General features: G+C 42.7%; 2 protein-coding genes, 1 long non-coding RNA gene and 7 other non-coding genes across 13 annotated transcripts; 5 read left to right on the forward strand and 5 right to left on the reverse strand.

Moving 5' to 3' along the window:
* Positions 1 to 7,798: 7,798 nt before the first annotated feature.
* On the reverse strand, positions 7,799 to 26,589 carry EAPP (E2F associated phosphoprotein). 2 transcript variants are annotated; one of them, XM_004285706.4, is made up of 6 exons: positions 26,390 to 26,583; positions 23,026 to 23,207; positions 21,850 to 21,945; positions 20,712 to 20,829; positions 14,016 to 14,129; positions 7,799 to 8,377 (listed from the first exon to the last, which is right to left on the reverse strand). In XM_004285706.4, exons 1-6 carry the CDS (start codon positions 26,461 to 26,463, stop codon positions 8,101 to 8,103), a joined length of 861 nt encoding a protein of 286 aa, XP_004285754.1. In that variant the 5' UTR covers positions 26,464 to 26,583; the 3' UTR covers positions 7,799 to 8,100. The 2 variants fall into 2 exon arrangements, with proteins under 2 accessions (XP_004285754.1, XP_033272323.1); XM_033416432.2 differs by lacking the exons at positions 7,799 to 8,377; positions 20,712 to 20,829 and having other exon boundaries at positions 14,059 to 14,129; positions 26,390 to 26,589.
* On the forward strand, positions 14,847 to 14,953 carry LOC117198742 (U6 spliceosomal RNA). Its single transcript, XR_004479976.2, has one exon. It is a non-coding gene; the product is annotated as a U6 spliceosomal RNA (small nuclear RNA).
* Positions 26,590 to 32,425: 5,836 nt separating the features above from the next.
* Positions 32,426 to 32,589, reverse strand: LOC125963743 (U1 spliceosomal RNA). Its single transcript, XR_007476138.1, has one exon. It is a non-coding gene; the product is annotated as a U1 spliceosomal RNA (small nuclear RNA).
* A 6,443-nt stretch (positions 32,590 to 39,032) lies between these two features.
* Positions 39,033 to 39,196, forward strand: LOC117201413 (U1 spliceosomal RNA). The gene has a single exon (XR_004483432.1). It is a non-coding gene; the product is annotated as a U1 spliceosomal RNA (small nuclear RNA).
* Positions 39,197 to 44,039: 4,843 nt separating this feature from the next.
* TRNAY-GUA (transfer RNA tyrosine (anticodon GUA)) lies at positions 44,040 to 44,129 on the reverse strand. Its single transcript is given in 2 exon segments — positions 44,040 to 44,075; positions 44,093 to 44,129. It is a non-coding gene; the product is annotated as a tRNA-Tyr (tRNA).
* A 4,273-nt stretch (positions 44,130 to 48,402) lies between these two features.
* Positions 48,403 to 48,492, forward strand: TRNAY-GUA (transfer RNA tyrosine (anticodon GUA)). The gene is given in 2 exon segments: positions 48,403 to 48,439; positions 48,457 to 48,492. It is a non-coding gene; the product is annotated as a tRNA-Tyr (tRNA).
* A 4,843-nt stretch (positions 48,493 to 53,335) lies between these two features.
* On the reverse strand, positions 53,336 to 53,499 carry LOC125963713 (U1 spliceosomal RNA). Its single transcript, XR_007476103.1, has one exon. It is a non-coding gene; the product is annotated as a U1 spliceosomal RNA (small nuclear RNA).
* Positions 53,500 to 53,528: 29 nt separating this feature from the next.
* Positions 53,529 to 57,748, forward strand: LOC125963502 (uncharacterized). Its single transcript, XR_007475537.1, has 2 exons — positions 53,529 to 56,399; positions 56,618 to 57,748. It is a non-coding gene; the product is annotated as an uncharacterized LOC125963502 (long non-coding RNA).
* Positions 57,749 to 59,941: 2,193 nt separating this feature from the next.
* On the forward strand, positions 59,942 to 60,105 carry LOC117201407 (U1 spliceosomal RNA). The gene has a single exon (XR_004483426.1). It is a non-coding gene; the product is annotated as a U1 spliceosomal RNA (small nuclear RNA).
* A 2,341-nt stretch (positions 60,106 to 62,446) lies between these two features.
* SNX6 (sorting nexin 6) lies at positions 62,447 to 116,831 on the reverse strand. Of its 3 annotated transcripts, none has more exons than XM_012533069.3 (13): positions 116,638 to 116,831; positions 106,935 to 107,039; positions 105,981 to 106,091; positions 104,095 to 104,216; positions 102,016 to 102,139; positions 93,459 to 93,554; positions 90,950 to 91,055; positions 84,115 to 84,190; positions 82,538 to 82,577; positions 78,411 to 78,497; positions 69,193 to 69,352; positions 69,026 to 69,111; positions 62,447 to 64,136 (listed from the first exon to the last, which is right to left on the reverse strand). In XM_012533069.3, exons 1-13 carry the CDS (start codon positions 116,749 to 116,751, stop codon positions 64,083 to 64,085), a joined length of 1,281 nt encoding a protein of 426 aa, XP_012388523.1. In that variant the 5' UTR covers positions 116,752 to 116,831; the 3' UTR covers positions 62,447 to 64,082. The 3 variants fall into 3 exon arrangements, with proteins under 3 accessions (XP_012388523.1, XP_033284247.1, XP_033284246.1); XM_033428356.2 differs by lacking the exon at positions 116,638 to 116,831 and adding an exon at positions 113,527 to 113,628; XM_033428355.2 differs by lacking the exon at positions 78,411 to 78,497.
* Positions 116,832 to 144,179: the final 27,348 nt, after the last annotated feature.

A 144,179-nucleotide genomic window follows, 5' to 3' on the forward strand; every position in this document is an offset into this window, starting at 1 on the left:
GCGGAGTGGCAGGGCCAGTGAGCCATGGCTGCCGAGCCTGCGCGTCCGGTGCCTGTGCTCCGCAACGGGAGAGGCCCGCGCGTACCGCAAAAAAAAAAAAAAAAAAAAAAGAACCCACATAAATTAAAATGTAATACTTTGAGGATACCAGTAGATGGGGCTGCTGTAGCAGCTAAAATAATCAACTCACACCAAAGTGTTTCTCTCACTTTAGAGCCTATAAGGAAACCATTACAAATATTCAGCCCCGCAGCTAAAAGCAAGAGGTCAAAAGATTCCACCAGCAGCATCAGGAAGTAGTGGCAAAAGCAGCAGACTACTTGTGAATGTTTGTATTAAGTCTTGATAACTGGTACAATGTTTTAAAATTCCAAGCATATTCCTATAGAACACAACATCTGCTGAAACAGAAATACAGTGAAATTGAGAGATCAGCACTTCTATTTAAGGCGTGGAGGAAAGCTATGTGAATGCCTATCTGTGCATGTGTCTGTCTGTTTAAACAATCACTTTGTATTAAATCAATAATATAGCAGGGCTTCCCTGGTGGCGCAGTGGTTGAGAGTCTGCCTGCCGATGCTAGGGGACACGGGTTCGTGCCCTGCCGCAGAGCGGTTAGGCCCGTGAGCCATGGCCGCTAGACCTGCGCGTCCGGAGCCTGTGCTCCACAACGGGAGAACGAGACAGGCCCACTGTCAGAGGCCCGCATACCGCAAAAAAAAAAATAATAATAATAATAATATAGCAAGTGCTTCTCAGGTACTTAGTTAGCCCTACTATAATGCCAGGTAATATCTTTTTTAGGTAGATCTAAATTTATCATGAATAAATAGAGTTACAAGTATTTTATGTAAAGGTGTGAATTTTAATCATCTGCTAGTTATAACTATAATTTATATCATATATAGACATTTATATATGTCTCAAACCTTGTTATCCATTAAAAATTAAAAATACCTAGCCTAGTTTATTGTGCTTTGTAAAAACATAGGTGTTAACACAAAAAAAGCAATCCAGAATTATGATTAAAGTGGGCATTTGCCTTTTTATTAAAAAGCAATTGCTCCTTCAATAGCTGAATGGCTAAACAAACTGTATCACATAGAGAAAATGTAATACTACTCAGCAATAAACAAGGAATGACCTATTGACACATGCAAAAATTTGGATGGATCTCAGGGCATTATACTGAGTAGAAAAAAAAAAAACTATTCTCAAAAGACCACACACTGCGGTGGGAATGTAAATTGACACAGCCACTATGGAAAACAGAATGGAGGTTCCATAAAAAACTAAAAATAGAACTACCGTATGACCCAGCAATCCCACTACTGGGCATATACCCTGAGAAAAACATAATTCAAAAAGAGTCATGGGGCTTCCCTGGTGGCGCAGTGGTTGAGAGTTCGCCTGCCGGTGCAGGGGACACGGGTTCGTGCCCCGGTCCGGGAAGATCCCGTATGCCGCAGAGCGGCTGGGCCCGTGAGCCATGGCCGCTGAGCCTGCGCATCCAGAGCCTGTGCCCCGCAACGGGAGAGGCCACAACAGTGAGAGGCCCGCGTACCGCAAAAAACAAAAAAAAAAAAAGAGGGGGATGGGTGAGGTGGATGAAGAAGAGTTCATTGAGAACTTATCTATGAGACAGACTCACAGACATAGAGAACAGCCTTGTGTTTGCCGGGGGCGGGGGGAGGGATGGATTGGGAGGTTGGGGTGAGCATATGCAACTATTATATAGAGAATGGATAAACAACAAGGTCCTACTGCATAGCTCAGGGAACTATATTCGATATCCCGTAATAAACCATAATGGAAAAGAATGTATATCTATATATGCATAACTGAATCACTTTGCTATAGAGCAGAAATTAATACATTGTAAAACAACTATACTTCAATAAAATTAATTTTTTTTTTAAAGTTCATTGAGGGGGCTTCCCTGGTGGCACAGTGGTTAAGAATCTGCCTGCCAATGCAGCGGACATTGGTTTGAGCCCTGGTCTGGGAAGATCCCACATGCCACAGAGCAACTAAGCCCGTGCACCACAACTACTGAGCCTGCGCTCTAGAGCCCGTGAGCCACAACTACTGAGCCCACGAGCCGCAACTACTGAAGCCCGCGTGCCTAGAGCCTGTGCTCCGCAATAAGAGAAGCCACCGCAATGAGAAGCCCATGCACCGCAACAGACACAACGCAGCCAAAAATAAATAAATAAAATTATTTTTAAAAAAAGTTCATTGAGATCTCAGACAACAGGGGAAAAGGGAGCCAAGGTATAGAATCTACCACATGGAATGGAGCAACTCTGTATCTGGAAGGTATGCTCATCACCTGAGGAAGGACTAAAGAAAGACAACATAAAGAAAAGACTTGGTAAAACTGGAAGAAGAAAAAAAAAAGATTTGGGGAGAGGATCTGGAGGGTACTGAGGAATTCAAAATTGTTCCCACTTTCTAGCTTAAGGTCTTACTCTCCTATTGATATGTTTCTTTGAGGGGTGGGAGGGCAGTATATTCCCATTGGAAGATGGTAGGAAATAAGATTCACCTTAATTGAAATGTGCTTTATCATCAACTTTGCTATTGCATAAAATAAAGGATGACAATTGTTATGGGCTTAATTGTATCCTCTCATAATTCATATGTTGAAATCCTAACCCCCAGTGCATCATAATGTGACTGTGCTTGGAGACAGGATCTGTAATGAGGTAATTAAGGTCAAATGAGGTCATATAGGTAGGCCCTAATCCACTATGACTGCTATCCTTATTAAGAGGAGATGAGGACAGACATGCATACACACAGAGAAAGATCATGTGAAGACACAGCAAGAAGGCAGCCTTCTGCTAGCCAAGGAAAGAAGACTCAAAAGAAACCAAACCTGCTGACCTTGATCTTGGGCTCTCAGCCTCCAGAACTGGCAGAAAATAAATTTCTGTTGTTTAAGCCACCGAGTCTGTGGTATTTTGTTATGGCAGTCCTAGCAATACATCAATCTAAATAAAAAGTACTCTGCCTAGAGTTGCTTTCATGCCAAAGAAACTTTCCTGTGCTTCCCTAGGTCTCATAAGCCAACATCTATTAAGAGATAGTAAAATCTGTCATGCTATTAAGAATTATTGAAATTGCTTAATTATCTGAATATGGGATGTTGATAAACTACTGCCAACTTTTTGTCCCCTTTCTGATCCATAGGAAGACTCAAACAAATCCAATTTATCCATTTGGCACTGCAGGCAGAGTGCCCAGGGCCCACAAGCTTTTCTAGAAAAGGAAATGTACAAGAAAATGTCTGAGATCTGGGCATGAAAAGGGCAGGTACTAGTTCTAAATAAGAAAACAAAACTACAAAATTAAGAGATGCTTCATTAAATTTATATATAAACTTCATTAATTTTTCATTTTAAAACACATACAAATTTCCCTACATTTGAAAATAATGAGGACTTTAGCTTTTTGCATTTCTCAGGAATTCTCACATATGCACAATGATTGCTTAAAACTCACATCAAATCGTGAGTCAACACACTCAAATAATTTCAAAAACAAGAATAATCCATTCAAAAAATTTTTGAGAAAAATTTTCAACATTGGATATGGGTGCATCTTAATATTTGATGACACGGGGTAGGGTCTCCCTTTTCTCCCTCCATTCCCTGCCTGTCTCCTTCAGCTCCAAATCACTAATCATAGTTCAGAGAGGCGGGGGCAGTGATTCCTGCAAGGGAGGGCTGGGGGGTTGTGAGGGCAAAACTTCCAGGGGCTAGGAGGATGAGGAGCTCAGAAAAGAAGCAAACACAGGGACTTCCCTGGCAGTCCAGTGGTTAAGAAACTGTGCTTCCGCTGCAGGGGGCACAGGTTCCATCCCTGGCTGGGGAACTAAGATCCTGCATGCTGTGAGGTGCAGTCAAAAAAAAAAAAAAAAAAGAAGCAAGCACAAACAGGTCGTGTATGATATACATGGAAATGCAAAACATATAAGCCTAAATACATCCTGGACCCTTTAAAACGTAAGTGACAGATTTAACAAGTAGTGTATCTAATGCTGTATTTCCACATCTAGAGGCAGGAGGCCACCTCTAGAGAGCAGCCCCTGGCTTACATCCAGCAAGAAAACAGCAACTTCAGTCCTACAACATTGCAACAACTTGCAGTAGCTTGGAAGTGGAGTAGCTAGTGGAATCTTCCCCAGTCAAGTCTCCAGATAAGACTCCAACCTAGCCAACAACTTGATTACAACCTTCTCGGACCCTCAGTAGATGACACTGCTAAGCCATGCCCAGACTCCTGACTCACAAAAACTATGGGATGACAAATATATGTCACTTTATGCCACTAGGTTTGTGGTCATCTGTTCCACAGCAATAAAAACTAATACAGTGAGCCAAGCTAGGCCCACGTTTATTTAAGCCTCATTTAAATATTAAATAATTTATGCTTCACTTAAGAAAGGAATTGGGGCAGATTAAGGCTACAAGTGGTCCTTTAAGGTTCATGTGCAGCTGTTTAACACACAGATTAGAGGAAAACAATTAAAATTACAAAATGTGAGAAGGTTATGGTGAAAAGCACTATGATTGTTGAATAATCTGAATGTAATCAAATTGTAAATAACAGCATCCTAAGAAAACAAAAGAAAAAAATACTCAAAGGTATGCATTAAAACTGAGGTAGGGACTTCCCTGGCAGTCCAGTGGTTAAGACTGTGCTTCTGGGACTTCCCTGGTGGCGCAGTGGTTAAGAATCCACCTGCCAGTGCAGGGGACACGGGTTCGATCCCTGGTCTGGGAAGATCCCAGATGCCGCGGAGCAACTAAGCCTGTGTGCCACAACTACTGAGCCTGCGCTCTAGAGCCCGCAAGCCACAACTACTAAGCCCACGAGCTACAACTACTGAACCCTCATGCCTACTGAAGCCCGCGTGCCTAGAGCCCATGCTCCGCAACGAGAAGCCACCGCAATGAGAAGCCCGTACACTGCAATGAAGAGTAACCCCCGCTCACTGCAACTAGAGAAAGCCTGCATGCAGCAACAAGGACCCAACACAGCCAAAAATAATTAATTTAATTTAAAAAAAAAAAAAAAAAGACTCCATGCTTCCACTGCAGGGGGCATGCATTTGATCCCTAGTCGAAGAACTGAGATTCTGCATGCCAAGGGGCACAGACAAAAAAAAAAAGAGGCAGAAAAATTGTTGCAGCCCTCTCTGCTTGAAGTCAAAACAGTGTTGACCACCAATCTCCTTTAAGTAATATTTCAAGGATTTTTTTTAAGTTAAAGGGACATAAAGAATAATTGTAGTTTTATATTTTGTAATACTTAAATGTATTATAGTCTATTCATGGATCACTTTATATTTTCTTCTTGTTGCAACATCTTCATGGTTACCCTTTGGATTACAACTGTCATCTTACATTTCTAAGAAACTAGCTTGAACTCAGCTTTAGTAGTATACAAAACTGATTCTATACAGTTCTGTCCTTCCCCTTTATGTTGTTACTGTTATAAACTGTATCTTTGGACATTGTGATTTCCTGCCTCATGTTTATTATTTAGTCACATTCTGAATAGGGCCTCCAACAATGTGCCTTTTTAATATCTGCTCCAGGTGATCTTTACGTGTAAGACCACTGAGATACTCCTACTGAAGTGGAAATAAGGGTACAATGAGGGTGGTGGAGCAATCTAGGAAGAAAGTAGGGTTTGCAATGATAGTAAGACAGAAAGACATCTTGCAAAGTTACAATAAGGCAAACACAAGGTTAAAATAAACAGACTAGGGCTTCCCTGGTGGCGCAGTAGTTGAGAGTCCGCCTGCCGATGCAGGGGACACGGGTTCGTGCCCCGGTCCGGGAAGATCCCACATGCCGCGGAGCGGCTGGGCCCGTGAGCCATGGCCGCTGAGCCTGCGCGTCCGGAGCCTGTGCTCCGCAACGGGAGAGGCCACAACAGTGAGAGGCCCGCGTACCGCAAAAAAAATAAAATAAAAAATAAAATAAATAGACTAATAGTGTTATTCTGTAACGTTATCATCTGGCAACATGTTGAAATGTTTAAAAGTATATATATTGCTTCCAACTGGACAGATATCAGCATATCATAAAAATTATCAAGTATGCTATTAAGACATTGGAAATTTCCTAAAAGCAAATTCTTTATCATTTTTTTACCTCCATCTAATTCTTACCAACACCACACCATTACTGGTTCCAGTTCACCTTCTGTGTAGCTTTTAGAAAGTGCAAAATACAAGGAGGTGGAAAGGATATGTTTTCCCTTCTGGAGGTGTATCATTCTCTGAGGGAGTATGCAGAGGTCCCCGTCAAGCTCTGTTGAGCCCTGACCTCTGTGGGGAATCACCGCTCTCCTTCAACCTTTTCATTTTATAAGTGGAAAACTGGGACTCAAAGGAACAGACCTGCCAAAGATTAGCGTTGCTGAGCCTGAATTAAAACCTATTTCCTTGGAATTTAAGAAAAAAAAAATGTCATGAAGAACCTAGGAGTAAAACAGGAATAAAGACACAGACCTACTAGAGAATGGACTTGAGGATATGGGGAGGGGAAGGGTAAGCTGTGACAAAGCGAGAGAGAGGCATGGACATATATACACTACCAAACGTAAGGTAGATAGCTAGTGGGAAGCAGCCGCACAGCACAGGGAGATCAGCTCGGTGCTTTGTAACCACCTAGAGGGGTGGGATAGGGAGGGTGGGAGGGAGGGAGACACAAGCGGGAAGAGATATGGGAACATATGTATATATATAACTGATTCATTTTGTTGTAAAACACAAACTAACACACCATTGTAAAGCAATTATACTCCAATAAAGATGTTAAAAAAAAAAAACCTATTTCCTGATTTCTTTCCACTCTATCACATCTCTATTAAAATAACAAGAGGACCGTGAGTTTCCTAATGTTGTTTTTGGAAACAGTCCAATCATATTCTTTTTTTTTTTTTTTTTTTTTTTTTGCGGTACGTGGGCCTCTCACTGCTGTGGCCTCTCCCGTTGCGGAGCACAGACTCCGGACCGCAGGCTCAGCAGCTGTGGCTCACGGGCCCAGCCGCTCCGCGGCATGTGGGATCTTCCCGGACCGGGGCACGAAGCCATGTCCCCTGCATCGGCAGGTGGACTCTCAACCACTGCACCACCAGGGAAGCCCCAATCATATTCTTTTAAAAAGCTAAAATGTACAGATGCCTACAATGCAATTTCCTCCAAGCTGCCACTAATAATTTTTCTATTATTAAGAGCAAAAACAAACACACCTTCATTGCTGGCAAGAGAAATTCTGGAATAAATGGGAGCACAAGCAACAGCAACAAAATTTTTAAGTCTAAGGCTGGAGGGTGAGTTTGCTCTTCCTTACCACAAATTTCTATTTTACTGTGTTAATTCATTAAGTTTAGAATACTGATTAAGTACCACCCTTTTAAGGAAAGACCTATGTTAATTACTCAAGGCACCCCAATACTAACTTCATGTAATTGTAAGTTATTAATACTATTCACTCCATCCTATGGGTTACAAGGGAAATAAAGATACTTCTTAGCAAAAACAATATAGACAGAAAGGGTGGGAGGGAGGTCCAAGAGGGAGGGGATATATGTATACATACAGCTGGTTCACTTTGTTGTACAACAGAAACTGACACAACATTGTAAAGCATCTATACCGCAATTTAAAAAAAGAAAAAAATATATATATATAGACAGAAGTGAGGAAACAGTTTCTAGATTAAGCACACCAAGGGTATATCCAAAATAAAAAATAAAAATAACACTCTGAAACAAGTTACCTGTAACTCCAGAACATTTTAATTCTAAAGAGCTTTAATAAATAAAAAGCCCATTTCCAAATATCTATCAAAAAGAGAATGAATAACAAGTCCCATCAGAGCTGGGGAAACTTTTTTTTTTAAAAGGAAGGGGAGGGATGAAGGTAGATAACCATTTTTTCCCAAAAAGATAAAGATAAAACACTGCTTCCTCAAATAACCACTCAGAATGTCACTTGAGATGAGTAGGCAGGAGGAATATAACTGTCCATATTTGCCTTGTATACTGTACTGGGCAACTAAATGCCAACTTAGCTATTTAGGAATGGCTTGCTAAAACGTTGAAAAAATGAAAGACTTCATCCTTGTCGTAGACTGCCACTTCGGTGGAACATTCAGAGCACATGACTGGGTGATAGATTTCTTCCACATCTGTCTCTGCCTGCTCCGCAGCATCTTCTTGGTTAGACCTCATCTTCTTATGGCCTCGCCTTTTCTTCCTGTTCTCTGGGGTTTTGTATCTTAGAATCTCTTCTTTGTTGATAGAACAATTCATTACAAACATTGCTCTATACTGAGTTTTGTATGATTCATGCCTAAGAGGAAAATGAAATGGAGAATTTGGATTTACATTCTATTTTAATAGTTACACATTTAGATAAAATGTGAGAATACCAAAAACTTACTGAAATACCAACCAAAGTAAAAACATGAGAACAAAATGGGAAATTAAAGAGTTTTTAAGACTTATTTTACGAACAGGAAGAGAATTGTTAACAGATACTGATGAATATATCCTCTTTTCTACTGCTCTATAAGTAACTTTTATCTCAGAAAAAAATGTTTTGATTTGCTCTTCCACCTTAGACAAGAAAAGCTATTGGAAACCTGAGAGGTAATGTTTAAAAAATCTTTGACTGTGTCTTTTTCCTGTTGTGACCTGAGACTCTGCCCTCCTCTCATTACTAGGTAGTGCCATTCTGGTCACTATTTTAGTAAAAGCTACAGTTTTAGAAGCTTAAAGAGCATCTGATTTATAATGTCCACTCTTGGCTTTACTCCAACAGTCTAAAGAATAGATAATGTTTTCTTTGTTCTCCTCATACACTTAATATTTTCCTACTTCTTTCTTGACTTAGTAAGTTTTCCTTTTTTTCCCCCTTAAACATCATGCAACAGAAATATCTATCTGGTTAGAAACAGTGAAGTCAAATTATGCCTTCATTAGTTCTGAATGCTGATCATCTCCTCTTCCACCACCACCACTACCAGGCTGGTGTTTCTCAAGACGAAACCATAAAACTTTCATTTATACTCCAGCGTACTGGAATCCTATCTTAATATGGAATACAATTTTTACCAAGCCCAATTTCTACTGTTAGATCATGAAGCAACTTTGTTTGGGTATAGAAACCCTGTAACATGGTAACATGGTTTAATTTAAAAGAGAAGCAACTTAAGTACAAAGATATTTTACTTTTTATTTCATATTCTAGGTGTCAATTTATATACAAAAAGCTTAACAGGGCTTCCCTGGTGGCACAGTGGTTGAGAGTCCGCCTGCCGATGCAGGAGACACGGGTTTGTGCCCCGGTCTGGGAAGATCTCACATGCCGCGGAGCAGCTGGGCCCGTGAGCCATGGCCGCTGAACCTGCGCATCCGGAGCCTGTGCTCCGCAACAGGAGAGGCCACAGCAGTGAGAGGCCCGCTTACCACCAAAAAAAAAAAAAGCTTAACAGCTCATATGGAGAGTACAAAAATTAACTGTTGCAGATGATCAGAAACCTCAAGCTAGCTAATAAGAGTAAATTACATCTGGCTTCCCATTAGTAACTAGAACAAATCCACCACCTAACATCATCATTTAATTTCAGTTAACCTGATTCAGAACATGGACTAAGCCAGACATTTATAAGGCTACCAGAAAAAGAGAAAAGAAAATAAAGAAAAGAAGAGGAAAAGGGCAAAAGTATATTTGGATTAATAGAATATATGGGAAAAAAACACATGATCATCTCAATTGATGCATAAAGAAAATCTGAAAAATTCAACACTCTTCCGTGATAAAAACACCCAATAAACTAAGAATAGAAGGAAACCTCCTCAATATAATAAAGACCACATATGAAAAATTCATAGCTAACATCATACTTAATGATGAAAGACTGAAAACTTTTCCTGTAAGATGAGGAACAAGACAAAAACGCCTGCTTTCACCACTTCTATTCAACAAAGTACTGGAAGCTCTAATCAGAGCAATTACGTAAGAAAAAGAAATAAGGGCTTCCCTGGTGGCACAGTGGTTGAGAATCTGCCTGCCAATGCAGGAGACACGGGTTCGAGCCCTGGTCTGGGAAAATCCCACATGCCATGGAGCAACTAAGCCCGCGCACCACAGCTACTGAGCCTGCGCGTCTGGAGCCTGTGCTCCACAACAAGAGAAGGCTGCGACAGTGAGAGGCCCGTGCACCGTGATGAAGAGTGGCCCCCACTCACCGCAACTAGAGAAAGCCCTCACACAGAAACGAAGACCTAACACAGCCAAAAATAAATAAATAAATTCATTTAAAAAAAAGAAAAAGAAATAAAAGGCATCCAAATTGGAAAGGAAGAAGTAAAATTTACTTTGTTCACAGATGACATGATATTATATGTAGAAAACTCTGAAGATTACACAAATAAACTATTAGAGCTAATAAACTAATGCAGCAAAGTTGCAGAGTACAAAATGAACACATAGAAATCTGTTGTGTTTCTATACACTAGCAATGAACAATCCAAACAGGAAAGTAGAATAGAGATTACCAGAGGCTGGGGTGAGTAGGGGTGGAGAATAGGGAATTATTGTCTAATGGGTACAGAGTTTCTGTCTGGCGTGACGAAAAAGTTCTGGAAATGGATAGTCATGATGGCTGTACAATTGTGACTGTAGTTCATGTCACTGAACTGTACACTTAAAATGGTTAAAATAGGGAACAAGATAAGAGTGCCCATTCTCAGCACTCCTAGTCAATGTATTTCTGGAAACCTTAGCCAAAGCAATCAGGTAAAAAAAAAAAAAAAGGAAGGAAGGAAGGAAGGAAGGAAGGGGGGTGGAGGGAGGGAGGCAGGGAGGGAGAAAGGAAGAAAGAAAGAAAGAAAAGGTGTCCAAATAGAAACGGAAGAAGTAAAATTGTCTGTTTGCAGATGACATAATCTTATATATATAAAACTCTAAAGACTTCACAAAAAAAATGTTAAATAAATTCAGTAAAGATTCAGGATACAAAAGCAATAAACAAAAATCTATTGCATTTTCATTAAGAAACTGAGAAATTAAGAAAACAATCTCATTCAATCTCATCAAAAATAATAAAATACTTAGGAATAAATTTAACCAAGGAAGTGAAAGATCTATACACTGAAAACTATGAAACACTGATGAAAGAAATTGAAGAAAACACAAATAAGTGTAAAGATATCCTGTTTTCATAGATTGGAATAATTAATATTGCTACAATGTCCATGGTACCCAAAGCCATTTATAGATTTAATGTCATCCCTATCAAAATTCCAATGGCATTTTTCATAGAAATAGAAAAAAAATCCTAAAATTTGTTATGGAACCACAAAAGACCCCAAATAGCCAAAGCAATCTTGAGAAAGAAGAAGAAAGCTGGAGGCATCACACGTCCTGATTTCTAACTATACTACAAAGCTATAGTAATCAAAACAGTATGGGATTGGCATAAAAACAGAGTCATTGATCAGCAGAACAGAATCAAGAGCCCAGAAATAAACCCATGCATACACCATAAACTAATACTTGACAAGGGAGTCAAGAATATTCAATGGGGAAAAGACAGTCTCTTCAATAAATGGTATTGGGAAAACTGGATATTCATACGCAAAAAACTGAAACTGGACCCTTAACTTACACCACTGACAAAAATTAACTTGAAACAGATTAAAGACTAAAATGTAAGATCTGAAATTATAAAACTCATAGAAGAAAACATAGGGAAAAATGATGCAATGATGTTTTGGAGCTGACACCTAAAGCACAAGAAACAAAAGCAAAAATAAACACGTGGGACTACATCAAACTAAAAAGCTTCTCATAGCAAAGAAACAATCAACAAAATAAAAAGGCAACCTATGGAATGGTAAAAATTATTTGCAAATCATATATCTGATAAGGGGTTAATATCCAAAATATATAAGGAACTCATACAACTCAGTAGCAAAAAACAAACAAAATCCGATTAAAAAATGGGCAAAGGACTTGAATAGACATTTCTCCAAAAAAGATATACAAATGGCCAACAGGCACACGAAAAGGTACTCAATATCACAAATCATCAGGGAACTACATATCCGAACTACAATAAGGTATCACCTCATATCTGTCAGAAAAGGTATTATCAGAGACAAGAAATAACAAAAGTGAACCCTTGTGCCCTACTGGTGAGAATGTAAATTGGTACAGCCACTACGGAAAACAGTATGGAGGAGCCTCAAAAAGTTAAAAATAGAACTATCATATGATCCAGCAATCCCACTTCTGGGTATGTATACAAAGGAAATGAAATCACTATCTCAAAGAGATATCTGGGCCCCCACCTCAGCCAGGTGATCAAGGTCAACATTAATAGTCATAAATCGGGCTTCCCTGGTGGCGCAGTGGTTGAGAGTCCGCCTGTCGATGCAGGGGACACGGGTTCGTGCCCCGGTCCGGGAGGATCCCACATGCCGTAGAGCGGCTGGGCCCGTGAGCCGTGGCCGCTGAGCCTGTGCTCCGCAACGGGAGAGGCCACAGCAGTGAGAGGCCCGCATACCGCAAAAAAAAAAGTCATAAATCATGTTGATAGTTTGTGCCCATGACATAATGTGATGAAAATAGCACTTTATTTCTGTGGTCTTCCTCCCAGAAACCTACTGCAGCCTTACTTACAATAGCCAAGACATGGAAACAACCTACATGTCCATCAACAGATGAATGAATAAAGAAAATATAGTATGTATATACAATGGAATATTATTCAGCCATAAAAAAAAATCCTGCCACTTGTAAGAACATGGATGAACCTTGAAGGCATTATGCTAAGTAAAAAAAGTCAGACAGAGAAAGACAAATAGTGTATGATCTCACTTATATGTGGAATCTAAAAAAAACACTGAACTCATAGAAACAAAGTAACTGGTGGTTGGTGGGGAAGGGCAGATGGATGAAGGCGGTCAAAAGGTACTTATAATGAATAAGTTCAGCAGATGTAAGGTACAGCATGATGACTACAGTTAACAATACTGTACTGCATACTTGAAAACTGCTGAGAGTAAATCTTAAAAGTTTTCACCACACACACACAAAAAAAGGAAACTATGTGAGGTGACAGCTGTGTTAACTAACCTTATTGTGGTAAACATTCTGCAATATATTTGAATATCTAATCATTACACTGTATACCTAAAGCTTATACTACGTTGTATGTCAATTACATCTCAATAAAGCTGGGAAAACAGCTTTATTTAAAATTAAAAATAGGAACTTCCCTGGTGGCAACATGGCTAAGACTCCATGCTCCCAATTCAGGGGGCCCAAGTTCGATCCCTGCTCAGGGAACTAGGTCCCACATGCATGCCCCAACTAAGAGTTCACATGCCGCAACTAAGGAGCCTGACAGTCACAACTAAGGAGCCCGCCTCCTGCAACTAAGACCTCGCACAATCAAATAAATAAATAAATAAAGTAAAAATTAATTTTAAATTTTTTTAAAAATTAAAAACTAAATTAATTTTTTTAATTAAATTTTTAAAAAATTTTAAATGGTCTAGTTGACAATAAATTGAATATTCAAATGAAGTACTCTTTTACAGCAAAATTTTTAAGACAGTTAAAATAGTAAATTTTATGTTACATGTATTTTATCACAACAGAAAAAAAAAATAAGAGTGTATTTGAGAGATTTTGTCATTCCACAACAAATATGCAGTTTTACTGAACCCTTGTCAGCACTGGCAAGTACTTTATTAGAAAACCTATTTATAACAGACTACGTGTAACAAAAATTATTTGTATAAAGATTAGTCATGCAGCACCAGGGATATATAAGGACAGAACTTTATCAGAATTCCTAAGTACCTCAAAAGTCTATTTCTGATTTAAACAAGAACTACCAAGTGTTTTTTTTCGTGTGTGTGTGTGTGTGTGTGTGTGTGTGTGTGTGTGTGTGTTGTTATCCTTTATCCGTTACCTTTGGCAATCAAGACACAGTGTGGTCATGCAGGCAGGGCAATTCAAGACAGCATCACTATTTGGAAAAGGCTGTTGTTGTTGACGTGGCCGCTGTATTCCAAAACCATGGTAGCTAGAACAGAAAAAGAAGGTGAAGAGGGGAAACACATTAAAGCCAGATCTTGCTTTCAAACGCCACTCTCCCAATAAAAGAAACCAGTACCCCTTAGAGAAATGGTTGATTCCAGGAATGGGGCATACAAGATGGACCTGGAACATCCTGTAGGGCCAGAAAGTAAGGAAGTGCTCAGAAAGAAAAAACAAAAAACCCACAATGAGACAGGAATGTTAAAGGGGCACAGGAGCCAACTGAAAGAGTTCCCAATGACTGAAGCCAAAACAATTAGAGCATCAAAATAAAGTAGTATTGAATTATAACCAAAATATAAATAAATACCCATGAGTCCATGCTGACATAAATGACTTAATAAATAAATAAATGGGGGAGAATAGACACATCTCCCATACATAATTACAAATAATTTATGAAGATACTCTCCCCTCAAGGAGGAAGAGCATAACTCCAGACTCCTTAAGTCTAGGCTAAACATGTGACATCCTTCCAAAGAGTATGGTACAGAAAGGGGTGGAAAGAGTAACTTTACAGTAGAGAAACCTGACAAATACTACTTCACTATAGTGAACAAGATCGACATTAACAGTCATAAATCACACTGATAGCATGTGCCCTTGGTACAAAGTGATGAAAACGGCATTTTACCCCTGTGGTCTTCCTCCCCAAAACCTCTAATTCCAGTCTAATCATGAGAAAAACATTAGATAAATTCCAGTGCTCGCTTCGGCAGCACATATACTAAAATTAGAACGATACAGAGGAGATTAGCATGGCCCCCGTGCAAGGATGACACGCAAATTCGCGAAGCATTCCATATTTTTTTATCTATGATTGTTGAATCATTCCATGAAAAGGCACTCTACCACAAGATCAGCTGGATTGTGTGTTTAACGGATGTGGGAGTGGGGGAGTTGCTTGTTCATCCCTTCAGTTTGCACTTGGAACTCCTTTGATACCTCAGAGTTGGGATGGAGCTGGCCAGCCTGTGAAGACCTCCTTTGGGGGGCGTGGGGAGAATTTTTTTCCCCACTTTTATGAAGTGTTTTTTTTTTTTTTGATGAAGATATGTTCTTCTGTATACTATGCTTTCAAAGTGCTAACTGTCGTTATCTAGCGTTATCTTGTTGTTTGTACAGAACTACACTGGCCTAGCACAGGCAGATGTAGATTTTGTTATACTTGTCATACCTGTTTTAATAAACTTGAGTTCTGCTGCTGAAAAAGAAAAATTCCAATAGAGGAGCCTCCCACAATATACCTGACCAGTGCTCCTCAAAACTGTTAAGGTCATCAAAACCAAGGAAAGTCTGAGAAACTGTCACAGCCAAGCAAAGCCTAAAGAGACATAACAACTAAATGTAACATGGTATCCCGGATGGGCTCTTGAAACAGAAATGGGTATTAGGTAAAAACTAAGGAAATATGGGGGAATTCCCTGGAGGTCCAGTGGTTAGGACTCCACACTTGCATTGCCAAGGGTGTGGGTTCAATCCCTGGTCAGGGAACTAAGATCCCGCAAGCCACGTGGTGGAGAAATAAATAAATAAATAAATAAAGGGGGTCATTTGAAGCCCACTGGGCTTCACTGGGATGGTGCAGGATCAATAATGTGACAGGGATGACTGTGCTTTAAATACAACTGCTACCCAAAGGTAAAACAGGATATTTTTAAAAAACAGAAAAAAAACCTAAGGAAATCTGAATCAAGTATGAACTTTAGTTAACAATAATGCATCGATTACTAACTGTGACGAATATACCATATTAGCGCATGGCGTTAACAGGGAGACTCGTGCGTTGCTGTTGTTGCGGGGGGTGTGGGCAGTACCATGGCAATTCTCTGCATCATCGGCTCAATTATTCTGTGCACCTAAAACTATTCTGGCACAGCAGCGGAACTGCCGCCAGATCCACTATCAGTCCACGCCGCCTGTCGCGCCACCTGCCCGCCCTGCGTCCACGGCCACTGCCACCGCCATGGGAGTGCAGGCGGAGATCATCTCCCCCGGAGAGGGGCGCACCTTCCCAAAGCGCGGCCAGACCTGCGTGGTGCGCTACACGGGGATGCCTGAAGATGGAAAGAAGCTGGATTCCTCCTGGGACAGAAACAAGCCCTTTAAGTTTGTGCTGGGCAAGCAGGAAGTGATCCGAGGCTGGGAAGAAGGGGCTGCCCAGATGAGCTTGGGTCAGAGAGCCAAGCTATCTCCCTCTCATCTTTGACGTGGAGCTTCTAAAACTGGAATGTCAGGAATGGCCTCCTCCCTGAGCTCCCCATTCTTGGATGTGTCATGGAAGGATCTGGTGCCTCCAGATGAGCACAGCGAGTCCGTACGGAGCTTTCCCTGATGTTCCACTACACTCTGTATAAATATCTTCCCAGACTGAATGTGTTGTCACCGGCTTTGCTCTTCCCCTTTCTCCTTGTATGTGTGTTGACCTGAACTATATGCCATAAACCTCAAGTTACCCATTTTAGTTTGTTTTCATTTGGGGGTGAACGCTGGGTTTCAGTCCTTTGGAGCTAGGTTTCCAGTTACGTATTATTCAAGTATTAACAGCACAAGTAATGGGTTAACTTTAGAATAGGAATTGTTGTGGGGGGGGCAATAATCTATATATATATTTTTTTGGATGAAAGTTTTATCTATTATATATTAAACATTCTTGCTGTTGCAACTGCAAAGCCATAGCAGATTTGAGGTGCTTTTGAGGGCTGAATTATTCTCCAAGTTAAGCGACGTCCTCGGGCTGAATTAAAAGCCCTACCCAAAACTAAAGTGGGAAGGGGAGAGCCTTTGCCTCCACTGTCCCACCTCCACCCTCCCCTTAACCCTCTGCCTTTTGAAAGCAGATAGTTTTCACTGAGATGTTGGACACTACAGGTGTCTATCCCTGGGCCAGCCAGGGACCTCTGAAGCCTAATTCATGGCCTGGATTTTTTTTTTCTTTTTCCATCCTCTGGTTTTTCTAATGGATATTTAGGACTTTTGTAATCTCATAGCTATCCAAGCTCCACTTCCTACATTTTAAGAATTTCAATCGAAAGTTAAATTGAAGGTGCCGTTTGTAGACACAACACCCATGAAAGCCCAGCCATCATAACAAATCCCTGAGTGCTGTCTTAAGAAAATGAAGCTGGTCATCACAGCTTCAGCATCTCCTGTTTTTTGATGCTCAGCTCCCCGTGCTGATCTCAGAGTTTGCTCCTTCACCCCCTCTCACCCCTTTGCTGTCCTGTGTAGTGATATGGTGAGAGAAATTGCTGCCTACTCCCACACCCCTACCGCTACCCCCAGCACTACATATGAGTTTCATTATTGCAATGAAAGTGCCTTATGCTGGCTTTTCTCAAAAAAAAAAAAAAAAAAAAAAACACTATTCTAAAAAATAGCCTACTAATTTAAAAAAAAAAAAAACCCACAATAAAGCTACGTTTAAAAAGCAAGGGTTGGGGCTTCCCTGGTGGCACAGCGGTTGGGAATCCGCCTGCCGATGCAGGGGACGTGGGTTCGAGCCCTGGTCTGGGAGGATCCCACATGCCGCGGAGCAACTAAGCCCGTGAGCCACAACTACTGAGCCCATGTGCCACAACTACTGAGCCCGCGTGCCACAACTACTGAAGCCGGTCCTAGAGTCCGTGCTCCACAACAAGAGAAGCCACCACAATGAGAAGGCCCTGCACACCAGAAAGACCCAATGCAGCCAAAAAAACAAGAAAAACCCACAACATTGTAAATCAACTATATTTCAGTAAAAGTTATTAAAAAAAAAAAAAAGCAAGGGTTGTAAGCTCTAAGTGCCTAAGGATTTTGGTCTGTTTTGTTCCCTGCTGTATTTCAAGAATCTAGAACAGTGTCTGGCATATAGTAAATTCTCAACAGATATTTGCTGATTTAAAGAATAAAGCATGAATCTGCTTATGAAAACACTAAGGTATAAAAGTATATATTCTTTTTTTTTTTTTTTGCAGTACACGGGCCTCTCCCATTGCGGAGCACAGGCTCCAGACGCGCAGGCTCAGCGGCCATGGGTCACAGGCCCAGCCGCTCCGCGGCACGTGGGATCTTCCCAGACCGGGGCATGAACCGGCATCCCCCGCATCGGCAGGCAGACTCCCAACCACTGCGCCACCAGGGAAGCCCAAAAGTATATATTCTTTAAAGGGGCTTATGGAAAACACCTAAAAATTGAACAGCAAAATGCAAATCATTTGGCATTACTTCCTAAACTCTTTAAATGTTTGTGGGGAAAAATACTGAGACCATGTGGTATATATTTCATAATTGTTGTTAAATACCTCCAATGCTTAGCAAATTTCAAAACCCAAACCCCAAGAAAATAACTTAATCATTCATTCAATAGGTGCTAAGTGCCTATACAGCAGTGTGCAAGATGCCTGGCATACAGCATTGAACAAGACAGGTATGATCACTGTCCTTGTGGTGCTTAAAATGTACTGAATTCATTATTTGAAGCTGGTTTCTGTGGTCTTAAAAGGCAACTACTGCTTGACACAGGAATGTGAATAAGTCAATAAGATGTTATTTCTTCTCAAGATTATGTAAGAATGAAAATACATTCCATCTTACTTCCATGACAAATTCTGTTACCAGAATAAGGAGCTAGACCGTAAGCTCCTTAATTATTTCAATAGCACTCATAGCACTTAAAACGTTCATTTCACACTGTGAGTGTGAAAAATATTCATCACATAAATGCAAGGGGCAGTTGGAGGAAGTGGTGCACGGGTGAAACTAGGAGAGGAAAAAAGGACAAAGTGGGAGGGTGGAAGCTAAAGGGTGGTGCACAAAGACCCACATAACATCACAAGCCCTCTGGGCTTGACAAGTACAGATTCCTGGGCCCCACCCTAGCGGAATCAAAACCTCCTCAGTAGGACTCAAGGGTTTGCATTTCATTCTAACCAGGTGATTCTGAAGCACAGCTAGGTTAGGGAAAAATAGTTGTAAGTTGCCCAGCTTTCACTTTTATGATAAATCAGCCTTTATCAGCTCAAATTTGAAAATGAGTATGGAGTTTCCTCTTAGGATGATGAAAATGGTTTGAAATAAATATAGGTAGTGGTTGCACAACATTGTGAATACACTAAATACCACTAAATTGTTTTCTTTAAAATGGTTAACATTATGTCATGTGAATTTTACCTCAACTTTAAAAAATCAAATTTGTATACCGTATGCTAACGCATATATATGGAATCTAAAAAATAAATAAAATGGGGACTTCCCTGATGGCACAGGGGTTAAGAATCCACCTGCCAATGCACGGGACATGGGTTCGAGCCCTGGTCCGGGAAGATCCCACATGCCACAGAGCAGCTAAGCGCATGCGCCACAACTACTGAGCCTGCGCTCTAGAGCCCGCAAGTCACAACTACTGAGTCCACGTGCCACAACTACTGAAGCCCATGCACCTAGAGCCCGTACTCTGCAACAAGAGAAGCCACTGCAATGAGAAGCCTGCGCACCACACGAAGAGTAGTCCCTGCTCGCCGCAACTAGAGGAAGCCTGCGTGCAGCAATGAAGAACCAACGCAGCCATAAATTAATTAATTAATTATTTTTTAAAAAGGTACTGATGAACCTAGTGGCAGGGCAGGAATAAAGACGCAGACATAGAGAATAAACTTGAGGACATGGTGGGAGGAAGCTGGGGCAAAGTGAGAGTATCACTGACATATATACACTACCAAATGTAAAATAGCTAGTGGGAAGCTGCTGCATAGCACAGGGAGATCAGCTCGGTGCTTTGTGTCCACCTAGAGGGGTGGGATAGGGAGGGTGGGAGGGAGATGCAAGAGGGAGGGGATATGGGGATATGTGTATACATATAGCTGATTCACTTTGTTATACAGCAGAACCTAACACAACATTGTAAAGCAATTATACTCTAATAAAGATCTATAAAAAATTTAAAAATTTAAAAAAAAATCAAATTTGTAAATAGTTAAAAACAACAATTCAAGCATTCAAGTAGAAAACATAACATCCACTGTTTATCCACATAAACTCTTTTTTGGCAGTACCACGGCATGCAGGATCTTAGTTCCCCAACCAGGAATTGAACCCGTGCCCCCTGCAATGGAAGCACAGAGTCCTAACCACTGGATCGCCAGGGAATTCCCCACATAAACTCTTAATCTCCAAGTGATTTTAAATTGTTGATTTGAAAAAAGTCAGTTTTGTTTCTTAAAGGGAGAGACTGACTAGCTATAGCAGTCTGAATGCAATAACAGTTTTTAAAAAACCAGTGGCCTAAAGAATGTGTGTATGTGTATAACTGAGTCACTATGCTATACAGCGGAAATTAGCACAACACTGTAAATCACCTATACTTCAATTATAAATAAGTAAATAAATATTTTTTAAAATAAATAAAAAACCAATGGTCTGACTGAAATTTGCTTTTCATTTTTAAAATAAACTATTCAGCAGTTTTTTCACAAACTTAACGCATGTCTGTATAAACATATACACATACACTCAAAATGTGAATATAGCGAAAATCATCTTTTAATCATTTTTCCTAAAGATTCTAATTTTAAATTTAAGTTCTTACCCTCTTCTCTGTGCATCAACCCAGGCCTGATCTCTGTCATCTTTTTCAGGATCATATAGTAATTCATCATTTGTTGGAATTCTGTGTTGTTTCTTCTTCTTTTTCTTGGTCACCTGTGCTAGTTTTGAAAATGTTAACGATATGGCTAAGTATCATGTCTAAAATCCACACCTCTTTTATACAAAATGAAGAAACCTGTTTCCTAAGGTACATATTTTTTCTAGTTATATTTTTCTAAAAAAAATTTTAAACTATTCCTCCAAATAAAGTTCAGAACTGAGTTCAAATAATGAGACGTCAGAGTCTCAAAAAGGCCACTCAAAGTAAGTCAAGAATAGAAACTTTTTTTTTTTGGCCATGCTGCACGGCTTGTGGGATCTTAGTTCCCTGACCAGGGATCAAACCTGGGCCCTGGCAGTGGAAGTGCAGAGTCCCAACCACTGGACCACCAGGGGAGTCCCTAGAAACTATTTTTGATGTCTTAAATTCTCCATAAGTTCTCATACATAAAATGCTACTGAAATCAGAACAAAAATGAATGGAAAAAAAAAACTATGGTCATCCACATACACTAGACCTACTTGGGCAGGTCAATGTTAATGTAACAACATATAAAAATATAAAATTGTTTACCATATAAATTTGTTATTTGTGTATTTCATCATAATTACTGATATAATTAAGTTAGTTTTAGCTCTTGTCATTGTGTTCAACTTTGCTCAAATTTATACAAAATCAATTCCAAAGAACAGAGAGATTGATTGATTTAAAAATAGCAACAAGTTAGGGAAAATTCTGCAAGAGATTAAAATCTAGAAACTATCTGCAGTTGTGAAAGCAAATGTTGCTGTGCTAAAGAAGCTGAAGGAAGAGGGGGCCAAAAGCCCTGAGGAAAGAGGTACTGAGTCAGGACACACTCTTCCTCTCCCCAGACGTGCCACTGCAGCACCACCCTCAGTCCCTGTCCTCAGGTGTGTTCCCATCTGTTCTTATGCGCAATCCTGCTTTTGTTTTCACATCAACTGCCTGCAATTTCTTAAAAGATGAAACTCAAAGGGAAAACCTAATATCAAATAATTGCTAGGTAAACCTTCCTTCATAAAATATAACTGCTAAACCTGGTAAACATGTTACTTACCTGCTTTGTCTTCATCCTCAGAATCAGAATCAAAATATATATCGTCATAGTACTTTGTCGGAGCTGTTCCAACTTTCCCATTTCCTGAGGAAGACCCTAGTCAAACCATAAGGGAAGTTTAAAAACTGAATCATACTGGATTGGCAAGGAAAAAAACTCCATATATTCTTCCATCACTTCAAAGTGATACCAACTCATTCCCAATTTCATTTGGGTGGAAGAATACTTTCACATCAATGACTTACTGGATTTCTGTGCCCTATGCAATTACAGAGAACTTCCCCTCCTTGAATAACTGTTCCAAATCATGAGAAAATTATTCTCTCTCCTTTCCCACAAAGAGACTGAAAGCATATATAAATAATGATAAAAGCACATCTAATTAAATAAAATAGCCATATTTTCACATTGCCGGCATATATCTCTCTACCTTTCAGCCATGCAGTATGCTGTGGAGAACAGGGAATAAACATCTTGTTTTAAGGAACTTTAGAAGAAAGAGGATAAGAGCTCTACAAAGAGTCAGGCAGAATGAGTCAAGGACACATTCTTTCTCTCCTCAGCTGTGCCTAGTGCCATGACATCACCTATACTTATGCCATCATATGCCTGCATCCCTAATTCTTCCTCTTAATTAACATCTGCTTTTGCTTTTATCATTATTACATATGCTTTCAATTCTTAACAGTTAATGTATAGCATAACAACATGGAAACCAATTCTGAGGAGTCCTACCTTCACAAACAAGTTTTCGAGTCAGATATATTTTACATAGAAACCAAGTATCAAAATGAAGTATGTTTCATTACTTACTAAAATGAGACAGGAATTTGTGGTGACACATCATTCAACCTGCTATATCAGTGCTATATAACCTTAAATATACTTCTATAAGCTAGTGTGTCTCTTTTTCTTTTATCCTGAGGTAAAAATTACAAAAGGAAATCATACAAGTAAACAATGCTAAACAGTCTCTTTCCAGTAACACAGGAAACGTCTTCACTAGCAATGAAAGAAAACTACGCTCAGGTTGCCAAGCACATTTATTCATTCATTCAATAAGTATTTACTGAGCACCTACTGAAAGTGCTGGGGCCATAACAGAGCACAAATAAGGGTCCCTGCCATTATGGAACTTAGAAAAATATCTATATGAAAATCTAACTAAAAGTTTACCTGTTTCTAGAGAGGATAACTTGTCCTCCATTGTTTTTATGGTGGAATTTAATTCAGCTTCCATTTCTTTTTCAAATTCATCTTCACTAGAGGATTCACTTTCTCCAGTAAGACATTCTCTGATAAGTTTTCGTTTTTGCTCGGGAGTTCCATGTAAAAGCACATCCACCTCATCTTCAGAACTAGAACACATTTAAATCATAAAGAATACAAATATTAAAGAATTAAAATAACTTCAAATGCCTATCATCTCACTGCCCAACAAATTTAAATTTTATAAGGTTGCATTTGATTCAGCTATCATTACATACAGCTCTTCTCACTTGATAGTTCAACCATTTCTGCATATTTCCAAATATATTTTTTAATGTCTGCATAACATTTCCTCTTGCAGATGCTGTACAGTTATTTCTCTTCACTATTAAACACTACAATGAATATCTCCGTATATATAATTTTGTTTCTGTTGATTTCCTTAGGTTAAATGTCTAAAATTAGATGCAAACGTCTTTCTGACTTCTAGAATTATCACACTACTTTCCAAGAGTACTGCACCGATTCATAATTCCATCAGCAATGAAAAACTTACCTCACAGAACTGGGAGTTTGTTTTAAACTCTGCATACTTAAATAAAACTTAATATATGTAACAGATAGCTAATACATCCACACAAAATGTAACAGACAGTAAGTAAATATTACAGTTTAAAAGGCATAGTGCTACGGAGAACTAAAAAGAGAGAGAGGGCTAAATTATATTCCAAATTCTCCTGAGCAATTTCTGCCAATTTCCTTGGACTTCTGTGCCTGGGTTTCCCCATCAATAGCAGTATGACAGAATTAAACGAGATATCAGAAGGAATGAAATGTTATCAAGATGAAATGCCTAAGACTTTTCTACTATAATCAATAGTACACACATAATGTTCAATTATTCATGATCTGATGAGCGGTTACAGACTATTCCTGGGTTTTGCTTATCTATTTTTCTCTTCTACAACAATGCTTGTGAGCCTCAAGCAGAAGGTAAATAAGAAAAATACAATTCACACCAATCAATTTTGCTAATGATAGAGGACTTATCCAGATTCTACTTCCAAGAAAATTCCCCATCTGACATTCCTCATCCTGACCAGCATGCTCCCTTTCTCCATTACCACTATATTCACTCAGGTCCTCTTTTTTTTTTTTTTTCCACATCTTTATTAGAGTATAATTGCTTTACAATGGTGTGTTAGTTTCTGCTTTATAACAAAGTGAATCAGTTATACATATACATATGTTCCCATATCTCTTCCCTCTCGTGTCTCCCTCCCTCACTCAGGTCCTCTTAACTCTGCCTGTACCACCATGGCCTAAGGATCTCCAGGTCTCAAAACTCTTCTGCTTCTTTCCACCCTTAACCCTGCTGCCAGAATGTTATTCCTTAAGAACTCTCATCACATCACTACCCAAATCCAAAAGAAAATCATCCATGACCAAAACTCTAAGTACAGCATTCAAAAGAACCTTCCACAATCTGGTTTCAACCTATCTTTCCAGCCTTACCTCTCACTATTACCCTTGAACTACCCCAGTACTCTTCAACTGGGGGGCAATTTTGCCCCCCAGGGAACATTTGGCATAGCTAGACATATTTTTGATTATCACAACTGGGAGGTGGGAGGAGGGGTACTGGCATCTAGTGGCATATTTACTGCCTGCTGTAAAAGAGGTGGATTCTCCAAGCTCAAGTGGTCCTCAGCCATGATACCAACCCAGTGAATGTGTAGCACCCATCTGGGCCTCTCCATGTAACCCCTACAGGAGTTGGGAAGTAAGAGCAACCAACACAAACATGATGCTCATGCTGTATGCTCTGCTGTCAGGTGTCTCCAACTCAGAAGACTCATGTGTTCTGCCAGCTTCCATGAAACAGTACTACGCTATAAAAGATTCACTTCTAGGTATGGTAAAATCAAATCCTGAGAGACACCTCTTAAACCCCTCTCTAACACAATCTCCCTTTTTAAAATGAGCATTCGATTCAGAGCCTTGAGCGGGCGATACTGCCTAATAACACTGTTTTGTTTTCAAAGTATTTATTTTTACCGTTACCTTACCAGTGGCAACTGTCACAGGAATATAAAGCCTCTTTAAAGACATTTAACTACATGGGAATTCCCTGGTGGTCCAGTAGTTAGGACTCCGTGCTTCCACTGCTGGGGGCCCAAGTTCAATCCCTGGACGGGGAACTAAGATCATGCAAACCGTGAGGCCAAAAAAAAGGCATTTAACTACAAAAATGTAAATTAACTTAAAGAAAATGATTAAATAAATAATAAGAGGGGTGAATATGGGGATGGTAATGGCAGAACAGCTCAAGTTCAGGAAACACTGAATCCAATCAAACTGAATTACTAATTGAGTTTCACAAACTGGACCCATTAATTGAAATTCTTCATAAGGGAATCTTGGAATCCATCCTCACTCCCCACAACAGAAATCTTCAGAGCAGTGTGATCTCCCATGCCTATAATCCCTCCTCAGGATAATATAAGGAAACATTGTGACTGAAAGAAGGACAGTTCCACTGAAAGCTTAGTTGTACAGAATGTTTCAAAGTTTATGAACAGGATCTGCTGACAGCTTAAAAAATGGCTAAATTTTCCTGGAAATCTCTTGTCAACATAACTGCAATTTTCCTCCAGATAGGATTAATCCCTCCCTTCTGGAAATTCCCACAGAACTTCATCTGTGACTATCCCAGGTCATCTTCTTCTACAGTGGTCTTCTGAGATACACGTTTACTTCCGAGACATATATCTTCCGAGATATATTTATCTTATGTCCCCTACTTTACCGTTAAACCTGTCAAAGACAAAAATCTTATGACTGACCTTTGTAGCCCACAGCAAGCATACAATAGGTGCTCAAAAACAAGAAGTTAAACACCCCCTTATTTCTGTTTATTGCAGTTTAGTCTCATGATGGTCACTTCACAGTAACTCCCATGTGCCTCACAACATACTCGTGATATACTTATTATACCTCCATTTTATAGATGAGAAACCGACGATAAAGGACTTGCCTTCGGTCACAGTGCTAGTAGCTGCAGAAGCAGGATTCGATTTCACGGCTTTTGACTCTTACGCCTAATTCCAGAATGTGCCCCTTACCCGCGCCAGTGTCGGTCCCGCCTCCCCCGTGGCTACGCGACCTCACCAGACCCCCCTCGGCCTCCCACAGGCGACAGCGAGGCGCGACAGGGGCCCGAACCGCTGGACAGAGAATCCGCACGGGTCCGGCAACCGCAGCGAGAGTGGGAGGCCTCGGCCTAGCCTCGGCCCGAAGCCTCGGGGACCGGGGCGGGGTAGGGGCCTACCTGCTCAAAGCCGGCTCCTCGTCACTAGGCTCTTCAACTGCGTAGGGGTCATAGTCATCTTGGAGGCGGTTCATGGCAGCCTGCCCCCTCCGATACCGTCCACAGCCGTCAGCAGACTACCTGCTTTCTCCGCAAGTCCCTTTCCTAAAGCGCTCCAGCACCACTTCCGCCCGCACGTCCGCGCCCTCACTGCGCGCCTGCGCAGATCTTCCAAGCGAGGGGCTGGAGGAGGAAGCGGGGGCGGGGCCGCGAGAAGGGGAGGGGAGGGGAGGGGAGGGGGAGGGGCGGGCGGGGAGGGGCGGGGAGGAGGGGGAGGGGGAGGGGAGGGGAGGGGCGGAGGGGGAGGGGAGGGGCGGAGGGGGAGGAGCGGAGGAGGGGGAGGTGGCGGGGAGATCAGTAAGTTTTATATATATATGTATGCGTGTATATATATGTATGCATATATATATATATATAGTTTTGGCCATGCCCTTTGGCTAGTGGACTCTTAGTTCCCTGACCAGGGATTGAACCCAGGCCCATAGCAGTGAAAGCGCGGAGTCCTAACCACTGCACCGCCAGGGAGCTCCCTTCCCTGGTTTTCAACTATTGTTCCACCCAACTCTTTTTCGAGGTACAATACTCTCCCATGAGTCACAGTGATATGAAGGAGACACCTGTTGGGGAACCCATTTTTCCTTTTCTGAGAATTGTGGCCCTCCTCAAGGATGTGCCCTTATATCCATATTCATTCTGATCCACAAAAATTGAGTCATTACTTATTTACTCCCACAAACTTAAAATTAGGAATTAGAGATTCTGGGACTTCCCTCCCTAGTGGTGCAGAGGTTAAGAATCCGCCTGCCAATGCAGGGGACACGGGTTCGAGCCCTGGTCCGAGAGGATCCCACATGCCGCGGAGAACTAAGCCTGTGGCCCACAACTACTGATTGAGCCTACATGTCACAACTACTGAAGCCCGCGCCTAGAGCCCGTGCTCAGCAAAAAGATAAGCCACCGCAATGAGAAGCCCGCGCCCTGCAGTGAAGAGTAGCCCCCGCTCGCCGCAACTAGAGAAAACCCGCGCAGCAACAAAGACCCAATGCAGCCAAAAATATAAACAAATAAATAAATGAATTTATTTTTTAAAAAAAATAGAGATTCTGAGGAGTTGGCTGTAATCCTACAACTGGTAACAGAACAAGTAAACTCAGGGGCTGAGCCTGCCATTTTTGGTGGCTGCTTGGGGGTTACATATGCTAATGACGAGCAAGCAAAGAAAAGCACGAGTATGTAGCAAACTGAAACAGAGAGGCTTTCCCTGAGCCCCTTGTCAAAAACTGTAAGCCCTCAACCCCACCCTCTTCTCTCCATCCCATCTTCTCTAACCCTAAATCCACTTTTCCCCCTTCAACTTCATGTTACTTATTTGTTTGCTTACTTCTGTCTCCCTCTTCCATTTCTCTATCGCTGCACAAAAACATCACCCCAAAACTTAAGAGCTTTAGAACAAAAACACTCATCTATTTTTATCCAAATCTGCAGTTTTGAAAGGCATTACCCTGATCCCCAATGTCTAGGGACTCAGTTTGGGACTAAAACCTGAGCATGTCTCTTTTCCATGCATCGTTCTCCACAAAGCCTTGGGCTTCTGTTGAAGGAGATGATTGGTGGGCTGTGACCACTGGTTGATCTTTGAGCTGGACTCAGGCAATCAAGTTTCCTCACCTGCTCCCCTATCCTTGCAATGTACACTTTGCCTCCTGTTCCCCTCCTGTTCCTCCCCTGTTCAGACAGTGGGAGCTGTCCGAATGATGAAGCCTTGAGTGAGTAGGGTGTTGTTGAGACCATCTGGACAGTATACCTGACAACCCAGTTAAGTCTTCTGTATAAACTTTTAAGAATTGGCTGGGGGACTTCCCTGGTGGCACAGTGCATAAGACTCTGTGCTCCCAATGCAGGGGGCCCAGGTTCGATCCGTGGTCAGGGAACTAGATCCCACATGCATGCCGCAACTAAGGAGCCAGCGAGCCGCAACTAAGGAGCCCACCTACTGCAACTAAGACCCAGCGCAACCAAAATAAATTTTTTTTTAAAAAGAGACCTTTAAAAAAAAAAAAAGAATTGGCTGGCAGGGATAGAGATCTTCTACTCTTTCAGCGCCCAAAACAATCCTAGTAAGCTCCTTTGCCTCTTAAACCTGCCTGCCTCTTTCTTTACTCTCTCCTTAGTGAGGGAGGGGAGTCAGTTTGTAAACCAGCAGCTTCCTCACAACATGGCAGCCCCAGAGTTGTCAGCTTTCTCACTCACAGCTCAAGTCTCCCACACAGGGTTCTCAGAGGCCCAGAAGGAAGCTGCAAGCCTTCTGCTGACCTAACCTCAGAATCCCCCAAACATTACTTTGGCCTCATGCTGTTGGTCAGCCTAGTCACTAAGTCCAGATTCCAGGAGAGGGGTAGATACACCTCTCAATGGGCAGAATAGCTGGGATATAAAAGGTCTCAGTTTACAGTCTTAAAAATTGTGTTTGGAATTCCCTGGTGGTCGGGTTGTCAGGACTCCGCGCTTCCACTGCAGGGGGCCCAGGTTCAATCTCTGGTCGGGGAGCTAAGATCCTGCAAGATGCCTGGCACAGCACAAAAAAATTAAAAAAAGTGTGTTTGTCTCACCGTCTAAAAACAAAATGAGAGTTCAATGGATTAAATGGACTATTTCAGAACTCGTGAATTGACTATTAAACATAATCAACTGTTTTTAACAAATTTTAAGTGTTTTAAATGTTTGAAGTGTTTTAAAATACTTTGTGGGGGAGTTCCCTGGTGGCCTAGTGGAGTCAGGCTTTCACTGCCTGACCCAGGGTTCAGTCCCTGGTCGGGGAACTGAGATACCATAAGCCACGCGGCACGGCCAAAATAAAACAAAAAACTTTTGTGTTTGCCGGTATTATATACTTAACTCCAGCACTGCACAATTTACAAAGTGGAAGAAGTTTGTAGCAATATTTTGCCCTGTTTAATTCAGTGTTAAAATCTTGACTTTTTTTTCCTTTAGTTTTCACTAGGTTTAGTTGTTGAGTGTTTTGAAGCAGTTCATGTGTTGAAGTAGTTGATGAGACGCTAACTCAAGAGGACGCCACGAACAAAACGATCGCTTTTAAGTTGATTGGGGAAATCTTACTACGTAAATGCTTAATGGGGGTGGGGAGGAGGGAAAGGTCCTCATAATAACCATGCCTAGTGGGGATGAGTTCGGTCGGCTGCGAAACCAAAACCAAGAAGGTGAGACCAGACCCGAGCCCCGACTCACACCCTCAAATGCCTGGCACCAGGCGCCCCGAACTCCAGCCGTCCCCATCACCCCTCCGGGTCCCGATTCTTCGCCGTGCACCCACGCCACCTGGACCACCAACGGCGACGTGTCTCCGCTGGGAATTAGAAGGTCCCACATCCACCACAGAGGACGTGGCGTACATCTAGAGAAACCTGGAGGTCAAGGAAACCTGTCCTAGGCTCTTCGAGGCCACACAAGCCGAAGAGAAAGTAACAAACTAGAAACCCGCCTGAGGGCTAACTACCCCCAAACATAGTAATTTCTCAATGGAAATGACAAGGTTCACTCGACCTGTCTGCCTATTTCTCTACCATAAAAGACAATTATTGACCTACCTCACAGGGGTGTTGTGAGGATTAATAAATGTTGGTACAGTGCTTTGGAAATGTGAAGATGCTGTGTAAATGCTAAAAAAATAGCAAAAAGCTACACAAGTTTTCACACATCCGTCAGCTAATGTGTTTCTACCGAGGTGGCCTTTTTCTGGGAAAGAAGTACAGTGGAAAGTACATCCCTTGGCCCTTTGGTTTACTGACGGGGTGGGCGTAGACAGGAAGCAGCAATTGTGGGCTGCACATGAGCGTGGGGAGGTGAGGGGTGCTTACTAAACACATGTATTAATGAGTTGATGACTGTCCGAGGGTCTTCTCACTAACAAAACGTACAGAGAAGGGAAAGAATGTATGTTACTCCGTCGAGGTCATACGGGAGAGATTTAATTTGTAGGTCCAGAACAATTGAAAGGTTTATTCCATAGCTCGCTGCTAGTCCCTGATAAAAGTAGCCAGCGCTGGTGAGTTGTGGCATTCATAAAACTTCTTAACCATCTCCTGCCTGAGGGCCGCAAAGGTGCGACGGGAAGACGCCTAGTGGCAGAGACAAGGCAGCAAGGGGCAGTCTGGGGTTTCCCTCGGATGATGCTTTATGCTCTGCAACCCCGGCTGTGGGAATGGCCTGGGGAGACAACGTTGGTTGCGGTGGGAAGCAAGGGACTGAGGGATTCGGAGTTTATGCGGTGAGAGTGGAGGATGGCAGGAGAGGAAATTTGTGAGAAAAAAGAAAGTGTGTCAAGCCTACCTGTATGTCAGTGAGGCACCAACCGGGTGACAAAAGTGTATACAATATTATTGATGTTCCGTAGTAAAACTATGTTAAGTTGAGGTCAAAATGATGTTTCTCTTCCGCTGGGGAGGCGGGGGGGAGGGGGGGGTTCAAAAGGAAAACTGCTGAGAAGCGCATAGCTATTCAATACTGTAAAAATAAGAAGTGAGGGTCTTCCCTGCTGGCGCAGTGGTTAGGAATCCGCCAGCCAATGCAGGGGACACGGGTTCGAGGCCTGGACCGGGAAGCTCGCACCTGCTGCGGAGCAACTAAGCCCGAGCGCCACAACTACGGAGCCCGCGCGCCTAGAGCCGGTGCTGCCCAACAAGAGAAGCCACCGCAGAGAGAAGCCCCCGCTCGCCGCAGCTAGAGAAAGCCCGGGTGCAGCAACGAAGACCCGACGCAGCCAAAAATAACTGAATTTATAAAATATAAAATAATAAGTGAAATTCTGTGTTTCGCTGCTGCTGGATAGAAGAGTATCAGTGTCAGTTTCAGCTCACCAACCCTCGGCTAACACATATCCGGTGACATTATAGAAAGAGCGGAGCCTGGGTTCGAGCCCTGGTCGGGGAAGATCCCACGTGCCACGGAGCAACTAAGCCCGTGCGCCGTAACGACTGAGCCTGCGCTCTGGAGCCCATGGGCCTAGAGCCCATGCTCCGCAACACGAGAAACCACTGCAATGAGGAGCCCCCGCTCCTCACAACTAGAGAAGGCTTGCGCGCAACAACGAAGACCCAACGCAGCGAAAAAAGAATAACAAATATCTATAAACTCAGTTTTATAGATTAGATACGTACAGGAAATTGGTGGTTGCCAAAGGTGGAGACGGTGGGAGGTTGCTAAAATTTGGGGTAGGGCATGTGAAAAGGTACAAATCTCACTCATAAGTCATGAGGACATACTACACAGCATGGTAACTAAGATTAAAAAATAAATTAAAAAAATAAACCTACAAAACACAGAGGGGAGCACAAACGCAATCCCGCACTGCCATAAATCATGCAGTTCCGTTTCTCACACTTGGGGAAATCACAACGGTCAACATCCGCAGAACGACGAATAAGCTTCGTTCTGGGTGTGACCCCTCGTACCTCGAGTCAAAGCGAAAACTTGCTGGGAAAGTCTGGGTTCACGTTCTTAAGCCTGAGATCAGTAACCTTTACACGTTATGTGTGTATGCGTATATATATTCGTATGTGTGGGTCTTTGACCATGCCCATCGGCTAGCGCAACCCTAGTTTCCCGACCGGAAGCTGAAAACAAGCCTACGGCAGTTAACCACTGGGTCCTCAGGCACTACCATACGCAGGCTCAGACTGCTTCTGAGAAACCACAATAAACACGAAAAACATGAACGACAAAAAAGCGTTAGGTGGCTGCAGTTAACAGCCAAAAAGCAGACTGTCAAGCTCTACTTTAGTACGCGGCTCAGCACACTGCAGCTTCCCCGCAACCTCAGAGCAAATAATTCCAGTGCAGCGAAACAACCATCTCACAGAACTCACAGCTGCACGCAAGCACTGCACTAAACCCCCAAGAAGAAGTATGCAAGCGCACGCAGAGAAGCACTTACTCGTTGACAGACATTAGGTAATTCTACTATTCAACAAACACAAACATCAGGGGAAAGCGCGAACGCAGTCCCCCACTACCACAAATTATGCAGTCGAGTTTCCCACATTTGGGGAAATCGCAGGGGTCAGCACATCCGGAGTGCAATGGATAAGCCTCGCCCTGGGAAAACCACCTTCGTGATCATGGTATCTCCCCTGCCAGGTAAGTATGAGTTGCTACGCTCTCCTCGTCCCACACCCTCGCGATCGCCCACCTCTTCACGCACGCTCACTTCCCTCACGCCCTCTCCGCGCCCTCCGCCCCTGCATGCCCCTCTCTCCGGGCTCGCCCACCCCGGGAACAACCTCGTGAGTCCTCGGCTGCCCACACGCAGGACGCGGAAGCCCAGCCGGAGTGGGACCAGCAGCCTCTGCGCGCCTCGCTATCTGCATACGCCACGCCCCTCTCCGGAAGTCCCGCGCCTCTCAGCTTTCCCCAAGCCCGCTGAGGACAGCGGGGAGAACGCAGGAGGGATCTGCTCAGAGCCTTCGACTTAAAATGAACATTAGGTTCTTGTTTCAAGTTACATTGAGGGGTTTCACTTTTCGCACCGTCTATGTCTAACCTTTTCCCCGTTGGGAAATCGCTATGTTTGGGGGCACTTAGCCCTCAGGCGGCTTTCTAGTCTGTTACTTTCTCTTTGGCTTGTGTGGCCTCGAGGAGCTTAGGGCAGGTTTCCTTGACCTCCAGGTTTCTCTAGATAGGACCCAGGCGGAGTGGGACCAGCAGCTTCTGTGCGCCTCCTCATCTACACGCGCCACGCCCCTGCCGGGACCTTTTCGGCGTCCCGTTCTTTCCCGCGGGAGATACGGACCTACTAATTCCCGGCCGAGATGCGCCGGTGTCTCCGGAGGGAGGGCGTGGGCGAGCGGCGACGAATCGGGACCTGGAGGCGGGACCCGGGAAGACAGGAGCTCGCGGCGCCTGGCGCCCTGCAGTTCAGGAGCAGGTCGGAGCTCGGGTGTGGTCTCACCTTCCTTTCAGTGAAAATGACACGGAACACAATGTCAATCAAACGTTAAATAGTAAGATCAGAGTTTCGTCATCAGTTTAACATGAAATTGTTTGAGTCCTCATCCATGATCTTTCGTTCAGATTATGCAGTAATCGAATCCTGCAACAGCAAAGAAAAACGAACAGAGACTATCAGGGCAAAGCGTTCCTGCAAGGGGTAGATGTGTGGGCCGGGAACGGGTGTTGAATGGTTTCCGAAAATCGAATGCACGGACGGAATTGTCCCGTTTTCGTCCTGAGGGACTAGGCTGCCTCTTTCAGCCGCCCGGATTTGTCTTTTCCTCTTCCATACGTGAAGATTCTTTCTCGAGATCAAGTGGATCCTCCCCAGACGTGAACAAAACGATTCAAGTATTGTGTGTCGACTTCCAGTGGACCTTGTGCTGCATTATACTACTGTGGTCGGTGCTACGGAGCAAAGCGAGGCTAGACACAGGACTGGACACTATAGGGTCAGGGAAGGTTTCCTGAGGTCCTAACTGCGAAAAGATCAGAGCAAACGTATTGTAGCACCCTTTTTTCTTTTTCTTTTTTTCTTTTTTGGCTGCGCCGTGGGGCATGAGGGATCTTAAGTTCCCCAACCAGGGATGGAACCCACGCCCAGCTGCAGTGGAAGCGCGGAGGCTTAACCACACCACTGGACCGCCAGGGAAGTCCCAAGCACCCATTTTTGATTACTGGTTGTCTCAGGAAGTTTCCTTTCTTAGTGTGTGTTTCCTAAAAATAGAGCATTTTCTTATCTAAACCCAGGATGATTATAAAAATCAAGAAATTAGCATGGATGCAATATTATTATTTACTCTATAAACATTATTCCATTTCTATCAATTGTCTCAGGAATGTCCTTTATAGCAAAGGAAAATTCAAAATCACATGTTGCATTCTGTATCCTGTCTCTTTAACCAATTTTAATCTGAAATAATCCCCAGGCCCATCGTTTTATTTCATTATGCAGGCATTTTTGAAAATTACAGGCCAGTTATTTTGTAGAATAGCCTTGGTTTTTAAGTTGTCCTGTATTTCCTCATAATTACATTCAAGTGTGCTTTTTTTTTTTTTTTTTTTTTTTTTTTTTTGGTACGCGGGCCTCTCACTGTTGTGGCCTCTCCCGCTGCGGAGCACAGGCTCCGGACGCGCAGGCTCCGGACGCGCAGGCCCAGCAGCCATGGCTCACGGACCCAGCCGCTCCGGGGCATGTGGGATCCTCCCGGACCGGGGCATGAACCCGTGTCCCCTGCATCGGCAGGCGGACTCTCAACCACTGCGCCACCAGGGAAGCCCCTCGAGTGTGCATTTTTGACACGTAGACGACATAAATGGTACTGTATCTGTTTACATGTTGACTTATGTCCCTCCCCCCCCCCAAAAAATGCTGAAATCCTAACCCCTGGTACCTATGAATGGGACCTTATTTGGAAATAGAATCTTTGCACATACAATCAAGTTAAGGTGAGGTCAGTAGAGTGGGCCCTAATCCAATATGAATATTGTCCTTATAAGAGGAAAATGCCATGTAAGGACAGAGACACGTAGGGATAACGCCATGTGATGACAAAGCACAGATTGGACTGATGTAGCTGCAAGTTAAGGATCGACTGTCACCACTAGAAGCGAGGAAGAAGCAAGGAAAGATTCTACCCAGACTCTCAGAGGGAGCATGGCCCTGCTGACTCCTTGAGTTTGGACTTGTAGCTTCCAGAACTGTGAGAGAATAAATTTCTGTTGTTTTAAACCACCCAGATTGTGGTACTTTATTATGACAGCCCTATCAAATTAATCCAGTGTCCTCCTCTGGGCATCACACTGCAGGCACGTGAAGTCAGTTTGTTCAGTTATTGGTGGTGTTAACATGGATTACTTGGTTAAGGTGGTGTATCAGTTATCCAGTGCCGTGTAACAAACTACCCTAAAACTTAGTGATTTAAAATAGTGACCACGTGATTTGCTCACCATTCTTTGTGTCAGCAACCGCAGCTGGGCTGAGCCGGGCAGTTCTGCGGCTCTGATGTAGGACCACTCGTGCAGCTGCAGTCAGCTTGTGGGACACTGGGGCGGGTCAGTCTGAGGGCCCTCAGTTGACATGATTCATCTTCACTCCCGTAATTTCATCCTCCAGTAGGCTAAGTCAGGCTTCTTCTCATGGTGGTCTCAGGACAGCAAGTGAGAGCGACTCCCAACGAGCAACTGTTTTTCAGTCTTCTGCTTCCATTGCATTTACTAATGTTCCATTAGCCAAAGCAAGTCACGTAGCCAAGCCCAGAGTCAACATGGGAGGGTGCTGCAGAAGAACATGGTACCGGGGCCAGTATTGTAACCCTCTGCCACTGGGGGTGCTCACCAGGTCTGCCCCTTGTAATTATTAAGTAATTTGTGTGGAGATAATTGAGGATATGTAAATATCCGTTACAAAACCTTAACCCAATAGTTTTTAGTATCCACTGTTGACTTGCATTATGGTTGCCAAATGTTGATTTTCTAATTCTGTCATTCATTCTACATTTCTTTTTTTTTTTTTTTTGTGGTACGCGGGCCTCTCACTGCTGTGGCCTCTCTCGTTGCAGAGCACAGGCTCCGGATGCGCAGGCTCAGCGGCCATGGCTCACGGGCCCAGCCACTCCACGGCATGTGGGATCTTCCCCGACCGGGGCACGAACCCGTATCCCCTGCATTGGCAGGCGGACTCTCAACCACTGCACCACCAGGGAAGCCCTCTACATTTCTTGGTTGGCATTCTGTTGTAAGGAAGAATTTTCCTTCCTTCCCTATGTAATCAACATGAACTCGTGGTTGTGTTTAGTTGTTTATAATCCATGACTGTTTCCGTTTATTTTGATGTTCGGTTGTTCTCATACTGGGCCTATGAAAGACCCTTCAGGTTGGCTACTGTGTCCTTCTGACACGTCCATATAATTTTTGGAGCATTTTCTGGCACAAGATAGTCCAGGCTCATCTTGTACCTTCCCTGACTCCTGAAAATCATCTGTTTCTCCAAAGAGCCCTGGTTCTTTTTAGTGGAGAATGACATTTAGAAAGCAAGATCAGGACAGTGGGTTTCCCTACACATGTCTATATCTATTAAAAATAATGGGCCCGGGAGTAAAGACGCATACATAGACACTGGACTCGAGGACACGGGGAGGGGGAGGGTAAGCTGGGACGAAGTGAGAGAGTGGCATGGACATATATACACAACCAAATGTAAAATAAATAGCTAGTGGGAAGCAGCCGCATAGCACAGGGAGATCAGCTCGGTGCTTTGTGTCCACCTAGAGGGGTGGGATAGGGAGGGTGGGAGGGAGACGCAAGAGGGAGGAGATATGGGGATATATGTATATGTATAGCTGATTCACTTCGTTATACAGCAGAAACTAACACACCACTGTAAAGCAACTATACTCCAATAAAGATGTTTAAAAAAAGGGGGGGGGGTGGCCAGGTACTTCCCTCGTGGCACAGTGGTCAAGAATCCGCCTGCCAATGCAGGGGACACGGGCTCGAGTCCTGGTCCGGGAAGATCCCACATGCCTCGCAGCGACTAAGCTCTTGCGCCACACCTACTGAGCCTGCGCTCTAGAGCCCGCGAGCCACAACTAACTGAGCCCGCGAGCCGCAACTACTGGGCCCGCGTGCCACAACTACTAAAGCCTGCGTGCCACAACTACTGAAGCCCGCGCGCTTAGAGCCAGTGCTCCACAACAAGAGAAGGCACCGCGATGAGAAGCCCGCTCACCTCAATGAAGAGTAGCCCCCGCTCTCGCCACAGCTAGAGAAAGCCGGCGCGCAGCAACGAAGACCCAATGCAGCCAAAACTAAATTGATTAATTTAAAAAAAATAATAATGGGCCTATACTGATATCTTCAATTCCAATTTTCAACTTAACACCACATGGTTCCTCCTCGCCCTCCGCCATTCTGTATTTGTATCTCCTCTCTTCAACAGTGAGAACCTTGACTCCCAGCCTCCATTTACTCATTAGCTCAATCCTACAATACAACAGCATTGGTACAAAACTGTTACAACCACATAGCTATGAAATACCAACCTACTAGTATTTGCAGTTCTTGTCTTTAGAGTTGAAAACGGTTATGGTCAATGTACTGTGTTCAAAAGTCATTTCGGTTGGTTATTTCTACTCCACTAGTGTGGTTACACTAGTCATCTGAGATACAGTTAGGTTAATTTGTACTTACCTCCAATTTTAGGGTCTTTTCCCCCTGTATTTTTTTAAAAATGTCATTTATCTTTGGCTGCGCTGGGTCTTTGTCCCTGCGCGTGGGCTTTCTCCCGTTGCGGCAAGCGGGGGCTACTGTTCGTTGTGGTGCGCGGGCTTCTCATTGCGGTGGCTTCTCTTGTTGCGGAGCCCTGGCTCTGAGCGGGCGGGCTTCAGTAGTTGTGGCTCGCGGCCTCTAGAGCGCAGGCTCAGAAGTTGCGGCGCACAGGCGTAGTTGCTCCGCGCGGCCTGTGGGATCTTCCCGGACCTAGGGCTCGAACCCGTGTCCCCTGCATTGGCAGGAGGATTCTTAACCATCGCGCCACCAGGGAAGTCCTCCCCCTGTATTTTTTTTTTTAAGCAGCAGTTTTTCTTTCTTTCCTTCTTCCTTCCTTCCTTGATTTTGGCTGTGCCGGATCTTAGTTGCGGCACGTGGGATCTTTAGTTGTGGCCTGTGGGATCTTTAGTTGCGGCATGTGAACCCTTAGTTGCGGCACGCATGCAGGGTCTAGTTCCGTGACCAGGAACCGAACCCCGGCCCCCTGCATTGGAAGTGCGGAGTCTTTCCCATTGGACCACGAGGGAAGTCCCTCCCCCTGTGTTTTAAAAACATATCCAAAATGTTAACAGAGATCCCCAAATAATTACATAGAAAGGTACGCTCAGAAAACTGTCACTCTCTCCTTGCACTCACCCATATAGGCAATTTCATCAGTTCCGGTTTAACACTCCTGGGTTTCTTTTTGACAGACGGTGTATAATTTTCTTTTTTTTCACATTTTTCATAGACAAAGGGTAGCATACTACATATATGCGTGCACTTTATTTTTTCACTTAACATTGTCAATGCGTCCTATCTAGAGAAACCTGGAGGTCTAGGAAACCTGCCCTAAAGCTCCTCGAGGCCACACAAGCCAAAGAGAAAGTAACAGACTAGAAAGCCGCCTGAGGGCTAAGTGCCCCCAAACATAGCGATTTCCCAATGGGGAAAAGGTTAGACATAGACGGTGCGAAAAGTGAAACCCCTCAATGTAACTTGAAACAAGAACCTAATGTTCATTTTAAGTCGAAGGCTCTGAGCAGATCCCTCCTGCGTTCTCCCCGCTGTCCTCAGCGGGCTTGGGGAAAGCTGAGAGGCGCGGGACTTCCGGAGAGGGGCGTGGCGTATGCAGATAGCGAGGCGCGCAGAGGCTGCTGGTCCCACTCCGGCTGGGCTTCCGCGTCCTGCGTGTGGGCAGCCGAGGACTCACGAGGTTGTTCCCGGGGTGGGCGAGCCCGGAGCGAGGGGCATGCAGGGGCGGAGGGCGCGGAGAGGGCGTGAGGGAAGTGAGCGTGCGTGAAGAGGTGGGCGATCGCGAGGGTGTGGGACGAGGAGAGCGTAGCAACTCATACTTACCTGGCAGGGGAGATACCATGATCACGAAGGTGGTTTTCCCAGGGCGAGGCTTATCCATTGCACTCCGGATGTGCTGACCCCTGCGATTTCCCCAAATGTGGGAAACTCGACTGCATAATTTGTGGTAGTGGGGGACTGCGTTCGCGCTTTCCCCTGGTGTTTGACTTGGTAAACAGATAGACGACAATTTTGGTACTGCCCCTATGGAGTCAATCTTCGGTTGCTGAGTGTCGCTACGTGCTACCTGTGCTGTGGTATTTTTTTCTGTCTGACTGCTGTGCTGTGGCGTTCCCGGTAGTTCGTCATGGGCAGTGAACGCACAACGTGTCTTGCTTCGGTAGTCTGAACCGGTTTTTCTTCGTCGCTTAAATCATGTCTCGGTTTCCTGTTCCGTGTGGCGCTTACCAGCAACGTCCGCGTTGCCAGGTAGCGGAATACAGAAATCAACGTCTGTGAAGAAAAGGCAGTGCCTGCAAAAACAACCGTTTGCCCCAGTGTGAGTGAAACCGGCGGCTATCATGCTAGCAAAAATCAGCTGACAACACACACTATGTAGGCCGGTATCGTATAGAGTCCCGAACATAAGGTAACTTGACTTATGAAATAGCAGTAGAACCACAGGCACAGGAAACAAAGCTCTGGAGAACGCCAAGTCAGGAGTACGGGGTTGATTGAATACGGCATGCTATATATAAAGTAACGGAAGTTACCTGTGAAGAACATTCAACTTCTATACGGCATCCTGAAATAACGTATAATGAAAAACAACCCGAAGTTCTACTACACCTCGAACTGGCACAGTATTGTGAACACTTAGTTTAATAAGTAAAAGTTTTTAAAAAGAAGTATGGAGGCAACTCCCTGCCTGTCCGTGGTTAGGACCCCGTGTTTCCACTACCACGGCCCTCGGTTCAATCCCTAGTCAGGAAACTGAGATTCCCGAAGCTTACGGGTTTAGCGAAAAAAACCCTAGATATGTATTTGCATGTTATATATACAACACCTGCATAAACACACACGCGTACACATATATGTAACTTATTGATCTCAGGCTTCAGAACAAAAAACAGAGTGGAAACTGTTCTCCAGCAGGTTCTGAGTGCAGGTAAGATGAAAAATACGGTGTCCTTCGTACAGAAAAATCACGGAACACTCCCTGTTCAGCTTCATCAGCAACGTCTCTGAACCCCATTTGCGTGAGTCCTAGGGTGAGAGCTACTAAGGACAGAACCAAAAACCCAAACGGAGCCCCTGAGCCCTGGGAGAGGGCGCACCAGGCCACGCCCTCAGCCTCCAACCTAGCCTCTTTCAGTTCCTTATCACTTTAGGAGAATGGGATCGTTTTTGCAGATAGCAGAAAAAATGCAAGTCAAGTGTGTAAGCACCTTATTTTTCTCACATACCTGCCCCTTCTCTTCATGTACGGCTTCTGCTGATTGAAGCTGTAGGGGAGGCAAAACTTTACTTTTTACCCTTTGAGGCTCTCTGGCAGGGCCTGAGTATTAATGGATGTAAAACAGGAGGGGGGCACTTCCCTGAGGGTGCAGGGATTAAGAATCCGCCTGCCAATGCAGGGGACACGGATTCGAGCCCTGGCCGGGGCAGATCCCCACATGCCGCGGAGCAACTACGCCCGTGCGTCGCAACTACTGAGCCTGCGCTCTAGAGCCCACGAGCCACAACAACTGAGCCCGCGCGCCTAGAGCCCGTGCTCTGCAACAAGAGAAGCCACCGCAATGAGAAGCCCGCACACCGCAACGAAGACTAGCCCCGGGTCGCCGCAACTCGAGAAAGCTCGTGCACAGCGATTAATTTAAAAAAACAAAAAAATTTTTTTAAACAGGAGGAAAACATGCAGATTTTTACATGTATGTAGATGAAAACCCAAATTAAGTGGGTCTCCGAGGAACCCTGGTTCCTTTTTTTTTTTTAAATAAATTTTACTTTTGTCTGCGTTGGGTTTTCGTTGCGGCGCGCGGGCTTCGCATTGCAGTGGCTTCTCTTATTGCGGAGCACGGCGCGCAGGCTTCAGTAGTTGTGGCGCTACGGGCTTAGTTGCTCCGCGGCATACGGGATCTGCCCGGGCCAGGGCTCGAACCCATGTCCCCTGCATTAGCAGGCGGATTCTTAACCACTGCGCCACCAGGGAAGCCCACCCTGGTTCCTTTTATTGGCCCTGGTTCCTTTTGTTGGAGAATGATACTGAGAGACCAAAATCTGGTGTGTCATTGCTGTTAGGCCCTGTACCTATTTTACTCAGTGGATTATATTCCGTTATTATCATTACCTTGATTTGGCAGTGGGAACGCTTTCCAATTGGCTCTTGTGTGCTTGACATGCCACCGAATCAGTCACTGTACATTCCTTTACTTTTGGGCACAGTTGCATGTTCCAGGCTTGTATTTTCCCCACCTAAGAGCCTCGCCTCCCCTGGGGGCTGATATGCCCCTCCGCCCTCCTGCCCACAATGACTTTCTGTCGCAGTGAGGCTTACTGCGGAGCGATGGAGAAGGACCATCAGGTTTCTCAGGAGAGAGCACATCCGGGGCTCCACAAGGCCCATGGATATCCAGCCTCGGCTCCCCTCCTTCGCCCACCTACCCCGATTCCTTTGGCAGAGGCGGCTGCTTCCTGAAAGAGGTCAAGGTTCTGTGGACTTCCTGGAGAGGCACTGGAGTCCAGAGGGAGGGGCAGAGGGCACAGGTGTCCAGGTTGGACTCCTTACAAACGTTTCTGATCCCACCTGGTGTGTGCCCACCGCCCAAGACCGCTAACCCACCCAGCAAAAGTCCCACAGAGGCACGGCAAGCCACACCAAAGTGGCCTTCCCTCAGCTGGGTGTGTCGCCGCTCTCTGACCGGGCAGCAGGCACCTCTGCCCCTCGGAGGGTGAGGGGCAGTGCCTCAGAGGTCCCCTGCTACTATTCTCTGTGACACCCAGACAAGAAGAGTTGGCCGTGCTGAGACTCACACTCCCCTGTGCCGGTCACCCAAACCCACGCACCCCGCCCACTCCCCCAAAGCCAGGTTCCCAAGGGTTCCACACCTCCACATCCCGTCGGGGGTATATCCAACGAAGGCCTGAGGTTCTCTCTTTGGTCCTCATCCGCTGGTCTCTGCAGATGGTGACATTTGAGGCTGAGGTCTTTCTGTAGCTCCAGAGCAATAGACTCTTCCTGAAGGTCACCTGTCAGACTGCAGTGGCACGGCCTCCCAGGCCCACGGAGACTCCACAGACTCCAGGTCAGCCCCTCTTAGTTAGCAGTGGGACCGTGAGGAGGGCTGAGGCCGCAGCGGGGGGGCAACCGTAGGAGCTTGCCAGGAGAGGAAGACGGGTGGGGAAATGCAGTCTCCGGTTTGAGAGACAGAACCAGAACCGAAAAAGGGCTTGTGGGCTCAGGGGTCAGGGGAGGGCAGCGCTGGGCCCCTGAGGTTTCAGAGAGCCTCGCTCCCATCGGGGTTCTGCTGTGACTCCTCTCGGCGAGTCTACGGCGTTTCCTTTCCACAGGAAGGGAGGGGCAAGGACCACCCGCGGCGTTCTTCTCGGCACCCACACATCCCACCCCAACCAGGCTCTGTCCGCAAGGTGAAGCTGCTCCTTCTTGCTGAAAGCCCGGCCCATTTCCTCCTGGGTGCTCTCTGCTTGGGCCTCAGCAGCTTCCTCTTGGCCCCGCCAATTCAGCCTTAAGGACCCAATAAAGGTAGCCAGCTGGTCAGAAGCCACAGGCCAGTGGGTTGTGCAAGGAGGTGAGGTTGAGAGCCCCTCCATGATGGCAGCTCCCCACCTGCCCACCACCCCACCCTCCACCCTTCTGCTCCCTGCCATCAGCCCCCATTGCCCCTGGCTCTCAGGGCTCTCTGAGCTCTGCCTGTGCTTTTGCTGTCAATCTTCCTTTCTCTCTCTTTCTCCCGCCCCACCCCCTTTCTATCTATCTATCTATCTATCTATCTATCTATCTATCTATCTATCTATCATCTAATCTATCTATCAAGCTATCTATCCATCTATCTATCTATCTACCTACCTATCATCTATCATCTATCTATATCCATCAGATGTAGCAGAAGAATGGGTGCGGGCGTTTTCCCACCCTTGTACAGAGTGTGAGCGATCTTTGCTCTTTCGGCGGGAACTCAACCCCTCCAGCGGCTACCAGGAATAGGTGCGAAGGCATATGAAAGCTGAGGTTTCCAGGGGGCCACACCACCCTCCTCCCCCTCAGACTGACAGGACACCTGAAAGGTTCTCATAGGCACTGTCAAGGCCCACTGAGAGCCCTGCTGCGTTTTGCTCCTGCCGGTGTCGGCTTCCGCGCAGGTACACAACTGTCAGTGTCTTGGAGGGTGGCAGAATGTGGCTTGGAAGATCTCGGGGTGGCAGTTCTGCCCCACAAATAGATTAAGACGGTTGGCAAGGTTCTCTGTCTCCCTGGGTCTGTACCTGTAGAGACCATGGGAAAGACAGGGAAGGAGAGAGAGAGGTTGGGAGATTGAAAGACTGTGACTGGGAGAGACAGAGACAGTGACCCTCCTTTGGGGGGCAGAGCTGGGGACTGAGCCCGGGAGTGAGAGGGGGTTTCCAGGAAGGGTGCCGTAGTTGTCCCTGACCGTGTGATGGCCTGTGTGCTTGTCGGCCTCCAGGGCTTTGGGTGGGCAGCTCCTGCGTGCCCACCTGTTTGGCAGGGATGTGCGCGTGTCGAGCAGAGCGGGGGCGGTGGGTGAATAAAAGTGGAGAGGGCGCGGGCCGCGGTGGGGCCGGCGGGGCTGCGCGCTAAGGCGGGAGCAACCGGGCTGCGGGCGGGCGTGTGGCCTGCGGGCGGGAGGAAAGCGCAGGCGTGTTCCCTGGCCACGGCCCCCACGTGGCTGTGCGGGCGGCCCCCAAAGGCTTTCCCGCCTCTGGCCGGGGAGAGAGGATGCTGCGCGGCCTCAGGGCCTTGGGCGGGGCGTGGCCCCGGGGGAGGGGGTGTGCCCTTCACGAGGGCGCAAAAGCGACGGGCACCTCCTTCGAGCCGGAATCGAACCAGCGACCTAAGGATGTCCACACGTGTCGGCTCTACAGTCCTCCGCTCTACCAGCTGAGCTATCGAAGGGTGCGCGCCGCCAGGCCCGGGCCCTTAACTCTTTCTGGAAATGCCGGAGCACGGCACTGGGACGCCCGAGGTGAGACAGGCCCAGGGCTGTTTGGAGATGAGTTCGAACAGGCGAGGGCAAAAATGGGCTGAAACTTTCTTTTGCTGAAAGCAAGGCGAGACCGGACCCGAGCCCCGACCCACCCCTTCAACTGCGGGGCGCCGCGCGCCGCGAGCTCCCGTCTTCCCGGGTTCCCCCTCCAGGTGTCGATTCGTCGCCGCGCGCCCACGCTCCCCCGCCACGAGACACTCATTCCGGTGCCCCCCACGGGGAAGAACAGGGCCCTGGGAAGGTCGCGCTGGGGGGCGTGGCGTATGTAGATGAGGAGGGGCGCAGAGGCTGCTGGTCCCACTCCGCCTGGGCCTCCGCGTCCTGCGTGTGGACACGCAGAGGCTGCCCGTTGTTCCCCGGGTGGCCGAAGCCGGGGCGAGGGGCGTGCAGCGGCGCAGGGCGCGGAGGCGGCGTGAGCGAAGTGACCGTGCGTGCCGAGTGGGACAGGCTCTTAGGTATACGCCGAGGAGGGATGGGGGCATTCTGGTAGCGGTGCTGTTTACACAGGGCCCGGAGTTCTTTAGTTAGCGGTATGTATTTTTTCGGGATGAAAATTCTTACGTTGTTCTCGGGCTGTTTTGACAGCTGCAGTTTTTCCAAATGTGAGAAAATTGAGTGCGTCGTTCCTGTTAGCCAGGACAAACGTTAAAGCTTTTCTCTGGTTTATTCTGTGTCTTTAAAACAAGTACATGTTTTTATGTATTGGGGCCTTGTACTACTACTGTGTTTTATAAATGCTGAGTCATTCGTGGCTGGAGGGGGAGAAGCTTTTTAACTATACTAATTTGTTTATCGTTTTTACAGTTTAAAATTGTAGGCCGGACTCGCCGTGCCGACTGTCAGCCTAAAGCTGGATCTGCTCTTCCGAGCCCTGGGCCGGACCTACACTGCCGGAGAATTTGGTGAACTATGTTCTTGGGCTGCCAAGAAGTTCATTCAGGTTGTTCCATAACATCTTTACTTTGGTATTAAAGTAATGGAGGTCTGCTAATAATCACCAATATTGTTCGACTTACAAACCATGTCTGTATACTGAGAGTGCATAGTGGAATTGACTGGAATAATGTAACTGTAAGAATCACTATCTTTTCAGTTTAGCTCATTTCCAATGTCGGTTATTCTAGAAAACTTAAGTGTCAAGTTCTTGTATAAATTACAGTCTGGGGCCCTCCTCCTGATTTTTTCTTCACTGACGTGTTCTGGGAGGCCTTTTTTTTTTTTTTTGCGGTACGCGGGCCTCTCACTGTTGTGGCCTCTCCCGTTGCGGAGCAACAGGCTCCGGACGCGCAGGCCCAGCGGCCATGGCTCACGGGCCCAGCCGCTCCGCGGCACGTGGGATCTTCCCGGACCAGGGCACGAATCCGCGTCCCCTGCATCGGCAGGCGGACTCTCAACCACTGCGCCACCAGGGAAGCCCAAGACTAGATTCTCATATGCATACCCATTGGTGAGGGGCCGGGGGGTGGGGGGGGGGAGAGAGAGGGGTGGAGAAATTAACCATTTAAGAGCAAGACATGTCTGCAACAGATCTGGTTTCCTATATTTTTTTACCCTCAATGCTAATAGTGATCCTGACAGGATTTTAGAACCTATATTACCCATGCTTACTCAATACGTTGATATTGAAGAGGGTGGTTCCTCCAGCTAGTATTGGAAAAGAGCAGAGAGCTATAAGGGAGACTTTTAAAAATAACTCAGGGTCTCTTAAGTGACTGTTGTGTGGCCACAAGACTTTTAGCTGATTCAGTCCAATCAGCAACTGCCAGACCAATCCTGTCCTTATTGCCAGACTCTTGAGGAGAATAACATCTCCTGCCAACCCAGCGAATCCTCTCCACAAAGGTAGAAAGAAAAGAAGTCAACATTTTTATTGAAAAGCCACTAAACCAGACTGTAATGTGCATCACAAGAAACCCACCAAAGAGATTGCAAAGACAGTATATAATTCAGCTTGGGCTGCCATAACAAAATACCACAGACTGGGGTGAGGCTTAAATAATGGAAATGTTTCTCAGTTCCAGGAGCTGTAAATCCAAGACCAAGATATTGGCAGCTTTGCTTTCTCCGGAGGCTTCCCCTTGTCTTGCAGCCATCCCTGACGTCTCTAATGAAGGACACCAGTCATATTGAATTACAGCCCCACCTTTATGACCTCATTTAAACTTAATTACCTCCTTAAAGGCCCTGTCTCCAAATACACTCAGATGGGGGCTAGGGCCTCAACATATGAACTTGGGGTGGGGGGACACAATTCATCCCATAACAATAAGTATGTTCCCTGTTATATAAGCAGGCAGATACAACTTATTACATAGATGTTCTCAAGAACTTGTCCTCAATAGGAGGACTTGACAACACCATTTGCTACACATAGTTCATCCTAAATTCAACTGGTAATTGGAGTGGCCATCTGTGTGCCTTTATCCAAAGAGAAATAAAACTCGTATCTCCATGACAAGCAAGTGGTTACGACCTGGAGCCAGCCACCTAAGCTAAACTCCCAGAGGTAGAGGGAGATGGAGCCCTACCTTCCTTAATGTTCACATTTCAAAAAGATGGTTTCAAGGCCCTCCAGACATTCTCAGGTTGTAAAACTGGCAAAGGATACATTTAACTGTTAATAACATTTACATATATATCTCAAACGGAGAGAACCAGTATTAGCAAATTTTCTAAGAATGAGGGAGAAATATCTTTCCCTTTTGGCACCAAGGGGAAATTCTTTTTTTCCTTCCCATTTCGTATTCACTCTCACATCACACTTGTTCCAGTGCCGGTGAGGTCAGGGGAGGTCTGAACATAAGGGACTTCAGATGGTGAAACGGCAACATTATCACTCGAGGAAAGGTCCACCTCATAAAATACAACCGCAGTCTCCTGTTTCTTCCTGGGCACATGTTAGGCAATCTGGGGACTTTCTCCATACAGCATTCAAGAACGGTCTTACCAAACAGCCAGAGTGTTGCCTAGTTTCCCAAACGTATCAAAAAAATGCATAAGTCCCTATTTCTGGAAGGGAGTCATAAATACGCGTGCACCGTCACCCTATGCTTACATCTACATCAAGTAGGGTGATCCTGTTACAGCGCAAAAAGCCTAGACTGCCTGCTGCTGGTATATTAGACACTCTCGCTACCCTCAAACACCCAGGTCAAGCAGCTGGCAGATAGATCCAACAAAATCGACCACTCCCAAGAGTCCCATCCAACAGATCTTTCAAAGCTTCACAACCAGGACACCTGCGACCTCACATCAGCGCCGCCGATTCTTGCTCCGCACAGACGACATTTTCGTTTCTCCTACCACACTACTTACGCTCACCTACAGCCCGGTCTTAGTCATACAACGTAAAGTCACCGAACTATCTTTTTGGTGAAACACTTTTCAAAAAACAAAAACAGACTTATTGCACAACCGCCAAGTTTAACGTAACCCGGCTGAAATAAAAAGCGGGCGGAAAACACAGAAAAAAAAGAGTATTACAACTATAAGTTACGCTTTGAAATTTTCGATATACCACAAAACAAGAATCACTGTCAATTAAACAACAGCTTTCTATGAAAAACAAAACCTTCGGAGTCATACCGGTATCTCCTTTCAGACAAAACTGAAAGTCTTACTTTCCTCGTCCCACAACCACGAGCTCACCCCACTCGGCACGCACGGTCACTTCGCTCACGCCGCCTCCGCGCCCTGCGCCGCTGCACGCCCCTCGCCCCGGCTTCGGCCACCCGGGGAACAACGGGCAGCCTCTGCGTGTCCACACGCAGGACGCGGAGGCCCAGGCGGAGTGGGACCAGCAGCCTCTGCGCCCCTCCTCATCTACATACGCCACGCCCCCCAGCGCGACCTTCCCAGGGCCCTGTTCTTCCCCGTGGGGGGCACCGGAATGAGTGTCTCGTGGCGGGGGAGCGTGGGCGCGCGGCGACGAATCGACACCTGGAGGGGGAACCCGGGAAGACGGGAGCTCGCGGCGCGCGGCGCCCCGCAGTTGAAGGGGTGGGTCGGGGCTCGGGTCCGGTCTCGCCTTGCTTTCAGCAAAAGAAAGTTTCAGCCCATTTTTGCCCTCGCCTGTTCGAACTCATCTCCAAACAGCCCTGGGCCTGTCTCACCTCGGGCGTCCCAGTGCCGTGCTCCGGCATTTCCAGAAAGAGTTAAGGGCCCGGGCCTGGCGGCGCGCACCCTTCGATAGCTCAGCTGGTAGAGCGGAGGACTGTAGAGCCGACACGTGTGGACATCCTTAGGTCGCTGGTTCGATTCCGGCTCGAAGGAGGTGCCCGTCGCTTTTGCGCCCTCGTGAAGGGCACACCCCCTCCCCCGGGGCCACGCCCCGCCCAAGGCCCTGAGGCCGCGCAGCATCCTCTCTCCCCGGCCAGAGGCGGGAAAGCCTTTGGGGGCCGCCCGCACAGCCACGTGGGGGCCGTGGCCAGGGAACACGCCTGCGCTTTCCTCCCGCCCGCAGGCCACACGCCCGCCCGCAGCCCGGTTGCTCCCGCCTTAGCGCGCAGCCCCGCCGGCCCCACCGCGGCCCGCGCCCTCTCCACTTTTATTCACCCACCGCCCCCGCTCTGCTCGACACGCGCACATCCCTGCCAAACAGGTGGGCACGCAGGAGCTGCCCACCCAAAGCCCTGGAGGCCGACAAGCACACAGGCCATCACACGGTCAGGGACAACTACGGCACCCTTCCTGGAAACCCCCTCTCACTCCCGGGCTCAGTCCCCAGCTCTGCCCCCCAAAGGAGGGTCACTGTCTCTGTCTCTCCCAGTCACAGTCTTTCAATCTCCCAACCTCTCTCTCTCCTTCCCTGTCTTTCCCATGGTCTCTACAGGTACAGACCCAGGGAGACAGAGAACCTTGCCAACCGTCTTAATCTATTTGTGGGGCAGAACTGCCACCCCGAGATCTTCCAAGCCACATTCTGCCACCCTCCAAGACACTGACAGTTGTGTACCTGCGCGGAAGCCGACACCGGCAGAAGCAAAACGCAGCAGGGCTCTCAGTGGGCCTTGACAGTGCCTATGAGAACCTTTCAGGTGTCCTGTCAGTCTGAGGGGGAGGAGGGTGGTGTGGCCCCCTGGAAACCTCAGCTTTCATATGCCTTCGCACCTATTCCTGGTAGCCGCTGGAGGGGTTGAGTTCCCGCCGAAAGAGCAAAGATCGCTCACACTCTGTACAAGGGTGGGAAAACGCCCGCACCCATTCTTCTGCTACATCTGATGGATATAGATAGATGATAGATGATAGGTAGGTAGATAGATAGATAGATGGATAGATAGCTTGATAGATAGATTAGATGATAGATAGATAGATAGATAGATAGATAGATAGATAGATAGATAGATAGAAAGGGGGTGGGGCGGGAGAAAGAGAGAGAAAGGAAGATTGACAGCAAAAGCACAGGCAGAGCTCAGAGAGCCCTGAGAGCCAGGGGCAATGGGGGCTGATGGCAGGGAGCAGAAGGGTGGAGGGTGGGGTGGTGGGCAGGTGGGGAGCTGCCATCATGGAGGGGCTCTCAACCTCACCTCCTTGCACAACCCACTGGCCTGTGGCTTCTGACCAGCTGGCTACCTTTATTGGGTCCTTAAGGCTGAATTGGCGGGGCCAAGAGGAAGCTGCTGAGGCCCAAGCAGAGAGCACCCAGGAGGAAATGGGCCGGGCTTTCAGCAAGAAGGAGCAGCTTCACCTTGCGGACAGAGCCTGGTTGGGGTGGGATGTGTGGGTGCCGAGAAGAACGCCGCGGGTGGTCCTTGCCCCTCCCTTCCTGTGGAAAGGAAACGCCGTAGACTCGCCGAGAGGAGTCACAGCAGAACCCCGATGGGAGCGAGGCTCTCTGAAACCTCAGGGGCCCAGCGCTGCCCTCCCCTGACCCCTGAGCCCACAAGCCCTTTTTCGGTTCTGGTTCTGTCTCTCAAACCGGAGACTGCATTTCCCCACCCGTCTTCCTCTCCTGGCAAGCTCCTACGGTTGCCCCCCCGCTGCGGCCTCAGCCCTCCTCACGGTCCCACTGCTAACTAAGAGGGGCTGACCTGGAGTCTGTGGAGTCTCCGTGGGCCTGGGAGGCCGTGCCACTGCAGTCTGACAGGTGACCTTCAGGAAGAGTCTATTGCTCTGGAGCTACAGAAAGACCTCAGCCTCAAATGTCACCATCTGCAGAGACCAGCGGATGAGGACCAAAGAGAGAACCTCAGGCCTTCGTTGGATATACCCCCGACGGGATGTGGAGGTGTGGAACCCTTGGGAACCTGGCTTTGGGGGAGTGGGCGGGGTGCGTGGGTTTGGGTGACCGGCACAGGGGAGTGTGAGTCTCAGCACGGCCAACTCTTCTTGTCTGGGTGTCACAGAGAATAGTAGCAGGGGACCTCTGAGGCACTGCCCCTCACCCTCCGAGGGGCAGAGGTGCCTGCTGCCCGGTCAGAGAGCGGCGACACACCCAGCTGAGGGAAGGCCACTTTGGTGTGGCTTGCCGTGCCTCTGTGGGACTTTTGCTGGGTGGGTTAGCGGTCTTGGGCGGTGGGCACACACCAGGTGGGATCAGAAACGTTTGTAAGGAGTCCAACCTGGACACCTGTGCCCTCTGCCCCTCCCTCTGGACTCCAGTGCCTCTCCAGGAAGTCCACAGAACCTTGACCTCTTTCAGGAAGCAGCCGCCTCTGCCAAAGGAATCGGGGTAGGTGGGCGAAGGAGGGGAGCCGAGGCTGGATATCCATGGGCCTTGTGGAGCCCCGGATGTGCTCTCTCCTGAGAAACCTGATGGTCCTTCTCCATCGCTCCGCAGTAAGCCTCACTGCGACAGAAAGTCATTGTGGGCAGGAGGGCGGAGGGGCATATCAGCCCCCAGGGGAGGCGAGGCTCTTAGGTGGGGAAAATACAAGCCTGGAACATGCAACTGTGCCCAAAAGTAAAGGAATGTACAGTGACTGATTCGGTGGCATGTCAAGCACACAAGAGCCAATTGGAAAGCGTTCCCACTGCCAAATCAAGGTAATGATAATAACGGAATATAATCCACTGAGTAAAATAGGTACAGGGCCTAACAGCAATGACACACCAGATTTTGGTCTCTCAGTATCATTCTCCAACAAAAGGAACCAGGGCCAATAAAAGGAACCAGGGTGGGCTTCCCTGGTGGCGCAGTGGTTAAGAATCCGCCTGCTAATGCAGGGGACATGGGTTCGAGCCCTGGCCCGGGCAGATCCCGTATGCCGCGGAGCAACTAAGCCCGTAGCGCCACAACTACTGAAGCCTGCGCGCCGTGCTCCGCAATAAGAGAAGCCACTGCAATGCGAAGCCCGCGCGCCGCAACGAAAACCCAACGCAGACAAAAGTAAAATTTATTTAAAAAAAAAAAAGGAACCAGGGTTCCTCGGAGACCCACTTAATTTGGGTTTTCATCTACATACATGTAAAAATCTGCATGTTTTCCTCCTGTTTAAAAAAATTTTTTTGTTTTTTTAAATTAATCGCTGTGCACGAGCTTTCTCGAGTTGCGGCGACCCGGGGCTAGTCTTCGTTGCGGTGTGCGGGCTTCTCATTGCGGTGGCTTCTCTTGTTGCAGAGCACGGGCTCTAGGCGCGCGGGCTCAGTTGTTGTGGCTCGTGGGCTCTAGAGCGCAGGCTCAGTAGTTGCGACGCACGGGCGTAGTTGCTCCGCGGCATGTGGGGATCTGCCCCGGCCAGGGCTCGAATCCGTGTCCCCTGCATTGGCAGGCGGATTCTTAATCCCTGCACCCTCAGGGAAGTGCCCCCCTCCTGTTTTACATCCATTAATACTCAGGCCCTGCCAGAGAGCCTCAAAGGGTAAAAAGTAAAGTTTTGCCTCCCCTACAGCTTCAATCAGCAGAAGCCGTACATGAAGAGAAGGGGCAGGTATGTGAGAAAAATAAGGTGCTTACACACTTGACTTGCATTTTTTCTGCTATCTGCAAAAACGATCCCATTCTCCTAAAGTGATAAGGAACTGAAAGAGGCTAGGTTGGAGGCTGAGGGCGTGGCCTGGTGCGCCCTCTCCCAGGGCTCAGGGGCTCCGTTTGGGTTTTTGGTTCTGTCCTTAGTAGCTCTCACCCTAGGACTCACGCAAATGGGGTTCAGAGACGTTGCTGATGAAGCTGAACAGGGAGTGTTCCGTGATTTTTCTGTACGAAGGACACCGTATTTTTCATCTTACCTGCACTCAGAACCTGCTGGAGAACAGTTTCCACTCTGTTTTTTGTTCTGAAGCCTGAGATCAATAAGTTACATATATGTGTACGCGTGTGTGTTTATGCAGGTGTTGTATATATAACATGCAAATACATATCTAGGGTTTTTTTCGCTAAACCCGTAAGCTTCGGGAATCTCAGTTTCCTGACTAGGGATTGAACCGAGGGCCGTGGTAGTGGAAACACGGGGTCCTAACCACGGACAGGCAGGGAGTTGCCTCCATACTTCTTTTTAAAAACTTTTACTTATTAAACTAAGTGTTCACAATACTGTGCCAGTTCGAGGTGTAGTAGAACTTCGGGTTGTTTTTCATTATACGTTATTTCAGGATGCCGTATAGAAGTTGAATGTTCTTCACAGGTAACTTCCGTTACTTTATATATAGCATGCCGTATTCAATCAACCCCGTACTCCTGACTTGGCGTTCTCCAGAGCTTTGTTTCCTGTGCCTGTGGTTCTACTGCTATTTCATAAGTCAAGTTACCTTATGTTCGGGACTCTATACGATACCGGCCTACATAGTGTGTGTTGTCAGCTGATTTTTGCTAGCATGATAGCCGCCGGTTTCACTCACACTGGGGCAAACGGTTGTTTTTGCAGGCACTGCCTTTTCTTCACAGACGTTGATTTCTGTATTCCGCTACCTGGCAACGCGGACGTTGCTGGTAAGCGCCACACGGAACAGGAAACCGAGACATGATTTAAGCGACGAAGAAAAACCGGTTCAGACTACCGAAGCAAGACACGTTGTGCGTTCACTGCCCATGACGAACTACCGGGAACGCCACAGCACAGCAGTCAGACAGAAAAAAATACCACAGCACAGGTAGCACGTAGCGACACTCAGCAACCGAAGATTGACTCCATAGGGGCAGTACCAAAATTGTCGTCTATCTGTTTACCAAGTCAAACACCAGGGGAAAGCGCGAACGCAGTCCCCCACTACCACAAATTATGCAGTCGAGTTTCCCACATTTGGGGAAATCGCAGGGGTCAGCACATCCGGAGTGCAATGGATAAGCCTCGCCCTGGGAAAACCACCTTCGTGATCATGGTATCTCCCCTGCCAGGTAAGTATGAGTTGCTACGCTCTCCTCGTCCCACACCCTCGCGATCGCCCACCTCTTCACGCACGCTCACTTCCCTCACGCCCTCTCCGCGCCCTCCGCCCCTGCATGCCCCTCGCTCCGGGCTCGCCCACCCCGGGAACAACCTCGTGAGTCCTCGGCTGCCCACACGCAGGACGCGGAAGCCCAGCCGGAGTGGGACCAGCAGCCTCTGCGCGCCTCGCTATCTGCATACGCCACGCCCCTCTCCGGAAGTCCCGCGCCTCTCAGCTTTCCCCAAGCCCGCTGAGGACAGCGGGGAGAACGCAGGAGGGATCTGCTCAGAGCCTTCGACTTAAAATGAACATTAGGTTCTTGTTTCAAGTTACATTGAGGGGTTTCACTTTTCGCACCGTCTATGTCTAACCTTTTCCCCATTGGGAAATCGCTATGTTTGGGGGCACTTAGCCCTCAGGCGGCTTTCTAGTCTGTTACTTTCTCTTTGGCTTGTGTGGCCTCGAGGAGCTTTAGGGCAGGTTTCCTAGACCTCCAGGTTTCTCTAGATAGGACGCATTGACAATGTTAAGTGAAAAAATAAAGTGCACGCATATATGTAGTATGCTACCCTTTGTCTATGAAAAATGTGAAAAAAAAGAAAATTATACACCGTCTGTCAAAAAGAAACCCAGGAGTGTTAAACCGGAACTGATGAAATTGCCTATATGGGTGAGTGCAAGGAGAGAGTGACAGTTTTCTGAGCGTACCTTTCTATGTAATTATTTGGGGATCTCTGTTAACATTTTGGATATGTTTTTAAAACACAGGGGGAGGGACTTCCCTCGTGGTCCAATGGGAAAGACTCCGCACTTCCAATGCAGGGGGCCGGGGTTCGGTTCCTGGTCACGGAACTAGACCCTGCATGCGTGCCGCAACTAAGGGTTCACATGCCGCAACTAAAGATCCCACAGGCCACAACTAAAGATCCCACGTGCCGCAACTAAGATCCGGCACAGCCAAAATCAAGGAAGGAAGGAAGAAGGAAAGAAAGAAAAACTGCTGCTTAAAAAAAAAAATACAGGGGGAGGACTTCCCTGGTGGCGCGATGGTTAAGAATCCTCCTGCCAATGCAGGGGACACGGGTTCGAGCCCTAGGTCCGGGAAGATCCCACAGGCCGCGCGGAGCAACTACGCCTGTGCGCCGCAACTTCTGAGCCTGCGCTCTAGAGGCCGCGAGCCACAACTACTGAAGCCCGCCCGCTCAGAGCCAGGGCTCCGCAACAAGAGAAGCCACCGCAATGAGAAGCCCGCGCACCACAACGAACAGTAGCCCCCGCTTGCCGCAACGGGAGAAAGCCCACGCGCAGGGACAAAGACCCAGCGCAGCCAAAGATAAATGACATTTTTAAAAAAATACAGGGGGAAAAGACCCTAAAATTGGAGGTAAGTACAAATTAACCTAACTGTATCTCAGATGACTAGTGTAACCACACTAGTGGAGTAGAAATAACCAACCGAAATGACTTTTGAACACAGTACATTGACCATAACCGTTTTCAACTCTAAAGACAAGAACTGCAAATACTAGTAGGTTGGTATTTCATAGCTATGTGGTTGTAACAGTTTTGTACCAATGCTGTTGTATTGTAGGATTGAGCTAATGAGTAAATGGAGGCTGGGAGTCAAGGTTCTCACTGTTGAAGAGAGGAGATACAAATACAGAATGGCGGAGGGCGAGGAGGAACCATGTGGTGTTAAGTTGAAAATTGGAATTGAAGATATCAGTATAGGCCCATTATTATTTTTTTTAAATTAATCAATTTAGTTTTGGCTGCATTGGGTCTTCGTTGCTGCGCGCCGGCTTTCTCTAGCTGTGGCGAGAGCGGGGGCTACTCTTCATTGAGGTGAGCGGGCTTCTCATCGCGGTGCCTTCTCTTGTTGTGGAGCACTGGCTCTAAGCGCGCGGGCTTCAGTAGTTGTGGCACGCAGGCTTTAGTAGTTGTGGCACGCGGGCCCAGTAGTTGCGGCTCGCGGGCTCAGTTAGTTGTGGCTCGCGGGCTCTAGAGCGCAGGCTCAGTAGGTGTGGCGCAAGAGCTTAGTCGCTGCGAGGCATGTGGGATCTTCCCGGACCAGGACTCGAGCCCGTGTCCCCTGCATTGGCAGGCGGATTCTTGACCACTGTGCCACGAGGGAAGTACCTGGCCACCCCCCCCCCTTTTTTTAAACATCTTTATTGGAGTATAGTTGCTTTACAGTGGTGTGTTAGTTTCTGCTGTATAACGAAGTGAATCAGCTATACATATACATATATCCCCATATCTCCTCCCTCTTGCGTCTCCCTCCCACCCTCCCTATCCCACCCCTCTAGGTGGACACAAAGCACCGAGCTGATCTCCCTGTGCTATGCGGCTGCTTCCCACTAGCTATTTATTTTACATTTGGTTGTGTATATATGTCCATGCCACTCTCTCACTTCGTCCCAGCTTACCCTCCCCCTCCCCGTGTCCTCGAGTCCAGTGTCTATGTATGCGTCTTTACTCCCGGGCCCATTATTTTTAATAGATATAGACATGTGTAGGGAAACCCACTGTCCTGATCTTGCTTTCTAAATGTCATTCTCCACTAAAAAGAACCAGGGCTCTTTGGAGAAACAGATGATTTTCAGGAGTCAGGGAAGGTACAAGATGAGCCTGGACTATCTTGTGCCAGAAAATGCTCCAAAAATTATATGGACGTGTCAGAAGGACACAGTAGCCAACCTGAAGGGTCTTTCATAGGCCCAGTATGAGAACAACCGAACATCAAAATAAACGGAAACAGTCATGGATTATAAACAACTAAACACAACCACGAGTTCATGTTGATTACATAGGGAAGGAAGGAAAATTCTTCCTTACAACAGAATGCCAACCAAGAAATGTAGAGGGCTTCCCTGGTGGTGCAGTGGTTGAGAGTCCGCCTGCCAATGCAGGGGATACGGGTTCGTGCCCCGGTCGGGGAAGATCCCACATGCCGTGGAGTGGCTGGGCCCGTGAGCCATGGCCGCTGAGCCTGCGCATCCGGAGCCTGTGCTCTGCAACGAGAGAGGCCACAGCAGTGAGAGGCCCGCGTACCACAAAAAAAAAAAAAAAAGAAATGTAGAATGAATGACAGAATTAGAAAATCAACATTTGGCAACCATAATGCAAGTCAACAGTGGATACTAAAAACTATTGGGTTAAGGTTTTGTAACGGATATTTACATATCCTCAATTATCTCCACACAAATTACTTAATAATTACAAGGGGCAGACCTGGTGAGCACCCCCAGTGGCAGAGGGTTACAATACTGGCCCCGGTACCATGTTCTTCTGCAGCACCCTCCCATGTTGACTCTGGGCTTGGCTACGTGACTTGCTTTGGCTAATGGAACATTAGTAAATGCAATGGAAGCAGAAGACTGAAAAACAGTTGCTCGTTGGGAGTCGCTCTCACTTGCTGTCCTGAGACCACCATGAGAAGAAGCCTGACTTAGCCTACTGGAGGATGAAATTACGGGAGTGAAGATGAATCATGTCAACTGAGGGCCCTCAGACTGACCCGCCCCAGTGTCCCACAAGCTGACTGCAGCTGCACGAGTGGTCCTACATCAGAGCCGCAGAACTGCCCGGCTCAGCCCAGCTGCGGTTGCTGACACAAAGAATGGTGAGCAAATCACGTGGTCACTATTTTAAATCACTAAGTTTTAGGGTAGTTTGTTACACGGCACTGGATAACTGATACACCACCTTAACCAAGTAATCCATGTTAACACCACCAATAACTGAACAAACTGACTTCACGTGCCTGCAGTGTGATGCCCAGAGGAGGACACTGGATTAATTTGATAGGGCTGTCATAATAAAGTACCACAATCTGGGTGGTTTAAAACAACAGAAATTTATTCTCTCACAGTTCTGGAAGCTACAAGTCCAAACTCAAGGAGTCAGCAGGGCCATGCTCCCTCTGAGAGTCTGGGTAGAATCTTTCCTTGCTTCTTCCTCGCTTCTAGTGGTGACAGTCGATCCTTAACTTGCAGCTACATCAGTCCAATCTGTGCTTTGTCATCACATGGCGTTATCCCTACGTGTCTCTGTCCTTACATGGCATTTTCCTCTTATAAGGACAATATTCATATTGGATTAGGGCCCACTCTACTGACCTCACCTTAACTTGATTGTATGTGCAAAGATTCTATTTCCAAATAAGGTCCCATTCATAGGTACCAGGGGTTAGGATTTCAGCATTTTTTGGGGGGGGGGAGGGACATAAGTCAACATGTAAACAGATACAGTACCATTTATGTCGTCTACGTGTCAAAAATGCACACTCGAGGGGCTTCCCTGGTGGCGCAGTGGTTGAGAGTCCGCCTGCCGATGCAGGGGACACGGGTTCATGCCCCGGTCCGGGAGGATCCCACATGCCCCGGAGCGGCTGGGTCCGTGAGCCATGGCTGCTGGGCCTGCGCGTCCGGAGCCTGCGCGTCCGGAGCCTGTGCTCCGCAGCGGGAGAGGCCACAACAGTGAGAGGCCCGCGTACCAAAAAAAAAAAAAAAAAAAAAAAAAAAAAGCACACTTGAATGTAATTATGAGGAAATACAGGACAACTTAAAAACCAAGGCTATTCTACAAAATAACTGGCCTGTAATTTTCAAAAATGCCTGCATAATGAAATAAAACGATGGGCCTGGGGATTATTTCAGATTAAAATTGGTTAAAGAGACAGGATACAGAATGCAACATGTGATTTTGAATTTTCCTTTGCTATAAAGGACATTCCTGAGACAATTGATAGAAATGGAATAATGTTTATAGAGTAAATAATAATATTGCATCCATGCTAATTTCTTGATTTTTATAATCATCCTGGGTTTAGATAAGAAAATGCTCTATTTTTAGGAAACACACACTAAGAAAGGAAACTTCCTGAGACAACCAGTAATCAAAAATGGGTGCTTGGGACTTCCCTGGCGGTCCAGTGGTGTGGTTAAGCCTCCGCGCTTCCACTGCAGCTGGGCGTGGGTTCCATCCCTGGTTGGGGAACTTAAGATCCCTCATGCCCCACGGCGCAGCCAAAAAAGAAAAAAAGAAAAAGAAAAAAGGGTGCTACAATACGTTTGCTCTGATCTTTTCGCAGTTAGGACCTCAGGAAACCTTCCCTGACCCTATAGTGTCCAGTCCTGTGTCTAGCCTCGCTTTGCTCCGTAGCACCGACCACAGTAGTATAATGCAGCACAAGGTCCACTGGAAGTCGACACACAATACTTGAATCGTTTTGTTCACGTCTGGGGAGGATCCACTTGATCTCGAGAAAGAATCTTCACGTATGGAAGAGGAAAAGACAAATCCGGGCGGCTGAAAGAGGCAGCCTAGTCCCTCAGGACGAAAACGGGACAATTCCGTCCGTGCATTCGATTTTCGGAAACCATTCAACACCCGTTCCCGGCCCACACATCTACCCCTTGCAGGAACGCTTTGCCCTGATAGTCTCTGTTCGTTTTTCTTTGCTGTTGCAGGATTCGATTACTGCATAATCTGAACGAAAGATCATGGATGAGGACTCAAACAATTTCATGTTAAACTGATGACGAAACTCTGATCTTACTATTTAACGTTTGATTGACATTGTGTTCCGTGTCATTTTCACTGAAAGGAAGGTGAGACCACACCCGAGCTCCGACCTGCTCCTGAACTGCAGGGCGCCAGGCGCCGCGAGCTCCTGTCTTCCCGGGTCCCGCCTCCAGGTCCCGATTCGTCGCCGCTCGCCCACGCCCTCCCTCCGGAGACACCGGCGCATCTCGGCCGGGAATTAGTAGGTCCGTATCTCCCGCGGGAAAGAACGGGACGCCGAAAAGGTCCCGGCAGGGGCGTGGCGCGTGTAGATGAGGAGGCGCACAGAAGCTGCTGGTCCCACTCCGCCTGGGTCCTATCTAGAGAAACCTGGAGGTCAAGGAAACCTGCCCTAAGCTCCTCGAGGCCACACAAGCCAAAGAGAAAGTAACAGACTAGAAAGCCGCCTGAGGGCTAAGTGCCCCCAAACATAGCGATTTCCCAACGGGGAAAAGGTTAGACATAGACGGTGCGAAAAGTGAAACCCCTCAATGTAACTTGAAACAAGAACCTAATGTTCATTTTAAGTCGAAGGCTCTGAGCAGATCCCTCCTGCGTTCTCCCCGCTGTCCTCAGCGGGCTTGGGGAAAGCTGAGAGGCGCGGGACTTCCGGAGAGGGGCGTGGCGTATGCAGATAGCGAGGCGCGCAGAGGCTGCTGGTCCCACTCCGGCTGGGCTTCCGCGTCCTGCGTGTGGGCAGCCGAGGACTCACGAGGTTGTTCCCGGGGTGGGCGAGCCCGGAGCGAGGGGCATGCAGGGGCGGAGGGCGCGGAGAGGGCGTGAGGGAAGTGAGCGTGCGTGAAGAGGTGGGCGATCGCGAGGGTGTGGGACGAGGAGAGCGTAGCAACTCATACTTACCTGGCAGGGGAGATACCATGATCACGAAGGTGGTTTTCCCAGGGCGAGGCTTATCCATTGCACTCCGGATGTGCTGACCCCTGCGATTTCCCCAAATGTGGGAAACTCGACTGCATAATTTGTGGTAGTGGGGGACTGCGTTCGCGCTTTCCCCTGATGTTTGTGTTTGTTGAATAGTAGAATTACCTAATGTCTGTCAACGAGTAAGTGCTTCTCTGCGTGCGCTTGCATATTTCTTCTTGGGGGTTTAGTGCAGTGCTTGCGTGCAGCTGTGAGTTCTGTGAGATGGTTGTTTCGCTGCACTGGAATTATTTGCTCTGAGGTTGCGGGGAAGCTGCAGTGTGCTGAGCCGCGTACTAAAGTAGAGCTTGACAGTCTGCTTTTTGGCTGTTAACTGCAGCCACCTAACGCTTTTTTGTCGTTCATGTTTTTCATGTTTATTGTGGTTTCTCAGAAGCAGTCTGAGCCTGCGTATGGTAGTGCCTGAGGACCCAGTGGTTAACTGCCGTAGGCCTGTTTTCAGCTTCCGGTCGGGAAACTAGGGTTGCGCTAGCCGATGGGCATGGTCAAAGACCCACACATACGAATATATATACGCATACACACATAACGTGTAAAGGTTACTGATCTCAGGCTTAAGAACGTGAACCCAGACTTTCCCAGCAAGTTTTCGCTTTGACTCGAGGTACGAGGGGTCACACCCAGAACGAAGCTTATTCGTCGTTCTGCGGATGTTGACCGTTGTGATTTCCCCAAGTGTGAGAAACGGAACTGCATGATTTATGGCAGTGCGGGATTGCGTTTGTGCTCCCCTCTGTGTTTTGTAGGTTTATTTTTTTAATTTATTTTTTAATCTTAGTTACCATGCTGTGTAGTATGTCCTCATGACTTATGAGTGAGATTTGTACCTTTTCACATGCCCTACCCCAAATTTTAGCAACCTCCCACCGTCTCCACCTTTGGCAACCACCAATTTCCTGTACGTATCTAATCTATAAAACTGAGTTTATAGATATTTGTTATTCTTTTTTCGCTGCGTTGGGTCTTCGTTGTTGCGCGCAAGCCTTCTCTAGTTGTGAGGAGCGGGGGCTCCTCATTGCAGTGGTTTCTCGTGTTGCGGAGCATGGGCTCTAGGCCCATGGGCTCCAGAGCGCAGGCTCAGTCGTTACGGCGCACGGGCTTAGTTGCTCCGTGGCACGTGGGATCTTCCCCGACCAGGGCTCGAACCCAGGCTCCGCTCTTTCTATAATGTCACCGGATATGTGTTAGCCGAGGGTTGGTGAGCTGAAACTGACACTGATACTCTTCTATCCAGCAGCAGCGAAACACAGAATTTCACTTATTATTTTATATTTTATAAATTCAGTTATTTTTGGCTGCGTCGGGTCTTCGTTGCTGCACCCGGGCTTTCTCTAGCTGCGGCGAGCGGGGGCTTCTCTCTGCGGTGGCTTCTCTTGTTGGGCAGCACCGGCTCTAGGCGCGCGGGCTCCGTAGTTGTGGCGCTCGGGCTTAGTTGCTCCGCAGCAGGTGCGAGCTTCCCGGTCCAGGCCTCGAACCCGTGTCCCCTGCATTGGCTGGCGGATTCCTAACCACTGCGCCAGCAGGGAAGACCCTCACTTCTTATTTTTACAGTATTGAATAGCTATGCGCTTCTCAGCAGTTTTCCTTTTGAACCCCCCCCTCCCCCCCGCCTCCCCAGCGGAAGAGAAACATCATTTTGACCTCAACTTAACATAGTTTTACTACGGAACATTAATAATATTGTATACACTTTTGTCACCCGGTTGGTGCCTCACTGACATACAGGTAGGCTTGACACACTTTCTTTTTTCTCACAAATTTCCTCTCCTGCCATCCTCCACTCTCACCGCATAAACTCCGAATCCCTCAGTCCCTTGCTTCCCACCGCAACCAACGTTGTCTCCCCAGGCCATTCCCACAGCCGGGGTTGCAGAGCATAAAGCATCATCCGAGGGAAACCCCAGACTGCCCCTTGCTGCCTTGTCTCTGCCACTAGGCGTCTTCCCGTCGCACCTTTGCGGCCCTCAGGCAGGAGATGGTTAAGAAGTTTTATGAATGCCACAACTCACCAGCGCTGGCTACTTTTATCAGGGACTAGCAGCGAGCTATGGAATAAACCTTTCAATTGTTCTGGACCTACAAATTAAATCTCTCCCGTATGACCTCGACGGAGTAACATACATTCTTTCCCTTCTCTGTACGTTTTGTTAGTGAGAAGACCCTCGGACAGTCATCAACTCATTAATACATGTGTTTAGTAAGCACCCCTCACCTCCCCACGCTCATGTGCAGCCCACAATTGCTGCTTCCTGTCTACGCCCACCCCGTCAGTAAACCAAAGGGCCAAGGGATGTACTTTCCACTGTACTTCTTTCCCAGAAAAAGGCCACCTCGGTAGAAACACATTAGCTGACGGATGTGTGAAAACTTGTGTAGCTTTTTGCTATTTTTTTAGCATTTACACAGCATCTTCACATTTCCAAAGCACTGTACCAACATTTATTAATCCTCACAACACCCCTGTGAGGTAGGTCAATAATTGTCTTTTATGGTAGAGAAATAGGCAGACAGGTCGAGTGAACCTTGTGGTCTGAGGCCACAAGGGCAGCCACTGAAGGGACTGTTCCCGAATCCAGAAGCTACGGCCCTCCACCCCACGTTCACCCACTGGTGGGCATCGCAGGGGCATATTCTCACCAGTGAAGGGGACATGGAGGACAAAACAATCTCTCAGGCAACACAAACATCAACAGTTCAAACGCACTGAGGAACGTCAATAAGAGAGAAACACTGACCCAGCACACCAGTGAGGCAAGAGCCATGCAGCAGAAAAGGCTGGAATCATAGCGACTAGTCCTGAGAACCAGGTAGGTGTTCTTAAAAACGGTTTGGGAAAACAAACTAGGAACACGGTGGAAGGGTGACCAACTCAGATGCCTGTGGTTTCCACATGGGAAACAGAGTGTGTGGAAAAATCCAACCACGCAATCTAATTTTAAACTAGAAATAACAATGTTCGTTCACATTAGAAAGGCCAAATATCTAATGTAGATACTGACAGTATCCATTTTGTACTGCAACTTTTATTCCAAATATTCCAGCTTTTTCCCCACTGACAAGTGCTGCTCCCTATAGCACTCCTCTTTCTCTCTACATACCAGTCTATACACTGGTGTATGTTGCACGGTTAATTAGCTGAACTAGGGGTGGAATCCTGGAAAGCACAACAGACCATACTCTGTTCCTGTTTTAGAAACAGCTGTCTCTAACCTGTCTCTGCCCAATTCCATCCTATAAGAAGTGCTAAAAGCACACAGAGAAGCAGTTCATTCTTTTGTAAAGTGGTGAACTTGGTTCGATATGCCATTTTAAAAGAAATAAGAAAAAAGAAAAACTAAGACCTGCATTGTAAAAGCATAATATAGGAGACTATAGCTACTCCAAATTTTAGAGTGACCAGAGTTAAAAACTATTACTGTTATCACTGTTTATTTGACAATAGTTCGTTTAGTCTACAAGTTTAAGGCAAACATACTAATGCATTTGCTTTTCTTCAGAAATCATACTTATAAAGATTATGTAAAGTCTGTCCCAAAACTTCTAAGAAACGTTCATTAATTAAAAATAAGTCTCATTAAGATGCTTTACCAAGATACAAGAACTAAGGTGGTGTACAATGTTTTTTTAAAACAAAATTCAAAAAAAGGTAACGGCAATCCTTATCTTGTTTACACAATGTATTTTGAAAGGGTTAAACTTCAGAAATTACTTAAAAGTAAATAAGATTAGCAGCCATAAGGAATACTATTCATAAAATAAGCACAGTTCTAGAGGCTACTTTAAAAAAGGCAGTACTTTGGGCTTCTGAAGAGGAGGAGGGCGCGATGATCATCAACTGTCCGCGGCGCAGGCGCAAGCGCGCAGGTCCCATCATGCAGCCCACAGCACCCGAGGGCGGCACCACGCCATTGTTTCTCAGAAAAAGGGAGAGTAGATGCACTTTGTCAGCTGTTTCTTTTGTTTCCAGTGAGCAGTAAATGTCTAGCATCATTAAGAAAAAAAATAAAATCTGACGGAAGGCAGCCCTTTTTAACTGGAAGGCAGAGTGTGGCTTATGTGTCTCCATTTAACACTGCCAGGCAGTTCTGCAGCAACTGTAGGTTACCCTAAAAAGGGAGGGAAAATAAATGAAGTTCAAACAGTGTGAAAGACTCTTACTGAAAATATACAGTATTAGAAATCAAGTAACTTTACATTTAAGATACCAGAATTTTGAAAAGTCATTTATTATATACAAATAAATGTTTAAAGACGTAAAATTACAGAATTTGTTCCATGCACAGTATTTTCCACATACCAGATTGTTCAGTAAATTTCCGTCTAGACCAATATTAATATTTGGCATGCTCTAGTGAGGGTTATAAAATATGCCCTTTGTATGCAGATTAAACCACTGAGTATGTTCTGATTGTAAGACAGGTTCTTATCACATTCCTTTAGCCATTAAAATATAGCATTAGATTTATAGCACTTTTTATAAAAACAGTAAGATTACATACAGAAGTATTCTATAAAATTCATACCTAAATGTCCATTTGTAAAACATGTGAACTGGTACCCACATTTAGAGACATAATAAAGGCAAATTTAAGTATATTTAGATTACGTTAATATATAAACAGGAATGAAGGAAAACCTCCTCCTTAGAGCAGAAAGTCAACTAAAATGTATAAAGAATGATGGAATTAGAAAATGACCATTTGGCGATCATCATCATCATAAACTGACTCAAGCAAAAATCATGAATGGATGCCAAAAGCAGTATGGGACTAAAATGCCAATACTGTAGCCATCAGCTATGTGCAGCTGCATAATGAAAATCTGTTAATTAAAATTAAATAAAAACTCAGTTCCTCAGTTGCATTACCCACATTTCAAGTCTTCAATAGCCACACATGACTAGTGCCAACCACACTGGACAGAACCCAGACTTCCTGATTACAGATTACAGAATATTCCCACCATGGCACGAAGCTGTGCTGATTACAGAATATTCCCACCATGGCACAAAGTTTTATTGGTCGGTGCTGGTTAAGTGATGGGGTATTTAACAGTCTCGGGTACCTCCTCACAGAATACTTCTTAATCCAAAGTATAAAATATCAACTTTGCCACTGTGAAGCCTGCAGACATCACTTTAAGCAAATGATCAAAGTTGTACATTGCCAGTAAGGCAACTGATCAACAGCATGTGCCTCCTCCTGTGTGATGCGCCAAGAAGATCTGACATCACTTCTGGGTGGAATTCCTGTCCGAAGTGCACAACCTAAACCCACTAATTAGACAAACCCAAAGTGAGGGGCATTCTATAGGCCTGTGCTTTAACAGTGTCCAATGTTATGAAATACGAAGATTCAGCAACTTTTCCAAATTACAGAAGTCTAAGAAGACACGTGCACTGAATGCAACACGTTCTCTTGAATTTCCTTTTGCCATTAAGGACATTATTGGGACAACTGGGGAAATGTGAATAAAGGCCTCTGGATTAGATAACAATTATGTTGATATTAATTTCCTCAACTTTATAACTGTACTGAGTATTTAATTACTTGATTTTAGGAAATTCACACTTAAATGTATAAAAGAGAGAAGAAGCATCATATCTGCAGCTTACTCATATGGTTTAAGACAAAAACAGGTGTGTACAGGGGTGTGTGTGAGAGTGTGAGTGTGTGTGTGTAAAGAGAAACGGGGAGGAAGGGAGGGAAAAGGACAAAGCAGATGCGATAATATGCACATTTGGGGAATCTGGGTGAAGAGTATCCAGGAATTCTTTGTACTTTCCTTGCAATGTTCCTGAAAATCTAAAATTAAGTGAAAAATAAACATTAAACATTTTTAGGTGTTCAAGTTACTGTCAATTTTTGGCCAGTATAAGAACAGAACTGTGCCTGTCTACAGTTATGAAATTACCTTCTTAGATACACTTCTTACAGGTATATTCCTCAAGTGGGACCGCTGAGTCACAGGATGCACATTCTGCAGGCTGACACCTGCCCAACTGCCCCTGCCAAAGGTGGACCTAACTCTGCAACTACAGCGGGGTACACAGGGACTCACATCACACCCTCACAGTTGGCTCATCACTTTTTTTTTTTTTAACTGCCCATTTCACACATTTTTTACTTCCTTAATAAAGAATCTGAGCCTATTTTCAAGGACACAAAAGTGACCTAACTACCTAGTTAACTAGATTTCAATTATGTGGCAAAGACATATATACGTTACAATAAATAAAATCCAAAGTAGTTTCAAACCATCTTGTTGTACATTTAACTATTATTTACTCTTTTTGGAATAATTTATGTGGATCCTGGGTCCAAAATGAGACTTTGTTCAGATTTACAAAGTCATTAAGAAATCTCAGACAACAGAGTAGAGTTGCCCAACCTCAGCACTCCCGACATTTGGGCTGTGTGATCCCTCCTCGTGGGGGCTGTCTGTGTATCGTAGGATACTGAGCAGCACTCCTGGCCTCTACCCACTACACACCAGCAGTGACCCCCCCACCCCCAGATGCGACAACCACAAATGTCTCCAGAAATTGCTAAATGTCTCCTGGGGGGCAAAATCACCACCAGTTAAGAACCACTGGACTAGAAGAGCTATCAGAAATTTGAACACAGAGAACACATTTCAGGAAGAATTTGAAAAAGTACAGAATCTGGAAACCAGAGGCTGACATCAATCTAAAGCAGGGTCAGCAAACTTTTTTTGTAAAGGGTTATTAAACAGTAAACATTTTAGACTTTGAGAGACATTTGGTCTCTGTTTCAACTACTCAACTTTGCTGCAGTAGCATGAAAGCAATCATAGACAAAGCGTAAGTGAATAAGCTTAAGCGAATATGCTTGGCTGTATTCCAATAAACCTTAATAGGTTAAATTTGAGTTTCATACAATTATCACGTCATGAAATATTATTCTTTTGATCTTTTTATAATCATTTAAAAATATGAATGCCATTCCTGGCTCACAGGCTGTACAGAATAGGTTGTAGTTTGTCAACCCCTCCTTAATCTATAACAAAATCCTTGATAGTTTATAAACTCTTTAAAAAGAACAAAAACAGTGAACACTGGAAAACAACACAGGCTCAATAAGAATAAATCATGCCAGGCTTATAAAAACATTTTCCTTTTTTTGGGCCACAATGCATGGCACTCAGGATCTTAGTTCCCCGACCAGGGATCAAACCCACGCCTCCTGCAGGGGAAATGCAGAGTCTTAACCACTGGACCACCAGGGAGGTCCATACATTTTCTTCTGACGGGGTTATTAGCCCAGCAAATCAGACAACGTATATCTTGATTTTAATAAGTAACTTGATACTCCTTATGTCCTTCACAGATAAAATGGGAAAAATAATGGTTGATAATAGTATAAATGAATTCCTAACTATCCAAATAACTATAACCAAAGAATATTAATTAATAAGTTAATATTAATTAGTATAGAAAGAAAGGAACTAAATTTTTTTTGGTGCCACTTACTTTCAAAAGGTAGGTTAACAAATAGTGATTCCTTTAATCCTGATCAACCTTTTAAATCAGAACTTAGATGAAGACATAAAAGGGAGTTCATACAAATTACAAATGTCCATCACTTGACAGGATAAACTAGTATAATAGTCAAATACTATATGATCAAACCCAAGTTTCCAAAAGATCTCAATGCGCTGGGCTAAGACGAGCAAGCTTAAATCTAACAGACAAACGTGGCCTGCAATTACATTTTTAAAATAAGTGCTCAATAAATGAAAAAGTTCTAGAAAGCCATTGTACAACAACATGAATATACTTAATACTACTTAACTGTACACTTAAAAATCGTTAAGATGGTAAATTTTATGTTATGTGTTTCTTACCACAAAAATGAAAATAATTACTAAAAAAATTACACACACAACCACAGGGCGGAGGTTCAAGAAGTGACTTAGAAAGAGAGAAAAAGTGTGATTATAGCCAAATCAAGCTGGTGAAATATGGCAGTTAAAAAAACCCGTATCTTATACATATAAAACATGCTTGGAGGGGAGGGATAAATTAGGAATTTGGGAGTAACATACACACTACTATATATAAAACAGATAAACAACAAGGACCTACTATATAGCACAGGGAACTATACTCAATATTGTGTAATAACCTCTATGGGAAAAGAATCTGAAAAAGAATATATACATATATATGTATAACTGAATCACTTTGCTGTACACCCGAAACCAACACATTGTAAATCAACTATACTTCAATAAAAAATAAATTAGTTAAAAAAAAATAGAATAAAACATGCTGTAAGAAGAAATGTGAACAATAATCATTCTATGTATGTAAATGTGTTTCCATTTTTTAAAAGAGTAATGACAGTAGGGCAATAACACAATAAAAATCTTGTTGAGGTGTATGGGATGAAAAATATTTAGCCAAAGGATGTCTGGCATGGAGAAAAGAAGATATATAGAGAATATGAAGGATGTAAATATCTGAAGGGTAAACTGTGAAAGAGGAATTAAACATGTCAAAGTTACACAGAAGTAAATTCGTGCTCATTATAGAGTATACCAAAAATCTCAGTGTAGTTTTAAGCTTTAATAACTTTATACTTATAAATGTTATAAATTTATCACGAAATAACATAAAAGTTTTTAAAAATTCCTTTAATATTTATAGTTTGGGGAATTTTGAATACATTTAAAATTTTCAGTCCCTTTGAAGATGGCAAATGTTAAATAAAATTTTAAGTGATGTTTTTATTAAGTAAGATTTTTTTTTTAACAACTAGTCAAAAAATGATACTGTTTTTCCATATTAGGTACTAGAGTTTTGCAAAGCTGACCATTAGAGACATTATATTTTTCTTGTTTAAATTAGATAACCTTTAAAATCCCTCTCAATTCTAAGATTTCTCTATTTTAAAAATTAGTATAAAGTTTCATAACTGACTCATTTGTAAATTATGTCACTTAAATTATTAAATCTTTAATATGATACTACCTTTGCATGCTTCAGTTCTAACTCTGCCAGTTCCACTAAATTTTTTCTGAATGCAGCAACTCTTCTTGTCTTAAAATCTATAAGCTCTGTGAACAAAACAAATTAGGATTAACTATTTATATAATAGTCCAAACCATACCTATGATTAAAGGTTAATATAAGAGTACCTTGTTTTGCAGATTCAGATATTTTTTCAAATTTCTGACAACATAACTGTTGGGACGTTTCAGCCTGCAGAACATCTTTATTTTTTGCTCTTGCTTTATCCAGTGCTTTATTAGCATTTTCATAATCCACTAGTGACCTAGATCTTCGATACAGGAGATCCTATAAAACAGAATGCTTCACGATAATATATGCTGCATGTTTCTAGTAGCTGCCCTCAGCCACCGCCACCCCCATCACCAGAGTTACACACAGTGAATGCCACATGTCATTCTTCTAAATTTTTTTAGTAACAGCTTTATTGAGATATAATTCAAATCACCACATAACTCACTCATTTATTTATTTTTAAAATTTATATATTTATTTGGTTGTGCCAGATCTTAGTTGCAGCAGGCGGGCTCCTTTGTTGCGGCTCACCAGCTCCTTAGTTGTGGCATGTGAACTCTTAGTTGTGGCATGCATATGGGATCTAGTTCCCTGACCAGGGATCAAACCTGGGCCCCCTGCAATGGGAGCTCAGAGCCTTAACCACTGTGCCACCAGGGGAGTCCCTAACTCACTCATATAAGTGCACGATTCAATGGTTTGTAGTATGCTCAGACAGTTGTGTAACCATCACTAGCCTCAATTTTAGAACATGTTCGTCACCCAAAAAGAAACCAGGTCCTTTAGCAGTCACTCTCCATTTCCTTCCACAACCCCCACCTCCAGCCATGGACAACCATTAATCTGCTTTCTGTCTCTATAGATTTGCCTATTTTGGACATTTCATTAAAAAAGGAATCAGGGGGCTTCCGTGGTGGTGCAGTGGTTGAGAGTCCGCCTGCCGATGCAGGGGACTCTGGTTCGTGCCCCGGTCTGGGAAGATCCCACGTGCCGCGGAGGGGCTGGGCCCGTGAGCCATGGCCGCTGAACCTGCACGTCCGGAGCCTGTGCTCTGCAACGGGAGAGGCCACAACAGTGAGAGGCCCGCGTACCGCAAAAAAAAAAAAAAAAAAAGGAATCAGGGACTTCCCTGGTGGCGCAGTGGATAAGACTCCACGCTCCCAATGCAGGGGGCCCGGGTTCGATCCCTGGTCAGGGAACTAGATCCCATGTGCATGCCACAACTAAGGCTCCCGCCTGCCGCAACTAAGAAGCCCGCCTGCCGCAACTAAGACCCTTCGCAACCAAATAAATAAATAAAATATTTTAAAAAGGAATCATATAATATGTGGCCTTTTGTATCTGGCCTTTTTTTTTTTTTTCCTTTTTGGCTGTGCTGCGGCTTGCGGGATCTTAGTTCCCTGACCAGGGATTGAACCTGGGCTTTCAGCAGTGAAAGTGTACAGCCCTAAACACCGTATCGCCAGGGAATTCCCGTGTCTGGCTTTTTCACTTAGCATAAAGTTTCAAGTTCATCCGTTTTATAGCATGAATCAGTACTTCATTCCTTTTATTGCTAAATCATATTTCATTGTATGGACATACCACATTGATTTATCCATTCGTTAGCTGACAGACATTTGGTTTGTTTCCACTTTTTGGCTATTTCATAATAATGCTGTTAGGAACATGTGTGTACAAGTTTTTGTGCGGACATGTTTTCACATTTCATTTCTCTTTCATACCTCATTACTTAGGAGTGGAATTACTGGGTCACCTTGTAACTCTATGTTGAATCTTTTGAGAAATTGCCAGATTATTTCCAAAGTGACCGCACCATTTTACATTTTCCCACCAAAACTATATGAGGGGTCCAATTTCTCCACATCCTTGTCAATACTGTTATGTCTTTTTGATTACAGCCACCTAGTAGGTGTGAAGTGATATAGCACTGTGGTTTTAATGTGCATTTCCCTGAGGGCCAAAGATGTTGAGCACCTTTTTACATATTTATTGGCCATTTGTATATCTTTTTTGTCTTTTGCCCACTTTTTAACTGGACTCTTTGTCTTTTTACTGAGAGTTCTTTATATATTCTGAATACCAGTTGCTTATTAGGGACTTACATGATTTCCAAATATTGGGTTGGTCAGAAAGTTTGTTTGTAACATCTTATGCAAAAGCCAGAATGAACTTTCTGGTCAACCCGATATTTTCTCCTGGTCTGTGGGTTTTTATATTTTTCTCGATAGTTTTTTTTTTTTTTTTGCGGTACGCAGGCCTCTCACTGTTGTGGCCTCTCCCATTGTGGAACACAGGCTCTGGACACGCAGGCTCAGCAGTCATGGCTCACAGGCCTAGCCGCTCTGCGGCATGTGGGATTGTCCCAGACTGGGGCATGAACCCGTGTCCCCCGCATTGGCAGGCGGACTCTCAACCACTGCGTCACCAGGGAAGCCCTCGATAGTGTTTTTGATACAAAAAACTTTAAACAAAAGTTTTTAAAATTTTAATAAAGTCCAATTTATTATTTTTATTTGGTTGGTATGCTTCTGGTTATGGCTAAGAAATCAATGCCTAATTAAGGCAATCAAGAAGATTTATGTTTATGTTTTCTTCTAAAAATGTTATAGTTTTAGCTCTTACATTTAGACCTTTGATCCATTTTGAGTAAATTTTCTATCCATGGTGTGAGGAAGGTCCAACTTTATTCTTTTTCATGTGACCATTCAGTTGTCCCAGTACCTTTCACTGAAAGTCTATTATTTTCCTCACTATATTGTCCCAGCACTCTGTCAAAAATCAACTGACTGTTTCGTCAGCAAAATAGGAATAGAAGTAACACTCTCAACTTGATAAAGAACATCTACAAAAAACCTACAGCTAACATCATACTTAATAGTGAAAAACTAGAAGCTTTCCCACTAATATCAGGAACAACACACGGATGTCCCATCTCACCACTCTTTCTCAATATTGTACTGTAGGTCCTAGCTAATGCAATAAGAAAAAGAAATAAAAAGTATACAGATTGGAAAGGAAGAAACGAAACTGTCTTTTGTTTACAGATGCCAGATAACAAGACTGTTTATATAGAAAAACTCCTGGAATTAATAAATGAGTATAATAAAGTTTTACAAGAGAACATCAGTATACAAAAGTAGATTGCTTTCTTGTATACCAGCAATGAACAAGTGAAATTTGAAATTAAAAACACAATACCATTTACATTAATTAGCACTCCAGAGAATGAAATACTTAGGTATTAATCTAACAAAGCATGTACAACTTTTGAGGAAAACTACAAAACTTGGATAAAAGAAATCAAAGAACTAAATAAATGGAGAGATATTCCATGTTCATGGATAGGGAGACTCAATATTGTCAAAATCAGTTCTTTCCAAATTGATCTATGGATTCAACATAATCCCAATCAAAATCCTGGCAAGTTATTTTGTAGACATCAACCAATTGATTCTGAAGTTTGTGTGGAAATGCAAAAGACACAGAGTAACACAACAGTGAAGGAGAAGAACAAAGTCAGAGGACTGACACTATCTACTTTAAATCTTTCTATAAAGCTACAGTAATCTAGACAGTGTGGTACTGGTCAAAGAACAGACAAATAGATCAATACAACAGAATAGAGAGCCCAGCACTAGACTCACACAAATACAGACAACTGATCTTTTGACAGAGGAGCAAAAGCAATACAATGGAGAAAAGATAATCTTTTCAACAAATGGTGCTGGGAAACCTGGATATCCACATGCAAAGAAACGAATTTATACACAGCCCTTACACCCTTCATGAAAATTAACTCAATGGATCATAGACCTAAATGTAAAATGCAAAACACAGGAGAAAATCCACATGACCTTGCACGTGGTGATAACTTTTTAGATACAACACCAAAGGGATGATCCAAGAAAGAAATAATTGGTAAGTTGGACTTCTTTAAAATTAAAAATTGCTGGGACTTCCCTGGTGGCACAGTGGTTAAGAATCCGCCTGCCAAGGCAGGCAACATGGCTTCAAGCCCTGGTCCGGGAAGATCCCACATGCCACAGAGCAACTAAGCCTGTGCGCCACAACTACTGAGCCTGCGCTCTACAGCCCGTGAGCCACAACTACTGAGCCTGTGTGCCATAACTATGGAAAGCCCACTTGCCCTAGAGCCTGTGTGTCACAACTACTGAGCCCATGTGCCACAACTACTGAAGCATGCGCGCTCTAGGGCCCATGTGCTGCAACTACTGAGTCTGCGTGCTGCAACTACTGAAGCCCGCGCACTTAGAGCTCACGTTCTGCAACAAGTGAAGTCACCGCAATGAGGAGCCTGCGCACTGCAACAAAGAGTAGCCCCCTGGGGCTTCCCTGGTGGCGCAGTGGTTGAGAGTCCGCCTGCCGATGCAGGGGACGCGGGTTCGTGCCCCGGTCTGGGAGGATCCCACATGCTGCGGAGCAGCTGGGCCCGTGAGCCATGGCCACTAGGCCTGCGCATCTGGGGTCTGTGCTCTGCAACGGGAGAGGCCACGGCAGTGAGAGGCCTGCGTACCGCAAAAAAAAAAAAACACAAAAAGTAGCCCCTACGTGCCACAACTAGAGAAAGCCTACGCGCAGCAACAAAGACCCAACGCAGCCAAAAATAAATAAATACATAAAATTAAAGGAAGAAAATAAAATAAAATAAAAAATGTCTGCTCAGCAAAAGACAGTGTCAAGAAGACAAGCCACCAGACCAAGAAAAATTTTTTACAAGATATTTGATAAAAAGGACTGCTGTCCAAAATACACAAAGAACTCTTAAAACTTAACCACCAAAGTAAAGAATCGGCCATAGACCTTTTTTTTTCAAGACAGACACCTCACCAAAGAAGACACAGAGGTGGCATATAATAAGCTTGTGAAAAGATGCTTCACATCAAATGTCATCACGGAAAAGCAAATTAAAACGACATACCTCTACACACCTTGTTAGAATGGCCAAAATCTACAATTCTGACAATACCAAATGCTGGTGAGGATGTTAAGCAACAGGAACTCTCATTCATTGCTGGTGAGAATGCAATGATATAGGCACTTTGGAAGACAGTTAGAACTAAACATACTCTTATCATACGATCTAGTGATTGTGCTCCTTGCTATTTATTACTCAAAGGAGTTGAAAACTTATGTTCACACAAAAACCTGCACACTGATGTTTACAGCAGCTGTACTGATAATTGCCAAAACTTAGAAGCAACCAAGATGTCCTTCAGTAGGTCAGTGGATAAATAAACTTGATACACCAAGGCAACAGAATGTTATTAAGTGCTAAAGAGAAATGAGCTATCAAGCCATGAAAAGACATAGAGGAAACTTAAATGCACATTACTAAGTGAAGAAGCCAATATGAAAAGACCCAACTATATGACATTTTGGAAAAGGCAAAACTATGAAAGCAATTAAAAAATCAACAGAGGTTAGGAGGAAGGTGAGTGAATAGATGGAACACAGGATTTCTGGGGCAGTAAAATTATTCTGTAAAATCAAGCCTCGGTAAGCCTCAGTAAATTTAAGAAAATTGAAAAAGAAAAACAGCTGAAAGAAAATTGAAATTGTATCAAGTATCTTTTCTGACCACAACACTATGAGACTAGATTTCAATTACAGGAAAAAAACTGTAAAAAATACAAACACATGGAGGCTAAACAATACGCTACTAAATAACCAAGAAATCACTGAAGAAATCAAACAGGAAATCAAAAAATACCTAGAAACAAATGACAATGAAAACATGATGACCCCAAACCTATGGGATACAGCAAAAGCAGTTCTAAGAGGGAAATTTATAGCAATACAATCCTACCTCAAGAAACAAGAAAAATCTCAAATAAACAACCTAAACTTACACTTAAAGCTATTAGAGAAAAGAACAAAAAAACCTCAAAGTTAGCAGAAGGAAAGAATTCATAAAGATTAGATAAGAAATAAATGAAAAAGAAATGAAGGAAACAATAGCAAAGATCAATAAAACTAAAAGCTGGTTCTTTGAGAAGATAAACAAAATTGATAAACCATTAGCCAGATTCATCAAGAAAAAAAGGAAGACTCAAATCAACAGAGTTAGAAATGAAAAAGGAGAAGTAACAACTGACACTGCAGAAATACGAAGGATCATGAGAGACTACTACAAGCAACTGTATGTCAATAAAATAGACAACCTGGAAGAAATGGACAAATTCTTAGAAAAGTACAAGCTTCCAAGACTGAACCAGGAAGAAACAGAAAATATGAACAGAACAATCACAAGCACTGAAACTGATTAAAAATCTTCCACCAAAAAAAAAAAAAACAAAAAAATAAAAACTTCCACCAAACAAAAGCCCAGGACCAGATGGCTTCACAGGTGAATTCTATCGAATATTTAGAGAAGAGCTAACATCTATCCTTCTCAAACTCTTCCAAAATACAGCAGAAAAAGGAACACTCCCAAACTCATTCTACGAGGTCACAAATACCCTGATACCAAAACCAAAGATGTCACAAAAAAACCTACAGGCCAGTGTTAGTGATGAACATAGATGCAAAAATCCTCAACAAAATACTAGCAAACAGAATCCAACAGCACATTAAAAGGTTCACACACCATGATCAAGTGGGGTTTATCCCAGCAATGCAAGGATTCTTCAATATATGCAAATCAATGTGATACACCATAGTAACAAATTAAAGGATAAAAACCATATGATAATCTTAACAGATGCAGAAAAAGCTTTCAACAAAATTCAACACTCATTTATGATAAAACTCTCCAGAAAGTGGGCATAGAGGGAACCTACCTCAACATAATAAAGGCCATATGTGACAAACCCACAGCCAACATCATTCTCAATGGTGAAAAACTGAAACCATTTCCTCTAAGATCAGGAACAAGACAAGGGAGCTGGGGCTTCCCTGGTGGCGCAGTGGTTCAGAATCTGCCTGCCAATGCAGGGGACATGGGTTCGAGCCCTGGTTTGGGAAGATCCCACATGCCGCGGAGCAACTAGGCCCGTGAGCCACAACTATTGAGCCTGCGCGTCTGGAGCCTGTGCTCCGCAACAAGAGAGGCCACGATAGTGAGAGGCCCGCACACTGCGATGAAGAGTGGCCCCCCGCTTGCCACAACTAGAGAAAGCCCTTGCACAGAAACGAAGACCCAACACAGTCAAAAATAAAAAAATAACAAAAAACATTGAAATAAATCACATTTCACTTAAAAAAAAAAAAAAGACAAGGGAGCCCACTCTCACCTCTATTATTCAACATAGTTTTGGAAGTTTTAGGCACGGCAATCAGAGAAGAAAAAGAAATAAAAGGAATCCAAATCGGAAAAGAAGCAGCAAAACTGTTACTGTTTGCAGATGACATGATACTATACACAGAGAATCCTAAAGATGCTACCAGAAAACCACTAGAACTAATCAATGAATTTGGTAAAATAGCAGGATACAAAATTAATGCACAGAAATCTCTTGCATTCCTATACACTAATGATGAAAAATCTGAAAGAGAAATTAAGGAAACACTCCCATTTACCACTGCAACAAAAAGAATAAAATACCTAGGAATAAACCTACCTAAGGAGGCGAAAGACTTGTACTCAGAAAACTATAAGACACTGATGAAAGAAATCAAGGACGATACAAACAGATGGAGAGATATACCACGTTCTTTGAGTGGAAGAATCAACATCATGAAAATGACTATATTACCCAAAGCAATCTACAGATTCAATGCAATCCCTATCAAACTACCAATGGCATTTTTCACAGAAGTAGAACAAAAAATTTTACAATTTGTATGGAAACACAGAAGACCCTGAATAGCCAAGGCAATCCTGAGAAAGAAAAACGGAGCTGGAGGAGTCAGGTTCCCTGACTTCAGACTATACCACAAAGCTACAGTAATCAAGACAGTATGGTACTGGCACAAAAACAGAAATATAGATCAACGGAACAGGATAGAAAGCCCAGAGATAAACCCACTCACATATGGTCACTTTATCTTTGACAAAGGAGGCAAGAACATATACAATGGTGAAAAGACAGCCTCTTCAATAAATGGTGCTGGGAAAACTGGACAGCTACAGGTAAAACAATGAAATTAGAACACTTCCTAACACCATACACAAAAATAAACTCAAAATGGATTAAAGACCTAAATGTAAGGCCAGACACTATAAAACTCTTAGAGGAAAACATAGGCAGAACACTCTATGACATAAATCACGGCAAGATCCTTTTTGACCCACCTCTTAGAGAAATGGAAATAAAACCAAAAATGGGATCTAATGAAACTTAAAAGCTTTTGCACAGCAAAGGAAACCATCAACAAGATGAAAAGGCAACACCTGGAATGCGAGAAAATATTTGCAAACGAAGCAAGTGACAAAGGATTAATCTCCAAAATATACAAGCAGCTCATGCAGCTCAATATCAAAAAAACCCCAAAAAACCCAATCCAAAAATGGACAGAAGTCCTAAACAGACACTTCTCCAAAGAAGATATAGATTGCCAACAAACACATGAAAGGATGCTCAACGTCACTAATCATTAGAGAAAAGCAAATCAAAACCACAATGAGGTATCGCCTCATACTGGTCAGAATGGCCATCATCAAAAAATCTACAAACAATAAATGCTGGAGAGGGTGTGGAGAAAAGGGAACCCTCTTGCACTGTTGGTGGGAATGTAATTGATACAGCCACTATGGAGAGCAGTATGTAGGTTCCTTAAAAAACTAAAAATAGAACTACCATATGACCCAGCAATCCCATGATTAGATGGGAATTTTCTGTACAACATCTCAATTTATAAATTAACATGGAATTTGGAGTATCTGAGCCACTAACTTTTCAGTGCTTTTTAGATGTTTTTATTAAACTTTTTTTTGATTAGTAAGAGTTTTAGTTTTGCACATAGATTTCCAAAAGGAAACTTCAGATGCCTTAAAATAAAACATACTTCTCTGTTTTATGGCTCTCTCACCCTCAATAGAGGACTTAGATAGACAAAATTAGGAATCCTTTAGCTGTACAACTGTTATTTGGGGGTTTTACTTTTGTTTTTGCAGGTATTTCACCTGACTAAATATACCAAATTCAATTAAAAAAAATTTCTAGACAAATTCTATCAGGAGTTTATAGAGGAAACATTTATGTGGGGTTCCCTGACCTACAATTTATAAAAGGAGAAAAAAAAATCATACTTAAAAATATAATTTAGAATCAAGAGATAAGTCATCTTTAACAATCTTAAGTCTAACAACCTCTAAGGAGATGATGGCTTTTGTAAAGCAGTCCATTTAAAAAAAAAGAATAGTTACCTTAGCAGCTTGAGATTCTCTTAAGTAATATTTTAAAAGGTCAGAAAGTTTGAGGTCCTCATCAGCTGACACTCGGGCTTCTATTTTCTGAAAAAGGGGAAAAAATTGGGTATTTAATCAGTACTTACATTCTATACTCAGTGTTTTCTTTCTTAATTATTGTAAAAATATTAGTTATAAATAACTACAGTATCAATTCCTATTTAAACTAAGTTTCCTTTCCTTCTCTTTTGTTAGTCTGTTAGTTTTTTTTTTGTAACTGACAAAAAAATGAACAGATTAGTGAATTTACGGAAGGATTCTATATTTGACTCAAGTTCTTGGCTGTAATGAGTTTCAATATCATATCTCAGGTTCACCTGTATTTTTCTCTCTATGCATTTCAATGGCAATTGATATGTACACATGATTATAAAGTAATAGAGGCTGGCAACAGCAGTAGACTAGGTAATTCAAACCAATCCTTCTGCTGTGGACAACCAGAAAACAATTTTAAAACATTAAGTCTGACTAAAAAGATGAGAACTCGGGACTTCCTTGGTGGTCCAGTGGTTAAGAATCTGCCTTCCAATGCAGGGGACAAGGGTTCAATCCCTGGGCGGGGAACTAAGATCCCACATGCCACGGGGCAACTAAGCCCACGTGCCACAACTACAGAGCCCACACGCTCTGGAGCCCGTGCGCCACAACTAGAGAGAAGTCTGCATCACAACTAGAAAGAAGCCCACATGCCACAACTAGAGAGAAGCCTGTGCACCGCGACGAAGAGCCCACATGCCCTGGAGCCCGCAGCACCACAACGAGCAAGAAGCCCATGTGCTACAACTAGAGAGAAGCCGGCCTGCGCTACGATGAGCCCACATACCACAACAAAAGATCCTGTGTGCCGCAATCAAGACCCAACGCAGCCAAAAATAAATAAATAAATAAAAACAAGGATGATTTTAAAAAAAAAAAGAAAAATAAAAAAGAAAAAGATGAGAACTCTTCATTCAGTCTGGAGAGACAGAGAATAAAGAAGAATGTATCATGTCAACCAAATACAATGTGGGAACCTTGTTTGGATCCCGATTCAAACAAAGTCCACCGTAAAAAGCCATTTATGAGACAACTGGGAACATTTTCTATACTAGATATTGATGACAGTATGGAGAATCACTGATAATCGTATTGGTACATTAAAAATTTTTTTAAAAAATATTTATTTATTTGGCTGTGCCAGGTCTTAGTTGCATTATGCAGGATCTTTTTTGCCAAGTGCAGGATTTTTACTTGAGGCATGCAAACTCTTAGTTAAGGCATCTGGGATCTAGTTCCCAGACCAGGGATTGAACCCCAGCCCCTTGAATTGGGAGCGTGGAGTCTTACCCATTGGACCACCAGGGAAGTCCTGGTACGTTAAAATTGATTCTTATCTTTAAAAAAGAGAGAGAGAAATGTGCACAAAGGGCAAAAAACAATAAACATGGACTTCTGGGAATAAAAGAACTTTAAGTAATGTAGAAAATGTTAACATTAAGAAAATCTGGGTGACACATGTAGAGGAATTCTTTGTACTATTCTTGCAACTTTTCTGCGACTCTGAAATTGTTGTTAAAATTAAAAAAAACCCTACACATCCACCAGAACAGCTAAAATACCAAATATTACAAACTTGTGCAGCAGTGAGATGCTCACATTCATTCTGGTGGGAATGTAAGTTGTTACAATCACTTTGGGAAACAGTTTGGCAGTACCTACAAAAGCTTTTCACATGGATATCCTATGAACCATCACTTCCTCTCCTAGTTACATACATTCAACAGAAATGAATACTTATGTTCAGCTGAAGATAAATAAGAATGGTCTTAGCAGTACTCTTTGTAAAGAGCCCCAAACTAGCAACTATCCAAATGCCTACCAGTAGAAAAGATAATAAAATTAGGTATGTTTTTGCAATGGAAAACTATACAGCAATAAGAATGAAGGAGCTATACCGACATGCAACACCAATGAATCTTATATATGTAATATTGAGTAAAAGAAACCAGACATAAGGATATATACTGCATAATCCATTTACATAAAATATGAAAATAAAATTAATTTTTGCTGTTAGAAGCTAGGACAGTGGTTAGCCTTGCAGCCGAGGTGGTGACTCAGAAGGCAGCTGAAGCGGAACAGGGCATCTGAGTTGCTGGTAATGTTCCATTTCTTGATCTGGGTGTTCATTACATGAGTGTGTTAAACTGTGACATTTCACTGAGCTGTACACTTCTGTTATGTGTTTTTTTCTACATGTATAATACACTTTAATAAAAAGTTCTGAAAAAATCTTGAAGTTTCTTTATGGAGAAACAAACTTACAGAACTTCTTGACATGCTAGATGATGTTCAGTGCTTTTAAATAGGGCTTCTCTCCTTCCATTAAGTAGGGTATGTGTCTTCTCCCCTTCAATCTGGGCTCTCAGACTGCTTGCCCAATACAGGAATGATGCTGCGCCAGTTTCCAAGCCCAGGCCTAGCGAAACTAGCAGCTTCTACTTCCCATAATTTGGGATACTCGCTTTTGGAACCTCTTTACCATGCTGTGAAGAAGCCTAAGCAGCTCCATGGGAAAGCCACATGAAGGTGTCACAGCCAACAGCCCTATCAGAAGTTCCTGCTGATAGCCAGTATCAACCCCCAGACATATGAGTGAAAGAGCCTTCAGATGATTCCAGGCCCTGGCCTTCATATCTTCCCTGTTGAGGCCCCAGACATCATGGAGCAGAGGCAAGCCATCCCTGCTGTGCCCTTTCAGAATTCCTGAACCAAAGAGTTCACTGGCATACTAAAATGGTTGCTGTTTAAAGCTACTGATTTTAGGATGGTTTGTTACACAGCAATAATAACCAGAACAACGTGCAAATGCTAAAGGAAATAAAGAATTTTGGGGCTATGGAAATGTGCCACCCAGATCTCCAAGAGGAATGTCTGCTGCAAGGAGCACAGTTGACTGATAGCCCCAACTGCAGTATCTCTGGATCTGGAACCATGTTCATACGAAAGTTATGTCCCATCCTCCCCACCCAGCCCATTCTTGCCTGATGCAGAACTCCTCTAATGGGCAGCTCTGGCTCAGGCACTCCCCTCTGACGTGGACAAAGCTTTCTTAGGACTGCGCTATAGTCTGAAACTCTTCCTACACAGTCCTCCTTCCTCTCCCTCTCCTTTTGCAGGTGTAGACCTGCACTATTATCGGAACGCTCCCCTCCTGTCTACTCCTGCTCGTTCCTCTTTGTTTTTCACAATAAATCTCTTGTACATTTAATCCCACCTTGACATCTGCTTCCAAAAGAATTGACACATAAGGCTGTTTGTGATAGATTCCTATTCTTTTGATATAAATGAACACGCACACAAAAACAACTATATCTTCTCAGAAAATGCTCACTGGTACAAATATCAAAGCAGAATAATGAGCTATATGGACCCCAGTATAACATTTACTTACATATTTAAGAACTTTTTCCTTTGTGATAGAGTATCTCCTTTTCTTCAACTTGTCTCCACTACTCAACTGCCAAGGTCATGATGAAATCTGATTTCTACAACGGACTAGCCACCACGACTCTCAGCTAAGTACCATTACAAATCTAGTAAACATTTTCACTATCAACTGATAGATAGAATGATCATAAATTAACATGACCCCTGAAAACCAAGACTATATCAGTATTAAATTATTACTACTATGAATGAAAACTTTCTGCAGTTATATTTTTGTCTTATGTTGATACAACTCTTTTTTAAAGCAGGGTGTCATGGGGGATCAAAAGCAATAATCTTGGTAAAGTTATAGTGAATCTAAGATTTTCTTCTAGCTTACAAAGCCCCAGGAAAAAAATGATCTTTCATAAAAATAAACCCAGCCTCCTAATGAACACGTTTTCTGATCAAGAGTATGAACTTTTACACATATACCAAAAGACCATAACAAAAACTAAATTTCCTGAAAAACTCTCATTATTTCCCAATTTAAATCTGCCTCTTCAACCTTTTGAAGTATGACTCATCTTCCTCAATAAAGTTAAACACAGCCCAACAAGTTAAACACTACCGTTTGCAGAGATTTAGACTCCCAAAGGTTAATTATTAGTACTTACTCTTGTTTTATCAAAAAGTTCTGAAACTTTAAGAAAAAACCTGGAAGGGAAAAATATTTCATCATAAATAATTTTCTATTTCAAATGTTCAGAGAATATACCCCAAACCAGATTAATAATGAACATTCTTACCTCATTACAATATTTGTCTTGTTCACTGAAGACTTCATTTAGTTCAACAAAAATCTCTGTACGTCCACCCATGTAACAGATTCCTTTTGACATACGATTACAGAAAATCTTCCCATTTCAAGGTGGCGGTCTAAGCCATATGTTAAAAACTTAAAAAATCTGTCTCGATATCCTTTGGTAATATGCCACATAATATTAAATAAAACCATACCTTTAAATTATTACGGAAGTACAGGGCAATGACATCCAAAGAGTTATGTCTTAAATACTTTCAAATGGAGCTGCTTTGTTTTGGAAAACAACACAAATGAACAGCCAATCTCTACTTCATAGCTCACTTTCACTTTGTTTTTTGGCCGCACCAGGCAGCTTGCAGGATCTTCTGCAACCAGGGATTGAGCCCGGCCACTGCAGTGAGAGCCCAGGGTCCTTACCACTAGGCCACCAGTGAAGCCCCCACTTTCACTATTAATTAAAAAGCCCATCTCTCAAACGCTGACACCAACTAAAAAAATATCCCCATGCCAAACTATTAAATGGTATCCTGTAAAATATGTAATTATCGATGACATTATATTTGGATTAGGGCAAATACTATTGAAAGCTAAAATGAATTTTATGAACTTCACATTACTAAAAAGAACTTGCTTTGAGAGGTTTATAAAAGATAACACATGGCAAAGTTGACGTTTTTCCTTCTTATCAAATACTTAAGAACTAACTCTTTGGGAAGGTAGCATGTTAATTAGCGTTTTGCTGAAAAACTGGATTTGCTGAAAAACTGGATCTGACATGTCTACTGAGACAGGATATACTATAGAAAAGTTCAAGGATGTGGTTTGGAGAAAGGCATGGACTATGAAAATAGTTTTTCCACTTAAAATTTTTAAAATGTGTTTGAATTATTTTTCAATAGAGAGCTGGGTTTAAACATTATAGCAGCAACTAAGATTATTTATGGTACATTGAAATCTGGCCTCCAACGAAATATATATATATGTATGTGTGTATGTGTGTGTATATATACGTATATGTGTATATACATATACGTGTGTGTGTATATATATGTGTGTATATATATATATTCTAATTCTAAAACAGCATTTCTTATTTATAATAAACATTATAAAAATCTAAGAACATTTAAACATAAATTCTGTCTCTTTCACACATACAAATTGGCAAATTTTCATCAAATGAAACACTGTAAATGTTAAAATTATATATACTAAGGTCGATTTTTATTTCTCAGATTTAAAAAAAAAGGAGGGAAAGGGAAGAGAAGAATGACACTGACCTAAGTTTATAAAGAAGCTCCATATTATCAACGCGTTTTGACAAAAATATTCCAAAATGCCTGCTGGGTCAGAAGTATTGTGTGTGCCTGAGCTGCCAACAAAAATTTTCTTTTACTTATATTTAATGTTTTAAATCAGAATGCTTACTTGCATATATCTGTAGAATCCTGAGTTCCTAAAGCATATAATGAAGAACCAATTCTATTGTAATCATCTGCAGCACCTATGGAAAAAGTTTTAAGAATTTATTCATTGATTCAAAAATAGTTACTGAATACCTACCTGTCAAAAAAATGTGTATGTAATATGAAATGCCCAAAGTCTAGTGAAAGAAATGACAAAAACAATAATACAAAATGATGAATTTTATATTAGAAGTAGGTATAAACTACATCGCGAGCACGGGAAACAGATGATTTCACCTGAGGAGGTCAGGGAAGGATTTACAGACACTATAGGAGTTGGAGCTCGCAGGATGAGCAAATCTTTACTAGGCAAAGAGGAGGAGAGTGCATTCTGGATAAAGGGAAGAGCATGGAAAAAGGCCAGGGAGACATAAAAGAGCAAAGTATATTCAGAGAGCCTTCTGGGACTATGGCACTGCAGGGTACAGAGGGGAGTGGAGAGGGTTGAAGATGGAAAAATCAATTTATTTTTCTTCCAAGCATCTTGGGGGAAAGAAAGGTTTTGTAAGCCATGATGAAGTTTGGACCTGATCTTGTGGGAATGGGTGTTATTAAACATTTTAAAATCCTAGTAGTGGTGCAATCAACCTGATAAGGATTTTAGATTAAAAAATTCTGCTGCCTTGAATAAAGACTAATAGTGGAGAGACACGGAAGGCACAGTGACCAACCAGGAAACTGCTGTGTCAGATGCTGAGGGTCAGGATCAAGGTAGTGGAAACATTAAGAGCAGAGAGGAACTAACAAAGCTGGAAGATATTTAGGAAATGTAACAGGTAAGATTTACAAACAGTAGACCTGAGGCAGGAGCTTGGGAAGCTAGATGAATGGTAGTACCACTACCCTTGGGTGCTAGGAAGCAAAGTACTCAACGTCAGCACAATACTCCTCCTAGGCTTGCCCCACAGGACAATGCCCTTGTTGAGAAAAGATTATAATTTCAGAAAAGGAATAGCATAGTGCAATGGTTAAGAGCATGGACCTGTAACCAAACTGTCCAATCCCAGCTTCCCAATTTACCAGCTGTATGACCTTGGGCATATCACTTAACCTGCCTGTGCCTCAGTTTCCTCATCTGGAAATAGGGATAATAATGGTACCCAATTCACATAATTATTTGGAGAACTAAATGAGTTAGTAAACATTACTATAAACTTGGCACATAGTGTATACAGTACTATACAAATGTTTGCTATCATTAATGAAATCCTAGACAGGCCTACTTTGTATTCCCACTTATACTAGTAGTATTTTTACCAGGCTTTTATGTGTTTATCCCCTAACAAAACAGTAATGCTTACATTATACTTTCTTATTTTGCACAAAATTACATTCAACTGATATGGCTGAAATTTGGTGACTACTTACTTATTGTTACTCAAATCTTCTATCCTGATATCTTTTATAAAGAAACTTCAAGTACAAACTTCAGACTATGAACAGTAACTTATATATAAGACTCTTCACTACACTCTAACAAGTTAAAAAAAATAATAATACTCAAAAATCACTTAAAGGTTGGTTTATTGACAGGTAGGAATCAAAAATGGTTTCTGTGTTTAATATTGAATACATTAATAGTTTATGCTTAGGCTGACCCTGAAATTATTTTTTGGAGCAAGAAATTCCTGTATTCTAACTAACATTAGGCTTTGAGAACACTACCCTCTTTAGTTATTACAGCATTATGTGATCACGAAAAATATACAAACTGTCCTGATTTTATAAATCACAGTGACTTATAAAATTATTAAGTTGAAAAGCTTAATTTTTCATAATCCAGGCTAAGTTCATTAATTATGAAAAAATAGTTTTTACTTTATAATTTTGTAAAATTTTATTACAGTTGACCCTTGAACAATGCAGGGGTTACAGGTGCCAACCCTCCCCACAGTGAAAAATCCCTGTTTAACTTTATAGTTGCCCCTGTATCCACAGTTCTGCACCTGCAGATTCAACCAACCTCAGACCGTGTAGTACTTTTACAATACTACATATTTACTGAAGAAAAATCCATATATAAATGGACTCACATAGCTCAAACCTGTGTTGTTCAAGGGTCCACTATATCTGTAAGATAATTAATTATATGTAACAGTCGTATTTTTTTTTTTTTTTTTTTTGCGGTACGCGGGCCTCTCACTGTTGTGGCCTCTCCCGTTGCAGAGCACAGGCTCCGGACGCGCAGGCTCAGTGGCCATGGCTCACGGGCCCAGTCACTCCACAGCATGTGGGATCTTCCCAGACCGGGGCATGAACCCATGTCCCCTGCATCGGCAGGTGGACTCTCAACCACTGCGCCACCAGGGAAGCCCAACAGTCGTATTTTTGTAAAACAGGATCACTATCATCTCCCCTAAAACACCATTCCACTTGGTCAAATAAACAGAATCAGTAAGAATCACTAATATTCTGTTTTCTTAACAGATGATTCCTATAGTTCTTTATACTTCCATGGCACTAATATACACCTCTATGACAGGATTAATTACAATATATTGTAATTTTTTGCTTTTAGTGTTTATCTCACCTGCAAAATTATTAATTCCTTAATGGCAAAGACTGTTATTTTCTTCATCTTGAAATCATCAATGTCTAACATGATGGTTGGCACATAATAGATATGCCAATGTTTATGAATTAAATAACTTTTTAAGAAATTTAAAAAGTATATATAGTAGGCTTCCATTTTTAAATCAACAAATCTAAACTTAAAGGTATTCCTAATTATTACAATCAACACTAGTATGTACCATTTCGTATTTACAAAGTTTTTCTTTTTTTGGGGAAGGGGGTGTGCCTACAGGCTGGGGCCAGGGCCTAGTGGGGGTGGGTGGAGCGTGGGGTTTCCTAGGAAGGCACACAGGGTGCCGCTGGAGCCCTCACGGTGCACTGTGTGACTCTGGGTGTGTGTGGGGAGTAGGGAGTAGTGTGCGTCCTGATGGAGGGGCCAGGAGAGGATGGGTTGGGACAAAGTTTTTCTTAACAGAGGAGTGAAAGTATGAGATATTTTATCCTTAATGCCATTTTATAAACAAGGAAACCAACACAAGACTAATTATGTGAACTGCCCAAGGCTCTAAAGCAAATCAGTAATGAATTTAGGAAGGAATTCAAGTTTCCCACACTTTGACTATATAGTTCTTAACTACTGAACAGGCAACTAAGAACTACTACTTCATTAGAATGAATCTGCAAATCACAAAGATATAGGAAAATAAAATACAAAAAGAACTCTTAACTCTCTCAAAAGAATGACACAAGAATAGAAGTTACCAGGCCTGAGACTTCTTTACTTCCTCCTTTCTATTAGAGGATGTAACAATACCCCAAAACGGAGGTTCGTACTTCTAGGTACCTACTGACCTGTCTGTATATCAGAGGCTCTGAAACTTTTTGGTTTTAGGACTCCTTTACACTCTTAGAAATTACTGAGGACCCTAAAGAGCTTTTGTTTATGCGGGTTACATCTATCAATATGTACTGTATTTTTAAAAAAGTAAAACAAAAATTTTAAATATTTACTATTTTAAAATAACAGTATTAAAACCATTAATATGTTTTGGTTTTCTTTTTTGGCCATGGGGCATGTGGGATCTTAGTTCGCCGACCAGGGATAGAACCCGTGCCCCCTGCATTGGAAGCACGGAGTCCTAACCACTGGACTGCTAGGGAAGTCCCATAAACCATTATAAGTTAACATAACATTTTAAATGAAAATAACTATTTATATATTTTAAAATTAGTGAGCACAGTGACACTGTTAGAGTTTTGCCAATCTCTTTTGCGTCTGGATTAATAGAATAGCTCCATTCTCTTATCTGCTCTGCATTCACTCTACTGTGATATGTTGTTTTTGTTCAAGTATCGGGAGAAAATCTAGCCTCAAACAGATGTGTCGTTGGAAAAGGAGGAGGCATTTTACTAATATTTTCAGAAAATTGTGGATACTCTACTCAACAAGCAGTTTAAGTTTAAGGGTTAGTTCCTGTGGGGAATCTAAAATCCTATCAATGAACTTTGTGTACTCTATTACATTAAATCTAATGATATAAGTGATATTTACCCCAAGAATATAAGGTTGGTTTAATATCTGAAAATCAATCAACATCATTAACCATATTAATAGACTAAAAAAGAAAAACCATATGGTTATCTCAATTGTTGCAAAAAGAGCATTTGACAAAATCCAACATTCATTCCTGACTTGAAAGGCATCTAGGAAAAATCTACACCTATTATCATAATTAACGGCTTAAGACTGATGCTTTCCCCATAAGAAACAAGGCCAAGTTGCTTGCCTTCACCACTTCCATCAACACTGTACTGGAGGGTATAGCTATATTATAATGGGGCAAGGAAAAGAAATAAACAGCATTCAAATTGGAAAGGAAGAAGTGTAACTGTTTTTATTAGCAGATGATCGTCTATGTAGAAAATCCTAAGGAATCTACAAAATAGTTAATAAAGCTAAAAATTGAGTTGATCTAGTAAGGTTGCAAGCTATTAGCTCAACACTGAAAATACAATGTATCTCTATATATTGGCAAAGAACAACTGGAGACTGAAATGTAAAAAACACAACATTTACAATAGCATCAAAAAATAATTAGGGATCTAACTAAAGATGTATAAGATCTGTACAAAGGAAACTATAAAACATTGCTGAGAGAAGACCTAATTAAATGGAGATATATACCATGTTCATGTATCAGAAGAACCAATAGTGTTAAGATGTCAATCCTCCCCAAATTAATCTACAGATTCTATACAATCCCAATCAAAATCCCAGCAGGCATTTTTGTAGAAAGTGACAAACTGATTCTAAAATCCATATGAAAATGTAAAGAAACCAGAGGGGCCAAAATGACTTTGATAAAGAAGAATAAAGTTGGAGGACTTATACAAGAAAAGATGTTCAATATCATCAATCATTGGGAAATGCAAATTAAAACCACACTGGCCTAGCAGAATGGATAAAATTTAAAAGACTGATTATCTTTATTGGCAAGGGTGTGAAGCAACTGGAACTCTCGTTCACAGCTGGTAGGAATGTAAAGTGATACAATCATTTTGGAAAAAAGTTTAAAAAAAAAAATTAATTATACACTTACACTTGACCCAGCCATTCTACTTCTAGGTATTACCCAAGAGAAATGAAAGCATATGTCCATACAAAGACTTACATACAGATGGTTTATGTCAGCTTTATTTCAAATGGCCAAAAGCCAGCAACAACCCAAATGTCCACCAACAGCTGAATGGATAAACAACTGTGGTATAGCCATACAATGGAATACTACTCAGCAATAAAAAGAATGAACTATTGATACATACAACATGGATGAATCTCAAAATAATTTTGTTGAATTTCAAAGCCAGACCATAAAGAGTACATACTGTATGATTCCATTTATATACAACTCTAGAAAATGCAAGCTAATCTACAGACAGAAAGCAGATCAGCGGTGGTCTGGGGACAGGCGCAGGAGGGAGCGATTACAAAGGGCCACAAGGAAACTTTTGGTGGTGATGGATATGTTCATTATGTTGACTGTGGTGATGATATCATACATATGTCAAAACTTATCCAACTGTACACTTTGAACATTGCAGCTTATTGATATCAATTATATCTCAATATAAAGCTGTTAAAAAAAGCCCATTTTAATCTATCTTGTACTTTAAATAGATCTTTTACATACATAATTTTGATCATTAAGGAAATACTAGTTCAATGAATCACACAGATCTTCCAAATGTTGACACACTTCAGTATATAATATCAAAAATATCACACTAATATTATCATCAATCTCCTCACATTAAGTCTTTAATTATTGAAAAGCAAGCTCATGGTGACTGATACAAGTTTTCTAAAATTCTAATTATTGCTGGAAAGCCTGACCTTTATCATTGTCAACAAACACTGTCAGCTGCTTTCCATGAAGTGTCAGGCCCATTTAATTAATTTTTAATAAAATGTCTACCAAATACTCAAGTTTCAATAATCACAGTTTGTCAGTTGTTCTTTATAGTAAAAATGGTATTTTATGAAAAAAAGCAGCTAGTTCAGTTGCAACTCATTCACTAAAATGCTTTTCTAGAGAGAACCATCATACATCCATATGCAAAGTGCTTTATGCATACCTCCCATTTCATCACTCAGAATATTAAAAAAAGTATACTCAAGGGAGGAGACTTTCCACAAGTAATAAGTTTCACTGCTTCATCAAGGACATTCTTTTTTTTTTTAATTTAAATTTAATTTTTATTTTATACTGGAGTATAGTTGATTTACAATATTGTGTTAGTTGCAAGTATACAGCAAAGTGATTAGTTACACATATACATGTATCCATTCTTTTTCAGATTCTTTTCCCCTGTAGGTTATTACAGAATACTGAATATAATAGTTCCCCTGTGCTATACCATCAAGGACATTCTTAAACGAAATTTTAAATTGCAAATGCGCTGTGGGAAAGAATACAAAGACTATTAGTTTGGTGCCACTGCCGTGATTTGTGCTAAAGCACCAGCAGTTTATCCACCACAGCGTTTGCAACATCGGTGTAAATGTCAACATGGTGAAAAAGACAAAAAGCATCATAGTTTTATTATGAAAGTAGTTTTGACCTCACAGACTTGCTTAAAAGGGCCTTAGGATCAAAGCTTCAGAGACCACAGTTTGAGAACCACTGCCCTATATCAAGACTTTTACAAACTGTAAATAACATAATAACTTTATAAATATTCCATTAAACAATATAAACTTTAGCCACAGAGAAAAACCTTACTTTTGTGGGATCTTGTCATTCTATCAGATTTAGCAGATGCATCCTTAACTCGGTTATGATATTCTAAAAGGAATGTTCGTTCATGCTCAAAGAAATCATCTACATCCTATGGGATCAAAAGAAAATGAGTGTTTTTCACTTACTTGCTTTAGTCTAACACATAAATCACTTTGTTATCCTTATAATCATAAAAGATCATCAGTAAAACAGCAGAGCTATCCTCTAATAATCAGACATTATATATTGATTTCATCAACAAGTTCAGACTTTAAAAACATGTGTTTCTATCTATCAAGTAAGAAATCTACAGTTTTGCAGCTGAAGGCTTAGAGCTCCCCATTATGGTTGAGACTCACGTGTTGTACTCAAATGTGTTCCTACTTGTGCTCCGCCTCTACAATCCTGTTCTCCAACAGATATACTTCTGCCAGTGGGAGTGATCATTTGCTTTTGAGAAAAAAGGGAAAGAAGCCTGGCAGACAAGTGAAAATCTGTTTCTCTTGGTCTGTTATGCATTCTATGGGCCGTTCCTGAATGCTGTTCCTGAATCCCTTAGTCATTAGGGCCCTCTCTGACTGCTTTAGGGAACCTGGCCAAACTAGCTATCTGGGAGCAATTTTCATATTAAACACTGTTTTCAATCTTTTCTGGAACAAAACTAGAAATACTTTAAAAGTAAAAACTATTAACAGTACTTTCCTCCCTTCTAAAACAGCAATTGTTTATTGAAAAAGCACCAGCTGAAATGATGTAATTTGAGACCGACATCAACAGTACACAGAAGCAGAAGTTAGTACTGATAAAATGTCATTTAAAATCTGCTAATTCATGTGTACCAGTTTTCTTAAATGTAAAAATGGAGCTAAACTAACTTGCAGAGCTGTAGTGAAGATTAATGAAATGTGGGATACCAAACACCACACTGTAAATGTTCAAAAAATGTCAGCTATTACTTCAATAAAATTATCAAAATCATAATCAATATAGTGGTTTATACTTAATGTTAAAAAACAATTCAGTGGGCTTCCCTGGTGGCGCAGTGGTTGAGAGTCCGCCTGCCGATGCAGGGGACATGAGTTCATGCCCTGGTCCGGGAAGATCCCACATGCCGCGGAGCGGCTGGGCCCGTGAGCCATGGCCGCTGAGCCTGCGCGTCTGGAGCCTGTGCTCCGCAGCGGGAGAGGCCACAGCAGTGAGAGGCCCGCGTACCACAAAAAAAAAAAAAAAAAAAAAAAAAAGAAAACAATTCAGGGACTTCCCCGGTGGTACAGTGGGTAAGACTTGGGGCCGGGGTTTGATCCCTGGTCAGGGATCTAGATCCCGCATGCATGCTGCAACTAAGAAGTCTGCATGCTGCAACTAAAGATCCCACATGCCACAGTGAAGATCCTGTGTGCTGCAACTAAGACCCAGCACAGCCTAAATAAATAAGAAAAAAAAAAAAAAAGTTCAACATTAATTATAATTAATATCAAATAATTTAATATCAAATGACCTGTCTCTGCAAAATTAAAGTATAAATCAAATAGTACTTTACACCCAAGTTTTACTATAGATGTATTTATAAAAACAGGCAATGATGACAAAGCATTATTTATCTCTTATTAGTATTTACTTAATAATGTAATATAAACATTTTTCTCTTATATTTTAATGGTTAGAGTTTTCAGAAAAATCCATTTTTGTACCATTTTCAGAAATCATTAAGAAAAATTTAGGTGTTACCTTGGTAAATAATTAACTTTGTAAGTATATTTCACACATATCATCTCATTCAATCTTTCTAACAATCCTGTGAGCTAGGTGGCATTACTGACCAAATTTTGAAAATGGGAAAACTGAGGTTCAGAGAAAGAAAGTGACTTTTTCCAAGGTCCTGTAGCTACTATGAGACGAAACCAAAACCTCAACTGAGCTCTTCTAACTCCAAATCTGAACCCAGGTCTGCCCCTAACATTTGTAAGGCCAACTGGATAAGTGTACAAATGGAGGCAGACCCTCTGTGCCCCACCCTGTGACTCTGTAAGGCACCCAGAGGGACCTCACGTGCACGTGGCTGGACGTTCATTCCACCCTGCACACTGACCTTCTGCCCTGTGCCTTCCCTCTACTCCTTGACCACCTGTGGAGGACAGCCACCAGCAGCCCAGTCTACCCACTGGCAGATGAACTCAAGGAAAAAGCCCGTGCAGGACCTGAAAGAAGGCTTGGGATTTGGGCAAGGAAATATGGGATTCTAGATACCTGGAGGATGGTCTGGTTTGGAGGAAAGGGGCATGGGCTCTGGGTGGGCAAATCCACTTGGACCTGCAGACCTACTACCCCTTAGAGAAGGGAGCTCGTGAGGAACCCAGGGCGAGGGGCCCAGTTTCCCAGGCCTAAGAAGTCTACTATCCAAACTTCTCTTTTACTCTAATATAATCGTCCGCACATCTGAAATCTCAATCTATCTCCCTCTTAGAAGAAGTAAATTCTCAAACCAACACCTCTGTTAATTAAATAGTCTTACCTTTACTCCAGAAACAATTACTCCATCTGCTGATTTAACCATGTTTTTAAAGAAATCTTCAAGTTTCTCTTTTTTATTTTTCCCTCGCACACTCAACTGAAAGAAAGGTTAATTTAAATTAGCATTTCTTTTAAGATTACAAATGAGAAGTTAATGCCTCTTTTATTCTCTGATATCAAAATGGCAATCTCAAAAGGACCCCGTTTTTAAACTTAATAAAGTGGCAATTTCATCACGTGTATCAGTGATTTTCAAATTTGGGGACATTAAAGAGGAATCTGGCCTCACTCCCAAAGATTCAGGTTCAGCTGATCTATAATAAGGCCTAGCTTTCCCAAATTTTATAAGTATATTTGATAATTTTGTTGTAAGTAACTCTCTCATCATACTTTGTCAAACACTACTGTATCATACAAAGTCAACTAAATATTAACTCAGGAAGGAGTTCCTTTGAATATGCACAATTTACTGGAGTACAATATACCATCATATGATTCTGTAAAAGCTCTGAAAATACATTTTGAAAATTCTTCACTCCAAACCCATCCAAATATCATCTCCTCACCTGTTTTGGGGTCAGCAACTCATGATACAAAGGACACAAAAGATGACTCTGCCTGGCATGAATGGTATATCTAAAGGCAAAGGTGAGAAGCAGCTAGCTCTTTGACTTTACTACTTGCTGCATCAGGGACCCCATGAAGGAACATCCCATCTAATTTCCTTATCTACTGCCATGGCTTCAATGCCCACCTTTACGTAAGTGACTCACAAATCTCTCTTACTACCCCTAAGCTCCTTCCTGAACCTTAGATCCTAATTCCAATTGCCTACATCATATCCTTACACAGAGATTCTGCTAACCCCACATTAGAAAAATCTTTTTTTTTTTTGCGGTACGCAGGCCTCTCACTGTTGTGGCCTCTTCCATTGCGGAGCACAGGCTCCGGACATGCAGGCTCAGCGGCCATGGCTCATGGGCCTAGCCGCTCCGCGGCATGTGGGATCTTCCCAGACCGGGGCACGAACCCATGTCCCCTGCACTGGCAGGTGGACTCTCAACCACTGAGCCACCAGGGAAGCCCTAGAAAAATCTTAAAAGAGTACTCATTATAGTCTAATCTCCAAGTTTTCCCTCTTCCTGGTTCCCTATTCATGCACCGCCCCCCGCCCCATCCAACCAGTCTCTCAGATTCTCGTATGTTCCCTAAAGCCCCGTACCTTTCATTAAAAATCTTGAAGTAATCTACAATTTCTTTCTTTCTCTCACAGCTCAAATTCTACCAGCAAATTTCTGAAATGTGTCCCTTTCCACTCCCACTGTCCTGTAGAAGTCTTCATTATCTCTTGCCTAGACTACTACATTGGACTACTAGTTAACATCCCTCATCTCTTCCACCCAATCCATTCTGCTGCTTGTGATAACTTTCCAACATCACACTTTGGAAACTTAATAAGTTTACAAAGTTTCATAATGTTCAGAGAATGAAGGCCAATCTCCTTAGCACGGTACTCAATACTTTGAAAAATCTGGTTCAACTTACGTTTCCACCTACCACTTTACCCCTAGAGAGCCTTATGTTCCAAACTGTTCTCAAAAGAAGCTCTGAGCTTTTAGGTTCCTCTGCATCTGAAATGATACCTCTTTCACCAAAAATTCTTTTTTCAAAAAAATTTTTGGCCATGCTGAACAGCTTGCGGGGTCTTAGTTCCCTGACCAAGATCGAACCTGGGCCCCTGGCATTGGAAGCTCGGAGTCCTAATCACTGGACCACCAGGGAATTCCCCCACCAAAAATTCTATTCAGACTTTGACATTCAAATTAAAAGGCATCTCTTCATGTAACCCTTTCAAATTCCCAGTTAGAATTCACTGCTCTATCTTAGGCCTCCCAAAGCACTCTAGGTTTTTTTTCTTTTTTTTTTAACTGAATTTTTGATATTAATTATTTCACTAATTCACTCATTTAACAAACCATAATGCATGTATACTATAACCATGCACTGTTGCTGGGTGTTAGGAATATTAAGACGATTAAGAGGTGAGGTGGTCCCTATTCTTAAAGTAACTTATGGTGCAGAGGAGGACAGAAGAGAAGTAAACATATAATTACATATAGTGTGAGGAGTATAGTGTTAAAGATATCCATGGGGCACTAGGGGAGCACCCAAGGAACTTAATACAGACTGAGGGGTTGAGAAAGATAAGACTGGAGGTTGAATGACCAGTCAGGGACTGCTTCGAAAACCCAGGCAAAGATTATGCAAGTCAGGACTAATCTTTAGGTCTAGTGATGGAAGGATGCAGACACATTCCTAATATAGTAAAATAAAACAGAGAGAACTTGGTGACTCCTGAATAGGCAGTAGGAATCCTGAGTAATTTTCACAGTGTAAGGGACTTGGGAGGTAGTGACACCTTCTTTGAGATATATAGAGAATACAAAAGGAGGCATGAATGTAAAGAGTGCAGCTGAGGGTAAAATGCCAAGGGGACTCAGGGGTGATACAGATTCCTTCCTTCCTCCCTCCCTCCCTCCCTCCCTCCCTTTCGCTGTGCCACACAGCTTGTGGGATCTTAGTTCCCCAACCAGGGATTGAACCCGTGCCCCCTGCAGTGGAAGCGTAGAGTCCTAACCACTGGACCTCCAGGGAGTTCCCATCGATTTCTAACTTAAGAGCATATTAGAGTAGATGGAGCCACAGAGTAGATGATATGACTTAGAATTTACAGAATTAGAAGTCTAGAGGAACTTTTAGACTTCTAGAGAACTCAGTGAGGAACCGTGGAAGAATCAGATTTAAATGAATGGATATATGGAGGATAAAGCCCATGAAAGAGACTGGGAAGTAGCTTTAGAGTTAAGATGAAAACACATCAAGAGACATTCCCATAGATCCACAAGTACATGGGAGCCAGCATAGCTAGAAAGATATCTTAGTCAACATGGAAAAGCATGATGTATTTCACCACATTAATAGAATAAAGGACAAAAACTGCATGATCACCTCAACAGATGTACTTTTTCATTATAAAACCACTCAAAAAAGTAGGAATAGAAAAGAACTTCTTTAAGCTGACGAATGGCATCTATGAAAAAACCCACCGTTAACATCATACCTGACAGTGAAACAGTGAATGCTTTCTCCCTAAGATCAGGGACAAATCAAGGATGTCTGCTCTTGTCACTTCCATTTAATACTGTACTGGAGGTTCTAGTCAGGGCAGTCAGGCAAGCAAAGGAAAAAAAGGAATCGAGATTGGAAAGGAGAAAGTAAAAAAGAAAAGAAGCTATTCAATGAGTGTGGCCACCAAGGTGGTTGAAGGCTGCGGGGATGCAGGCGGCTCAGGGATTTGATTTCTGACTGGTGTCCCCCACTCTGTGAACAAGGCCACTATCTGATCAAGAAGAATCACTGAAATCAGCTTTAATGGAAAATGGGAGAGACCTGTCTAAAGTCATAACCTTGTTATAAGGAACAGAGCAGGCACTCTAGGTGAGATGAGAAAGACAAAAGGGCTAATGACAGGGTCAAAGTGCAGGAGAGGTCAAGGGTCTAGATGCAGCAGTGAGTCAAAGAACTACTATAAGGGGAACAGGGAAAAAGGGAGCTGTGAGTACAGAAGGCTATGTTTGGAGTCTATAATATTAGGGTTTAAGAACTCAGAGGTGGGGCTTCCCTGGTGGCGCAGTGGTTAAGAATCCACCTGCCAATGCAGGGGACATGGGTTCGAGCCCTGGTCTGGGAAGATCCCACATGCCGCGGAGCAAATAAGCCCGAGTGCCACAACTACTGAGCCTGTGCTCTAGAGGCTGCGAGCCACAACTGCTAAGCCCATGTGCCTAGAGCCCGTGCTCCACAACAAGAGAAGCCACCACAATGAGAAGCCCACGCACTGCAACGAAGAGTAGCCCCAGCTCGCCGCAACTAGAGAAAGCTTGCGTGCAGCAAGGAAGACCCAATTCAGCCCAAAATAAACAAATAAATTTATTTTAAAAAAAAAGAAAAGAAAAAAGAACTCAGAGGTGAGACAAGGTCCTGGGTGTGGTCACTGATGTGGCAGGAAGAAACGAATGAAGATTAGGGTGTTGAATAGGTAAGATATTCAATCTACTGCTAAGCAGACTAAAGCTATAGGTACTGGAAACAGAAGGGGCACAGCTACATAAGGAAAGCAATACTACAGGCAATCATTCCTTATAGCAGTGACCATTTCTCATAAGACTAAATGCTGGAACAAGATTTTCTAGGCCTTCCAAATGTCCCACAGCCTTTTCAGACTTCAAGACACTTTCACTCTATTTCAACAGCTCATCAGTCCCATGACCCTCTGAAGCTCAGATAGTAGAACAGCACAGACAGATTTCTTTTCCAGCACCACTGAACAGAGTAAAGATCTGAGAAACAGCATTAGAGACAAGGTTGAGAAAAACCTTTTAATTGTGGGCCTATGATCTTCTACAACCTGTTAACATACTTGTTATTAATTAATTAAAAAATATTTGCAAAACACTTTCCAGTCCATCTTTCTAGGCTTTCTCCAAAACAACCATCTGCTGATATTAAAAGCGTTACTAAAACGCATCATCATCATCATCTCTATTAAGCACATACTAATTTGTAAGGAAGAGGGACTTCCCTGGTGGTCTAGAGGTTAAGACTCCGTGCTCCCAATGCAGGGGGCCCGGGTTCGACCCCAGTCAGGGAACTAGATCCCGCATGCATGCCACAACTAGAGAGTTCGCATGCCGCAACTAAGAGTCCACATGCCACAACTAAAAAGATCCCATGTGTCACAACTAAGACCTGGAGCAACCATAAACAAACAAATAAACAAAAACAACAACAAATATATTAAAAAAACTGTAAGGAAAAAAATAAATCTACCTTGGTGGGAAAAAAATTATGAAATCCTAGGATTTATGAAAGCTATTTATAAAGGTGAACTAAACACTTAATAATCTTTCACTTATTATTTTAACAAATATTAATTTTACATCTTAATGGTCAGGCACAATTCTAAAATAGTGAGGATACAATGGTGAAAAATTCAAGTCTTACTCCCAGAGAGCTTAGTAGGGGGAGACAGATAATGGATATATAAACAAATTTTTTAAATACAGATATAGGGACTTCCCTGGTGGTGCAGTGGTTAAGACTCGCCTGCCGATGCAGGTGACATGGGTTTGAGCCCTGGTCTAGGAAGATCCCACATGCCACGGAGCAACTAAGCCAGTGCACCTCAACTACTGAGCCTGCGCTCTAGAGCCCGCAAGCCACAACTACTGAGCCTGCGCTCTAGAGTCTGTGAGCCACAACTACTGATGCCCACATGCCTAGAGCCCGTGCTCCGCAACAAGAGAAGCCACTGCAATGAGAGGCCGACGCGCCGCAATGGAGAGTAGCTCCTGCTCTCCACAACTAGAGAAAAGCATGCACACTGCAATGAAGACCCAACGCAGCCAAAAAAAAAAATTAAATAAGTAAATAAATACAGATATATAATTTCAGATAGTACCAAGGGCTGTGGCAATAGGATAGAGTACTTGGAGCTTGAGTACTAAGGTGGCCTTGTGCTGGTACCACCATGCCTCACTTTACACCTATGTTGCTCTACCAAATTATTGTTAAGGTTTTAGCCCAGGCCATAATAAAGGCCAGCATAAACAAATTCATAAAGGTAAAAAAGTGATGACAGCATTCTATCATGTGTTTGTTAGCAACCCTATTCATGAATCATTTTTAGACTCTTATAATTCACAATATAGCCAGCATTCTTTACAATTCCTAGTTATTAAGTGACCACAGGCCAGTACCACATATTACACTTATGCTTGTGAGAGTACCCATGCTAAAGTGCTACATTTTGAGTTACACTTCCATACCCTTTTAAAAGTTTTCTCTACTGCTAGACTTAGGACGTTTTATTGTCACAGATACTAAAACCAAACCAAGAGGGAAAATTTGTATACACAAAATTCTTTGATCTTGATGTTGACTTGTAAGCAAACAAACCACTATGTTTACATTTGTTTTCTACTAAAATTATGAGTTAATCTTGTCATCCAAATATAGATCCCAAGATCTATATCACCCGTCCACTGAAAAGTTTTTCCAGCACCACAAATGAAGAGACTTTCAAAGTTCAACCACCTCAAATCTCTTTTTGCATTATAACAGAGTTTTCAGGCCGGGAGGGAGGGAGGAAAAGTAGGAGCAATCAGCACTGAAGAAGGCAGGTTAAACAGATCAAGAGTCCATGATTAACCCAAAAGTAGTATTGAATTCTTTACCTCAAGTACTTCTCTGGAATTCTCCATAAGGCTTCAGAAGCCTCCGAACTCAAATTTAAGAACATTAATAAATTTAGTAACCTCTATTTCGTTTTTTAAAAATAATTTTTTAAAAATTTTCATTTATTTCTTTTTTCTTTTTTTCTTTTTTCTGTGGTACGCGGGCCTCTCACTGTTGTGGCCTCTCCCGTTGCGGAGCACAGGCTCCAGACGCGCAGGCTCAGCGGCCACGGCTCACGGGCCCAGCCACTCTGTGGCATATGGGATCTTCCTGGACCGGGGCACGAACCCATGTCCCCTGCATTGGCAGGTGGACTCTCAAACACTGCGCCACCAGGGAAGCCCCATTTATGTATTTTTGACTGCGTTGGGTCTTCATTGCTGTGCGCAGGCTTTCTCTAGTTGTAGCGAGTGGGGGCTACTCTTCGCTGTGGTGTGAGGGCTTCTCATGGTGGTGGCCTCTCTTGTGGAGCATGGGCTGTAGGTGCGCGGGCTTCAGTAGTTGTGGTGTGCGGGCTCAGTAGTTGTGGCTTGTGGGCTCTAGAGCGTGGGCTCTAGAGCACAGGCTCAGTAGTTGTGGCACATGGGCTTAGTTACTCCACAGCATGTGTGATCTTCCCGGACCAGGGCTCAAACCCGTGTCCCCTGCATTGGCAGGAGGATTCTCAACCACTGAGCCACCAGGGAAGCCCTATTTCTTTTCTTTTTCTTTTTCTTTTTTTTAATATTTATTTATTTATTTTTGGCTCCGTGTGGGCTTCCTCTAGTTGCAGTGAGCGGGGGCTACTCTTTGTTTCAGTGTGCGGGCTTCTCATTACGGTGGCTTGTCTTGTTGAGGAGCATGGGCTCTAGGCGCATGGGCTTCAGTCGTTGTGGCATGTGGGCTTCAGCAGTTGTGGCATGCAGGCTTCAGGAGTTGTGGCTTGTGGGCTTTGGAGCGCAGGCTCAGTAGTTGTGGCTCACGGGCTTAGTTGCTCCGCGGCATGTGGGATCTTCCCAGACCAGGGCTTGAACCCATGTCCCCTGTGTTGGCAGGCAGATTCTTAATCACTGTGCAACCAGGGTAGCCCAATAACCCTATTTCTTAAGAAGTTCACAATTCAGGATGAAAATCAATATTCCAGTAATAACATAATATACCATCATCTAAAAAATTAATCCACTCAAGTTCTACTGAAACAGTGCATTATCACTGAAAAAGAATCATTTTTTTTTGCATCAAGTAAGTTTTATGTATATATATATTTTTCTAGAGACTCAGGATTTACAGATGAGTAAAATCAGTAAACTGATATAACCAATTATTTATACCAACAAATAATATTTACACACCAGAATAAAGAAATCAGATTTATATAATGCAACAGCATAAAAACACTGTTCTACAACTAATAACTTAAGATGACTGATCAAGATCTAAGCCCTTAACACATCAGTGAGAGTCGTGAATTTGCCCAGCATCTCAGCTCCACCTAGAGATGTGAGGGACTTAGGGATGGCATTCTGCTCCAGACGATAATAGCATCACATTTTGTGTTGAATCTAAGACTCTTTTCTGAGATGAGGAACCCAGCAGGGATTTTTCTCACTTGACTGGGAGGCGAGGTGTCAAAGTCAAATGCTCTTAATTCCAGCCCCACCCCGGGCTCTGCGATGTTGGGTCTTGTGGGTCGTGTGGCCGTTGCCCCGGCCTCTGGGGCCTTTCAGGGACTCAGCCCTTCAGCGCCGCTACCCCAAGCCTAGCTCATACTGGGAGCCGCTCCAGCCTGCCAGAGACAATGCTGCTTAAACATCTCCCTCGCCAAAGGCAGGCGCCGCCACTGGGCACATTGGTCATTGGTCATTGGTGTAGTGGTGGATGTCCAATTTGATGAGGGACTGCCACCCATCCTAAACGCCCTGGAAGTGCAAGGCAGGGAGACCAGGCTGGTTTTGGAGGTGGCCCAGCATTTGGGTGAGAGCACAGCAAGGACCACTGCCATGGATGGTACAGAAGGCTTGGTTAGAGGCCAGAAGTCCTGGATTCTGGTGCACCAGTCAAAATTCCTGTTGGCCCTGAGACCTTGGGCAGAATCATGAATGTCATTGGAGAATATATTGATGAGGGAGGTCCCATGAAAAAGAGTCATTTTAAACTGCTTGAAAAATAAGAACATTTTATAAAATGTTTTTATAAGGCCTTAAGCCTTTTCTAACAACTCCCTACTCTTTCCAATGATGCTTTAAAAATAAACCTTGATCACTACTTTGATCAATACTCACATCTTGATTATATTCCAGGAAGACATGGAAATTTAAATCTTTCCTCAAAATAGGATGTGCTGCCACACGACACAGGAATACTTCATGCATTGCAACGGTCTTCTTGAATATTGCCAAATACTCACTAGAAACAATACACAAAATTAAAGGTAAAATACTGCAGAAAAACATCTGCAACAATTTTTTCAGCAAATACTCTTTGAATTATTCTAAATGCAAAATTAGAGATACAAAGATATAATCCATGTAAACAAAGCTTTTAGTTGAACTGTTAATGAAATATTCAATATATAAAACCCAGCTCTGAAAAGACTTCATGCTAGTTAATAGCATTTATTACATTTAAATGTTAATATTTTTAGGTTTTATGAACGTTTCTTCCTATGCAGGTTGATGTTAAAGGTAACTATAGGGGTTTTTGTTTTTAGCTTCAGAGAAAGTATACTACAAATTATACTGTACAACTTTAATAATTCAATTTCTAGATAATTACTGTTTTTGAACACCTTCATACAAAAAAAAATCAGAAACCAAACCTCAGTATCAGTAATCATATTTTCAACATTAATAACTATTTTCATCTAATGACCCAAGCACACAAGAAAGAAACACACCATGGAGAGACTAATTTTTGCCATTACAATTGAAGAATTGTGTTTAAAATATTTTACTATCATCAGTGAATCACAGCGATCATATAGTAATACACGTCAGTTTCGAAAAAACACTCAAGGAAAAGGCCCAATATTCTTGCTTCAACTACGTGCAAGGAGGATAAGTTTTACATACCAGCAAACCAGCAGGACCAATGTTGGGAGAAGTTTGATCTCTGTGAGGGTAGTCATTCAGTGAAGACAAAAAAGAAGGATGCAGAGGATGGAGGTAGCAGGAGAATAAACCCAAGGTTCTCTGTTATCCAACCCCTAACCAGACCACAAAAGAATCATGATCAGGGCCACTGGAAAACCACTGATTCTTTCAATATTAATGTGCTCTGCTAATTTCCAGCTTTCAGCCTTATAAACTATAGAATTATATATCTGTCTGCTATCAGACTACTGCTTGCACTCAGTATGGACAGAATTCTTAAAATATCTGTCACTTACACTTTAACAAAGAAGACCTACTTTGTTAATTTATCTTGTCAAGAGTTTAGCATCTGAAGGAGTCTAGTAGCACTGTGAAAATATGCTTAAAAACTGAAATTCAGTGCAAGAAGAGAAAAGGAAATGCACAAAGGGGAGAAATGACCAGAAAAAGAGTGATGAACGTGATGATAATGCAAGGAAAGTTATTTCCTTGTATAACTCTCAAAATACAGAAAAACAATATATAGCAAATCCAAAATTATTTTGAATGTTTAATAAAAGAGGAAAAACTATTTTCAGCAAATATGCTAAAAATGAAATAGAAATTATCTCAATTTTTTTCAAGGATTTAATATGTCTAGTATATATGAAACTAGTAATCACTTAATAAAAAACATTAAAAAACTATTCTCTATTCTCTCTCTGCTCCTATTCTTTTCCCTTCAGCCAGAAGCCACAGGCAGAGAAAAGAGGAGGGGGAAAATTACGTGCACACACACACACACACACACACACACACACACTTTTTGAAAAAGAAAGCAGAATATATTCAGAGTTGCTCAGTGCACACTGCTATGAGAAACAGAAGTCTTGGTAGTATGCACTTGTCAAAAAAAAGAGAACCAGGTGAGTAGTGACTAAGGCCTTGTAAATAACAAATGAAAAGATTTACACTGTGCTTTAAAAAAGTCATTATTTCCCTTTCTACTATTTTTTATAAACTTTTGGATCCCCTGTTTTCAATTTTCAGAGTTTATTTAAAAATGTAATTTAAAGAATTTTAAAGTGCAGACAATTATTCTATAATTTTCCTGTAGGCTCTGATCATGACCATTAACACTGGTTGTATGGCTTAAACCTGTATCTTCCAGAAAGGGTCAATGTGGTGAAATGATTGAAAGGATGGGATATCAGAAAGCAAAAAAACAAAAACAAAAACAAAACAAAAAAGGCACTAAAATAAGCACAATTAACAAGAAAAATCACATACGCTTCCAGCTCCTGTTTCATCTTTGTGAATTCTTCCTTTGTCATAGACCCTTCTCCTTCTCCAAGTTTCTGTAGTTTTTCCCTTGAGGCATCAAAATCAGGTCTTGGTGGTGCTGGAGGGATCTGTAATGGAACCAAATCACTAGTTTTTTGACCGCACTACACGGCATGCGGGATCTTAGTTCCCTGACCAGGGATCAAACCCATGCCCCCTGCAGTGGAAGCACGGAGTCTTAACCACTGGGCTGCCAGGGAAGTCCCCCAAATCACTAGTTTTAAAGACTTTAATTTCTTGCAGCAATTGTACTACTGCCACCATAAAAGACTATTGTCTGAGAGAGCTAAAGTCATCCTGAATGAACTGGATACCAGGAATATCCCGATTAAGGTTAGAGAATTTGATTAAGTCTAGAAATTAAGATCCTTGAGATCCTTTATACCAAGGAAGAAACAAGAGCAGAGTACTATTTTCTGGTGTTAGAACAGTACCAGAACTTTAGTCTGCAGATTCTAGATGTGGCAACCTAGAGTCCTCAAATGTCTATGTGCATTAAGCTTTGAGTACACACCAAATAAATGTGTAGCAAATATGTATACTATTTTTCAAAAGTATGTAAATGGTATGATTAGAGTGTACCAGAGGCAGAAAGCACTGACTTAAAAACAAGAGAACAAGATACAGACTAATGACTAACCTCATCTTATTCACCCACAGTAAGTGGGTAAGTAAGCACTACCTTAAATAAAAATATAAGATCTAGAAGAGACATATTATTCAAGGGAAGGATATAAGAAAAACCTTATCGTAGGAGGAAAAGCCTACAAGTAAGAACTGTTAAGGGGAAATGATGGAAAGCAAACAGAGCAAGTAAGAGGAAGAAAAGGTTAAGTAGCGGAAAGTTAAAATAACAATGACTTGAAGAAAAGGATTACACCAAGAAAAGCAATAGGGAAGGAAGCATCAAATACAGATCAGCACACATTCATTGATGCCCGCACACAGCATCTACTATGTGCCAAGCATGATACTGAACAACTGGCATATAAAGATAGATAAGACATAGTCTTGATCTTTGATGAGTGTTTAGTCTATGGGAGAAAAAAGTAGTAAGAAAATGTCATCACACAAGAAGATGAGGGAAAAAAAGGCGGAAATAGGAGGAGGTTCCAGGCTGCTAAACACATCGACATGCTGGGAAAATGGAAGGTGGTACAACATCCTGGAAAGGTCATGAAAGTTATCTGGCAACCCCCCACTCCAATACCTCATCCTATGCATCTCTTCTTCCATTTGGCTGTTCCTAAGTTGTATCCTTTATATAAACTGTTAATTAACCAAAAAGAAAAAAAGTACTGCCAGTTGTCCACCAAACTCAATTTGTAGAAAGAAAAAAAAAGCAAATGATTGAGAAGGAGGGGCCACAAGGATAAAGGTGGAATCAGGCGAGGTCAGGATGATTTCAAGGAAATCAAATGAAACTAAACTTCAGAAATCTGACTGTGGTCAACAGCTGAGGCACAACACCCAGTGCATATTTATATTCGATAATCTCTTAAGGAGCCCTCCAACTCTAAGTATCTGTCTACCTAAGGGTTCAAGACCAGTATGGTTTGTAATACCCCCTTAGCTACTCCCTAGGACAAGCCCATTTCTATTCTAATAAACAGTAGGAATTTAAGTTTAAATGAGGGGGAATAACGTATCCATATCCCCACACTCCCAAACAAGACAACTCAGGATAAAAGTGGTAGTCAATTACATTTTGTAGCTGGCAATTTAAAAAAATGACCTCAGTTCACTAGAAGTGCAAAAGAAGATTTCAACACATAATAAAGTATCTAAAAAGCTCCTAGAAAATGGGATTAAAATGGAACCTCAACACTTACAATGTAACCTGCATAGTCTTCATTTTCAACGAAGGAATCGTGAAGCCAGATAAATTCCTCATGTTGTCGAACAACTGAAAACTCGTTTTGTTTAAAATTTGGCAATGAACTCTGCAAAGAAAGAGATTCTCTCAAAAATCGAAGTTACACTAAAAACACTTTTAACATTTTATACCTTATTTTTTAAAATTAGTCTTTTATGAAAGATTCTCAGTGCTTTTACACTCTATTATGAAAACCCTGAGACACCCAGACAAAATTATCCTGGGATCTTTGAGAAAATAAGCTGACAGCCTCTTATTATATTGTACTTCTACCATTACAAAGTTATCCTATAAATATAACAAACTCAACTATTCAAACAAAGAAAAATAGATCACAATCTGAAAATGTGCCTGAGAACTGAAATCTAAAAAGAAAATAGTCTGTTAAAACAGTAATTTAGGGCTTCCCTGGTGGCGCAGTGGTTGAGAGTCCACCTGCCGATGCAGGGGACACGGGTTCATGCCCCGGTCCGGGAAGATCCCACATGCCGCGGAGCGGCTAGGCCCGTGAGCCATGGCCACTGAGCCTGCGTGTCCGGAGCCTGTGCTCCACAGCAGGAGAGGCCACAACAGTGAGAGGCTCGTGCACCACACACACAAAAAAAAAACAACAACAACAGTAATTTAACTGAAGGAATGTACCAAAATTGAAAATAACAAGAATGGTAAAAGATATTAAAGTCTAGAGAAAATTAAATTTGTACTATGTCTAAGTTCTATGATTAATTCTCAAATGTTAATCTTTAAAAAGTACACTTCCCTAAAACGTTTTGTTAAAATAACAGCAGTGAATTATAAACAAAAATAGAATTACTGATTATGTTCAAAACCAAAATTCTAGTCAATATATTATTACATATGTAACATTAGCACAATAACTAAAATAACAGAAGTACAAAATCCCATTTACCTTTGTGTGAACAGTGAATTTTACTTTATCTCTCTCACTAAGAGCATCAGAAATGTCCACCTGCAGAGCAGCATCACTTTGAAGATCTACATTTATTGCTTTAAGCTAGAAAAAGAATAACTCAATGAAAATTCTGTAGGCTTTTATACAATTTAATTCTTCTCCCAGACAATAAGACAATGCAAAAACGAAACTAAAGAATCTGAAATCTAAAAAGTACTCAAGCTCATTTACTCTATATATCTATATCTGTACCTATCTGTCTATCTATCTATCTATCTACTATCTAGAGGGAGATGCTTTGGGTATGTTATTATCTTAACCAATTTTCATTCTACACCATTGCAACTACACTTTGCTTTGTATGAGTCAATGTGCTAAACATTATTACAGTTTCACCCAAAAAGTAAACTATTTTCCAAGAAGATGGTCCTTTAAAAGTTCAAGTGTTCTAAAAGGTATCTACCTTTAAGAACAAGAAAAATAATAAAAAGAATATTGGCCAATCATTTAAACTCTATTGCTTATTTTAATTCAGGAATATACAATAAAACTATTAATAATAATTAAATATATTACATATATGTATTATGTATATGTAAAATGCAAAAAATATGATAACATATAATACTCAATAATTAACTCCTGTGATATGAATTAAATTTTACTCTACAGTACTCTTTAATTCTTCTAAATTAATTTTTACTCTATACACCCATTTCTATTTACCCATTTATGAGAAAAGTTCTCCACATATAATTCTAATCATAATTCTACTTATAATTCTTAAATTTCATCCATTTTTCTTCCCCTTTAAACAAACAAACATTCTAACATCTTTGGGTAATTTGGAGATTTACAAAAGAAGCAAACACACTAAAAGATAAAGTCTCAGCCAGCTGCAAAGATATGAAATATTTAAAGTGTAACTAAGTAGCTTGCTTCAAATACTCTAGTTGTAAAAGCCAGGACTGACTTCGGAATCTTACCTAGTCATTAGTGTTTCAAATTTCAATTACAATGTAAATGGAAAAAATGCTGGAAGCAAAATTGTTTATTCTATGATCTCAATTATATTAAAAAAATGCAAAAATGGTTCTGAAGAACCTAGGGGCAGGACAGGAATAAAGACGCAGACATAGAGGCTGGACTTGAGGACACGGGGAGGGGGAAGGGTAAGCTGGGACAAAGTGAGAGAGTGGCATGGACTTATATGCACTACCAAATGTAAAATAGATAGCTAGTGGGAAGCAGCCGCATAGCACAGGGAGATCAGCTCATGCTTTGTGACCACCTAGAGGGGTGGGATAGGGAGGGTGGGAGGGAGACGCGAGAGGGAGGGGATATGGGGATATATGTATACGTATAGCTGATTCACTTTGTGATACAGCAGAAACTAACACACCATTGTAAAGCAATTATACTCTAATAAAGATGTTAAAAAAATGCATACATAAAAGGCTTATAGGAAATACAACAAAATGTGAGTTGCAGTGGATTTGCTTCTTTGTATATTCTTTTATTCTCCCAACTTTCCACAATATGCATGCATTACTTTTATAAATAGGAAAAAAATAAGCCTTTAAGGAATCTTGCGATTTATTAAAAGATGAATTTTGTGAAGTTTTCCATTAAATAGGGTTGTTTATTAGTAATGAAAGTAACATACTATTTCATTTTTGCTCTTTTGGTTCTATATTGACTAGACATGTTTTTAAAAAATAAATACCATTACATACAATCTAACTTAAGAGTCACAGGAGAAATTAATCACTATTTAAATTGCATGGCCTTTAATGAAAACTTTATTGATAACTTTAATAAGTTTATATTAAAATAAATTTCAATCAGTAATCATATTTTTAAAAGTTAATACTATAAACTTACATAAAAATATTTTAAAATATTTAAAAAATTGCTATTACTCAATGCTACATGTAGCCCACTGTCTGATAAAAGAAATGAACTTAAAGGTTGTTTTGAATTACAAAGGAGTATTCTTTTTCATTTTCCAACTATCTTCATTGCTTCTGAAGTATTGGAAACATTAGAGAGTACTTTGTTCTTTGGTTTTCTTGCTTTTATTTAGTCTTATGTCTTCAAACTGTCCTTCCTACCTGTTCTCTAACCCCTTACCTTAATTCTAATTTAAGAAATCTGTTTCCTTATTTCTCTTTACTCACATTCAGGCCACTCTTAAGATGTTTATTGTGGTGGGATGAATTACAGCTCCCCAAAAGACATCCATATCCAAATCCCTGTGAATGTTACCTTATATGGTAAAAAAGATGGGGAGATTATCCTGGATTATCCAGGTGGGTCCTAAATACAATTACATGTATCTTTATAAGAAGGAGGCAGAGGGAAATTTGACACAGACAAAAGAAGAGAAGGCAACTTAACTACGGAGGCAGAGATTAGAGTGGTAAAGCCACAAGCCAAGGATTGCAGGCAGCCACGAGAAAGCTGGAAGAGATAAGTAACTAATTCTTCGCTAGAGCCTCAGGGAGCATGGCCCTGCCAACACCTTGATCTCAGCTCAGTGATAGTGATTTCAGACTTCGGGCCTGCAGAACTGTGAGAGAATAAATTCTGTTGTGTTAACCCGTCAGGTTTGCAGTAATTCGTTATAGCAGCCACAGGAAACTCATAAATTTATCATATGGTTTTTGGAATAATAACCTTAGCAATTCTCCATTTCTTGTTTTCACTGCCTAGTCTAGGATTTTTCAGACACAACTCATAAGACTCAACCTGGATGCTTGTTAAAAAATACAGAATCCCACGCCCTATCCCAGACGTATCAAAACAGAATCTTCAGAATGAGCCTTAAAAACCGTACTTGGGAACACTGGCCTAGATTTTCCAGGTTGTCCTTGTCTTTACATTCTGTCAAAACTTCATCTCAACTGCTAATATTTTCTTTTCAATGATTATATAAAATATTTCTGCCAGATTTCATATCTCTACGTATATTTTAATTTTCAGGTTTATCTTCTTTTTTTTTAACCGTTGCGCCATCAATTTGGAAACACACCTTTCAGGATTTCCACATGTGAAGGGCTGTTATTTTTTCTTCCAATTAAAGATTATTTTAAATTATTAAAATATTTCTCTGTCTTCCATTTCGTTATCCTTTTATACCAAATACACTGTTCCCCTTTTTTTGCTTTGTTTTGTCTGATAGTAAAACACCTGGGTTTTTAAAATTGTAACTTATCAATAAATAATATTACTGTATTATACATTTACCACTTTTGGTCTTGTACTTTATTTTTTAGGTATAGTTTACATATAATGAACTGCAGATTTTAAGTATATAGTTTGAAGAGTTTAAACAAATATGTAGGTTACACCCCTGTAATCATCACCATAATTAAGATATGGAACATTTCCATCAGCCCCAGAAGTTCCCTCCTTTGCTTTTATTCCTCTACTTCTTACTTTCTAACTCTTTGATAAATTCTCTCTTGTATGCCTTATTAAAGCATATTAAAGCACTGGAAAATATGTCTTCCAATCAGTTGCGCCTTAGATTTAATAAAATATCATATTGTAAATTTAGTGTGTGGTTTTTTTGTTTTTGTTCTTTTGGTCATGACGCACGGCTTGCAGGATCTTAGTTCCCCAACCGGGGTGGAACCCAGGCCCCCTGCAGTGGAATCACGGAGTTCCTAACCACTGGACAGCAGGGAATTCCTGTAAATTTAGTGTTAATTACATAAAATGTACACAGATTTTCCAGGTGGATTTTTTTCTTTGTTTACAGAAAAGTCAGTAATTTTAGACAGTTTTGGTTAAGGGGAAGAGTCAAAGCAAACAACTTGTGATTCATCAACATTTAATTAACTCTGCAAGTAGTGAGGTCAGTTTGAGGAAATTCTAACTGGACTATATTCACCAGTTTAATCCTTATCTGGGCCAATACTTCCTTTTGTCAAAGACTGACTAGGTTAAACACCTGTGTCATGGTCAAGAGAAAGCCCAGGCAGAGGAAATGATTAAGCAAAACACACTATCCTTAGAAAAATAATCTAAAGACACTGCCCTACTGCTGATAGATTAATTCTTCACATATAATTACTTAGTAAAGAGGACATTCACTATTAGTTTACTACACTGATGTGTTTACATGTTAAAGTATCAACCTTATGACACTCCTAAAAACTTAACTGTTAATCTTTTGCCAGAAAAGTACATGTACAGAGATGGATGGATGGATGGAGGAGGAAGGAAGAAGGAAAATAACTGATTATTTCAACAGCCTCCCAACTGGTCTCTTGTTTCTGCCTCTTTCCCTCTTCAATCTATACTCCTTATAGGGCCACTGGAACCATCCCACTAAACTAGAAATCACTCCTCTGCTCAAAACCTAAGGGGTTCCCACTTAGAGAAAAGCCTAATCCTTACAGTGGCCCCCCAGGCCCTATTCTTCTGGCTCACTGCAGCCCTGAAAGAAAGGCGCGAACCGTAACAGGGCTAAGAAACTATTTCTAGGGAATTACAGTATAATCAGTGAAAAACCCCATGAGGCAGACAGAAATTCAGTTAAGTTCACTAACTCAGGCCAAAATTTAAATCTATTTTACTCCTAGTCCAGTTATGATTTAAAAAAATTTTTTATTGAAGTAGTTGATTTACAACCAGTTATGATTTTGGAAGTCCTGTAATAAATTATTTCCATTATGATACTCTGTATACTCAGCAGTCAAATCAACGGTTGATTATACATATACTTTCCGGAAACTAGATTCCCTTTCATCCATCATACTAGGAATAACAAAACATTACTAGAGTCGCATGATGTCACTCCAATGCCTTTCTTGCTGGTCTTGTCAACTCCCATTGCTCTTTTGCCGTACTTGGCTTGCAAATTCCCACATGTAGGATCAATTCAATCATCAACTTTCTTTGCTTTTTTGAGCTGAGTGTGGCTAAAGTCACAACTGTCTGTGCTTGTCCACTACAAATTATTGCTCTCCCAACTGCACTAGACTCTTAAAACCATTCAACAGTCCAGGGCCGATCTGCTCAGCTCCCCTTCTGATTCCCTGAGCAACCACTCCAAAGCTTTACTATCTCAACCCTCGATTGCATTTCCACCCTATGCTCAATAAGTGACCCTGTCTCCCACATCCCCAAGAAATAAACATTAGCAGCTGTTTTCCCTCAGACCCATCAATAAGCCTTTCTATAAATAGATCTGTACTCACCATCTCCTCTGCATTCTCAGAAGGAGTGGTGTCCCATGGAGAGCAGAGCTCTCCGGCTACCTGAGCAGGTAATCTGCCTGTTTGCTCTAGAACCTGCTTGTACACTGCTCTTCTAGTCAAGTTAGCCCTGGTCTCACAACACCTCCACACAGTGAGGACCTAATTTCCAAATCCAATACTTTGCAGTCTTCTTGATCTCTCTTCGGTATTTTGCCTCAATGATCATTCTGACCATGTCCTTAAAACTCTCTCAACTTCTGGGGACTCTTTTCATTTTCTCCCCGCTCATCTCAGCCCCATCAGTTAGTCCATTTCTTCTCCTTGGCCTGTGAATGCTGTTTCCCGCTGGGTACTATCTAGCATTGGCAAACTCGGCCATTCTTGACTAATAACTCTGAAATTTATACCTTCAACTCACACCTCTTATTCTAAGTTCCCAATCATAATTTCAAGTTACTAACTAGACATATCCACCTGGATGTATTTACTTATTAAACAACTGAGTGCCTTCAACGTGCCAACCACTGTCAGATGTGCTTGCGATAGAGCAATGAAAGGACACAATCTTCACCCTTTCAGATCTTACTTTCTAGTTTGGCAGGGAAGGGATTAGACACTTCACAGGCACTTCAAATCCAACATATCTGAAAACCAAACTTATTATCTACCTTCTAACTCTGCTATTCTCTCGTATATTCCTCATCTCCTTCTCCTCTGTCTAGCACATGTATTTATTCAGCCACTATGCCCTGTGCATTCTATCTTCTAAATATCTCTCTGCTATGTCCCCTCCTTCATCCCTTCTTCCACTGCCTTAGTTCTACCTTTAACATTTCTCATCTGGACTGCCGCAAAAGCCTGGTAACAGGTTTCTCTGCTTTCTGCAAGGAAGAAGCAATCCACCTTCCACATCGGAGTCATCTACAATGCTATTTTCATCTGGGCATGTGTCCTTCCTAGCTGGTGATCCCTCAGGACTTCCCACATTATGCACTTTATCTGTATTACCCATATCTACTCCTGCTTCCAGTAAGAAAAAGTGCTCCAGGTGGAACCTAATGACCTACCTACATGTTATCCTCTCTGCTGGCAAGCCTTCCCCATCCCTGGGAGCCTACACAATCAACATTTAAGGCTTAGCTCCTGTAGGCAACAGCACAGTGGTTAACAGCCCAGTACCTATAGCTAGACTCCCTGAGTTTGAATACAGCTCATACCGGCTGTATGAACCAGGGCAAGTTATTTAATCTCTCTGAACCTCACTTTTCCTTTCCAAAGTAGGAATAATAGTAGCAGTTACTTCACAGGGATTTGAGAATTGAGTTGATGTGTGGAAAGTCCCTAGTATGCAGCAAACGCTTCATCAGTTGTGTAGTTACCATTATGTCTTCACTCTCCTTCGTACTCCCACAGCACTTCACCGGTAAGCTCCTCACTACACTGCCATGGCCCCAGGGCAGGAACTTTCTCTTCTTCCTCTGCCAACATTCATCTTATCCTTTGCCAACGAAATCTATGTCACGTTTTTATCAGAAATAACTATCAATAAATGTGGAATATGTTCAAGCTAAATGCTGAGTAGGTACAAAAGAAAATGCAAACATCTGGGCCAAGTCTTAAAAGGTTAAGTCAAATTTCATGTGAAAAAAAAGGTGAGGGGAAAAAAAACCCACTCCACAACACTGAGAAGCATGCATAAAGCAGACATTAAAGTGCAGAGGTGGTTGGGCAATGACAAGTAGACTAGAATATGCCTATTGTGTGTGTGTGTGTGTGTGTGTGTGTGTGTGTGTGTATGGGGCAGGGGCATCTTGAGAAATGAAGTCAGCCAGAAAGCGTTATGAACGGTGTTCAATGCTAGCACAAGGAGTTTGGACCTTACTGCAAAAAGAACTGGGTCCCCGTAAGTCCTTGTGACTATTGGTGCCATATGATCTAATCATTTCAGTTAGGTAACTACCAGTCATGTGCAGTCTGGACTGGAAAGTAGAGAGCCTGGAGACAGACCAATGAGATACTGCTACAGTCCAGGCAAGAGATAGAGGGAACTTAACTGTGGCCATATAAATGAAAGATGGGCTAACAACATTTCTGAGGTGAAATTATCTGGCCTCAGTGACTGTTCTGGTATGGGGATGAAGGTTATGATTCAGAAGCTTCTTGCATGAAGGACTACAAATGATGACATTAATGAAGATAAGGAATAAGAGGGAGGAGCAAGGCTAGGAGTCCAGGAGAGGTGCACTTCCTCCACCTGAAGTAATTCTGAAAACAATGAACATATTATTTAGAATTCAAATCAAATGCTAAGAGAATTACGCCATCATGCTGGCATGTACTGCTCTATTTAACAAGCACATCAGAGCAAAATGTGTCCAGTTCAAAGGGCTCATTTGTTTACTAAATAATATGTTACTGTCCTTCCTTTGGGAAAGAAAAAAATACCCTTCTATGCAGAGGTGTAACCGAAGAGATCAAAAAGTGGCCAATAATTTTCAATATTGTGTATTCTTAAAGTCTGCTTTTTAAGTTTCTTACAAAACAGTATATTCTTAAGGCTGTAAGACTCTCTTCTGTTCCAAATCATAATGAAAATTTAAGGCTGCTTAAAAATGTATTTAAAAATGCTGTCTTTAATTTTGCTTACTTACTGCTTTGAATGAAATGCTTGCACTATTATTTTTGAATCTGTGATGTCCCCCCTACAATTTGTATCAAATAGGTACTGCATGCTTTTTCTCTATCAAGACTTTCTTAAAAGGCTGAACAAGCAATCTAAACTAAAAGTGCAATGCCTAAAAGTTCTAATCTATTTATGGCACTCTATTTCTATCAGGACAAACACAATATAAGGAAATTTAAACAGGCCTGAAATTTCTGTTCCTGAAATGAGGCAATAGCAGGATAACTTTGTGCAGCCATAATCAGACTTCAGTGTACAATGGAATCATCTTGCTAGTTAACAAAGTACTTATCTGTCCTCCCTACCTCAAGAGATTGATTTACTAGAGGGTGGGCCCAGAAACTTTTGACTTTAGTTTTTCAAACACCCCAGGTGATTCTGATGCAAGTGTTTCAAGACGACTTTGAGAAATATGTGCACTGGCTTTGATGTCAGCAGCATAGTTTAAAGTCCACCTCTCTCACTCACTGGCTGTGTGACTTCAGACTACTCACTTAGTTTCTCTGAGGTTCAGATTTCTCATCTGTAAATGGGGGATACTAAAAGCTTCACAAGGATGGTAAGAGGATATAAGGAAACAATGCTTATACAGCGCTAACACAGTGCCCAGATATGACTATTACTATGATTCCCCTACCCCAGAAGATACATATACACATTCATACACATGCACTTTGTCTTAAAATTCATTAGAACCTAAAATTTTAAGAAATAACCAGAAATCCTACATGATGCTTTCATGCTAACTAGTAATTCTAAATGATGCTTTTCTGTAAACTGAGAAATTTATTAATTCATCGTTTATAAAAATATGCAGCACCTTCTGCATCTTTCTTACCATTTTAAAACTTTATAAAGGTCATCAGTTAATACTAACTACCTTATCTCTTATTTAAAAAAACCAGGAATAACATCCTATAAAAATATTTTATCACCTGCCCAAAATCGACTAACAGACGTGTCTCTCACATTGTCTAAGATAAATAAGTAAAAGCAAAACGGAAAACTAAAGTGCAAACTGTTAAATGTGAAGGAACCATGGAACGTTGCTGAGCTGCAATCATCATGTATCAATGTTTTTCAAGTGCTCACTTGTACAAGGCACTATACAGATTACTACCCTTCGGCCAAGGTAAATGGGGGTAGAGCGTGGGAGGGAGGAATCATAGCCCTGAAGGCCCTTTCTGAACTGAAATGCACTGCCTCAAATCACCACCAAGGGATCTCTGCATGTATTTTTTTGGACATTAGGAAAAGTAAAGGTACTGTGGACTACCAGCACTTCACAAAATCTGGTAGGATACTGGAGAAGAGTTTAGATTCGGCGACTGTAAAATCCCGTGCAAAAGGGTAATTTAGAACAACCCCGTACTATAATGTTTTAGAGGAAAAGAAGGGTGGGCAAGGGCGGGTTCGAGAGGTCCCCCCAAGGGGAAATTGAAGGTGCCGGCAGGAAGGTCTGACAATGGGTTTTCATAGTCCCCAACGTGGTGGCGGCGGGTGTCCAGCTCCGGCCTCCACCTCCACTTCCCCACCTGCACCCGGACCGGGCGGGGAAGGAGGTCCACAGAAGAGTCGGAGCCGCGGCGGGGGCCGAGAGCGGCCGCGGGTCCCCGGGAAATCAGAACCGAACGGCCCCAAGGGAGGAAGGGCTGCAGGAGGGCGGGGCGCGGTGCGGCGAGGAAATCGAAAGGAGGCCGGCGGGGGGGGGGTGCCGCGCGACCGGAGACACCCCTCTCCCGTACCACACCCCTGGACCAAGGCGGGGGAGGGAGGGTCCCGCTAGCCAGAAGGAGGCAGAACTTACTCCGCGGTCCTCCTCCGAGAGGAAGTCGGGGCCGTCGTCCAGGCCTTCCTGCGAGGTCGGCGGGGCCCGCCGCGCCGGGGAAAGGATGGAGTGGGGGGACACAAGGGGAGACATTAGTGTCAGGCCGGCGCGGCCCCCGCACCCGCCCCGCACCCGCCGCCCCCAACGCGCGCCCGGGGCTCGGCGCCGCGGACACCCACCATCATGGCTGCTCCGAGGCGAGGGCTGGCGCAGGCGCGCACCGCACCGCGGGCCGGAGAGAGCCGGCGGCGGCCGGCAAGCGGGGCGGGGCCGGCGGCGGGGCCTCGGAGCAGCCCCGCCCCGACGGGGCCGGGGTCCGAGAGCGCGGAAGAAGGAAGGAAGTGCCCTCCGCCCAAGGTCGAAGCACCCTTGGCCGAGTGGGCCCGAAGGCCCAGGCTCACGTGTCTGGAGACTGCTCGCGGCTGGGCGGCTCTGATCCCAGAAGGGCCGAAGGCCACCCGGGGAGCTGTCCAGTTCCCGTTCTCTGAGGGCTGCGGCGAAAAACCAAGCAAGCGCCCTCCAGAAGCCACAGTAAATCATCTAGTCTTTGTATAGTGCCACACGATAATTAATCACAATTAATATTTTGCCCGTAGAAGTTGTGGGAACCCAGGCCCTTTACACCGTCATCAGTCAGGGGCTGTAATCAAGCTTTTACTGCTAGCGAGGCAATAACTATCTCAGGGTTTGGGGCGCTAATGGTTGAGCACTATGTAAATGAGCTGTTCACATTACAGGAGTATTCCTTTTCTTTATACCAAGAAATGTCCCCAGGCATACTCTAACTGTCCAGTTGTAGAGCACCACACGGGTGTCCATAGGCACTTGAGACAAGACAAGAGTCATTCCTTACCCCCTGCCCCACTTTTTCTATTACACACACGCACAAACAAGCAATCCTGTACTCCCATTCAGTTAGTGGCATCAGTATCTTCAGATGTTCAGGCCAGAAACCTAAGTCCCATTCAAGTCCTTCCTTCCTCTCCCTCACTCGTTACACCATTTAGTAACCAAATCCTATTACATCTGTAATTTATCATGTGCCATTACCTCTTAAACTGGTCTCATTCCTCCTCCCAACCCCCTTCCACAGAAATTACCCTCAGCATCTCTTGTCTGGCCCGTTTTTTAAAAACCATTAAAAAAAACTGAAGTAGAGTTAATTTACAATGTTGTATTAGTTTCAGGTGTACAGCAAAGTGATTAAGTTTTATATATATATACATGTATATACATATATATATTCTTTTTCAGATTCTTTTCCATTATAGGTTACTACAAGATACTGAATATAGTTCCCTGTGCTATACAGTAGGTCCTTGTTTATCTATTTTATATATAGCATTGCATATATGTTAATCCCAAACTCTTAATTTATCTCCCCCCCCACCCTGGTCTGGCCCTCTGCAATACTCTCATAACTTTTCTTAGTTCCATCTCTCTCTCACCATTCTATACACTGCTGCCAGTTTTTCTCCTAAGACACAGGTATTGATGATTATGCTACTACCCTGTTCAGTAATCTTCCCAAGTCTCCCTTACGTGAAGGTCCAACTCTGCGGCCTGTGATTCCAGGCCCTCCACAGTTGATTCCCTATTTTGCCAGGCCCTCCCATCCTATCTTATTGAATTGAAGCTCTCAAAACAGTAACGGGTTTTTTGCTGTTGTTTTTTGGGGGGTTTTGGCCATGCTGCACAGCTTGCAGGATCTTAGTTCCCCAACTAGGGATTGAACCTGCGCCCTCTGCAGTGAAAGCGTGGGGTCCTAACCATTGGGATGCCAGGGAATTCCCACAAAATAATAATGTTAAACTTCCAGACATTTTCATGAGAACTTGTAACTTTCATTTTGTGTGTAAGGAGACCTTAGGCATAGAGAGGTTAAGTTATTGCACCAACAAGGGTTATTCTCCGACATGAGGGGGACGACTTTTTTTTGGTCTTTTGTTTCTTATTTCCCAGTGCATTGTAGTAACTACTAGAGTAATGTTTTTCACTGGGAGTCATGAGGCATCATGTGGTGTCCGTGTAGTGTCATGAAGTGTCAGGAGGAATGTTCCAGTAACTTGTTGCTGATAAAAGGTGCCAATATTTCCCAATAATTTGTTTTTGGTTTGAAGATAATGCCTATAAGGTTACACTTCCTAGATGGAGACAGAAGAGCGGAGCTACAGTTAATGAGTGGAATTTGTACACAACCGGTACAAGGGTCAGGTGTGTCCTTGTGCACAAAGATCAAGGAGTGCCACATAGGACAATGTCAAATGTTTCTGATCTTTAACCAAGTGTTTTAAATTTCAATATTTAAGCCAAGTCCAGGAACATTGTACAGAAACATTAAAATTCTCAAATGGTTGAGCACTATGGTTGAGCACTATGAAATGGAGCTTCCAGGAAGGAGAGGAAGAGAAGCAGATGTGGGGTAGAAAGCTATAAGTGCTATTGTATAATAATAAAATAATATTGTATAATAGCAGTCAACAAAGCAATCAACAAAGGCATGTTCTCTGACACTGCTCAAATCTGTTAGTTTCAAAGGTAGCTCTGAAAAGGTAGCCAAAACTTTAAGATCACTAGTTCTGAAAAACAAAGACATATAGTAATTACTGTAGCTAAAATCAATAGCTGAAAACTCACAGGAGCAGAGAACCCAAACTTGAAATAATAAAGTTGCTCATTAATATCTGAGCCTTCCTTCCTCAGCAAAGGTCTCGAAATATATTGTGTGAATGATAAGAAGGAGTGATCAGTAACTGATACTAACAACTATCAAAAAGCCAGTTATAGAAGTTAAGGAATATGAAAAGAAAAGAAATTAAGATAAGCTCACATAACTGATTTTTCTACTACTTGTAAAATAAATCAAGAAGATATTAAAGCTAAACCACTTCTCGAATACTTTTAACCAAATAATCAATTTTTCATCTTGTTTGATAGATTTCTATGAAATTACCTACTTTATATAAATTTCATGAGCAAATTATGTTGAATCACAGTTTGATTACTTCATAGATTTAGCTATAGGAAAGTAAAATGTAATAGTGAATAGTTTCCCAATAGTGTACTTCGAAAGACATGCATTGGAAGATTTTAAAGAAGAGTAAAATTTTAGAGAATAATGAATGAGTTACTTTAAAATTTTGGAAATCAAAAATTGGATTGATGTTGAACATATTTGTCAAACAAAAGTCAAGTTTTTTTTGGAAGAAAAACTTCAAAAACATGAAACAATAATTATTTAATTAGATGGAGAAGAAAACTAATTCCTTTTATCATGTCCTGATCAAAGAAGTCTTCACCAAAATGTATTTTTACCAGTTTCTCACTTCCTCAAATTCTAGGAGATTATTTTTGGTTTTGGATAAACTTTAGGTCCTAATTCTTCCCTCCTTCTCCCTGGAGTTTATGCTACAACAAAATTCTCTACCGAAGATTGTTGTACTATACTATGCTATTTTTTTCCAAGGTACGCTATATCATTAGGATGTTTTCAGTTGAAGGTAACAGAAACTGCCAATTCAAATAAACTTGAGCAGTAAGGAAACATTATCTCACAACAAAAAATCAAGACATAAGGAGTGGGCTTCCCTGGTGGCGCAGTGGTTGAGATCCGCCTGCCAATGCAGGGGACACGGGTTCGAGCCCTGGTCCGGAAAGATCCCACATGCCGTGGAGCAACTAAGTCCGTGCGCCACAACTACTGAGCCTGCGCGCCTAGAGCTGGTGCTCCGAAACAAAAGCCACCGCAATGAGAAACCCGTGCACCGCAATGAAGAGTAGCCCGCACTCACTGCAGCTAGAGAAAGCCCGCGCACAGCAACGAAGACCCAGCACAGCCCCAAATAAATAAATTAGTTAATTAAAAGAAAAAAGACATAAGGAGTTTCTGGGCATAGTATAATCAGTAGCTTAATGGTGCCATCAAGGACCTAGATGCCTTCTAATTCTCCACTCTGCCATTTTCAGTAATAACCTCATTCTAAGACTGGTTCTCTTCATGGTCCAAGATGACTGGGGCAGTTTTAGGTTTCACATACCGACAGAACAACATCTACAAGCAGAAAAAAATTTGCTCGGCAGACCCCTCCCTTTTGTAGGCCTCTCATATCTCCCAGTCTAGAACGGGGTCACATGCCCACCCTTAAAGGGGACGGGTATAACTATGATTGTCTTAAGTCTTACCCTTAGGCCAGTCAGGAATTACCTCTAGGGCTGGGACTGGGGCTAGCCTCCCCAAACCGAAAGGCTTCTTAGAAGAATGTGGTACCTGAATAAAATTGGAGCTTCCAGGAAGGAGAGGAAGAGAAGCAGATGTGGGGTAGAAAGCTATAAGTGCTATTGTATAATAATAAAATAATATTGTATAATAGCAGTCAACAAAGCAATCAACAAAGGCATGTTCTCTGACACTGCTCAAATCTGTTAGTTTCAAAGGTAGCTCTGAAAAAAATGAATCACTTATAATCCACTACTTGGAGATAATCTCTTCATATTTTGGCAAATATCCTTGTTTTTTAAATAAATAAATATTTATTTATTTTTGGCTGTGTTGGGTCTTTGTGGCTGCGCACAGGCTTTCTCTAGTTGCAGCAAGCAGGGGCTACTCTTTGTTGCGGCGTGCGTGCTTCTCATTGCAGCGGCTTCTCTTGTTGAGCGGCACAGGCTGTAGGCACTCAGGCTTCAGTAGTTGTGGCACGCGAGCTCAGTAGTTGTAGCTCGTGGGTTCTAGAGCACAGGCTCAGTAGTTGTTGCCAGCGGGCTTAGTTGCTCCGCGGCAGTGGGATCTTCCCGGACCAGGGCTCGAACCCGTGTCCCCTGCATTGGCAGGCGGATTCTTAACCACTGTGCCCCCAGGGAAGTCCTGGCAAATATCCTTTTAAATGTTTTCCCGTGCATATGCCTCATATAGCATTTTAATTTACATAATCAAGACTTTTTTGTAATATTATGTCATATTATTAAGTATATTTCTATTCTTCAGCATGAATTTTAATAACTGTATAATATTCAGTCAGCTAGATGGTGGCTCAGTGGTTAAGAATCTGCCTCCCAATGCAGGGGACATGGGTTCAAACTCGGGTCAGGGAAGATCCCACATGCCATGGAGCAACTAACCCCGTGCACCACAACTACTGAGCCTGCGCTCCAGAGCCCACGAGCTACAACTACTGAGCCTGTGTGCCACAACTACTGAAGCCTGCTCGCCTAGAGCCTGTGCTCTGCAACAAGAGAAGCCACCACAATGAGAAGCCCACGCACCGCAAAGGAGAGTAGCCCCTGCTCGCCGCAACCAGAGAAAAGCCTGCGTGCAGCAACGAAGACCCAACGCAGTCAAAAATAAAATAAAATAAAATAAAACCAAACAACTGAAGGAAACTTTTGGCCAACCCAATAAATATAAAGTCCATTGTATAAAGTCCCTCATACTGCCTTCTACCCATACACATACCCATACATGGGTATTCTATATCTAGCACAGTGCCTGCCACATAGCAGGCATGAAAGAAAACATTCATTGAACAATTTATTTACAAGATAAGAATGAAATCTCATTGTTTTAACATGCGTTTCTTGAAAGACTAGTGACTTTGAACATTTGTTTGTTCATTTATTTATTTGTATTTCTTCTGTGAATTACCTATATCTGTTCTTAGCCTATATTTTTACTACTGTTTTTGAAAGCTTTTTATATATTAAGGGTAAAAGCCCTTTATTAAGGATGATAAAGATATATTTTAAAGTTAACTTTGCCTTTTAATTTTAGGTTACGATATTGTTGACATGCCCAAGTTTTTAAATTTAGTGTACTTAGATCCATCCATCTTCTCCTTTAGGCTTCTATTTTAGTGATAATGCCAAGAAAGATCCTGCCTCTTCCAAGGTTACATAAATAACCACAATTTTTTTTTTCTAGTAAGTTTGTAGATTGAAAGTTATTGACTTCAGTTAATGGACCAAATCAGATAAATAAAGTAAATCTCCTTGATCCTCCCCTATAATTTAGGAGTTAAAAAAAAAAGCAAACCACACCTTAGTTAAATAAATCAATACGCAGGCAAGCAACACAGAGACCATATCTAGAAGATTAAAAAAAAAAGTCATGTCGCAGTAGATTGAGGGTGGAAACGATAATGTTCCAGATATGAAAATTACTCTTAGAGAAACAACTCCCACTTCCCTGGGATTCAGACCTGGGAATCAGCACCAATAGCGAACCAGCTGATCTTGACCATGGTGTCTGAGGACCAAGTGAAGAAGCAACATGATATCTATAGAACCCAGACCCTAGGGCACATGTGGATTAATTGATTCATGTTGGTACCTCTGATTCTATTTGGAAGAATTCCATTTGGAAGCCAAAGATTGTTGAACTAAAGTCTAGCACACTTTCTTTTGCTTATACTTAACATGAGTTGCTTAAGGGACAGATGGGGAGAACAGTTTAATTTTGCTCCATGACTAGAACAATAGCAGCACATATATTACATTAAATTATTTCTAAGTTACATTTTGATATTCATGACTTGATGCCCTCATTTCTCCATCCCAGAGCTGCAGTGGAAGCACAAGACATAAAACCTGAAGGAAATATGAGAAAGTACCTGAAATATGACACTCATAATTGGTCAGAAAATAATATAATATAATTTAATATAATATAACATAATATAATATAATAGCTCAAATTCAAGATTCCCCAACTCCTTATGCCCAGATGTAAAATGCTTTAGGAGAAGGGAAACCAAGCCCTATTTAGATATACTTTCTCTCATCTTTTGTCATATTCCATTATTTCACTTGAGGATTCAGGCCCTACAGAAAAACAACAACCAGAGTGCAAATGCTTCATTTATTTAGTTATTTAGTTATTTATTTATTTAGCTGTGTCAGGTCTTAGTTGCGGTGCGTGGGCTTCTCTCGAGTTGTGGTGTGCGGGTTCCAGAGCGCGTGGGCTTAGTAGTTGTGGCGTGAGGGCTCAGTTGCCCTGTCACATGTGGGATCTTAGTTCCCTAACCAGGGATCGAACCTGCGTCCCCTACATTGGAAGGCCAGTCCTTAACCAAGGGAAGTCCCAAGAGTGCAAATCTTTCAAACAATTATTTGAAATAAAATATGTGGTGTAATGACTTAATTTGCATTCTAGGTACAGTGGAGCAGGCTAAGAATCCTACTGTTTATTACCTATCAGAAGAATTCTGTCCAGAGATCATTCTGATTTTATTTTAAAGTCAGAAAACTTTCAGACATCTAGAGAATTTAATTTCAAAAAATTACATTTTTACTCAGATTTTCAAGAACACACCTTTTGTACAACCTAAGATGGAGCTGTGTTTTTTAGACCATAGAAAAAAGGATTTTAAGAGATTTTACAAAATTATTGACCTCTATGCAGCATGTAACCCATTATTCCTCTAGTTAATTTCTACCCTCAAAATAAAAAATGTGCTTCCACCAAATAAGATATTCTACTCTGTTTCTCTAGGGTTTCCCGCCCTTTGTCATTCGTGTGTGTGCGTGTGCGTGTGTGTGTGTGTGTGTGTGTGCGCGTGTGTGTAAGAAGCTTTTTCACTTCCCCTTTTCTCCATATTTGGAATCTGAAATATTTTTTAAAGTCCTTGTCTGCAAAGAATGTTGATGACTCAAGTTGTCTCCAGAAAAATGATTAATCCATAAACCAAAAACTTAACAACTTCAAACCATTTTTGGATATTCTGTCTACTCACAGTGCACTGTCATCAAAACTATAGGTTTTCATCTTTTGAAGACTGAATTCAGGAGTTGAGAAACCCCTTGACTTCTCTTAATCATATCACATTAATTTTTAGAGCAAGGTGCTTTTATTCTTTTGGTCACTTAACAGATAATTAATGTTGGCAATTACGTTCACTATGCTGACAAATATGGCTTTTATAATTTTTCAATACCAAATGAGTTCTCCTGGATGAAATTTCAATTTGGTAATTGGATTGTGCAATCTTATGTGCACCAGTGAGTGAGGCACTGCAGCTTAAAAAAAACTGTGGGGCTATTAACAGGTTTCTATAAACATGCTTTCTAAAGCATTTGTTTACAGGGACTTCCCTGGTGGTCCAGGGGTTAAGACACTGCGCTTCCTGGTTGGGGAACTAAGATCCTGTATGACGCGCAGTGCAGCCAAAAAATTAAAAAAAGCAAAAAAAAAAAACCAACCCCAATAAATTATTTGTTACAAATGAGCTGTCGGATTTTTAATTTTTTGACCCTTCCACCCATTTTGCTCCTGTACCCCTCCCTATCCTCTGCCTCTGGTAACCACCAATCTGTTCTCTGTATCCATGAGCTCAAATTTTTTGTTGATTTTTGTTTTTTTAGATTCCACATGTAAGTGAGATCATACTGTATATGTCTTTCTCTGATTTATTTCACTTAGCATAATGCTGTCAAGGTTAATTCATGTAGTCCCAAGTGGCAAGATTTCATTCCTTTTTAATAGCTAAATAATAATCCACTGTGTGTGTATGTATATGTATATATAACATTTTCTTTATCCATTCAGCCATCAGTGGACACTGAGGTTGTTTCCTTGTCTTGGCTACTTTAAATAATGCAATGAATGTGTGTTGCCTATATCTTTTTGAGTTAGTATTTTTGTTTCCTTCAGATAAATACCCAGAAGTAGAAGTGCTGGGTCATATGGTACTTCTATTTTTAACTTTTTGAGGAACCTCCATATTGTCTTCCATACTGGCTGCATCAATTTACATTCCCACCAACAGTGTGTAGAAGTGTTCCCTTTTCCCTACATCCTGGCCAACACGTTGTTTCTTGTCTTTTAGATAATAGCCATTCTAATGGGTGTGAGGTGACATCTCACTATGGTTTAAGTTTGCATTTCCCTGATGATTAGTGATGTTGAACATCTTTTCTTGTACCTATTGGTCATCTGTAAGTCTTTGGAAAAATGTCTATTCAGATCTTCTGCCCATGTTTTAATCAAATTTTTTGTTTGCTTGCCATTAAGTTGTATAAGTTTTTATATATTTTGGATATTAACCCCTTATTAGATATATGATTTGCAAATATTTTCTCCCATTCAGTAGGTTGCATTTTCTTTGTTGATGGTTTCCTTTGCTGCGCACAAGCTTTTTAGTTTGATATAATCCCACTTATTTTCTTGCTGTTGTTGCCTTTCCTTTCGGTGTCGGATCCAAAAAATCATTGCCAAGACTGATGTCAAGAAGCTTAATGGACTTACCTTGTGGTGCAGTGGTTAAAAATCGCCTGCCAATGCAGGAGACACGGGTTCGAGCCCTGGTCCAGGAAGATCCCACATGCCGTGGAGCAACTAAGCCCCTGCGCCACAACTACTGAGCCTGCACTCTAGAGCCCGTGAGTCACAACTACTGAGCCCACGTGCCTAGAGCCCGTGCTCCGCAAGAAGAGAAGCCACCATGATGAGAAGCCCGCGCACCACAACGAAGAGTAGCCCCTGCTCACTGCAACTAGAGAAAGCCTGTGTGCAGCAACAAAGACCCAACGCAGCCAAAAATAAATAAATAAATTTTTTTAAAAAAGAAGCTTACTGTCTGTTTCCTTCTAGAAGTTTTATGGTATCAGGTCTTACATTTAAGTCTTTAATTCATTTTGAGTTAATTTTTGTATATGGTGTAAGATAGTGATCCAATTTCATTCTTTTGCATGTGGCTATTCGATTTTCCCAACACTATTTAATAAAGTGCCAGATATTAATTGACGTGTTTTTTAAGGAGGAAGATCAGAAAATAAATAGAAAATTGTCCCTTCACACACATACATCTCTAAAAGTAGATAGTGATTGTCAGGGGCTGAGGGGTGGGGGAATACGGAGTGACTTCTACTGTGTATGTGATTTCTTTTTTAGGGTGATGAAAATGTTCTAGAATTAGATAGTGGTGCTGGTTGCACGTGGTGAATATACTAAAAACCACGGAATTATATACTTTAAAAGGGTGAATTTTATGGTATGTGAATTATATCTCAGTTTAGAGAAGAAAGAAGGAAATGACTTTGGGGAATTTCTTGGGATCTTACACATAGTGGTTTTTTGTTGTTGTTGTTGTTCGCGAGCCTTTCACTGCTGTGGCCTCTCCCGTTGCAGAGCACAGGCTCCGGACGCGCAGGCTCAGTGGCCATGGCTCACGGACTCAGCCGCCCCGTGGCACGTGGGATCTTCCCGGACCGGGGCACGAACCCGTGTCCCCTGCATTGGCAGACGGATTCTCAACCACTGCGCCACCAGGGAAGCCCACACATGGTGTTTTTAAGAATGATATACCAAAAGGTCACCATGTTCTTTTCTGAAAAGATATCTGCATCTTTGCATAAAGGGAGGATGAGTAATGTTTACAAACCCCAGGGCTTGTTTGGAAAACCTGCTGCTTTCATCTTTTTAGGGGTAGCTTATCCCTTTGTTTAAGATCTAAGAATACCTGGGCAAGAACTATGTTTCCAGCAAAGACTAAGGGGGTTAAACTCATTGTGAAGTGGCTTCAACCTATATCATAGGAGTCCCAAGCAAGGAAACTTTCAGGGATTGGGAAACCCTACAGCAAAAGGCTTAAAAATTCCCCCAAAGGGCTCAGCCATAGGCCCTGCCCCTCCTTCTGTCTGTCTCTTCAGTACTGTTGCTCAGCCCCAGCTGGGCCCAAGAGTGTCCAGACACATGAAGTTTTCCACTTCAGGAGTGAGTTTGAAGTAGTATTTGGACACTGCATTCAGTAGGAATAAAATGGCAGGTCCAGGAAACCCTTTGCTTTGTGGTGCTAAACTTTCCATCTCATTGTAATCAATAGAATAAGAGTATGTCTGGCCCAGAAAGTGGAGCTGCCCAGATTTTGGTATGTGCAGGTAATGCAAGGCCTCCTCTGTTCTCACAGCCTGAATTGACTTTCCTTCTCATCTTTGCCTCTCCCACCCCTCCCCATCCTTCCAGATGGGCTCAGGAGTTGAGTCCACCACCTCCCCTCCTTTACCTATAATGGTTAAGAAAGGACGTGGCCTCTGGGGACAGACTCCTGTTCAAATCTTGGCCCTGTATCCTGTAACTATGGGTGGGTCAAATTGTCTTTCTGAGCCTATTTCCTCCTATGTAATATGGCAACAGTATCACAGACTCTGGAGTTAGACAGCCTGAGTGTAAATCTCAGCTTTGCCATTTAATTATCATGGAGCCTCGAACATTTTTCTAAACTTTGTTTTGTTCTTCGGTTTCTTCTTCGTTAAAATGGGAATAATAGCACACACCTATCTCAAAGGGTTTGAAGAGGTCTAAAAAATCCTTATAAAGCACACAGAAGGGTATCTGGCTTATAGCAAAAGCTCAGATTTTGTTTTAATGCTTTTGCTATCATTTTCTTAGAACTATGTCCCACTCAAGAGATAGTGGGCCCCCAAAGCCATGTTTCAGTCATGGACAGTAAACCCCTAAGTCAAGGATGATTGGAGCAGAGAAGGACATCTGACTCAAGCTGGCTGGACCAATCAGATTCCTCTGCCTAAGGATCTTAGCAGAGACATGCGGCAACGGAGTTGGAAGCTGAGTCTTGTTAATGGCAGGGCCTATCACAAGAGGCAAGCACCCCAGAATACTGCTGAGGTTCCTAGAGCTGCTCTGACGGCAGCCCATTAAGAAACCTGATGGTTTACTTTCTCCTTGTATCCAGTGAGATATCCCAGCTCTCTTCCAGTAATATCTCCTTCTTTGGTTAAGCTTTTGGTTACTTGTAAGAAAAAGAGGTTTCAAGTAATACAAATATGTGTACTTTTGTATTGTTAGTTATTACGTGTGTGTGTGTGTGTGTGTGTGTGTGTGTGTATATATATATATATACCTAAAACTTCAATGGCGAAGCCCCATATGATTTACTTCTAACTTAGGCAAAATGTATTTGGCAGTGGTGGGGAGGTGGGGGGCTAGTTTGAGAGTGGAGTCCCAGCTACATGCAGATATTCAGGAACTCAGGCCTCCCATCTTGTGGTTCTGCCATCCCCTTTAGGACAGTCATGGAGTCCACAGAATTCCGAGAATCTGTAAACTTGGATGGGAAAAATTTTACATCTCTATATTCTCTAGCTTTTACTGTAGGCAGCAAATCACAGTAGTGTTAGTGGTACCCATGACTGCCACCAAGACAACTCACAGATATTTTCATGTTATATTACAGTTGTTACAGAATCTTGAAATAATGTTTACGCTCACCACTATTTCAAAGTTAAGACAGTTACTAGATCTAGTTATGTAATGTGTTAATAAAAAAGCACATATAGGACTTCCCTAGTGGTGCAGTGGTTAAGAATCTGCCTGCCAATGCAGGGGACACGGGTTCGAGCCCTGGTCCGGGAAGATCCCACATGCCACGGAGCAACTAAGCCTATGCACCACGACTACTGAGCCTGCGCTCTAGAGCCCATGAGCCACAACTACTGAGCCCATGCGCCACAACTACTGAGCCCACGTGCCACAACTACTGAAGCCCGCGCGCCTAGAGCCTGTGCTCCGCAACAAGAGAAGCCACCGCAACGAGAAGCCTGCACACTGCATTGAAGAGTAGCCCCCGCTCGCCTCAACTAGAGAAAGCCCCTGTGCAGCAACAAAGACCCAACGCAGCCAAAAATAAATAAATAAATTTATTCTTTTTAAAAAAGCACATATATTATTGCATCACAATTTTTAAGAATTCCAATACTTATATTTCAATATGATTTGTTTTCTTTATAATCCTATTTTAGGCATTTAAAACATTAGTCTGGAATTCCACAAAATACCTGACCAGTACTCCTCAGAAGTACCTGTCAAAGTTATGAAAACCAAGAAAGATTGAGACATTGTTACAGACCAAAGGAGGCTGAGGAGATATAACAACTAGAGACAATGTGGTATCCTGGATTAGATGCTGGGACAGAAAAGGGATATTAATGGAAAAACTGGTGAAATCTGAATAAAGTCCAGAGTTTACTTAATAATACTTTACTAATGTTGGTTTTGGCAAATGTACCAGAGTAATGTAAGATGATAACCTTAGAGGAAACTAGAACTGAGTGGAGAGTACATGGAAATTCTACTATTGCAATGGACTGAATGTTTATGTCCTCCAAAATTCATATGTTGAAATCCTAACCTCCAAGGTGATGGTGTTAGGAGGTAGGTTATTTGGGAGGTGATTAGCGCCTCCCATGAATGGGATTAGCGCCCTCATAAAAGAGGTCCCAGAGAGACCCCTCACCCCATCTGCCATGTGAGGTTACAGTAAGAAAATGGCCGTCTATGAGGAAGTGGGCCCTCACCAGACACTGAGCCTGCTGGTGCCTTGATCTTGGACTTCCCGGCCTCCAGAACTGTGAGAAATAAATTTCTGTTGTTTATAAGCCACCCAGTCTATGATATTTGGTTATAGCAGCCCAAGTGGACTAGGACGCTATCTTTGCAACTTCTCTGTAAGTCTAAAATTATTCCAAAGCAAAAAGTTAAAAAAAAAAAAAAAGATTCTGAGAAGGGATGCAGGCATCCATGGCGCAAAATGGTTAGGAATGCCTGCCCAGGAAGTTCAGATGCTATTGAACAAGAGCAGGGAAAGCACCAGGATCATCAAGTGGGAAGCTTTAGTGGGTCAGGCCTGGCAGCAGGAACATCTCCTCTGCCCACATTCAGTCAGGTGGCCCCTCCTGACACAAGGGGTCTGGGGAATGACAGTAACCTCTGGGCTGGGCAGAAACCACTCATTTTGGAAGGGCGCGTGACTCAGCTAGCCATCTGCCACTTGAGTTTTGAGCAGTGGAGTCACATACTTCCTGTCTATCAGTCAAGATTCTAATAGGAAACAGATGTCACACTCAACTTAAGAGATTCAAGGAGGGTTCATTTACAAAGTGAAAAAGTTCAAGGTTGAGGGTGGGGCTGACGCAGGACTAGGGCCAACAGAACCCAGGCCAGCAGAAGTCCCAAAGCATTTAAATCTTCTTGAGGACAGGAATAAGTCCACCATGGCAATAGCATAGTAAGGAGTCCTTAATGGATCCTCAACAAAGAGTTTTAACTAAATTGCAGTAAAATGGAATTTAAGAGCTGGGAAATAGATATGGAATGGGCTCCAAGATATATTGTGGGAATTAAAAAAAAATAAATTTATTTATTTATATTTATTTTTGGCTGCGTTGGGTCCTCGTTGCTGTGCGCGGACTTTCTCTAGTTGCAGCGAGCAGGGGCTACTTTTCGTGCGGTGAGTGGGCCTTTCACTGAGGTGGCTTCTCTTGCTGCGGAGCACGGGCTCTAGGAGCGTGGGCTTCAGTAGTTGTGGCTCACGCACTCAGTAACAGTAGCTCACGGGCTCTAGAGCGCAGACTCAGTAGTTGTGGTGCACGGGCTTAGTTGCTCTGTGGCACGTGGGATCTTCCCAGACCAGGGCTCGAACCTGTGTCCCCTGCATTGGCAGCCAGATTCTCAACCACTGTGCCACCAGGGAAGTCCCTACTGTGGGAATTTTTAACTGATAGCTGCATACTTATAAAATTGAAAGATAAAAAAGTAAAAAAAAAAAAAAAGCTGGGAAATATAAAGCAAGGCTGACCTTGAGCAAAAAAAGTTAAAGAATGACTTCTTTGAGTGCAAAGAATTGAGTCAGACAGAACTGCTTTTGAGTACTGCCTTTGCCACTTCTTAGTGAAGTAGCGTTTGTTTTTGTAAATATTAAATATCAATTTAATCAATATCAATTTAATCAATAAAAATATCAATACATTCCTAAATTGTGTTCCCTAGCTCTCCACCTCTGGCCTGAGTCTAGAAGTTTACTGCCTCAGAGCGAGAAAAAGCGGTCCCTTGCTCTCGTTTGCAGGACACTCAGCTGGTGGAAGTAGATATAACATAGCGCTCCCATGATAGCTGAAACAAAATATTCTTTTTTTTTTTTTAATTTTTTGGCCACACCTTGCAGCACATGGGATCTTAGTTCCCGGACCAGGGACCAAACCCATACCCCCTGCAGTAGAAGCACGGAGTCTTAACCACTGGACCGCCAGGGAAGTCCCTGAAACAAGATATCCTTACCTGCTCCTAAGACTTTGCCATGGGGCTGGAGTGGAGAGGGAGAGAGTATTGCCAGCCCCTTTTAGCCCTGATGGTGAGAAAGGGAAGCGAGGGAAGAGGAGGGCATGGATAGTCACGTGGGTCTTGATTTCGTCTCTTCAGACTTTGGGTCTGGAGAGACTGGGGGTATCAGATGCCTGGAGCACGCGCTGATGTAGGGAGATGCCCTTGCTCAGTTTGAGGACTCAGAGGGCTGCCCCCTCGCTAACCTAACAGTTCAGCCCCACCAGGCAAGAGAGAAGTCTTGAGGTTTAGCTTTCCTTGGGATATGATCGAGGCCCAGAATTTCCCCATCCCTTAGACCTTCCTCAAAGTCAGAAGATTGCTGAGTTGGGTGCCAGCAGGTCTTTCATGGGTAAGGCACCTAGCAGATATTAGTACTGAGTATGTCGGCCATGAGGACTCAGACAAAACTTTGAAAAGGTCTGTACAACCTTCTCCATGCTTAAAGATCTTGGAACAGAACACATGATACCTTCCTGTCTCCATCCCCACCCATGCCCCATCTGGGATGATTTCCACCTGGGCCTTCTCAGAAGCAGAGAGTTGGGCCAAATGACCTCTTGAGGTTTCCTTCTGCTTTTGCTGATTCAGAAAAGGTACTGAATTATTTACTCTTTTATATCCTACAACCACATTTTTCTAGTCACTTCTCTGACCTTGCTATTTACACAATTTCCTTTGCCTCGCTTGCACTTTCTAAAAAGGAAGGTCAGAACATGCGTTTCCTAATTTTAAACTCATCTTGGCAGCATACACTAAATTCTAGGTCATTAAAGGTGTTTCTTTTGCCCTCTTGCATTTCACTGAATGGAGCCGTTGTATAAACCTGCTATGGGAGGGTCTCAGAAATTCAGGTGAAAACCACCGTCATCCCCCCGACAGGACTCACTGCAAGACTGAGGCTGCAGTAATTGTAACGGTCCGATGTGGGGCAGGAGTGTGGTGCTCTTGAGGCGCTAAAAGATATTCAGTTTGCCTGGTGGGATACATAGTTTGGAAGCTTCCATGAAAGGCCATGGAGGAGACTGGCCAGATATTCACCAAACCCTCTTTCTTTTTTTCTCCTGGCCATTCGAGGAGATTCCCCAGACCCCATCATATAGGAGTGGCTGTGTGACTAAATTCAATGAGCTAGGAGTGAAAATGATGTGCACGTGTCTGCCCCTGAAAAACCTCTTATGTATTAGTTTCCTACTACTTCTGTTACAAATTACCACAAACTTAGCCACTTAAAACAACACAACCTTATTCTCTTATTTCTAGAGGCCATTAGTCCCAAATCAGTTTTACTAGCTAAAGTCAGGGTGCTAGCAGGACTGGTTTTTTCTGGAGGCTCTGGTGGGGAATCCATTTCCTTGCCATTTGTAGCTTCTGGAGGCCACCTGCTACATTTCTTGCCTCCTGACTCCTTCCTTTACATCACTCCAACATCTCTGATCTTCACATCTACTTACTTCTTCCTCCTTTGACCTTCTTGCCTCCCTCTAATATGAGGACACTAGAGGTTACATTTAGGGCCCACCCAGACAATCAGGATAATTTCCCCAGTTTAAGACCCTTATCACATCTGCCTTTTGCAATATAAGATAACATTCACAGATTCTAGAGATTAGGGTGTGGACAGCCTTGGGGGCCATTACTCAGCCTACCACAGTGCTCCTACACACTTTGTCTCTCTTTCCACATCTTCGAGCTGAATGCAGAGAACGATAAAGCCCGGAGAGATGAGAGAACCACACAATAGAAGGAGGATGGGTTGCTGAATGACGGGGTAGACAGAGTTTCCCTGCGGATCACGCTGGATGAACTGTGAAATAAGGGAGAAAACCTTTTATTGTGTTAAATTACTGTGGTTGACTTGGATTATCGGTCCCAGTGCTTCCACCCTCCCTGGGTCCACACTTTTGCTGCGGCCCTTTGTACTTCCTGGCCCCTTGATGTTAGGCTTGACCACGGGACTTGCTCTGGCCCATAACATGTGAGTGGAAGTGACTTGACAGTGTGCCTAGGCTTTTAGACATTGCTTGTGCTTCCACTTGCACTCATTTGTCTCTGCCATCCAGAGAGCTCATCCAGGTCAGCCAAACTCCAGTTGACCCACAAATATCTGTGTTCATAATGAATAATTGTTGTTTTAAGGCAAGAGATTTTAGAGTGGTTTACTACATAGCAATGACTAACGTAATCACAGAGATTTTAATTTGTTTATTACAGAAGGTAGACTAAAACAGGGGCTGGGTGAGGGAGCGGGAAGAATAGAATGCTGTGGCCAGAAAGTGGGGAGTTGGAATCTATTGTTCCAGTTGGGTAGCAGTTCCCGGGGTGTGACCATGGAAGGGAGTGGCTAAAACTAAATGGAGGCAAAGGTCACTGGAGACCAGCAGATCAAAGATAATGACAGTACTCAAAAGTTGGAGGGGAAGGCTCCAAGCCAAGTGCATAAGCCACCACTGAGTAAGGGGACCTTGTCTTGAGACTGGAAAGCTAAACACCAGGTAATTCTGGGAAAAAGAAAATTGGGAATTGCTAGAATGACCCTGTGAATAGTAACTGGGAGTGGGAGACCTCCTCCTAACTCCTTTTGTATGGAAACAAAGGAAGGTGAGGTAGTAACTGGGAGGTGAGATCTTGGAAAGATAAGCTGTCCTTTATCACAGTTGTCTGATTCAGTCCCCCAGCAGAAGGAGAAAGGCAACAGGGATGGGAAGGCTTCATTAAACCGTACGTGTTGTGAGATTATATTAACGCTTCTGCTGAGTGGACCAAAGAACTGTGGCACTGGCTGTGTACCTCAATAAGGCCCAAATTAAATGCAAGTGCAAAAGTGTCTTCCACTAGCACATTTATATGATAATTGCTTTTCTATCAACTGGCTCATTATTTCATTGTTTCATAAATTTTATTTTATTTTTTAAATATTTATTTAAAAAATAAATATTTATTTGGGCTGCACTGGGTCTTAGCTGCGGCATGTGGAATCTTCATTGTGGCACGCGGGATCTTTTAGTTGGGCAAGCAGACTTCTTAGTGGCGGCACTCATGCGGGATCTAGTTCCCCGACCAGGGAGCGAACCCAGGCCCCCTGCATTGGTAGCGCGGAGTCTTACCCACTGGACCACCAGGGAAGTTCCTGTTTCATAAATTTTAAGCGAACAAGAAATAGTATGAGAGTATTCTGCATGTCCTTTGTAGAAATTAAGTTTGCTGATAAGACAGTCTTAGGATAAATGGGCCTGCTGTTGGGGTGCTCCTGAAAAAGATCTGGAAGTACTCAAAAACTTACTTCTTTCTGCAGCTCTAAAGACACCCTAAAGATACCAAGTTCATTTTCCAGTAAAGTTGCCCAAAGCTGCCCTCAGAAACAGACTACAGCTTCCTGTCCCCAATACAGGTGACACTGCATGGCACATTTCTAAACCCAAGTAGTTTACATGGTGTGGTAGACAGAATAATGGCCCCCAAACAGATCCATGTTCTAATCCCTGGAACCTGTGTGTATGTTACTACATGGCAAAGGGGAATTAAGTTTGCAGATAGAATTAAGTTTGCTAATCAGTTGACCTTGAGATGGGAAGATTATTCTGGGTTATATTGGGTGGGCCCAATATAATCCCAAGTGTCCTTATAAGTGGGAGAGAGAGGCAGAAGAGGGGAACCAGAGAGATGGCAGTCTGAGAAAGACTTGGCCCAACAGAGCTGTCTTTGAAGACAGAAGAAGCGGACCATGACCCAAGGAATGTGTCCGGTTTCTAGAAGCTGGAAAGGGCAAGGAAACAGATTCTCCCCTAGAGCCTCCAGAAGGAAAGCAGCCGTACTGACACCTAAAGTTTAGTCCCATGAGACTCTTTTTCATTTCTGATCTTCAAAACTTTAAGATAATAAATTTGTGTTGTTTTAAACCACTAAGATTTGTGGTGATTTGGTACAGCAGCAATAGGAAACTAATAAACATGGCATTCCTCAATTCTGTGAGCTATTCCAGGATTTTTCCAACAAGTCCTCCTTTTTACTTAAGCTGGTTTGAGTTGGGTTTCAGTTCCCTGAAACCCAGTGTACAAGGTTACCTCATGATAAAACTGTTCTTCTCCCTAGGGACAGAAAATAGATCTCCAGAAATAAAATACATACATTAAACCTGAAAGAATCATGACTAGAGTGCTTCCGCATGATGATTGGATATGAAAAATGGAAAGCATTTTAAGAAGTGTAATAAATTAGCATTTGAGGAGTAAATTTATTTCACTGAATGGAAATGTAAATTAAGAAGCCACATGTTATCATTTCTTTCTGATTTCTCCCTTGATCCATGAGTTACTTAGAAGGGTGTTGCTTGGTTTCCAAATATTTGGGCATTTTTCAAATTTTTTTGTCATTGACTTCTTTTTTTTAAGACTCCATTTGGCTAGTAAGCTCTCTCTCTTTTGCCCTTACTAGCTTTTAAAAAACATATATATTTATTTATTTGGTTGCATGGGGTCTTAGTTGCAGCAGGTGGGCTCCTTAGTTGCAGCACACAGCTTCCTTAGTTGTGGCATGTGAACCCTGAGTTGCAGCATGCATGTGGGATCTAGTTCCCTGACCAGGGATCGAACCTGGACCCCCTGTATTGGGAGCGCGGAGTCTTATCCACTGTGCCACCAGAGAAGTCCTGTCATTGACTTCTAATTTCATTTTATTTGGTCATAAAACATACTTTGTATTATTGAATTTTTTAAATATATTGAGACCTGTTTTATGACCCAGAATATTGTCTATTTTGATAAATATTCTGTGTGTCCTTAAGTAAGAATGTGTATTCTGCTTTGGCTAGGTAGAGTATTCTGTAAGTGTCAATTAGGTTACGTTTGTTGATAGTTTGTTCAAGTCTTCCATAGCCTTCCTAACTTTTTTTCTACTTGTTTTAGCAATTATTGAGATGTTGAAGACTCTGACTATAATTGTGGAATTTGTCTATATCTCATTCCAATTCTATCCATTTTTGCTTCATGTATTTTGAAACTCTGTTACTAAGTGCATAAACAGTTAAGATTATCCTTTGAGGAACTGGTCTCTTTTCCATTGTGAAATGAACCTTTTTATACTTGTTAATATTCTTTGCTCTGCAATCTACTTTGTCTGATATTGATGTAGCCCCTGCAGCTTTCCTTTGACTAGTGTTAGCTTGGTATATATTTTTCCGTTATTGGTATATATTTTTCCTTATTTGTATCTTTATATTTGAAGTGGGTTTTTTTGGTAGGCAGCATGTAGTTGGGGCTTGCTTTGTACCCAATCTGATAATCTCTTCCTTTTCATTAAGGTGTTTAGGCCATTTATATATAATGTTAACTATTGATATGGGATATGGCTGTATTTAAATCAATCATCTTGCTATTTGTTTTCTTTTTTTAAAAGAATTTTATTTATTTTGGTTGTGTTGGGTCTTCGTTGGTGTGCACAGGCTTTCTCTAGTTGCGGCGAGTGGGGGTTACTCTTTGTTGTGGTGCGTGGGCTTCTCATCGTGGTGGCTTCTCTTGTTGAAGAGCATGGGCCCTAGGCACACAGGCTTCCGTACTTGCAGCATGTGCACTCAGGGGTTGTGGCACGTGGGCTCTGGGGCCCACGGGTTTCAGTAGTTGTGGCACATGGGCTCAGCAGTTGTGGCTCATGGCCTGTAGAGCGCAGGCTCAGTAGTTGTGGTACACGGGTTTAGTTGCTCCGTGACATCTGGTATCTTCCTGGACCAGGGATTGAACCCATGTCCCCTGCATTGGCAGGCAGATTCTTAACCACTGCACCATCAGGGAAGTCTGCTATTTGTTTTCTCTTTGTCTTATCTGATCTCTTTTTCCTTTTCCCTCTTTTTCTGCCCCCTTTAGATCAATTCACTATTTTTACGATTCCATCTTATCACTTTTATTGACTTATTAGCTATTAGTCTTTGCTTTGTTTTTGTTAAGATTGCTTTAGTGTTTATAATATACATCTTTAACATCAGTCTGACTTGAAGCTGTATTATACCATTTCACATTTAGTGTAAGAACCTTACAGCAGGGACTCCCCTAGTGGTTCAGTGGTTAAGAATCTGTCTGCCAATGCAGGGAACATGGGTTTGAGTCCTGATCCGGGAAGATCCCACATGCTGTGGAGCACCTAAACCCCTATGCCACAATTACTGAGCCTGCACTCTAGAGCCCGCGAGCCACAACTACTGAGCCTGTGTGCCACAACTACTGAAGCCCGCACACCTAGAGCCTGTGCTCTGCAACAAGAGAAACCACCGCAATGAGAAGGCTGCGCACTGCAACAAAGAGTAGCCCCTGCTTGTTGCAACTAGAGAAAGCCCATACGGAGCAACGAAGACCCAATGCGGCCGAAAATCAATCAATCAATAAATAGAACCTTACAGCAGTATATCTTTTTTTTTTTTTTTTGCGGTACGCGGGCCTCTCACTGTTGTGGCCTCTCCCGTTGCAGAGCACAGGCTCTGGACGCGCAGGCTCAGCAGCCATGGCTCACGGGCCCAGCCGCTCCACGGCATGTGGGATCTTCCCGGACCGGGGCACAAACCCGCGTCCCCTGCATCGGCAGGCGGACTCTCAACCACTGTGCCACCAGGGAAGCCCACAGCAGTATATCTTAATTTCCCTCCTTCCATCCTTTGTTGTTATACATTTTATTTCTGTATTTGTTATAAACTCCATAATATATTATTATATATATTATTTTTAATACATTTTGTTTAAAGCAAAAAAATAAACATTGCTTATTAAAAATGAGTGATTTTTAAAATATTTACCCACATATTTACCATTTTCAGTACACTTAACTTCCCTGTGTGGGTACAGATATCCATCTGGTACAATTTTTCTTCTCCCTGAAGAACATTTTGTAACAACTCTGGTAATACTGGTCTTCTGAGGAATTATTTCAGCTTTTGTATGTACGAAAAATTCTTTATTTCACCTTTGTTATTTATTTATTTATTTCTGTCTGTGTTGGGTCTTCGTTTCTGTGCGAGAGCTTTCTCTAGTTGCAGCGAGCGGGGGTCACTCTTCATCGCGGTGCGCCGACCTCTCACTATCGCGGCCTCTCTTGTTGCAGAGTACAAGCTCCAGACACGCAGGCTCAGTAGCTATGGCTCACAGCCCCAGCTGCTCCGCGGCATGTGGGATCTTCCCAGACCAGGGCTCGACCCCGTGTCCCCTGCATTGGCAGGCAGACTCTCAACCACTGCGCCACCAGGGAAGCAGGTCCACGTCTGGTGGTGTGTTTTGGGGTGTCTGTGATCTTATTATGATTTTAGGCAGCCCCTCTTCTAATGGGTGGGGTTGTGTTCCTGTCTTGCTAGTTGTTTGGCATGGGGTGTCCAGCACTGGAGCTTGCTGGCCGTTGAGTGGAGCTGGGTCTTAGCGTTGAGATGGAGATCTCTGGGCGAGCCTTTGCCAAGTGATATTACGTGGGGCCTGGAGGTCTCTGGTGGTCCAATGTCCTGAACTCAGTTCTCCTACCTCAGAGGCTCAGGCCTGACACCTGGCCAGAGCACCAAGACCCTGTCAGCCACACGGCTCAGAAGAAAAGGGAGGGAAAAAAAGAAAGAAAAAAACTCTTTCTGGGGGCCCGCGGCCCGTCCCTGTGCCTCTGGGCCCAGCTCCCTCCGCTGTCTCTGCCAGGGCTATAGCCGAGGCCGGTGCTGCCCACTTTCGGTTTCTAGACTGCTTTTTTAAGAGCAGTTTTAGGATCATAGCAAAATTGAGTGGCAGGTACAGAGATTTCCCATACGTCCCCTGTCCCCACACATGAATAGTCTTCCCCATTATCAACATCTCCCACCAGAGTGGTACATTTGGTACAGTTGATGAACTTACACTGACTCATCTTTATCCCCTAAGAGTCCATAGTTTACACTAGGCTTTATTCTTGGTGTTGTACATTCTATGGGTCTGGACAATGTATAATGACACGTATCTACCACAGTATCACATAGAGTAGTTTCACTGCCCTAAAAGTCCTCTGTACTCCACATTTTTAGCTTTCCCTGCCATCCTGAACTCCGGCAACTACTGATCTCTTTACTAGCTCCATAGTTTTTCCTTTTCCAGAACGTCATATAGTTGGAATCACACAGTATGTGGCCTTTTCAGATTGGCTTCTTTCACTTAGTAACATACATTTAAGGTTCTTCCATGTCTTTTCACGGCTTGAGAGATTACTTCTTTTTAGCATTGAATAATATTCCATTGTCTGGATGACCACAGTTTATTTATCCATTTACATACTGAAGAACATCTTGGTTGCTCCCAGGTTTTGGCAATTATGAATAAAGTTGCTATAAATATCTGTGTGTAGGTTTTTGTGTGAACATGAGTTTTCAACTCCTCTGGGTAAAAACCAGGACACATGGCTTCTGGATCGTATGGTAAGAGTATGTTTAGTTGTTTTTTAAAAAAGCTGCCAAGCTGTTTCCAAAGTGGGTGGACCATTTTGCATTCTCATCAGCACTGAATGAGAGTTCCTGTTGCTCTACATCCTCACCAGCCTGTGGTGCTGTCAGTGTTCTGGATTTTGGCCGTTCTAATAGGTGTGTAGTGGTATCTTATTGTTGTTTTAATTCACATTTTCCTGATGACATATGATATGGAACATCTTTTCGTATACTTATTTGCCATCTGTCTATCTTCTTTGGTAAGTTATCTGTTAAGGTTTTTGGCCTATTTCTTGATCAGGTTGTTTGTTTTCTTATTGTTGAGTTTTTAAGAGTTCTTCATGTATTTCAGGACTTCCCTGGTGGCACAGTGGTTAAGAATCCGCCTGCAGGCTTCCCTGGTGGCGCAGTGGTTGGGAGTCCGCCTGCCGATGCAGGGGACACGGGTTCGTGTCCCGGTCCGGGAGGATCCCACATGCCACGGAGCGGCTGGGCCCGTGAGCCATGGCCGCTGAGCCTGCGCGTCCGGAGCCTGTGCTCCACAGCAGGAGAGGCCACAGCAGTGAGAGGCCCACGTACCGCAAAAAAAAAAAGAATCCGCCTGCCAATTCAGGGGCCATGGGTTCAAGCCCTGGTCCGGATGATCCCGCATGCCGCGGAGCACCTAAGCCTGTGGGCCACAACTACTGAAGCCCATGCACCTAGAGCCCATGCTCCGCAACAAGAGAAGCCACCACGATGAGAAGCCCACACACCGCAATGAAGAGTAGCCCCCACTCGCCACAGCTAGAGAAAGCCTGTACAGCAATGAAGACCCAACACAGCCAAAAATAAAATAAATTAAATAAATAAATTTATTTATAAAAAAGGAGTTCTTGGTATATTTCAGATAACAGTCCTTTAACAGATACGTCTTTTGCAAATATTTTCTCCCAGTCTATGGCTTGTTTTTTTCATTTTCTTGACAGTATCTTTCAAAGAGCAGAAAAGTTTAATTTTAATGAAGTCCAGTTTATCAATTTTTTCTTTCACGGATCAGGCCTTTGGTGTTGTATCTAAAAAGTCATCAGCAAACCCAAGGTCATTTGGATTTTCTTCTATGTTATCCTTTATGAGTTTTATACTTTTGCATTCTACATTTAGGTCTATGATCCATTTTGAGTTTTTGTGTGTGTGCGTGAGAAGGGTGTAAGGTCTGTGTCTAGATTAACTTTTTTGCATGTGAATGTCTAGTTGTTCCAGCAACATTTGTTGAAAACTCAAATGCTTTTAAATGATATTTATATGTGTACAATATAAATGTCAGCTCCATGGATGTTCCCAAGCCCTTTGAAATTCAGATAACATTTGGTTCAAATACCCAATCCCAGTGTCTCTGAGGATACTCTGGGGCTTAGTCTCCTCTTGGTGTCCTCTGGTTGAGGTCTTCCTTCCAGCAACATTAGAGCCCTTCTACTCAGTGTTTCTTCTTGCTTTTCCCCACCTTGTCCCTGGAGACTGCCCCAATCTCTTCTCCCTGAAGCATCGCTCATCCACAGTATATGTAAGCATATATTATCAAAGGAAGAGAGCCATGGAGGAGATGATGTTCTAGGGCCGAATGACCTAAACAGGATTTTAACATTTCTGAACTTAAAAATCCCTGGTCCAAAAAAAAAAAAAAAAGTCCCTGGTCCATTCTTTCTTATGGAAAGAACCTGTTCCTGTACCTGTTCCATCCACGTTGTGCTGGGTCCCTGTTGGGGTCACTGCTGGCCCATATGACATCTTCGTGCACATTTAGAAGAAGGCAGCCCTTCTTCAGAAGGCTTTGAAATATGCAGCTTGACAGCAGAAAGTGGGTCAGATTTCAGCCTTAGCTTCCCCCTCATCTTGCTTTAGCCCCCATCCTTCCCTAACCTACTGGTCCTCAGTCCCCCAGATTCTCATTCATTTCTTTTTTTTTTTTGCGGTACGCGGGCCTCTCACTGTTGTGGCCTCTCCCGTTGCGGAGCACAGGCTCCGGACGCGCAGCCCCAGCGGCCATGGCTCACGGGCCCAACCGCTCCGCGGCATGTGGGATCTTCCCGGACCGGGGCACGAACCCGTGTCCCCTGCATCGGCAGGTGGACTCTCAACCACTGCACCACCAGGGAAGCCCATCATTCATTTCTTATAGAGCAGTTTAGCTCTTTCTTTACTGGCTCCAGGCCATCCAAGTTATTCCCAAAGGTCTCATCTTCATAATTAATTTTAAAATGTGCTCTTCAACTTTAATAATTATAACTCTGAAAGGAACACTGGGGTGTTGAAAATTTTTTTCCCTCACTACATGCACATCATGATGATGGTGATAGTGATGGTGATGATGAAGATAATGACAACAGCCCTTAAGTCAATATGCTTAAGTTATTACATGAGGAGAAAAACGGTCTTTTGCAGGAAAATCAAAGGTCCTTTCTTTGACATGTAAGAGATTGTATATTATACCCCTGTTTGCCACAGAATAGAAACCAGAGTCTCTAAAGTGCTTTAAGCTCTCAAAATTAAAAATGCTGAACTCTGCAGATGCATTCTGTAAATGTATAAGTATGGCAGAAAGCCAGAAAGTTCCTGGAAGACAACAGGATGTCAGCCCAGCTTTATGAAGCATATGTATTGTCATCACATTCTTTGTTTTTTCTATATTTTCAAGTTGTCATAGTTTTCTTTTTTTTTTAAATAATGCATTACTGTCTTTTTAAAAAATTTATTTGTTTATTTATTTATTTTTTGGCTGTGTTGGGTCTTCATTGCTGTGCACGGGCTTTCTCTAGTTGCAGAGAGCAGGGACTACTCTTTGTTGTGGTGTGCGGGCTTCTCATTGCGGTGGCTTCTCTTGTTGTGGAGCATGGGCTCTAGGCGCACGGGTTTCAGTAGTTGTGGCGTGCGGGCTTCAGTAGTTTTGGCCCACGGTCTTAGTTACTCCGCGGCATGTGGGATCTTCCTGGACGAGGGCTCGAACCTGTGTCCCCTGTATTGGCAGGCAGATTTTTAACCACTGTACTGCCAGGGAAGCCCTGTATCACATTCTTTAACAGACCAGGAGGAAGCAGAGGCATGGGCCACATCTTTGACATAATGTATTTCTGCAATTCTAAGGTACACCAACAGCATTTGGGAGAAACAAAAAAGGCAGTGCATTAAATGTTCACACTAGCAATAGGCTACATCCATCCTGATTTCGGAACTTTATAGTGAGAACAGTAAAACTGTATCTTAGAAGTAAGGAGTATTGTACTTTCTGTTTAGGTCTTCTACAGCACAATATTCTATATCCTGAAGAAAAAGTTATTTCAATAATAGTGTTGCTAAATACATGCAAAATTGGCTTTCAAATAGAAACGATAGAATCAGTACATTCAAAACTAGGCATAAGGTTAATTGAATAGTCTTTTTCTGGACTCAAACTACGGAATAGAAAGATTTGGTAAGGCTATGAATAGTAGAGACCAACTTCTCTAAGCCTAGTTTTCTCATCTACAAAATGGGTAAATTAATGTACCACCACTGTAAGATTGGTGTGAAGACTGAATGAAATAATACATGTAAAGTGCTTAGCATAGTGCCTGGAACACAATACTGTCTCCTGCTCTGAAGAAATTCAGAAGAAACTGCAAAGAGGGGGCTGGGGGATTACTTATTCCTGGTACTATTCAATCCAATCCAACAAATATTTCATGACCACCTACTGTATGCTAAGAATTGGGCTGAGAAGTGCGTTAGGAAGAAATAAAGAAGAGTGTTGTGCCCATCTTGTCTTAGGAAGATGAGAAATATTGAGTACATTTAATTTTATTAACTGAACTTTGTATTTAAATATTGACTGCTGTACTTAAGTTATCAAATATTATTAAACTTTAAGTATTAAGCACATTATGTTGCTCTAAATATACATAATTAATTTAATGTATACTGTTTTATATACATGACTTTGGGATAATTTTGTATTTGTCATTAATACTAACCAAAGAATATTTTATTTTTAAGTGGTAC

Source organism: Orcinus orca, chromosome 2, assembly GCF_937001465.1.
Source record: "Orcinus orca chromosome 2, mOrcOrc1.1, whole genome shotgun sequence".
In the NCBI taxonomy this organism is placed as follows: Eukaryota; Metazoa; Chordata; class Mammalia; order Artiodactyla; family Delphinidae; genus Orcinus; species Orcinus orca.

What these genes read in the sequence shown, in the direction of transcription:
- SNX6 (XM_012533069.3), bottom strand. Translation starts at nt 116,751, where the DNA reads ATGTCTCCCCTTGTGTCCCCCCACTCCATCCTTTCCCCGGCGCGGCGG. An exon ending in TAATTGTTTCTGGAGTAAAG is followed by an intron (nt 91,056 to 93,458) that starts GTAAGACTATTT and finishes TTGATCCCATAG; the next exon opens with GATGTAGATGATTTCTTTGA. An exon ending in AACTTTTTGATAAAACAAGA is followed by an intron (nt 78,498 to 82,537) that starts GTAAGTACTAAT and finishes CCCCTTTTTCAG; the next exon opens with AAAATAGAAGCCCGAGTGTC.
- EAPP (XM_004285706.4), bottom strand. Translation starts at nt 26,463, where the DNA reads ATGAACCGCCTCCAAGATGACTATGACCCCTACGCAGTTGAAGAGCCT. An exon ending in TGAGGATGAAGACAAAGCAG is followed by an intron (nt 20,830 to 21,849) that starts GTAAGTAACATG and finishes TTTCAAAACTAG; the next exon opens with CACAGGTGACCAAGAAAAAG. An exon ending in CTGTGTCTTGATTGCCAAAG is followed by an intron (nt 8,378 to 14,015) that starts GTAACGGATAAA and finishes TTTTCCTCTTAG; the next exon opens with GCATGAATCATACAAAACTC.